The sequence below is a fragment of the Rhopalosiphum padi genome, chromosome 4, assembly GCF_020882245.1.
Source record: "Rhopalosiphum padi isolate XX-2018 chromosome 4, ASM2088224v1, whole genome shotgun sequence".
In the NCBI taxonomy this organism is placed as follows: Eukaryota; Metazoa; Arthropoda; class Insecta; order Hemiptera; family Aphididae; genus Rhopalosiphum; species Rhopalosiphum padi.
The window spans coordinates 48007641-48151819 of NC_083600.1; the positions used below are offsets into that span (position 1 = coordinate 48007641).

General features: G+C 30.5%; 6 protein-coding genes across 14 annotated transcripts; 3 read left to right on the forward strand and 3 right to left on the reverse strand.

Moving 5' to 3' along the window:
* Positions 1-5428: 5428 nt before the first annotated feature.
* Positions 5429-11911, forward strand: LOC132929850 (dynamin-like 120 kDa protein, mitochondrial). Of its 2 annotated transcripts, XM_060995458.1 has the most exons (20): positions 5429-5584; positions 5879-6157; positions 6492-6624; positions 6731-6835; positions 7455-7532; positions 7620-7756; positions 7836-7999; positions 8071-8209; positions 8289-8414; positions 8473-8703; positions 8784-8929; positions 8990-9151; positions 9228-9427; positions 9495-9715; positions 9782-9901; positions 9968-10105; positions 10181-10384; positions 10918-11011; positions 11086-11196; positions 11260-11911. In XM_060995458.1, exons 2-20 carry the CDS (start codon positions 5891-5893, stop codon positions 11322-11324), a joined length of 2841 nt encoding a protein of 946 aa, XP_060851441.1. In that variant the 5' UTR covers positions 5429-5584; positions 5879-5890; the 3' UTR covers positions 11325-11911. The 2 variants fall into 2 exon arrangements, with proteins under 2 accessions (XP_060851441.1, XP_060851442.1); XM_060995459.1 differs by lacking the exon at positions 6731-6835.
* A 1699-nt stretch (positions 11912-13610) lies between these two features.
* Positions 13611-16065, reverse strand: LOC132929829 (zinc finger CCCH domain-containing protein 10-like). 7 transcript variants are annotated; one of them, XM_060995427.1, is made up of 4 exons: positions 15820-16065; positions 14848-15120; positions 14363-14754; positions 13611-13810 (listed from the first exon to the last, which is right to left on the reverse strand). In XM_060995427.1, the coding sequence occupies exons 2-4, from the start codon at positions 15116-15118 to the stop codon at positions 13718-13720; spliced, it is 756 nt and encodes a 251-aa protein (XP_060851410.1). In that variant the 5' UTR covers positions 15119-15120; positions 15820-16065; the 3' UTR covers positions 13611-13717. The 7 variants fall into 7 exon arrangements, with proteins under 7 accessions (XP_060851410.1, XP_060851408.1, XP_060851407.1 ...); XM_060995425.1 differs by having other exon boundaries at positions 14142-14754; positions 15820-16064; XM_060995424.1 differs by having other exon boundaries at positions 14142-14754; positions 14818-15120; positions 15820-16064.
* Positions 16066-16431: 366 nt separating this feature from the next.
* LOC132930277 (protein SCO1 homolog, mitochondrial) lies at positions 16432-18450 on the reverse strand. Its single transcript, XM_060996050.1, has 5 exons — positions 18100-18450; positions 17755-17950; positions 17099-17296; positions 16814-17022; positions 16432-16733 (listed from the first exon to the last, which is right to left on the reverse strand). The coding sequence occupies exons 1-5, from the start codon at positions 18130-18132 to the stop codon at positions 16533-16535; spliced, it is 837 nt and encodes a 278-aa protein (XP_060852033.1). The 5' UTR covers positions 18133-18450; the 3' UTR covers positions 16432-16532.
* A 1594-nt stretch (positions 18451-20044) lies between these two features.
* LOC132930278 (uncharacterized) lies at positions 20045-24165 on the reverse strand. 2 transcript variants are annotated; one of them, XM_060996051.1, is made up of 6 exons: positions 24007-24165; positions 23817-23942; positions 22960-23001; positions 22107-22154; positions 21291-21414; positions 20045-20300 (listed from the first exon to the last, which is right to left on the reverse strand). In XM_060996051.1, the coding sequence occupies exons 1-6, from the start codon at positions 24049-24051 to the stop codon at positions 20260-20262; spliced, it is 426 nt and encodes a 141-aa protein (XP_060852034.1). In that variant the 5' UTR covers positions 24052-24165; the 3' UTR covers positions 20045-20259. The 2 variants fall into 2 exon arrangements, with proteins under 2 accessions (XP_060852034.1, XP_060852036.1); XM_060996053.1 differs by lacking the exon at positions 22107-22154.
* Positions 24166-24290: 125 nt separating this feature from the next.
* On the forward strand, positions 24291-25797 carry LOC132930578 (prefoldin subunit 2). Its single transcript, XM_060996518.1, has 3 exons — positions 24291-24599; positions 24688-24811; positions 25411-25797. Exons 1-3 carry the CDS (start codon positions 24466-24468, stop codon positions 25594-25596), a joined length of 444 nt encoding a protein of 147 aa, XP_060852501.1. The 5' UTR covers positions 24291-24465; the 3' UTR covers positions 25597-25797.
* A 7494-nt stretch (positions 25798-33291) lies between these two features.
* Positions 33292-78522, forward strand: LOC132929720 (homeobox protein SIX6-like). The gene is made up of 2 exons (XM_060995251.1): positions 33292-34688; positions 75838-78522. The coding sequence occupies exons 1-2, from the start codon at positions 33985-33987 to the stop codon at positions 76118-76120; spliced, it is 987 nt and encodes a 328-aa protein (XP_060851234.1). The 5' UTR covers positions 33292-33984; the 3' UTR covers positions 76121-78522.
* Positions 78523-144179: the final 65657 nt, after the last annotated feature.

A 144179-nucleotide genomic window follows, 5' to 3' on the forward strand; every position in this document is an offset into this window, starting at 1 on the left:
TCCTGTGGCGGTACTAACTTTATTTTTTTAAATGAGAACATATATGTTTCATGTTTTAAAGCAAAATGTAAATCGAGTAATTTTTTTGAAAATGTTGACGTATTGTAATCGAAATTTGAACATAAACTTTCGGAGTTATTTATTATACTTTAAATACTAAGGAATGAGGATAATATTCCATGTTTTGAAAACTATTAGGTGGTGGAATATAAATCTATAAGCATTTAGTAATAAGTAGTAATTATTAACGAATAGTTTATATTGCATACCGAATTATAATTATCAAGCTCGTATCTATTTACAAATTATTTTTGTATAATAGATTATTATCCTTAATTCTTAGTATTTAAAGTAAAATAACTCCGGAAGTTTTCATTCAAATTTCGATTATAATACGTCAACATTTTCAGAAAAATTACTTGATTTACATTTTGCTTTAAAACATAATATATGTTCTCATTTGAAAAACCAATGTGGTTGTCGCCACAGAATACTTCTAAAATGTTGTGAAAAATCTAAGTACTCGAAACTAACGTCTTTAATTACATTTCAAAATTCCAAAATTCAGAATTTGAATGTGTACATAATTTAAGCATAAAAATGGGGTGAGCATGCTTAAAAAATTACCTTATAATATATAGTATACTTATATGAAACGTGTTGTGGCGGGTGGCGCGGTGCGATAAACTATTTGACATACATTAATTTTATACAAAATCCTTCTATTTTTAGATAATAAAAAATTAAATCTAAATACACAATATAATTGTTATTATTAGCATTATTGAATAATAATGCTCTTATAGTCTAAAAATTTTTCATTCTGATCAGACGTATAATAAATTGTAACCATAAAAATATTTAGAAAAAAAAGTTCCATATAGTTTAGCCATAGGCCTATTGTTATGAATTAATTTAGGGCCCGGTCGCCCGGGGCCCGGGGGTTTTGTGCACCCCTAGCACCCCCGGTAGCTGCGACACTGGTTAAATTAAATTTTACTATAAATTAGAGTAGTTAATTGGAATTAGATTAACCACTAACCGCCTGTTATTATTATTATATAAATAAATCCTAGCCAAATAATAAAAGCCCATATCCTGACATTCCTAACCATACTGTCTATAATATACTCTCTATATAAAGAATATGATATCTCTATCCCTCGTCTAAACACTCTTTGGTCTATACCCGTTCGCAAAAATATCACAATCCACCCGTAATAACTGATTACTGTGCTATTAACTCCCTTACCTCTAACATTCCTGATGATGGTCATGTAGGTTGTCAGATAGGTACTTAAAACGCAAATAGTGCCATGACCTACTATAAGTACTAGACACTAGTTAGGTAGTAGCTGAATACGCTATAACCAACCCACGCCAAAATGTCTCAAATGGAAGGACCTCACCTAGCTAATCAAGGCTCACCTGCAGGCTAATCAATCCGACTACACCCATGGTACACAATTTATACTTACTGTAAGAAAATTATCTTTTATAGATCGTGTACAATAAAAAATAGTCATAGTAACATAATTAATATATAGTTTTTTAATTCGAAACAATATAATATTACAAGCTGACGAATAAAAAATTTTTTCATATAATCATCGAATAGACATATATACACTTACACACAAAGGTTTGTGCATTATTTTGCACTGGCGGGTTCAAGACCAAAAGCACCCCGGCGAGGTCGACCAAAAGAACCGTGTCCGTTGCTGGGATCGCCGGCAACAAAATAAAGAAAATAAAAGTTGCGGCCTTTAAGCCCGTAGAGACCGACAAAGATGCTCGTAAGACTCGGAAGGTTGCAGTCGTTGCCCCGGAAAATGAGGCGGGTAAGTCGGTAATCAGCAACTACAAGTCATTGGTCGGCAAGGACAATCCGCCACCCAAAGCCTACAAATTCATGTGGAATGTTGATAACTACACGAGGTTGTTGCACGTGAGTTTGAAGATAGAATGCCAAGCACATATTCTGAACGACAGTTTTTGTAATGATGCTGTAGTACGCCGGTTTACGACATTTGCGGCGCCAGTGCTTGGAGAGGATGTGCTTGCGGCGTTGGCAAAACGGGCGACGGACGCGATACAGGTATCTAATATATATATAATAATCGATATAATATAATATGTCTACGTCGTTATATATGAATAATATACTGCTGGCTCAGTCCAGTGATGTAAAAAATACCGTATTTTATTTTTCATTTGTATAATACAGTATTTTTTAAAATTATTATGGTGCTTATATAATTAATAAATATAGTTACCCGAGTGTGGTAAGATCAATACTATTGCAGTTTATCGATGAACAATGATGCGATTTTTAATTTTTCCGTTGAAAATGTTGCATCAGTTTTTTTACATACTAATAAATGCTTTGCCAAACGAAATGCATTATAGGCATAAGACTCTTTACAAAATAAACATTTACGTTTTTCAATATTTCCAACATAATACTTGGTAAAAAAATTGTCAACATAAACTTTTTGCTTTGAAGGTCGATCCATATTAAAAAGAAACCGTAACTAACGTTTCAGAACTAAAATTAACAATAACTTATAGTATTATTATTCGTATTATGCGACGTGTTGAAATGTGATTCCAGCGAAACCTGTCGAATTCTCTAAAAATATATCATCACGACATTATTATACTCGACTTATGTCGTGGCAGTGAAGGAATATTCCGATTGGCAAAAATGGCCCTCAGCCAAGGGCGGATCCCCCCCCTGGTTATAAATTTGTATAATATTGTTTTTTTTTGTGGGGGGCTATATCTATATTATATAATTTTTCTAGTTTTAATTTTCTATTGAAAAATAATTTTTGCATTAATAATGGATTTATTAAAGTTAAGGTTATTAACTTAATAATAAATTTAAAATATGATAGGCCAAAAGAATATTTTCAATACACGGATTATATTATCCAATAATATCAGAGGAGCTCAAGAAAAGAGGGTGGATAGAAAAAAGAAATCCAGACATCAAACCACTGAATTATGAGTATTTACTTACTACATTGGCTTTAGCAAGTAAAATATATTTTAATTAATAAAATTATCTTTATTACTAAAATATCTATAGGTATAGAGACAATAATATATTTGTTTTTTTTTTTTAATGAGTTAAAATATATTTTAAATACAAATATTATTTATCATATTATATAAATTATTCAAATTCAAATATTATACCATTTTAATTTTCAACTAATTAAATTCAATATGTTATTTCAATATGATAAATAGTACGACTATTACGTTGAATTTAATTATAATTTATAATACATAACACTGTATTAATCTAGTAGTATGTCTAATCGATAAATTTCCGTTGTTTTCTAACGGTAAAAATGATTTAATTAATAATTGTGTGTATGCGCTTAGACAATCGTGCAATATTTACATATATCAGGTCACCGCCTTCGTTAGCTTCAACAAGGGAATCCTTAATTATTGAAAATAAAGAAAACTCATATTTGTGGCCGATAGTCAAAGACGTTAGCGCCAATTACATTTTTACTACAAACCGATTTGATGTTGATTGGAATAAAAAAAATGACAAGACAATATTTAGTCTATTGAATAGTTTGAGTTTTTGCACTAAAGTACTTTTGCAAATTATTAATAATACAACGATAAAATATAGCTGTATATAAGTAATAAATTTGTATTGATATACATAACAGATTGGATTGGCTGAGACAGTCAATACGATATCAAAAAAAGCTAATGTAAAATTTCCAAGGACCTACAACATTTCAGACACAAAGACTATGGAATTTTTTATAAAAGATTTTAAATTAACAGCTTTGTTTGGTTCTTTGAAGATCATCCTTAGTTCAAAATATTCACAAAACTCCATATTTAGTCGAAACGGAACTGTAAGTTAGAATAAATTATGTAACATAATTTTTATTAGATTTAGAACTAATATTTATTTCCTGAGTGCCTGTACGAGTTATTTACGTATTTCAATACTCAACTGATTTTTAATGATTACCAATACCGATAATTTGTCCATGTGTCCACCTTAATATCCATATTTTATATACAGAGTGATTAATCAAGCGTGCTAACCTACACATTTTCATTTAATAATAAATTTTGATTTTTTGAATTTTTTTAATATAGTTAAATTGTTATATTGGTAAGTATACCTATCCCATTTTATAAAAATGCATTTAAATGATTTTTATTATTATTTGAATTGAAAAAAAAATATATTTTACATTCCATTTATTTATTTATTAAAAATGTTTCCACAATGACGCGAATTTCTCTAGCACATTGTTATTTTAAATGAGGGTTTTTTTTTAATCCTTTTTTTCTTATTTTTTCATGAATACTGCATTTTGTCTTTGTTACGTGCGAGTTAGAGTAAGAAATTAATATAACGTTGACATTTCTAAAAAAAAAAAATTTCACTTAAATTAAAGTTATCTATTAGTAATAATTTGATGCATTTTTAAAAGTACCATAGGCGTGTCCAGGGGGGATGTAGGGTATGCACCTGTAGTATCACCCCCCGCGATTTCAGATGGCACCAGCATGAATTAAGAAAAATTGTTCAAAAAAGAGGCTAAAGCCCCTTAGCCACCTGGGTACGCACCAGATTGCACCCTCTGCGTCAAAGGTCTGGACTCTGGACACGCCTATGAAAACTTTTCATTGAAAAGTACCTAACTTAATTAACTGTATTTAAATATTTTTAAAATTACTTAATCTAAACTTAAGTTTAAAATTTTAAGCTATAAAGAAAATTTCATAGCGTTGTGATATGTTAAGTGGTGTCTTCTATTGTTAATACATTCACGAAGTTTTTCCTGATAGTTTTCCATAACTTTTCGTGTCATTTTTGGTGCATGTAATGGCTGCTAATACCTGCAGGTGATTGGTTTGTTAAGGATATATGCGGGCCATGATCGTACGCTGTGCATTTAAATATCACCAAAGAACGTGATTATGGTGATCACGTTAAAAAATTTAAATTAAATTTTTTTTTTAAATCACGTTTTATTTTATTTATTTTTTGTTGGTTTTTATTTAATTTTTTTGTTTTATTTTTTCTTGTTCCTTGCCATTACATATACTAAAAATGGCACGTATACAGTATCCATTGATACCTTCTCCACTGTTGTACCACCACCACAACTCACACAGCGCTATCTCTAAATACAGGAGGTTTTTTTGCCAGACCCTATATATTCATATTATTTGAATAATTTATACATAATATATTCATAATACATTATATAATATAGGTAATGATTATTATCGTGTTCATTTTAGTTACTAAATTACCCCTAATAAACGTAGGAAATGCAACTTAATATTACTGGTATTAACCAATCTCTTATCAGTGGTATAGAAGTTAAATTTGCAGGAGTTACTAAATGAGTTATCTTCACTAACATATTTTAATCGAAGTCTAAAATAATTATATTATTGCTAGCCACTAGCCAGTTGAAAATAAGAAATTAAGAAATAAGTTATAACATTTTTTTTATTCATTATTAACTAAGAAAATAGTTTTTCATTGATTCTATTTTATACAATTAATACAACTTAAGAGGTAACTAAATATTGTTAAATATTGTTTGTCGCCCTTTATGATATTTTATAATTTAAAAAAATAGCTGATAACCTTATTTAAACCTATTTTGAATTGTCTATCTAGTAGGTAGTGTATAATCTAAACGTTTAAAAATTAAACATTGTTAACATATATTTTGTTGTATAATTGAAAAAAAAGTCTATATTTTCTTAAACATTTTTAAATAAATTCAAATGTAAAGCTAAAATTTATTCAATTATATAAACTGTTATGTTAAATAACTAAAATCTGAAATTTTCATTATATTTTCAGATTAATTTAATAATGGAGATATTGGCTTGTCGACGACCTGTTTTAGTGAGCATTTTAAAGAACCGAAAGCTCATAAAAAGATGTAATACATATTCTCATATTCAACAAAGAAGTATGAGCAATATTATGCTGCGTAGAATGGACAGAAATCCATTATTTAAAATAAATAATCCACAGTTGTCAAGGCATTTTGCAATAATGCGTGTTTTAAATTCAGTTTTAAAATTACGATATTTAGTGATAGGCAGTGCTGTTGGTGGTGGTGTATCTGTTTCAAAGGTATTGAATACATAACTAAATTTACAATAACTAATTATGATTGTTGTTAGTTAATTAATGGGGATGTAGTGGCTGGCGCATACTTATCGCAGGTTTATACCTTAGTCATGGGTAGGCCTTTCTCCTTGGGTAAGTGACTGTCTAGAGAGTAAGGTACTTCCACCCCCTTGTATAGAAGGCAACTGGAAATCATGCACAATTTAAACCTTTTCTAGTATATAACAGTCCAAGTATCTAATATATGTTTGTCAAACCAACCTTACAGTTGTTACATCAAAAGAAAAAATAATGATGAGTTATTACTATAATTTGTAAATTGTATGTAATATTATAGAAATATCAAGAATGGAAAGATTCATTACCTGATCTTAGTTGGTTGGAAGATATTTTTCCCAACAATGATGTAGCCAATACTATTCAAACGTCATTGAAATCAATTATGGACACTGTGCAAAATATTGATTTTGGTAAGACCTTAAAACTGATAATGTTTTGTGGAAGAACTTAAATTTGTTAAAATCTGAGATAATTTAGTGTTTAGACTGTACAAACAGTTCATATTGTATGTTATAGACTCTTCAAAATCTAATGAAAAATTGGAAAAATTAAAGGTCTGGTTTGATTCTCATATTGACCAAGCATTTAAGGCTGCAGAAATTACTGAATCAAATGACCAATGTGAGTTTTTATCTACCAGAGAAAAACAAATAACCATCTTAATTTTCAATGTGTTTAATAGCTTGTTAGTGTTGTGAAAAAAAATTTGTACTTTATTCCCCTTGCTTTATTTATTTATTTTTAATAATTTTTTATGCAAAATTATGCACTTGATCAAATTTAAAATCAAGTAACTACTTCTAATTAATTAATAAATTTACCAGTATGAAGTTAAGTTACTTGTAATTTAATTTGAGCAAATGCAACATGTTCATTTGAGTTAACTTCAATTTGACATATTATTATTATTTTTTGTAACTTATTTAAGTTCTTCCATTTTCAGTTGTTTTCCTGTTTATTTCATAAATTAGAATTTTTTTTTAGTATTATTTTATTTTTTAAACAATTTTTTTTAAATACTTACCTAATTTACTGCATCTAATATTATATATATATTTTTTTAATCTAAATAATTTGTAATAATTTAATTGTGTCAATAAAAATTTAATCTTAGATTTTAATACATAATATATAACAATCACAATTAACGTTAGATTACATTTGGTATAGATTTTTTTTTTAAAAACAAAAATAGGGAAAGTTTTTAAACTTACCATGTCTTTATTTAATATTTTTGTAGCTAAAATTGTTGAAGATATATCTCCCATTGTTACTAAAGCTGCAACACCAAACTCTAAAGATTATAAACAGAAATTGGGTTAGTATATGTTGTTGAAAATATATATGAATTGTCCAAATTACACATTATATTGTTTGTTCTAATTAATTATATTTAATATATTAGAAATATCTCAACAAGAACTTATAGAAATACAGTTGAGGTACCAAAAAGAATTGGAAAAACTAGAAAAGGAAAATAAAGAATTGCGAAAAATACTTTTACTTGCAAAAAATCATAAAATGAACATGAGAAAAGTTAAAGTAATTATCAAAAACAGTTTTGATTAGTTTTGAATTTTGTCTATAACAGTTATTAATAAATACTATTTTTATTGTTTAGAAATCATTAATAGATATGTACTCTGAACTACTTGATGAATTGAATGATTATGATTCAAATTACCAAACTCAAGACCATTTGCCCAGAGTTATTGTAATCGGTGATCAAAGTTCTGGAAAAACTTCGGTATTAGAAATGATAGCACAAGCAAGAATTTTTCCTAGGTAATATTTAACATATATAAAATTATTTTAATACAAACATAGTACATTGCTATTTTATTATATTTTTTTAGGGGTGCTGGAGAAATGATGACCAGAGCACCTGTTAAAGTAACTTTAAGTGAAGGTCCATATCATGTAGCACAATTTAAAGATAGTGCTAGAGAATTTGATTTAACTAAAGAGTCTGAGTTAGCTGAACTCAGAAAAGAAGTAAGAAGTTTTTGTATAATTTATTATTTAACACCAATTATTAATTTTTGACCAATGTTATCCTAAATTTAAAAAAAAGGTAGAAGTAAGAATGAAAAACACCGTAAGCCGTGGAAATTCTGTGAGTAATGAAGTTATTTCTATGACGGTCCGTGGTCCTGGTCTTCAACGAATGGTGCTTGTCGATCTACCGGGCATCATTAGTGTTAGTTAGAACTGTCTCCATATAACGATCAATTATTAATTTAAAATTTATTTATTAGAGTGTAACCCAAGGCATGGCACCTGACACGCGAGAATGTATTCGTCAGATGTCTACAGCGTATATGTCTAATCCAAATGCAATCATTCTCTGTATTCAAGACGGATCCGTGGATGCAGAGAGAAGTAATGTCACAGATTTGGTATCCCAAATTGATCCACATGGTCGACGTACTATTTTAGTTTTAACTAAAGTTGATTTGGCTGAAAAAAACATGGCCAATGCGGATCGTGTATGTGAATAGACTCTTTTTTTTATCTGAATTATAACTAATTTTCAGTGTTCTTAATTAATTTACATATTATTTTTTAGGTTAATAAAATTCTTAGTGGTAGTCTATTTCCTATGAAAGCATTAGGATACTTTGCCGTTATAACTGGCAAAGGCAGTCAAAATGATAGTATTGAGAGTATAAAGGAATATGAAGAGAAGTTTTTTAGGAGTTCGAAGCTATTCAGGTAAAACTTACAATACTTTTGAAGAATTCATTGTTACTGATTTTTGTTGTTTTTTTACAGAGATTCTATTGGTATTTCATCGCAATTGACAACGCGCAACTTGAGTATGGCTGTTTCTGATTGTTTTTGGAAAATGGTTCGTGAAACAGTGGAACAACAAGCAGATTCTTTTAAAGCGACTAGATACAATTTGGAAACAGAATGGAAAAATAATTTTCCAAGGTTTTTGACAAACTATTATAAATTTCTCATAAGTCAAAACTAAAAGTATGAATTTTTAACATTGACTTTACTTTAGGTATTTAGAACTTGACAGAGACGAGTTATTTGAAAAAGCTCGGGGAGAAGTCTTAAATGAAGTGGTAAATCTTAGTCTTGTGTCTGTTAAGGATTGGGAAGAGAAACTTAATGCTGAACTGTGGAATGGCATAGCTCACTACATAATTGAAAATGTCTATTTGCCTGCAGGCTATTCGGTGAATCAAACCAATAGTACCGGTAATAATAATAATAATAATAATAAAAGCATGAAATCTAAAACTTTATTTTTTATGTTATTATATAGCAAGCTTTAATACAATGGTTGATATTAAATTGAAGCAGTGGGCAGAGGAGCAATTACCCAGAAAATCAATTAATATAGGCTGGGTTGTGTTGAAAGACATGTTCAAAACAATGTTTGAAGAAAACCAAAACCAAAAACTTCAAGCATCCGATGAAATTTTAGAGACTTTAAAAACTGCTGTTATTGATGAAGCATTAACAAGGCACTCTTGGGAAGAGAAGGTAAAGTATTATTATTAATAGAAATTACTTAAAGGATGAATGAGAAAATTTAAATATTTTTTATAGGCATTAGAAATGTTACGAGTTATTCAATTGAACACTTTGGAAGATAGATGTATAAAAGATAAACATAACTGGGATCAAGCTGCCCAATTTCTTACTAGTACCCTTGAACAAAATTTAAAAGTAAACAATTTATTTCTTATTATTTTTGATAACTTATAACAATGTCATTTGATTTATTTTACATAGGTAACTGATAGTTCACTGAAAGAAATGGTTGGCCCTTCTAACTATGAGAAATGGTTTTACTGGCAAAGTTCTACAGCTGAGCAAACTAAAAGAAATAATATTAAATACGAACTGGAAAATTTATTGCATTCGAATCCCGTAATTAAATTATTTTTAATTTTATATTATATTTATAACTAAATTGTCATACTTATGCCACATTATTCTGTTTAGAACCATAGTAATTTGTTAAGTAAAGATGAACAGATAACCATAAGTAACAATTTGAAACAAAAAAATGGAACACCTTATGAACTTGATGATATATGGCAAACGTGGTATCTAGTATATAGACGTCATTATTTCAAAACAGCTCTAGAAAATGCACAGAATATTAAAAAACAATTTTACCACTATCAAGAATCAAATGGCTTACAGGTATTCATTTGAAAACCTAGAATTATTTAAAATAAAAATAAAAACAAATTAATAAATTAAAATTAACCTCAATAATGTTATTGAAACAATACTACATGTAATGTATTTATCCATTTAGTGATTAAACTTTATTTTTTAATTGCGTGAATATTTATCTAAAATTTTTATAAATAAACAGTCATACTATATCTGGAATGAGATTATACCCTTGGCTGCAACCAGTTTTTGTCAGCAGTGGTCAAGTAATGCTTGTCCATAGCCCTTACCAAATTTACCATCTGTAAGTCTGTTGTGTAGTGAAATCAGCAATCTTTCTAGATAGAATATCCAATTAAAAAATCAAAAAAATTAAGACTTAGATTTACCTATAGTCCTAACCCAACCTAACAATATAACCACATTATATAAAAATATTTCTCATTTACCTTGTATATTATATCCAAAGTTACGAAAAGAGTGATTTCACTCAATATTTGTGACATATATATGTTTAAAACATAATATTAATATACTAAAAAATATTATTTGTTTAGAATGAATATTATGATATTGAAATGTTTTGGAGGATAACACGTATGATCAAAGTAACTGCCAACGTCTTAAGACAACAAATTACCAACAGAGAATGTATATTTTTAAGTTTTAATTTACTTATCATAAAAAACTAAAATTATTAATAAATTGGTTTTTTTTCATACTAGTGAGACGTTTACATAAAGAATTAAAAGAAGTTTTAGATGAGTACAGCCAGAATAATGAGATCAAATGCAAACTTTTGACAGGACGCCGAGTAACTTTAGTGGAAGAACTTAGTGAGTTTATTAAGCTATTTTAATGTCTAGAATATGTATTTTTATGAGCATTTTTTATTTTAGATAAAGTCAAACAAATTCAAGAGAAACTAGAAGATTTCATTCAAGCATTGAATAAAGAAAAATAATAATTTAACTTGATCATTAATTTATACATACTATTATGTTTCTTTTAAAGGTTTTTAACATTAATGTTGACTTAATATAATTCTGTTTTCAATTTTGTTGTATATTGTTTACTTCCTAAGTAGTTAGTAACATTTAAAATTATGATGTTATTATACTATAGTGATTTGTATAAAATTGGTTTTTTTTTTGTAAATATATTCCTATATATTTATTTAATAGTTGACTGATGTACTGATAATATCATAAAACATTCATTCCGTACTATTTTTGTACGTGTTTGTAAGTTTGTAATGCCAAAAAATCCTCTATTAAATAATGTTATGTTAAAAGTACGATACAATTAGGCTATAATTCATATTAGGTAGTAGATAATAAATAATTATTTAATGTAAAGATTTTTTTTTTTTAATGCAATTTCTTATAATACATTTATTATAGTAATGTACGATTAATATCAAATAGAATATTATAATAGGTTATAATAATCATATTGTTATTTTAATTGTAACTATCAAACTATTTGTGCTTTCCTTAAAATAGCTTGGTGTGGACAGACTAAGAAAATAAATGGCTTTAAACCGGTTTATTAATATGTTATGTTGGAAAACCTTGGTACCAATATTATACTGATGAGATTTAAAACCATACCTGTATATTATGTTGTCTCCATCTTCAAGATATTTTTACCTGTCAGTTTTGATAATATAACTTTACTATTAAAGTTAACAACATAAAATGAATCCTACTGAAGACAAATTTTTCCTGTTGTATATATGTAAGAGTAAGATGGTGACGACAAACATGTACGAAGACCTCTTAACAATTATTTTTTGCAAAACTAACGACACATAATTGTCTTATAATTGTTTTGATTTCTAAAGAAAGTTAGGTTTTATAAACAAAAAATCCTAAAAATAAATTAATTCATCTTTTTATTATATTTGTTTTGGCCATCAATTGTGACTGGGTTGGACTTAATGGTTTACTGTGCATCCCCTTCTAATCACAGTCATACCTCACTAGATGCCTTAAAACAATTTTGTTTGAAATATTTATTCATGTTGAAAGAGTATAAAATGTTTGATTCTCAGTATTTCCTGTGGATCAATAACAGATGATTTCTTACAATTTGATGTTGTATAGGCAAATCACGGAATTAAGCTTTCATCGTAGTTAGTGCATTATTTAAATTTGTAGAAAATTAAATAATTAATATGCCAAGTGACCTGTATATTTCATACAATAATGTAACTTGTAACATACATGAAAACTAGATCATTATTTCTTGTGAAATACATAGGATAATATTATAGAGCACTTTAAATATCTCTAACTCTTTGTAGAAAAATTTTTTAAAAATTGCACTAAATCAATTGAAGAAATAAATAGTGTAAAGTTTATTATATATAAATAATAAAGCTAAACATTAATTACATATCCATGTTTACATGTTACATATATATATATTTATTTTTTTAATGCACAGAAGACATTCTAATGGTTTATTAAATATAATCTATAAAATTTTACTATAACATAAATTAAAAGACTAGTTACATTTATAACTTACTTAATGAATTTAAATATAAATAGTAAGAAATACAAATAAATTGAATTTAAATTATATATTTTTGAATATGAACATAATGAATTAGCAGCAACATTAATGATTTACATTTGAAAATAGCAAGTGACTGCTTAATAAAAAATTAAAATTGTGCACAACTCGCAAAGTTGTTATGCCAATTATAATATTTATTATTAATATTAAAAACATTGACACAATGACACATACAACTAATTATTAATGTAAAAGTGATAGTTTTAGAATATATCCGTTCAAAATTGTATAAATTAATTTAATATTGTATTACTCAGATGTGGAAACATTTATAATACTACACCTTATCAATTAATATAGTAATGAAATAGGTAATTGCTTACTTACACGATAAGTAAAATTCTTTTGAAAAATAAATATAAATTAAGAGGCAACGAAGGTGAAAAATAAATATACAAGTCAATTAGATAAATTTTTGTTTTCTACTAAATACTTTATTTACATTACAAATGTATTGTATTCAATGATTGATTTTCAAGGACCTTCACCGTAATATAAATAAACAATATATTATGATAAGAATTCAATGGTGTTACTTAACTAAAATTTTTATAAATGTCAAATTTATATAAATTATTAGCAATTAAAATAGTGTTATTAATCAGAACACAAATGTTGACGTTTATAATCAAATGGCTTAAGAATATGAAACATTAAACTAATATGAAATAAATTATATTTTTATTAAATTTATACATTTTACAATTAAAAGAAATTTATCTTTCCAACATCAAAAATATTATGGTATTCAAATTGTAAAAAAAGTATTTCTTACATTCTATTATTGTAACATAGATTGTACATTCTTTGTTTTGTTAATGTCAAATTCTTATTAGCAATGTTTCCATTTTCTCTGTTCATAAACTGAAACAATCCAAACACAAATATTTTAATTGAAATGATAAAAATAATATTGAATACAAGTCAGTCCATTTCATCTAGGCAGTTATTGACTGCCTTGCCCACGCCCCTGCCAAGATGAAACAGATCCTAAATAAATGCCGCACATAAAATCCCTCGAGTTTGCACCAAAAGGGTGAATTATTCAATTGTTCAGACTAGAAGACATAATACAAACTAATATTAAACATAAAATAATGGAAGTTTAAACATGCTAATAATGTCATGTAAACATAATAAAAGCAAATCGAGATTTTTGAGAATAAAAAAAAATTAATGGTAGGAACATACCTACGGTTGGATATAGTGTTGGGCCGATGTCGATCTGCCAATAGGATAAGAAACCAAAGGCTGCGAGTTAGTTGGCTGCGGCAGGGGCGGCGGGCCAGATCCAGATACAACAGGTGGTATCTGAATTGGAGCCATGGAGACGGTAGCTATGGACACGGGTGTGCCGGCCGCAGCCACCGCCGCCAAGCTGACTGGGACTGTGGTCACGGTGCGTATAGCGCTCACCATTTGCTGGGTGCTGCGTAGGGGCGCTTGTTCATTTATGCGCAGCTGTGCGTTTTGCTCCAACAAGAATTCATTAGTCGCTTGCAATTCCTCATTGCGCTTTTTCAACTCAGCCACACGCTTGCGCAACATTTCCACCTCATCTTGCAACAGCCAATACGGCTGTTGATGCACAGGCCCAGGTGGCGCGGAAAAGTCCATGTCGCGATTGGGGAATGGGCGCCCTAGCGGCATTCTGTTGTCAAATTCGTAGCGCCTACGCTTGGGATCGGGCTCTTCATCAAAATCAAAGCGTCTGCGGAACAACTCATTACCGAAGTTAGGTGGCATCGCTGGCTGGGGTGAATTGAAAGGACCATTTGGACCTCTAACAGGTACATCAAGTGGTTGATCTACATGACGAAATTTACAATGAGCTTGGCTACGATGGCAATTGCCTTTTAAATAATCTTTACAAATAGGTATATCATCAGAAGGAGGCGCACCAGTTATTTCAATTGTTCTCAACACTTCTGGTGCCATGCGTCCGGTCCGATTATAATATTCCTCATCCTCACGAGAACAATGAATGAACCGGCAGTCGTGTCGACTACACTTGCCATTTTGAAAGTCATGGCAAAATACATATTTGCGCTTATCCTCTTCGACAGGAGGATGAAAAAATTTGCAAGATTTGCCTCTATTGCACACATTTCGCATGAAATCACGACATACATTGTCATTTGTTTCTGATTCCTGATCCTTTTTCCCCTTCATCCCTGCGATTTCAGACTATTATACAAATTTGTATGCACTTAGCATTTCAAAATCTAAAATTTGGTTTAACACAGTATATAATATAATATACCTATTTAATTTAATTATATTATTTAAAGAATATTGTTTTAATTGTTATTAATTTAGTCTAATTAATATTGTTAGACAATTATGGAAACAAAGTGTTTGAAGTTTAAATATCTCATATTATGGTCTAAGAAATAGGTAAATCTAAAATAAATAATTAAATTTATTAAATTATTTTTGAATGTTGTCAATGAAAGAAAGTGAAAACCTTGCACATGTTTGCAAGCACTATTATACCAATTACCTACCCAACTTCAGTAAATCATTGCCAAATAATAATTATTAACACAGTTAATAGATATAATATATACTCGCTGCGTAAATACTCAATTAATCGGCGCAAATTACGCGCGACGCCAATGGAAATTCGATGGCCGGGTAAAGCGCATGCGACGTTGGCAGTTAACTAAAATTAACTAAAATTAGTTTGTGAATATACAATTGAACGACCGGCGTTGGGCAGTTGTAAGTATCGCCAAAATATCCACTAAAACTAAAGACGAGGTCTCTGGCAATTGAGGCTGCTTAGCGCGAAATGTCGTTAATAACTATTAGGGCAAGTCATTGTACATAATGATAATATTGGTATATTGTAATAATTGTCAATACTTTACCTTAAGAAGATTATTTTTACAAAAATTAAATCAAAACTCCAATTAATTATAGGATTGTACGAACACTACGATAACTGTACTTAGACCAACTTTATTCTTTTTTTTTATATATTATAAAAACAGTGAAATTAATGTATAGGTTTAATTTGTTATGGTTAACTCGAAAATCAAAACTTAAATGTTTTAACAATACAACAACAAGACTAGAAGACTGTAGGTACCACTTTTCGTAATAAAATATTAAAATCAAAATGGAAAAATAATCAATGACCTTTGGGGCGTGGCTTAGTTAGATGTAAACATTTGGAGTTTTTGTTCCAGGCAGTCCTGGAGGAAAAACGAATTTTTTTTAATCCGTTCAAACTATTAGCTTAACTAGTAAGAAATAAGCAATAATTAAAGTTTATGGTATATATTTTCTATGTTTATGGCTTATACTTTGTAGGACTCAACATTGTCGACTCTAGACTCTTAGGGTCTGGACTTCCATGGGTAAAACTACGGTATAGAAGACATACTATATCTTAAATATAGTACGGTAAAACCGTATAGGATACGTCATGAAAATTAAGTGCTTGTAGTACTAAAAAAATAAAATACTAAAGCCAAAACTTTTTTAAAATTGATGTATTTATTTAAAATTATTGTAACAATTAACAACAACTGAAGTTAGTCTAAACGTATAAAAATTTTTATTGAATTTAAATATACGTTTAAGATGTAGCAATTTTTTTTCCACTAAATGAGTTTATCTTTTCTAAAGTGCTGCTCAATAATGAACCTTTTTCTTGTTTGAATTTAAACATGTGTAATAAAATGTGTTCTACTATTTCAGGGGCAGTTTTATTTTGTCCGAAATAATCTATAAATTCACCTTCTGGATTGACCAAGTACATAATGATTGTATGATCCACCTGAAATTATAAATAAAAATATAAATGTACAACTAATTCTAAAAGTATAATAATTGTTTATAATATGGTCACAAACTCACAATATAATCATTATCAACATCTTTCTTTCCAGGGCTATAATAAACTCTATATCTTTTACACACTTGCTGAATTTGATCTGATGTACCACTTAAACCAATGAATTTTGGAGAAAATTCCTTTATGTATTTATCTACTATTTGAGGAGTATCTCTGTCTGGATCTACAGTTATGAAAATACCTTGAATGCCTGTGTTCATGTCTTCTTTTTCTAAAAAAATTATATGATATGATTACCACATGACAAAGTTATCATTATAATATGTTTGATTTTATTATATAGTTACCAAGATTATCAACAACTAACGCCATTTTTTCTAATTCATCAGGACATATATCTGGACAATGACTGAACCCAAAATAGATGAGCATCCATTTCCCCAAAAATTGTTCACTTTTTACAATATTGTTGGATCCATCAAGTAATTCAAATGGACCTCCAATTTGTGCTTTTCCTAGCTGACGTTTTCTTTCTCGTCTTTGTTCTGAAAATAAAACATTTTTTTTTTTTAAGTTTTTTATTTAAGTTATAAATAGCTAATATAATATTAAATAAAGATAAAATGTTAACTTTATCATTAAATAATTTATGAATAAATAATTTCAATGTATATATTTTTAATTTATTTAATAGAAATACAGGTAGATAGCTCAATAGTAAATAATTACAAAAATAATATAATAAATACATGTAACTACCTCTTACATCAAAAAGACTACAAGAAAAAAGAAATATAAAATATTTAGTTAAATAAAAATATAACGTAACTACAACCAAGAATATTTAAATTAATGTAATGTTTACTATACATTTATATTTATGCAAGGTTTTCAAAATTTTGAAATAAAATATTGTTAAATATAATACATAGGTATTAGGTAATTATAATCAAAACAGAAGTTATTTAATTAGGTATCTAACTTAAAAATTATCAACACTTACTTTCTTCTTGTTCTTCTTTAAGATATAACAAGTATGTGACCATACCCGCTCCTAAAATACCAGTAATTCCTACAGTTTTCCACGTAATTGGACTATCCTTTCCAAATATTGTTTTATTACGTTTTGGAAATTCATGTTTATTTGGTCCTCCTGACACATTACTAAAGTAGAATTTTGAAATTTGATTAATTTGGAACTATAAAAAAAAATTACATTTAGGTTTATATTTTAAAAACATAATTATTTAATTAAAATCAGTCAGTGTTTGCAAGTTATAACTATATCTATAATCTATGGAAAATACTAAAATAAAAAAAAAAGTAAATAATAAAATAGATATTTTACTCGTTGAAAAATTCTTCTGGAACAAAATGACATGACTATTAAAAATTTTTAAAAACCACTAAATAAATGTTGTTAACACTTTTTTAAATACTTTGATTGAATTTTATCTTTATTTTATATGTATGATTTTAAACTTCGCAAAAAACTGGTATTTGCACACTTGAAGAATAATTTTGTATGGTACGTTTTTCGATTAGATGTAGTAAAATTATGACGTATGAGGAGTCAAAAATAAACTTTATACTTAATGTTAGAAAACTTTTTACCCACGAATAATAAAATAATGTTATATATTATTAAATAATTATTATACTTCAATTTTTTTTTATCATAAATCTTTATTTCCTTTCCGACAATGATAAAGTGCTTATCACTGAAAGATCCACCCACGGTCTTAGAAGATCTTCTAAGACCGTGGATCCACCAGTGAATTTTATCAGTATCTTATAAGTTTTGATAACAGATCTATGATAATAATTATGATCATGTATCATAAATTAGAGCGCGGATTTCTATGCAATTATTGCAATTGCATATTTTTGTTAATTATCTCCACGAATCATCATAATTTGAAATTGAAAAGGGTGAAATTTTTTTTTGCATATTTCTGCATATTTAAATGTTACTCCATATTTTTGCATATTTTGGCAAAATTCAAAATTTATTGCATATCGAACCGAAAATTAAAAAAAAATGTATATAAATTAATATTTTGTCAAGTAGAAAAATTAAAACTAAATTTTATAGTCACTATAAATAATCGATTACGACATAAACTTAATCTCTCTTACTAAGACCCTCATAATAATATTATCTAGGGCATCTCACAGGCTTTTATATTTTAATTTTTAAGCGAGTTACAAACATTTTAAAGTTTTAATATTTTACATAAAAAATATCTACAATTGCTTGTTTCATGGATAACCACATTAGTTTAGCAAAATTTGACGTTAACATTTCGGCAGTGTAGTGGTGTACGCCATATAAACGTTAAATATCAATATTGTTTGCTGTAGCACTTAGCAGACCAGATACAAAAATCAGTCAATGTGATATTACCACGTTATTATGCCTCACAAAGCAGCAAAATATAATAAGGAAATTTATAGAAAAAAAAGTTGAATTAAATTCTCAAGTTTGGTCATTTTCAATGATCAGGAAAAATATCTCAAAGTTTTTAGTTTGTACGTATCTACTAAGCAGAGCTTAAAACAAAATCCAAGTTTAGTTTCATTTAGAATAGTAAGAATTCATCTTTATAATAAAAGTTATGGATAGTTCTACATCAAAATCTTAATCTTATAAATTAGTCAATAGGTATACTTATTGGATATTTTTTTTTAGCATTTTTTAATTACAGTTAATTGTTATTTTTGATCTTAAATTTAATATTTTGAATTAATTATTATTTTAGTTTATATATTTATGACTAGACTAAAGAAAACTTTTTAAGCAACCATTAAAGACCAATATATTAATTGGATACCTAGATGTACCTAATTTATAAATTGTATAAATTTTAAATTTAATTTAAAGAAAAACTTATAAACCTAACCTATATTTCATACTATGCTTCTTCTTTTTCTCATATCTGCTTACTGCTATTGGTATTAGAAGGATCAGTTGGCTGAGTTAACAATTCCAGTGAGTGTTTAGTCTAATAATTATGACTTATATAGTCAATAGTCATATAGTTACATTCTTTATAGAGGCTTCTTCTACGTCTCATACTCTACTAAACTCTATTACTCCGTCTGTACCTTCTATACTAAGCTCCTTTAATATGGTAATTTAGTTTAGTTTTATAGGTAGATTCAGACAAGCAGCATATAATGTAAAAATTAAAAATTGTTTAGGTAAATAAGGATGCTGGATGGTTTAACTATAATAGTATAATGATTGTAATATCAAAATCATAAAAGTTTTGTTAATAAAATAAATACAGTTTAGGCAATACAAATCCAATAGATTTTATAAAATAAGACAAAATTATTTACTTACATAATTTTAAATTGTACAAAACTATATATTGTATCAATAGGGTACAATGTACAAAATAATATTTAACATGTTATGCAAGCAAAACATTATTTAAATTTTTTACACACTCATTAAGTCATTAGGAATTGATAAATTATTAATCCATGTGACCATGCAACATCAATTTTCAGAATTATTTTGTTTCATTCCCAGATAATATCCTAAAATATATTTCAATAACAAACATAAATAAATTTTAATTAAACATAGGTAATAGATACATGGTAAATATTTGAATATAATATAAATATTAAGTATTTTTAATACTATTTGTCTATTTATCAAGGATGACCATTGGGAAAATTGTTTTAAATAAGAAATTAATATTTATGAATACAATTTTAAAATTCTTTATAATATATCTGAAACTAAATCAAAAACTTAAAAAAAATGATTTCCAGGAATTTATGTTTTTCGTAAGTTCAAGTATACTTAAAAAAATATTAAGAAATTAAATAATAATAAAAATATAGAATAGAATACATTTATTTTTAGATTAGCTTTACATATATTTTAAAGAAAAAATAGATTTTCAAAAAGGTAGCAAAATGCTCAACTACACAATAAAAATGAAATACTAATCTATTAATCTAACTGTTTCAAAAACTTTAAATTTTGATATTAAATATCTTGTAAACACATGTTGATCCATTAAATATATACATTAATTATTTCAAGAAGTTTAAACTTTTTAATGAAAACATGATTTTTATCGTTATAATTGTGAATATATAATATTTATATATATTATTAATAATATAATAATAATAATTATTATTATTATTAAGTGAAATTATGTTTTAGAATAGCTAATATTGTTGATTTTGATGAATGTATTGATTTGAAATTGATTGAAATGGATTGATTTACTACTTTGAAATATGAAAATAAAAGTTTAAGCTATCATTCAGTAAAGTAAAAATTCAAAAATGGTAGCAATAACAAATTTAAAAAAAATATAGAATGAGTGTATAGTATACACCGTTTAAGTATTAAAATGGATTACCTAAAAATTCACCTTATTCTTGTATGATAGTATTATAGTTGATAAATAATACTTAATTATTTCTATCAATAACTCGATTATTATATTAAAACAAAATGAAAATAGAGAAGTAACACTAATAATAACTAATAATTAATTAACAAACCAGTATGAAATCCACTCATATAATATGACATAAGCATTGATGTGAGAGCTTCCCTTTCAGTTTTAGGTAAATTTTTTATACTATCTGGTGGTGGTGGTGGCGGTGGAAAAAGCACTTCTGCACCCTTAAAACAAATAAATACATTTAAGTCACTCATTATTTTTTACTAGAGCCTGGATATTAATACAAAGTTCATCTTTTTTTGGTTCATCTTAAACAATGCTTTCCAAGTACATAATTTGTTTCGTGTAATGGGTGCTTCAAAGCGGACATTTTTCATTTTTTATCATTATTGGGTCATTTTGTCGGTTTTAATGCATATTTGTTCAACATACTATACAAATTTAGCTTATTTAATTATTTAAAATATTATCTAAAGAAAAATTGTTTTCTTGATATTTAAGTTGTTTTTGTTTAATAGATTTATTAGGTAAATGTATATTTAAAATGAACAATACTGCCCCAAAAGATATGCATGTCAACATCATCACTGAACCATGTCAATTTTTCAAGTTTTTTTTTTTATAAAATAATAATTATACCTTATTTATAAATTGTCAGAGTATAAAAAAAATATATGAAATTTTGGCTACTTCTAGAGCACTCTTGTATGGTTTTTAAGGGTATTTTAATCCAGGCCCTACTTATCATATAATAATATTATTTATGATTTGTCACATGTTTACATTATTTTTTTTTCAAAAAAAATTATAAGACATAAATTGAGAGCAATGTTCTGTAGTTTACTAGCTTAATTAAAAAAAATGGGAATAATTTTAACTTTTAAAAGGATTTAAAATCTTAAATATAGCATACCTCATATTTATTTGTTGATTCAGTTTGATAATTTTTGTTAACATTAGTCTGGAAAAGTTAAAATAATAATATTATAAAACCGACAAAGCAAGATTACCTTAAAAATTTAAAACAAGAAATAACTTATTAACAATCCTAGCTATAACCAGTTGAAAAGTTGATGTTCCCTACAGTAAGGAAATTAGTATTCACACTGTTCTATTTAGCTGCAGAGTTTAATGTTTCAGTGCAGAAACATAGTGCATATTAAACAAAAAAAATTTAAAAAAAACATCCAAACCCTTATTTGGGATGTGGCCGATAACTTACTAAAAATGGGTAAAATTTACTACGAAAAGTTGAAATCAATATGGGATAATCCGATGATCAAAACATAGTAAATAAAGGTCTAGATTGTATCTGATCTACATAATTACCCTAAGAATAGGCTACTATAAATATATTTTGAACAAATCAAGGTAGATTTGCAGAATTCTTTAAGAAATGGAAATTAAGATTTGAAATAATGTGGTTGTGAAGCTGATAGATAAATAGCGTCTCACATCATTGTGGAATGTAGTTTAAATTTATTCAAAAGAAGCTTGCAAGATATCTTCATAACTTAAATGCACAATTAGTCACATGGCTCAAAACACTATGAATGCAAAAATTATTATTCACGATGATAGTTCTTATTTTCACAATATAATAGCAGTAAATTCTATCAAATTGTATTTAATTTTAATTTTAATTTAATCGTATAACCTATGAGTATTATTGTATTTAAGATTGTTGTTTGCTATATTATGTGTGTTAAGCAATTTGAATATATATTTACATTGTAAAAAAAATGATTTTATTATATTTAACTTACTTTTTTCTTGGGTTTGTTTTTTACACTAGATTCACAGCTTTCCTAAATTAATTATCAAGACATTAAGTAATTAAATAATAAAATACAATTTAACATATTGTTTATTCATATAATCAAGTTAAATACTTAATCCGTAATTTTTTTTACGAATCAATATAAATTTTAAAATTATAATATATATTATACCATCATAATATGACATATTATAGTTTTAAAATAACTTAATTCAAAATATAGAAACAAATTTAATCATTGCAATATAAATGAGTTAAATTTGTTCTTTAGTTAACTATGAAATAAATAAAGTTTAATTTAGATTTATATATTTTTGAGATAATTATAACACAAGAAAAAAAGTAACTTGGTATAACTATCAATGAAACACATACATTTGAATTTTTGAGTTTGTAAGTAAATTTCTGTCTTTGTTTTAGTAATGCATAATGTAGTAAATTTTATATGCAGAATAAAGCATTTAACTTGTTACTTTTTAATGATTGACTGATGCATCATATATATATATATATTTTTATTTGTTGACATTTTAATTTTTACTTACTTACGTTTGAAACATATTTTAAAATTAAACACAAAGAAAACATCATTGAGGTTATAGATAATATTTTTAACTTTTAATAATTTATTCATAATTTGAATAAATAAATTCATTCAAATATTAAAAATAATAGAGTAAAATGGTTTATACTGAACATAAAATATCTTAAAGATCTGTAAAAAAGAGGCAACAGTAACTCAGAGCATGATATGATATATATAAACAAATTAAAAATATTATATATTAATAGTATTACATATTAGTATACATTTTAATAATATATTCAAATAAGAATAATTACTTTGTCGTTTAAACTCAGCTCAGACATTGAATCAATAGGAGGTAGTTTCGCCTTGGCCTTTTTTTTCACTTTTTCATATTGTTTGTCATAACTATTGATGAGATCTGAATCATCAACATCGTCGACCTATGAAAATTCAGAAATAAAAATTACAATCACTACACAGTATTTATGCTTTCAATCCACTTACAGAATTTCTGTTAAATATTTGAGTATTATATTGGGTATCAGACATGACTTATGGTAGCAAATGCATGTACATAATATAAATATATTTAAAATCTGGATGAAAATACTGTAAACAATATTATACTTTGCTACTATCAACCACGATTAAAGAATAAAGATATATCTTTAATCGTGCTATCAACCGGCAGTGATGTGCTGATAATATCAAGTGAACCTAAGCGGTAACAATATGGTAGCAGCATAACCTACAAATAATTGATAAAGTTTTGGTTAAGTGAAGTATATTGTACCCACGGTCTTAGATTATTGTACCTAATTTAGTAATTTACTTGTTTGAACGACTACTTCTGCTGTTCTGCTCTGTAGTCTACTATAACTGAGTATTGTTGAGTAAACTTTGATCCGTATTTTTGTTTGTTATATTAAGAAAATAAATAGTATTATAAATTAATCTTTGAAAATGGAAAAATTAGTCAAAGTTAAGAAACCTACAGAAGAGGAATTGATTCATAACACTTTTAATGCCTTACGAACAGAACAACGACAACTCGCTACAAAATTATCAGAAATTGAGCTCGATCTAAATGAACATAGGTTTGTCCATTTATTATAGCATAATATTTTACTTATTTTAATAATATGTATTGGTTATAAATGTTAATATCTCTTCATTTCGTTTTAGTATTGTTATTGACACTCTAAACAAGTTGGACGAAGAAAGAAAATGTTTCAGACTGATAGGCGGAGTGTTAGTTGAAAGAAAGATTTGTGATGTTCTACCTACACTAATTAAAAATAGAGGAGAAGTTAGTTTTACACATTCATAAAGTTCTAGTTATATATTTTCAATTGTTGAGATTTTTCATTATTAATTTTAAGAAAATAATTTGTATGAACCCAGATCTACAATAACTTAATAATTTAAATGTTTTTTAAGAGGAGCCATTTAAGTATTTTATTATAATTTCCTAATATCTTAAAGAAAATTAATTTTTATCATTAAATATGAGTATTTGATGAATTATAATTCTAAATTATAAAAAATGTATGATAGAATTTGTTATTATAAACACTTTCAACTTGTTTTTAATAACTCTTGCTTCTTAACTTCATTATATACTGTATTATTTTTAATTTGAACTAGCTTATGTTATAAACATTTATTATTGTAAAATTTAGTAAAAGATGATGGCTATTTTTAAATTATTACTTACATTTTTTATTTTTTGAGAAAATATGCTTGTTTATATTTTTAGTTCAATTTTTATAAATTTCTTATTAAAACTTTAAGTTAAATGTAAACAATATGTAATTAACAAAAATGATCAGTAATTAATCAATTATTTACCAAATCTCATTATAATTTAATTTTGTGATAACTATTAATTGAATTAATTTGTTTTAGATGGGTAAAATTGTGAAAACATTGAATGAACAATTAACTAAAAAAGGAATTGAAATCAATGATTTCAAGAATAAACATAACATACAAGTTAGAGGTGGAATTACCCCGATATCAGAGGAGGTTGAAAGTCAAAGCGTTGAAAAAAAAACTGATCATGGTGGCTCAGTAATTGTTAATAATGTTTAATTTTACTATAATGTTTTAATATGCTTCTTATTTTACATATAACTACTTTCGGGTTATGTATTGTAAATTATATTGCCTTATTTAACACTCAAAATACTCAAATTAATTTTTAAGTGAAAAAAAAATGAAAGATCCCCCTAATTTTGATTTATTCATTTTTGTACTAATTAAGTTTATTAATAAACGTTAACATTTTAACTAGTTCAGTTTTTGAATATTGTATTATAGTTAATTTTCTTTTTAGAATATGGGATGGAATATTGTACAATTTAGATGCACATTTATCATCATTAATCATACAATGTTAATATTTAAACATAATCAAAATATTTTTTATACAAATATATTGCTTTAGATTTAATATTAATTACCTATCATTTCTTTTTAAGAGGAATACATATTTCTGCTTAGAACAGACTAGACTTAATAATGATGGAAATAAATGTATTTAGAGTTAGATTCAAAACGGTTATTTAATAATCGATTATTGAATATTATATTATCATATATTGTGAATACATTATACAGTATACAGTACATTTTACTTGTATGCGAATTACATGATTAGTAGTTACTATGATGCAAATGGAATGAATAGGATATATTTTCACTCACACATAGTTATTATTGATCATAAATACTGTTACATGCACTTGCGTTATTCATTTATAAATTATATACATAGTAATGAAAGTAATATATTTTAGATTCTGAACAGTGATAAATGTATTGAATTCACAACGATGTTTTTTTTTTTATTATTATTTTTGTGTGTCATCATGTTTTATAGTAGTAATAGTAATAGTGCATTGATTTTTAACTTCAGTCCCTCTTTGAAAAGGAAAATGAAGCTAGTTGGTACTAAAAGTAAAAAATATGTTTTTAACAATATCGACAAAATTTTATTTTGCTGTAACTCAAAAACAAATCATTGTAAATACTTTAATTTTCACCAAATGTTTATATTAGCGTTATCTATTTACGATTAAATTTTCAAAATATTTTAACTTTTTTAAAGCTATTTGCAAACAATTGAAATTTTCGATTTTTCTAAATTTTTTTTTTTAAATGCCGATAAAAAAAATTTGCCCATCCAAAAAATTTTTAAAATTTAATACAAGGTTTAATATAAGTTGTTCTTATCGCAGTAAAAAAAAAATAAAAAATCGTTAATCACAATTTTTGTTTATAAGCATATAAAGTTCAAATGATGTTTACAAAATATGTTAAAATTGCAAAAATTAGCAAGAAATTTTGAAGTTGAAAATTCATACAATTTTTGTGATTTATACCTAAGGTTAAAAAACTCAATACACGGTTCTCCATAAGTTTTTCTTTAAATAACTGTAAAAAAGAACTCCATCGTCAATATAGAAAACATTTTGTGAGCGTATGAAATTTAATTGTTTACGTAATCGCGTAAAATAACGATGTATCCTAAAGAACTAAAACGATTTAATATATTTGTTACTAAAAAAATTAGGTCATAAAAACTTGATACTTTCATCAGCAGTTGAAATTGGCATTTTCTTTACAAAATATTTCAATAATTTTTATGTTAGTGATAGGCGTTTGAAATATTTGATTTTTTTTAAGTTATTTTTTTATAAATATTGATAAAAAAAATTTAAAAAAATACTTGAAAATATAATAAAAAAGATTCCACAATAGCTGGACTTAATTCATTTAAAACTTATCAAAATACAATTAATGCTCTATTTTTTTTTTATTATATATGTGTCAATAATTCATGATAAAAATAATGAATATCAATGTTAAGGGCCTCAAAATGTATTTCATTTTATTCTTTAGTACTGCATAATAATATAAGTTGATTATTTCAAAAACTATTAATATTTTCAAAAACATTTCTTTTATACATAAGTGTGCACACAGAAGTGATATGCAAGGCAGCTGGCCCTGTGAGGTTCTCCAATCCTGAGATCTTGTCAAAGTATTCAATATTTTTTAAAAAAATTTTCAATACCTATGTATTATGTGATTAAAGTAGATACTAAATAATATTGTACTGCATTATTTATAGTTCTATATTTTCTAATGGTTAGACAGTTTAGTATAGGTACCATATCTGGTTAACTATAAATCAGTCACACTCAAACCTGATAACAAAATTTAAACGTCAAAAAATTGTTATTATTATACTTAATATATATTTTTAATTTTTAGAAAATAATATGGTGAAAACTTATATTTTTATGTTTAAACCTATAATCGTATATAAATCAACACATTTGTTTTAATTTATTTTGTTTAATATGACTTACTACATACATTATTTTGTGTGAGAATTAATTTCAAAAAATGTTGTCTCACCTCAAGACCGTAGTTAGAAAATAAACTAAAAGAGGTCCTATCAGAGGAACCTCTGAAGCTACCGTAGTATTGTTAATAGGATTTGTTATTGATTTGGGCACGCTTATACTTTTATGAAATTTACAGTTGAAATAAAGCAACATAGTAAATATTTAAAGATAAAACAATAATTTGTTTATTCGTTTTATTTTTTTATATGATAACGTATTTTTCCTAATCTTATTGATGGATTGCAATTAAAATACTACTCGTTTTTTTTAATATTGCTTTATAATAATAAATTATATTATATCAGATTCTCTGGATCTGTTCTAAGTCATTTATTTATTTAAATTATATAAAATACGTATAAATATTTTAATAGCTGCTTATTTCATATTAGGTAGATAGTATAGATACATGGCATTTTCTAAAAAGTAATAAGCTAATATAATAATTTATACAATTGTTACAAGTTAAAAATATTATTATATAACAATATGAATAATTACTAGGTTTATTTCAGCCATATCGTTTTCCGCGTGTCTTATGCTCTTATAAATAATTATAATTTTATATTTATGTTAAATAATATAAAAATGAGAATTGTACGGCATTGTGAATAGGCAATTTAGGTACAAAACTGCAGTAAGTTTATTGGATATTGTAGTTATTTTATTTATTGTTGCCCGTTAAATTACATTTATATGCACAATATGTCGATTTAAACATATTATATAACTAACTACTAAACATAAGATAAGTGAAATTATTATATAATTTATATGTGTATAGGTATAATATAGTGAAACCTTTAACCTTAATAATCCGGACCCTATTAGTCCGGACATCGCGTGAACCGGACAGCCGTAATAGTATACTAATAAGCAATTATATATTTTTTTTTTATATTAATATAAATACAAATAAAATAAATATGTATAAGTAATAGTTATTTGTATGTAATTTATAATGAATTTGTTAGGTTTTATACTGTATTAAATTATATCTTGTATAATATTATATTTAATACAGTTTTCTTAAATTTATAATTTACGATTTTTGGTTATTATTTTTTTAATCCGGACCACCTATAGAGCCCCAATTAGTCTAGATTATTGAGGTTCTACTGTACTTAATTTTGTATAATAAACCTAATCGGTAACTATAAGCTGTACCTAAAGGTTAAAGTAGAGATAAACACAAAATCACACGTGTAAACTTTGCCCGAGTTCTTATCAAGTTAAAATTTTAGAGGTAAAATTTAAAAAATGAATAGCTATGCAAAATCAAACAAAATTACAATTTATAATTTATACTTAATCCTTTATAGCTATATAATATATTAATATGAACAATTAATAATAGATTAAAAATTAAAAATTAAAAAAATGTATAATTTTAAAAAGTACATTATTATTAGGACAAATAATAACATAAGTACTGTTAATACATATATTCATCAATTGGATGATTTCATTTGATTTGTGTTCAAAAAATTATGTATAAATATAATATAGATATAGTATTGCAAGTACAAAATTAACTATAAAGTATAAATATGTGTGTATTCAGTATAAGAATAATTTTGTATAGAATATTACAAGAATGCATATTGAATGTAATATGAATAATAAAAATAATTACAATAAACATAATAATATTTAGTATTTAAATTGGCTCTACATTAAAGGATTAAATCAATTCACAGATTTGTTTAATATGATTAACATTATAATAAAATATAGATCTTGATTGGCAGAATTACCTATAATGACTACATATTAGGATATTTGCTAAATATAATATATTATAATTTATAGGTATACGGCAAGATTCATATAATCTGAAATAATTATTAATTACATCGTACTTAATAATATATAGGTAGGTATATGATATTTTCTTATAAAAATAAATTCTTCTAGGAGCATCGTTGCTGTAATCCAGTGAGGTCGTATAATCCCGCGGGGTTTACCGATTTTGCGACCGCGGTAATAATTAATCTGCTGAGGAATTAATTATGGACCTTATGGAATATTGCGTATGAAACTATGAAGTCGGGTTTACAGCTTTGTGTTGTCTGTCGAGTGAGCTCGGCCCAACTTGCGGTAGATTATGGTTATAGACTTAAAATTGAATGATACCGTGATTACAACGGCCAATCAGAATATGATATACGAGTAATAATAGGAGTCGTGTGTTATACCACTTCAGTCGTTCATTCTTAGTGTGTTTATGGGAAACGGAAAATGATCGTCGTCTGAAACAGTTTAATTTACGTTCGTCACCGTGTAATTATAACAAAGAAAATATGTTCATTTTAACGTCGTCATTCGCGTGATGAGTGCGCGTTATTAAAGGTAGGTGACACCTAGCTATATACTAGGTGTATTAATCTATATTAACAGGGCGTCATGGCATTTTTGAACCACAGGGGCACACATTAAAATTGGTTATATGGACGCACGCATCAATTTCAAAATCTTATATGTAATATAATTTACCTTTTACAATTTATATAAGTTAATTGTAATTTGGAAATTATAGCAATAAAAAAAATAAATAGGTATAATTTGTTCCACGATTTTTAATATAAAATGATGTATATATAATTACTAATTATAGATATTAAGATGTCCGTATTCAAATATCACGAAGTTATATAATTAATATTTAATATAACTATAGGTATTTCTATTATACCTATATGTCATATGATAATATTAGGCAGGTATATTTACCTACCTAAATTATTAAATCTGTTGTACTTTATTATTGTAGGTATTGCTATAATATACCTATATACCTATGTATAGGTATTGTATATAGGTAGTTTATACCTATACATAGGTATTCATATAGGTAATATAGATGATATTATATAATTACTGCAGCATCAATGCGTCAGTTGAGTTGTATAGATCACGCGAAATTCAAATATTTTGTTTGTATATTAAAATAAGTATAACATTTATATATAACCACTTTTTTGCGTAAATATAATATATATGACCAAACATATATTTCTGCACAACCCATAATTTTATTATAGGTACGTAGCTATATATATAGGTAACACACGTATTATAGTTGTTATTATATAAGGTACTTACATAGTTACATAATATTATATTATAATAATTTATATTCTATATAGCACGATATAAATTAACAAATTCCTATATATTTATTATGTATATTGTATATATTATATATATATTATTTACATATATAGTTATTTGTGGTGGTATGTTACAGACATTTAAACATTTTTAAAGTGTTAATCCAACAAAATAATATTATGTAAATATATATGTACCTACCTATAAGCAATTTCGCAGAATAAAATATGCACTGCCGCATTGGAGCGTATAATATGTAAGTATATGTACTTATATACGTATAGATGGCGTGCCACGGTCGATCCCGGTAATGAATTTCTTCCATCTAGCGTTGTTGCAACGTATTCGACGTATAGGTGTTTGATTTATAAATAACTATAGCTAAATTCCCCGGCTTCGTCCATGTGAAGTTTTGAACTAAAATGCAACTATTTATAATATTTACGAGTATTTGTAATTTGTATATATAATATATTATATAGGTATTATAATTTTTATAATTTATAATTCTATATATATATAAAAAAAAATCGTAAAATTATCCAAAAGACTTGCCAAAGAATTGTAACATTCGAATACAACGCATCTCTTACCTTCCTCCTACTAAACGAAAAATGAAAAAATGGGCGTAATAGTGATGAGGACACTATATCGAGGAAATATTTGAAAAACTATGTGAATTCATCTATTATTAAATAGTGTCAGAAACTTAGTATACATATAGAAATACCTGCAGTTCTTATATATATATATTATAAGGATAAACTAAGGATTAGAAGTATATAGTGTTTTCGAAACATTTTAAGTGTAATTATATAAGATATACGCTCATTTATGAATTTAACATAATATTTCAATGAGGTGGTGTTATATATATAAATGCAAAACTATAATCAAATAATTCAACTCTTTAGATATAGGTACACACAGCATTTATTAAAATCAATAATAAATAATTTCAATTAAAATAAATGCATCTAATATAGAAATCGCAAGATTTTATTAGATATATATACTACCTATATTATCGAATATATTTAGGTATGTACTTTTATAAATTATGTATATAGATTCCTATTAATGTGTTACTATATTGTATCGTGTGATTCCGCAAGAAGCTTATATATTTATATATAATATCCAAATAATGGTTCCTTTCACCATGTATCACTGTATCACCAGCTGCACTTATTCTATACAAAAGTAATATTAATTATAGATAAAACACAGCACTAAAACGTATTATACTCATCTACCTATCAAACATTATATAGAAATCGTAAGTTGTTTAATAATATAATAAGTACCTATATAATATAATAATAATAATCGTACAATTAATATATATATACATATATACCTATATTAGGATGAAAACAAACGAGCTGGTGTATAATACATGAGTATTGAGTATATATAAGTATACAGTATACAGTATTATTATTATAGGAGTATCCGTGTATCTATCTATATATACATACGAGTATATTACATCAATATTATATTAAATAGGTACCTTGCGCACTCTATACCGGCGCACTTACGACACTGCAGCTGTTGCTGCTGCTCCAGTCCGTAGGGATGGGATTTTTTTACATTGATGCGAATAATTTTTTTCGGACTGTTCGGACGAGTATCTCTACATACTCTATAGATAGGTACACACATTTCATAGTATATATATATATATACATAATAAAGGGTATAGACGCGTCCGCGAAAATAATGTAATAAAAATGAAACATATTATATTATTTATATATATATAATGTTATTACAATAATATAATAATATATTGTTACACGCGGCGGCGATTGACGTCTGTAGAGCAGTTGGCGTTGCGCGTGTGCGCGTCGTCGCGGCGGCCGCGGACCGAACGCAGACGACGGCCACGGTGTATAGAATATAATATAATATAGGTGTGGTTGAGCGCTACCGAACACGGTTTTTGTTTGTGGAAATCCCCACCCGAGTGTATCAATCACTGCACCGAGCCGTCCGCCGCCGCTGTAACCTATACGGGGCTGTACGGGATACGCCCGTGCCGGATTGGCCGTGGCCATGGCGACGGGCGGCTAATCATGGGCGGGGCGACGACGAAGGGCGGGTGCGGGAGCGGGAACGGAAGTTTGAGTCGGAACGGGATCGCGAGCGCGAACGGGAGGAGGCGTCACCGCCGCCGCCGCAGGACGGTGTAGTGGGGGGCCGGCGGGCGGGCGAAACCTCTCACTCACTCGCTCTCTCGCCCTGCCGCCGCCGCCGCCGCCACTGACGCGCACCAGTAGTATTCGGCCGGTCAACGATATTCCGATGATCTGACGCAAACGATATCCCCCCGGACCGACGACACACGCGCGCGCACGCATCCACGCGCACGCACGCACGCACGCACGCACGCACGTACGTATCGTATCGTATCGTATCATACACACCGCCGCTCGGCCGTATACAGTCTACACGTACGTCGCCGCGACGACCGCACTACGTCCGTCGTTGTAGGTATAATACAGTCCACTGTATCACATTATTATATGCCTACCCGTCCGCGCGCTGTACCATAATACTTGTACGCCTAGTTCGCCGCCGTAATCATTATCGTACGCGTTACGTTATAATAGTATACCTACTGCAGCGGTTATCATAATATTATATTATTTTTGTCGCGTCGAATCTGCGTATACACGTTCCGATCGCGTTTAACCGTATAATAATATTTACAATATTTATAACCGTCGACATATATATTATTATATACTCGTACGTTTGCGATTCGCGTTTTCGACACTGGAAATTCTACGTTCGCCGTGTAATAATATTTCATCTTACGCGTCGTCGTCGTCGTCGTGTGCTGCAGCTACAGTACACCGCCGCTGCGTAATCACCACCACCGCGGCGGCTCATCCGCACAATATTCCGTCGGTTCCGTGGCTGGCGCGTGGCATGTAGAGCGATGGCACTGGGCATATCTTCGACGCCCACCGACTCGTCGTCGGGCCGGGGATCGCCGGTGAGCCCGATCAGCAGCCCCGTGACCCCGCTGGCCACGCGGCTCGCGCCCATGCCACCCATGGTTCCCAACCCCATGTTCGGGTTGCCCATGCTAAACTTCAGCGTGTCGCAGGTGGCCAGCGTGTGCGAGACGCTCGAGGAGAGCGGTGACATCGAGCGGCTGGCCCGGTTCCTGTGGTCGCTGCCCGTCGCCCATCCCAACATCGTCGAGCTGAACAAGAGCGAGGCCGTGCTCCGGGCCCGGGCCATCGTGTCGTTCCACAGCGGCAACTACCGCGACATGTACACCATACTCGAACACCACAAGTTCACCAAGGACTCGCACGGCAAGCTGCAGGCCATGTGGCTGGAGGCCCATTACCAGGAGGCCGAGAAGCTGCGCGGCCGGCCGCTGGGTCCGGTTGACAAGTACCGCGTCCGCAAGAAGTTCCCGCTACCTCGGACCATATGGGACGGCGAGCAGAAGACCCACTGCTTCAAAGAGCGCACCCGAAGCCTGCTCCGCGAATGGTACCTCCAGGACCCGTACCCCAATCCCACCAAGAAGAAGGAACTGGCCCAGGCTACCGGACTGACGCCCACACAGGTGGGCAATTGGTTCAAGAACCGCAGGCAACGCGACAGGGCTGCGGCCGCCAAAAACAGGTAAGTCATTTTTTTTTTGCACTAATAATATTCATAATACTATACCGTATATATATATCGGTATACAACAATAAATATGAACCGTTCCGCGATATACCATATAATCACAGTTACCTATATGTTGTGTTGCGACAACTACGCATATAATATATATTATACAATTTATTCTTTAAAACTACGCTCGTTGCATCGTGGGTTATTAGATAGATAGGTAAAAAATAAGCCATGTTCGTATGGCTATATTATTATTATATTACCTATAGCGATATGTGTTTTAATATTTACACACTGCGCTCGGAAAATTATCTATTGAAAATTATATTATGTAGGTGTAGGTTATTAAAATTCGACAACATAAATATTGTATATAAAATACTGATAAATTATAAAAGTATTATAATAATATAATTACCATATTCCTTTTTATTATAAAACGACTTAATATAAATAACATATTTAATGCGATGTATATAAGTTACCTATAGTTACCAACAATAATATAAATATAGGTATCTAATACTTAACTGTAGGTAGTTAATAGTATTATCGTATAATAGGCCTATACGTAAATTAGGTAAAATAATTTTTATAAAATTGTAAAAATAGGTACTCTATATAGTTTTTGATTCTTTATACATCTATTTTATAATAATATATAATAATTATTATAGTTATTAATTATTATTGAATATTCGACAGCAAATCATATTCACCGATAAAAAAAATATTTTTTTTTCATAATAATAATAATAATGATTCTTTATGTTATAAAACATTTAACATTATACAAAATTTAATAATTATATTAAACATCAATAAACATATATATATTCGTCTTTACAATTTTCCGAAAATCTTATTCGATGAATTATTAAATTGTTGTTGTTTTTGTTCTTTAACATGACATTTAAAATTCGAATTAAACAACAGTTTTTTGATAGAATAACAGTATTATTATATAGTATCTATTTATAATAATATTTTTTTGATTAACATATTTGGACCAATTCATTTTGCATTAAATGTAATTGATTTTAAATATACCTATACATATATATATATATGATATTATGGTATTTTATGTGTTGTTTTATTCGTTTTAACTACGTATATATAATAAAATATAGTTATTTAAAATTTAAAATAATATATATTTTTTAACTGTAATCATTTTTATACTTTAGACAGATTTATGTAAAAACTGCACGTTATTGAATAAAAATTATAACAGTTATAAGTACATATAACATATATAGGTAGATAATAATGCAAAACATATTTGACTATTCTGCAAACTATATCATAAAATTATGATATCCATTTTAAAAGTATAAAATTTCATATTAAAATATTATGCATTAAACTATTCGTCTATACAACATATTTACATAACCATAATTATATTAAACAGTAAAAAAAATATATATATATATATTACGAAATGCACATTATTTTTCGATGCATATATAGGTATATATATAGCTGGTATTAAAGAAATTAGAACAATATATAAGTATTAAAATATTTGGTTATATTTATAACGAATATAACGATATACATATATATTATATGTCTCTATTAATGTTTTTTGGAATTTAAATTTATAGATATATTTACTATATAATTAATAGTGTATTTAATATTTATATCTGCAGTTTTATTATTTAGAATATTTAGATGCTATATAATATATATTTAGCTTTATTTTTATGTATACCCAATACCCATAAGGCATAATACCTATACATATATTTAATAATATTCCATCTCTATTTATATGTATATTATATATTAAATATTCATTGTATATTTACATTATATATACGACAGTCACGTTAAAAGATTAACCAAACATAATAAATAAGAAAAATAAACTGGTTTTTATTTTTATGAACGAATGCGAAGTTTTTTTTTAAGAATGAGTGCAGCGAAGGCAGGTGATGGTGGTACATTCAATATTATGGGATATGATAGATTAATATTACGAGAGTTTATATTATAGTATAGGTATGTACAAAAAGAATATTCGTCGTATTTGCAGGAATCGAATGTGCTGTATATCATTTTATATATTTTAAACACAATATTCTTAGTCATTGTTGCTCGAATTAATAAATATAAATACTTATCGAAATATTATAGCGCGTTTTCACCGTAGATTTACAAGTAAAGAGGGCGAGTAGGTAAGACTCGAAGTCTTGACGTAGCACGTCAAACTATATATTAATAATAACATTGATAATTCTAATATAGCTAGACATTTGACATTTGACTTCATTAAATATTCTTTTTTTTTTTTTGAGAAGGGTGTTGGCTATAGAGCGATATTCCTATTTTATAATAAATAAGTATAACTTAACTTTTATTAAAAATATTTAATTCTCAATTCTACATAATAATATTTATAACGTGATAAATATAATTTTTTTATCAAGGTTAAAATTTAATCTAAAAAGAAATAAAGTGATGTGAGCCCTAGCTGTGGGCTCTTATCATTATCCATACATCATCCTACAAAATATATGCAATAGTGCTTTACTAAAACATATTATGTAATGTAAGAACGTAAGATAAACTAATAATAATATTATATAAATTAATATTATATCACCAGCTCCAGTAATACGAGTATATTATGTACGCGTAATATTATTGTAATCGACTATCGCAAGTACCTACTATACAATGTAAATGATAATATAAAAACCTATAGCGTTAGTGTTGCAGGTATAAATGAATAATTTACTGACGTAGGTACATATTATACCTACTAGCTACATCACCAATCGTCTAAGTAGACGTCCGTTATTTTGACATATTTTATCCGATTTCCCGTAGTTATTGACTCGAGCTGTTCTCGTATATGCGACCTACCTATATACCTATTATACCTATATGCACTATGCAGTGTACAATATTTAATAATATAACTACTATACAACTATAGTAAATACTATAATAGTATAATATATAAATATATATGTAATAATGTAGTTACCACACACACAATGATTGAGTGTAAAAACTACCAAGTCATACACGACTATAATATATATATATGTTGTAGGTGCACATATATATGTATTAATTATCTCTCAATTAATAATGTTACTGACTATATTATGTATAAATCGTGTGTGTTTCATTATCGACTACTCAATTCGTATAGGTATTATATTATTGAACATTGCAATACCACATATAATAATAATATTACATAATAAAATCTTGCATATACCAGGGAGGATTGAACGACTGACATGTACAAATTACATCGAACCTGTTACGCGAGCACCGACCGAAAATAAGCGCTTTCGTTAATTGACACACCACATTTTACCTTACAAGAATATAGTTATTTATACTATCTACCAATATAAATAATAATTATATATCATGTGTAATGTGCTCGTGTATATTATATACATAATATGTACATATAATATATCTATCATATAATTTTACCGAGGCATTCGATGCATGGACTTGTATATTTTAATATTTGTCATTTTTGTATAATATTCATTATTATATATAACCTAATTTTTGAGAGTATTATTTTTATACCTACTTTAATTCGTAAAAATCATTTGATGGGCGCAGCTATTAGTGTCTACAGCCAAAATTGGAATGGTGATAGGTATATGGGGAAAGTTTTTAATATTTTTATTTTTAAAATAACATTTATTGTAACATCTATAAATCCTGATCGTTTGTTTAGATGATATCTGCTCCACGTATCACAGGCCACGGCCGGCATATGAAATATAATACAAGTCGGTTTAACCGAGCGAAGGGAACCTATACATATTATAATATAGATAAACAGAGTGGGTGCAAATAACTGACGCGCGTGCACACGTAGTTTTACCTATAATCTTTGACATATCGCACCCTATAATGCGTAGTTTCTACGGATATCTCGTTCATCACTCAATATATTATAAATTATATTAATAATATACGCACAGTGACATATACGTCTATTCATTCGGCTTGTACGTAGTACAGTATATATGTATTTAACAATAATAATAATAGTATAGTAATAATGCATGAAATATAATTAATTTTCCAACGACGCGACAAAGTATATATGATTTAAACTGTCGTCGTTCGGAGAAACGTGAAGAGATGAGACTATTATGTATAATATATACATATCTATAATTTATTCAAGGAATACACGTAACACGTACAAGCAATCGTAGGGCTACTGTTTCGTTTTTCGTTCTTGACGATTAATATATAGTGGATATACTAGCTAGATAGGACAGGATATAATTATACATAAATACCATCAAATCACGTTTTGTTAAAAAATGTTATATTTATATTGTTAAACTCTTTAGACGTTTAATTTTTACTTTATTGTGAATTTTGCAAGGTAAAAATGGCATTGTAATACATCACGTTTCTCGTGACATATAATACATAATGACTACGAATTGTGATTATTATTATTATTTTTTATTATTATTTCTACTCATTTTTTTTCACTAATATAAATATTTTATTCACAATATACATTTTAGAATTGTCTATCAAAATCACCAATAAAATACGCCTTTTCATCATATTTATATTATATACATGTTTATAATATATACGTGTAATATCATAATAACGTTCTCATAGATCACAACGGATGACCGTAACGATCCAGTAGGTACTTCTTTATATAGCTAGTCGGAGTGTATGTAAAGGTGTATACAAAATTCAAATAATACATAATATATATATAATGATAATATCGATGTATTCTATATTAAAAGACACGTGTTGTAAAATCGATATATATATGGCTGTTGACTACTGTAGTTGTTAACGCTCTTGTATATGCCTATTATCTGTAGGTATACTATACGTACGCTGCACGATTAGACGTGTAGGTACATATATATTATAATTTATAATACATAACGTTCATGTGATTTACGATCGTCACGAGTCTCAAATGACTTTAAATGTGTGCGCGCGTGCTCTTGTTATTACATTGCAGTATATTATATTATTGCTCCATTCATTTCAGATGCTATAAACGCGCGTAAGATTATATTATGTTTATACTTTTATAGGTATAAATGTACCAACCTAATATTAATCTCTAAATGACAAAATATATTTGGGTTAAATACTTGAATATATATGTACATATACACATATATATAAACTGATATAATAATAACAGCGGTATTTGCGCATAATATATAGGTACTTGCTTATATACTTAAATTTACATTATATTATTTATATTTATACGTTTATACTACGCTATCGAATTTTAAAATTTCGCGTGTAAACCGCAAAATAATATACACACACACACACATATATCATATTCTCTATACTATTATATTATATAAAACACGCAAGTATGTTATTTTTAATTTAAATTGATGTTTTTCGTTGTTATAATAAGTTGTACCAAAACATAAACTTTTCGTCGTTTTTTATTTTTATGATCATATTGATAAAATAGCAAATTTATGTCTTCTCTATAATTATTAGTAATTAAGTGTAATATATTATATATATAAATATATTTATAATTATTACATAGTGTGTAGTGTATAATGTAGGCACATTTTATATATTACCTAATACCTATATATATATACTATATAGTGGTTATATATATACTGCAGTAGTATATGTATATGATTGGAAAGCTTTAAAACTGTTTTCATGGGTGCACCAGTAGGTAGGTACACTTTACATATTATGTAGACTGTTCCTATAATATATACACATACATCTATAATATATTGTCGTGTTTGAAATATAAAATTCAAAACACCATAAAAGCTTTCTTCTCGTGTATATTATTACCGTATACACTTATATATAATAACGTGTAAGTATATTTAGGTATATATATAAGTACATTTACGAGTGAGTTGTTTACCCACGTGAATTTGGGAGGAAAACGTGTATATATATATATTATATATATGTAAGTAGGACATAGGTACATGTATACATTCACGCGGGCAATGATGTATGTATAACTATACCTCTTGCTAGCTCCCGCTGCAGTGTAGGTACCTATATTCTAGTATAATATTTTTGTTGATGGTTGTTGTCTGTGTTTAATAATATTATATACTGTACAACACAAAATATATATATATTATGTTTGTGTGTATAATGTGTATACGACGATGGACCTACACCACGACGAAAAACAAACAGAAGGCGGCCAAAAGAGGACACATTTTTGACGAATGACGACCGTGAGAATCGTGTATACCACTTTTATATGCCAACGATGATGACATTCAATACCATAATATATTATTATTATTATGCGAGTGTGTGTGTCATGTGTGCATATACGCCACCTTTTGTTTTATACATATATATAACTTATATGTGTATACCCCACCATATATACGCGTGACGCAGTGCCGCCGCTGCCACCACTGTTACTTCTGAACCTATATTGATTTCACGCGCGTATAGAATGTATTTATTTGGACGATCGTCTTCTCTACACGTGATATAAAAATAATAATAATAATAATTTTGGGCAGTATTTTTGGAAAAAAAAAATAATAATAAAACAAAAACGAATCTGCTATATTATATATATAGATAGACGAATCACGCGAGATGTGATACCTAAAAAAACGAGTATATCGCGAATACGATATGATTATAGATAGGATATGTATATTATGTAGGTATCAGTGTACATATAACATACTTTATTGTACATGGAATATATATATATATATATATATTATATACCTATATTTATATTAATATAATAATATATGATAACTATAGGTAACTTAATTATATAATCAAACCTGGCAGTTAGAGCGAACCGCGTTATTTTATAGTAGGTGTAATAATGTATAAATTCCTTATTAGTTATTATAATTATAGTTACTACAATGATACACGTGAGCATATATCATTAAATATTATTTAAGAATATCAAATGTTCTGTGACAAAAGAATCGCATTTTAGTTTGTACCTATATAATACACATATATATAATATGTAATATAAGTATAATATATAGGTATATCCGTGTAGATTTCTATAAATGTATTATAGTATAACAAGTAGGTACATCTTAAATCTATATATGTATAATATACATATAGCCGTAAACGTGCGTAGTGTATATTTAATCGAAAAATCCCATGTATACACCGTATATGCCTATAATAATGTATATCATTTAGGTGCTGCAGACAAACGCACGCTGTGCGTTACTCGATCTTGTTCTATATAGATACGCGTGTATACCCTGTAATTTTTGCCTAGGCCATTGTCCGTGCGCGCGCGCGTTATCACGACAGATCAAACGGTGGTACAACAGTAGCAGCTGCCTTCGGGTGTCAAATTCTGCGACCATTATCAAAAATAACACGTGAACACGTATATATTCATATTATATATATTTATATTATTTTACTACGCGTGTGTACGCAGTACCTACCTATACATAATAATAATAATAATACGTATAATCCGGACGCATGCATACACACACACATTTATATAATATTATATATATATTAGATAAAGGTATACCCTCTCGTTTACATCGACATGTGGTATACAATATACATATAATATGTTTTAGTGTGTGTATGCGCTGTATATACGAAGTACATAATATAGTATATAATATCCATGTATATAATGCGTACTGCGAAAAAAATTCGATCAGAAAATGCGATTAGATCAAAAAATAACAATTCAATATAATGTATATATAGAAGTACATATACAATATGTATTATATATATATACCCTATACCCTTGTGTAACTATATAATATTATACATATTAACCCTTTTATAATGTCAACGATATTATATTATACAATATTATAGGCATTATTATTCATTGTTATATTAAATCATATTATATTATCATATAGGTATATACAGAAAATTATCCTGCAGTTAAACCTTAAACGCCTTATGACGCCTAGTTTCTATTGTCAAAATCATTACGAAATTTAATATTATATTGAGTATAATATATAAATTTATATTGCTGCCGACACGATAATTATATACTTAAATGTTACTGATCATATCGAACAAGTTTTATTAGGCGCGTATATACTCGTATACTATATAGGTGACGCCAGTGATGGTATATATACTTAAAGATAAACTCGATTCGGCAAATTTATATTTGTTTCATATATTTGATTTGAATAAAATACAAATGTATCTAATCTTATAAAATATTTTATCCTTGTTGTTGGTATATAAGATATACGTAAAATATAAGTTAAAAGTATTTTGAATTTGAAAATAAAACATATAATGTTCAAATGTTAAAAAAAAAGCCACGCAATAACTTCGAGTACTTAAGTGATTTTATTTATTTCAAGCCCGGCGATAGGTAAAGGTTTTATTATATTATAAGCAAAAATGTATACCGTGAAAACTTTGGAATACTTAAATTTTTAATAAAATTCAGTTAAAATATTAAATTTAGAATACATTTAATTTATATAGGATCATACATGATTAAGACGAATTTCGACAGATAAATATATAGATAATACAATATTATTATATATTCAGAAATGTAAATTTTGTGTGATATTCATTTTTAAGTCTTAAGAGTTGTAGATTTCACTCGATCTTATAATTTACTAAATTCCCACATAACTTATATACTTTCAATCTCCACTATAGTCAATAGTTATTGTGTGTTAATTTTTTATTATCGCTAATGAAAAAAGTTCATAAATATAAATATATAAAAATATATTATATTATATTATGTAGGTATAAAACTTAGGTGGCAGAAAATGGGAAAAACACATCATATATTTTATGAATAATAAAAAACTACATACCTAATAGGTACGTTTAACATCCCTTTCTGTCCATCCGGTTTGGACTGCGTATAATATGGTTTGATGTATTATTAAATTTAAAAATATAATTTATATTCTCAACTACTTTAAGCGTATAATAATAATCATAATATACGCGGTCAGTATTTTTATATACTATATACGTATCAATATCTCTGAAAGCAGTGCGGCGTACAATAAACATATACACTCATTTAATCTGTACCGAAGTATAATATTACACAAAAATCTACATAAACTTGTTTATTCATTAATATATGCGCGTATACTATAGCTATTATAATATATGCCGCTCCCGCACAAAAATCAAAAATACAAAAACTACACGTGCCGCGGAGAAGTTTAGAATCTCGCATAGCTCAGGATTAATTATGTAATAAAATATAATATAATAATATTATGCTGATGATGTACAATGTAAAAATATGGAAATATGGCTTAATATGTTCGCGGTCGTCGTAATATATAATATATTATATATATATATAGCTATATACGCCTATTTAAATACCTATAGGTATACTTACACTGCGTAATATTATTCCTTTGCGACGTCCATTTAGTCTTAACGTTAGTAAATTATCGTTATGATGAGGTAGAAATAACGCTATTATGTTGTGAGATACAGGGACGAATGCGATATTGTTGTAGTTTCTTTACTTTATATACCAGTTTTAATAGTATGCAATAAACATAAATATGGACAAATTGGAGTAGTGCATTAATCAAATAAATGTATGGATCATCAATTATATATTATCATATTATATAGATGTCATTGGGCTAGTCAGCGATCTGTAGATTGTATAAATATAAATAATATAATATTATTTGTACATCCGCTTAAAGGAAGACAAACAAAAACTAAATTGCGCAAGCCTGTCATCTCAAATGTAAAATGACAAACCGGACCGACGAACTCGATGCAGAAAAAAAGTTCGCCACGCGCGACGCGTTTATTATTATTTATTATTGCATCGTTCGAACAGTGATCTGCTAAGTGCCAATGTTCGGAGTATAATAATAATCGAGAACGTTGTAAATAATATTGCGCAACCATTTTGTCGAATTAATTCCGGAATTTTGCGCGCGTGCAAAACGGCTGCTGCAGCAGCAGCCTGGTAGGTATACGGTTACGCCGGCGGCGGCGGTGAGTCTATCGATTGCTCTCGCCTCTCAGTCGGTCTTTAACGCGCGATAATAATAATAATATAATAACGATTAATGATAAATAATATAAATTGTGTATGTTTTGCCGTCATAATAATATAATATATGTTTAGTATAATTCACCAAGCATGCTTACCTACCATATTTTTTTTCTTCAAAATTAAGTTATTTTAAATTTTATTTTTAGAATTTTTAAATAGGTATACTTAAAGATCATACTTTCAAATTTTTGAAACTTTTTGTATTACTAATGAAATGTTCTTTTGAAATTGATATAATATGTAAACTTCTGTTTTTAAAATAAAAACCTCCTTTATTTATAGTAAATTATTTAGTACATATGTGAAATTAAAATTCGAACGAGTTATTTAACTTTGTAAACTAAGAATAACATGATAAGTTCATGGTAATAATAGGTTAGAAAGATATGGGTGCTATGGTAAATTTAAATTTTACTAACTATTATTAATTCATCAACATTATTTTATAATTTGTAAAAATAATCCATGATATTTACTATAGAGTATCAAATATTCTATATCAATTTTTTGTAAATCAATTTTTAAAGACTATTATTCTTGTAATATAAGCGTTTTAATAATTAAGAAATTATAGGTATATGTTTTAATTATGAATTAGGTAGGTAGATTAACATTTTCAAAATAAACAAACGTAGGTATACCGTGTATAACTAGTAGAAATGAGAGGGGTTCTAATTTGAAAAACAGTAGTTTGTATCGCCACAGAACACTTCTTGAGTATAGTAGGTATACAAGAAAACCCAAGTAGTTGAAAATATGGATTGAGTGTATTTAAAAATTCTAAAAATCATAATTTGAATAAATTTATTATTTAAGGAAAAAAGGGAATTAAGCATACTATGGCGAATCAACTTGTATATTATAGCGTGTATCGACGACAAGCGAACGTGTATAGCACATATGGGCCAACTATATAATATAATATGTACTATAGGTAATAGGTAGGTATAGGTACCTACGTTGTCGCATCGTATCGCCGACGATGTCGCCGCCGCGGACCGGGTATCCGGTTACGACCAGCACCGCGCGCACGCAACAAGTCTATCTCGTTTACACGGCTCATTGATTCGGGTTTTCCATTATAATATAATATAATATTATATTATATTATGCCGTGTGTTCGACGCACGGCGGCGCGGGCGATACACGGCAACGCAACGGTATTATTGATCCCAGCGCGCGTTCGCTGAAAAAAAAAACCGGTTGGCTTTGTGTCTCGGGCGGTACGCCGCCGCCGTAAAGTCGTCGTAACCCTATACGCGCGAGCGCGCGCTCATCTATACATTATAATATAATATTATATTATATATCATTAACCGGCGTGTCGTGTCGCAATGACGATAATAATAATATTATTATATTATCGAAATGACCTCGATTTCTTGGTAACATCACTTGCGGTAGTCGCAGTAAAATAATAATATACCTACCCATATGTTCGTCGCCCCAAAAGGGTTATGATAGAGGAGTAAACATCATGATACGTACCCTTCTATCCGCCATCTCGTCGTTGCAAGTACCTATACGCCACGGTTTGTTCAGGTATTCAAAGGCACCGACAATAATATTATGTCTCTTTTTCTAAATCATATTACGGCAAGGCGAAAATCAGGTATTTTTGAAATGAATACCTATAACAATTTTGTTTTTAATCAAGTTATCGTTTCTTAGTGCGATTTTTAAGACTATAATAGTATAATATTTTGAACGAAACACTACGGGTGCAGTGTTCAGCAATATGCAAAAACTCAAGTATATATGAAAAAAAAATGTCACTTTTTAGTGCCTTTTAAATTTTTAATTGATGAACGCCCACGATGTATAAAAATATACTCGCAGTCGACTTTGCAGTGACGCGTTGTCGTCGCCCATGACAGATGTGTTACGTCTTACGTCAAAATGTTTATATATATATATACACGCTATGTATAGTATATATTTAATACTTATATGTATAATATTATCACGGAAAAGCTTAAAAAGGGGCCAAGTGAGCAATAATATATATTTAGGTAGGTGAGTTTATGTCGTGTCTCCGTTGCATAGACAGACCTCGTCGTTGGTGGGCGAACGAGTGGTATATTGTATATATGTATACCTGCTAGCTTAACCTATACGCGTACTATATGCGACGGGTGTCATCCCGTGGTACACATATTTATATATAAGTATGTATAATACAAATATATATATGTAGGAAAACGTTGTTTTAATAGTGACAGCAGCACGTCCCCACAACCGGATAGAAATATATATAAAAAAAACGTTCTATAGATAGCTTGCATGCATATTTTTTCAATATATATGTATAGCACTTTAAGTGCTCATGATGCTTTTTATGATGGTTGGTCCAAAACTCCAAAAGTATAATATGATGTGCATTATATTATAGCAGTGTATATATTCGGAACTCGTGGAACTCTATTACACCCATTGCCAGCTGAAGTAATCGTTCATTGAAATGTATTATCATTTTTAAAGACCTGCGTTGCTATGAGCTCCTCCCCAAATTAAATTTTCCAGTACCTTCTGTGGGATACCAATTCGTGTGTGGGTTTTCGCTGTTTCCCCGAACGAAATTATCACCACAGATTGTTTCAGATAACTCTTTCGATACATGTATGCATATAGGCGGTACTTATTGCATACTATTATCACGCGCCATATAACATATTATTTTATAAAGGTTTATAATCTTCCTGTAAAATATAAATTCAGCGTGATACTATCGTCGTGTAATTGTGTAAACGCGAGAGTAGTTGAGTAGCACATAATATTATATTAATATATTATGTATATACGTACTCGAATATAATATATTATATTTCACGTGACCGCGGCGTGTCACGTTATATACTTACTTATAATATTATGTAGGTATTTTTCTCGTGCACCGTTCCATTGATATGGTTGTCGGTGGCGGCGATGGCGGTATACATTTCAACACTCAGCGTCGTCCGTCACCTGGACAGAACTATTATTATGCATATTATATCGGTGAATAATATATATAGATTATGTATATCATATTCTACTCTCCAAGTGTACTCGTGTATAGGTCATATATACGTATAGCAAGAGTGTAATCACTCTCAGCTGGAGGCCGCGGGTGTAATAATACATGGGCAAATATGTATGTAAGTATATTATACAGTCGTAGTCGGCGGCCAGTAATTAGCCAGGACCGACGACCGGAGGAGCGCGCCTTCACGCTGTGCCAAACCCGTTGTGGATTCGTTCGACGACACACACACACATTATAATAGTATAATATAATACTATTTACGTGCGTGTGTGTATAATATATATAAATATATAGCCATATTATAGGGGTTGATGTAGTATGCTATCACATTACACTCTGACAACAATAATCCGTGTTCCTACGAGTAGATATAGACAGCCTGCTGCAGTCCAATATTATCAAGATTTCATAGTTTATATTATACCCTATATATAAAATATATAGGTTATAAAATACTCATTGCATGACGGACCGCGGGAATATGTATATGATAGTTGATAGGTCCCTAAAGTGTGCAGGATATATTTAATAAATAATATTATGTGCAATATTAGAGTCACATATACATGTTTGTGTATATCTTGTAATATATTACGTATAATTGCAATAATACCATGGTATTATACATCGCGGGCTTATTAATTAAAGTAACGTCGCTCCCTAAAAATTTAAAATTTAAAAATTATTAATTTAATGCGTATCGTCCGCATGAACAAATAATAATGATAGTAATAACAACAACTTTATTTACTAATCTCATAGTCCATTGTTTCCTCAAGTCCTTTGATTTCTTTCAAACTCGCAAACCTATTAAAGTTTTTCGTACGTTGCCGCGTTGAACATCTAGAAAATTGAAATAACCCCTACACCCTTCCCAATACACCAATGTTTGTCGTCTAAAAGTCACGCGGACTTATTATGTATAAAACACAATATTACTGATACGTAAAAATTATTTAAAAAAAACATACTACCGCCAATAGTTACGAACGGACAACGAAGAACCACCGCAGTGTAAGGAATAAACGTATGATTTTAGTAGATACTACCTACAAAGTGGCGTAATTTTAGGCAAAGATATAATTTTCCTCCAACTTCCAAGTATATAAATACAGCAGAAATCTTTAAATCTTCCTAAATAAAGAAAGAATTCAATTTATTTAACATGCATTTGTATGATGAAAACATTTTTTCTTCAAAATTTTATTGCATATAGGCGTACCCGCGTACCTATATGTATATTATACTTATTTAACTATACATTTATTTCACGTTTTTCTTGTCTTATGTTGAGGTATATCATCGTAATCACATTATCTTGATTACAAATATAACCCAAAAATATTATTTTATGAATAATGATTACTTACACTCTTACAGGATTATTATACATAATTTTTTTCAAACAAAATTATGTAGGTACCTAACATTTTTTTTTTATGAACTATTTTTATGTACTCAATATTACTTAACGATACTGGGTACGCAAAATTTGTTTCCAAGCCATAAAATGAGTTTTAAAATTTGTGTAAAAATAAATAATTATAGGTTATGATTTCTATTTTGATGTATATAAATTATTCCCCCTTCCTATTTATAGTTCCTTATACCCAATTACGCCACTGTATACCTGTACGCGGTATATATTTTTTCGACCGCGATCTTTGCAACGAGATTGTCATATCGTGGGCGCCGCAGACTTCCGTTTCGGCGGCGGCAGTTTGACTGCTGCTGTGGGCCATCTTGACAATAGCCCGCGGTGGAGGAGTTCGCAGCCGCCACCGCACGGATGAGTTTCTGGTGGCGGCGTTTCGGGTTACACACACGACGCACACACTTCTCGTCGGACCGGGTCCACCTGGTTTGCGGTCATCGCGGCGGTATACCTACATATATAATATAATATAGCTTTTGTACCGGAGCGCATCGCAGATGTGTGTGTAGGTATAATACACTACCGTCGTGTATTTTTTATATATATATATATATCTACAAAGATAACAAAAAAAACTTAGGTATATATATATATATTATAACATATCTATCGTTTGGAAGACAACAAAACCCTCGTGTCGAAATACGGGGGTGGGGACTCTCGATGGTTGACGAACGATATATTGTATTATGTGTACGTCTGTGTGATGTTATGTAAGTATATTATAATTTATAGGTATATACATATATGTAGGTATATATATTTATAGGTAATATTATATAGTATATAGGTAGATGAATAATAATTTACGTATATAATATATAGCCGATAGTTGGTTAGCCGCACGTTCTGTTATACGATATTATAATACAATATTATATTGGCCGACGATCGCGGTACGTCGTCTTTGCCCTGGTCGCCGTCGTTTGCCATTACTAGTGGACCGTGCGCTATAATATTATAACATCTCGCGTGCTTGTGCACCGCATATTATTATCCTACGCCAAGTAGACGACAACTCATTTCCTAAGTTTTTTTTCTTGTATATACTCTTTCACGTATCCAACCCAACTAAGTGTATACGTTTAATATAATACGTTTTTTCATTCATGGTTTGCTCAACGTTGCGTCATGGACCGCGGTATCGTTTATCTACAGATTATAATACACACACACACCTGTTTGGTTTAAGCCGACATACGGCGCACATTCGTGGTGGTCTGTCATGCATATATCTATATACCTTGGCCCCTAGCGCGGTCAATATATGTTTTTACGCTGTACATACATATATAATACCTATACTCAATACGTGTGTGAGTTGGATATAATACTCGCCTAGGCTTATATAATATAAATATGTATGTATATAATGTATATATTATATATATATTTGTTGTACGCCATTGACGTTTTTTTGCCAATTTACATTAATCGGGATTATATCGTTTAAAAATATCATGTTAGACTACTTACATAATATAATATATTATAAGACGTACTTATAGATGAATAAGAAGAGATTAGTTTAAAACCGGCCTACGCTCGAAAATCCGTCAAATTATTGTATGGTAATTAATTGTAGGTAAACGCGTACATATAACGAGATTGTCTTGGTTTTTAATATTTTGTTTCTATACATCATATGTGTGTATTTATTTATCATTATTGAAGATATTGTTTATATATTATGTTATAGAAAGTTTTAACTGCAGTGTATAAAGGTACATACGGGTGTCTGTATTTTATTAACATTATGCGATAAATATCAATACCAATAATGCCATGTTATATTTTTCGTATGTACTGTATGTCACGATGTAGGTTTATTAATTTTATTATTTCATTTGTAAGTTGTATTAGACAATATTATACATAATTATTATGATGAGTCTTAGCTGAAGTATAATATTTTGCTAATTATATGTGTACATAATATATGTGCGTTTTTCTTTGTATCATAAAAACTTGAAAATGATAAAATATTAATAAAAAATATCGGATAATACACGAGCCTGGAAAAAATGTGAAGTATAATAGGTACAACAAATTTATTTTTCGTATAAATATAATTGAGAGAAAGGAGAGTTTGAAACCTCTCCTGGATACATCACTTTTATATATTATTATAATCCATTCAAGGATTATAAGGACGCAGACGCATAGCAAACAAATCACATATCGTTGATAATAATCATTTATCGTTGTCGCCATGCGATATTTATTGTTGATAATAAAATGTATTATTATACTGCACACGACTGCCGAACGATGGCAGGGGAAACGGTGGTGATCGGTGGGCGGGATGGGCAAATGGCCTGCACTCGACGGCGGCCGATGAGGAGGATATTATCACTCTTATACTCCCCGTCGAATCCGTCGCGCCAAGTCATTTACTGGCAGTAAATTACTGCAGGGACGACGTGCGAAGGCGGCGATAGTGACTATATACGACGACGATGAACTGATTATATATTGTATAAATAATTTTGGCCGCCGCACCGTTTCAAGTGTTTGTCAAACAGACGACACTGTCAAATTTTAATTGAGCGTCGTCTGCATTATGTGTGTTTATTATTATTATCACATCGAGTTTGGACTTTTGCCCTCTAGAAGTCGACGGGTTTTTAGCGGCAACGACGACGTCATTATAAATTTAGTCGATTTGTGCACATAGGTCAATAATCGCATGAATCAGTCTCTTCGTATAGGGGTGCTTTTTAGTACTTTTTATGTAATTTACAAGTACCTACCTATATTACTTAATGCTGGGTTGTAGATACTCGTACACCACGCATTCACCGTAAATATTTTTTTAACTATATTGATTTATACATTACTTGATTTTAATTAAATATTCTTTCATTCAAATACTGTACCTATCCCATATAGGTACTAATATATTATGCTGCAGTATTACACGTATATGTTATATTATGCATAATAATATACATGTAATACGTATGTGACATAATTTTAAAGTTTGAGTAACGATTGTATTAAATTGTTATGAATTTATGAATGTATACTGACACTTGTAATTCGTTTATTTAGTTTATTATTAATCTAATACATTCATATCAACTGTGAGTGGGGTGCTAATTTTAAGTTTAGTGTAGCTAAGGTCCACAACTTGTCATTCTGTAATTTAGGTGTAATAATCTAGTATAATAGTGTTATATTAAGTTTAAGTACTATATACATAATACATAGTTTTATGAGGTTTTAAATATTATATTATTCATATAATATATATACTCGTATATATAATAGTTTGATACTAAATAATAATAAATAGTGTCGATGAAAATCCCATTAAAAGTCCACCAGGGCGCATATTATATAATATTGCAGTCAGAATTTTAAAGAAAACATCAAAAGCCCTTAAACTATAAGCCCCTCGCTGTGACCGACACGTGCACTTATTACTTATCCGCGGCAGGCACCTTTGATGCCCGCTGGCTGCTTTAAAGTAGTTTTAATTCTTATTTTGGGCCTTTCTGCAAATTTCGTGTGTCGTGCTTTTCCTCCGTCGTTGGTTTTAAATGTTTTAATCGATCATTTATACGAATTTCATCTATTATAGGTACCTATCTAAGCACTTTTTTGTACGTTTAAAAATTCTATACCCTATAGAAGTATAAGTATATTTATGACTCCGTGAAGTTGGCTGCCCAATGTGACAATTTTTTTTTCCAAATTTAGTCAATAATTTGACGACTTACAAATTTTAAATTCGTGCTTACAAATACTTATAAATTGTGCATGACAATTTGGCATAGTCAAAAACTTTGAAATGATGAAATGGCTAAGTTTCACGGAAATTAGTCGTGATTTAAACTTTTGTGGATAATTGAAAACGGCTGAACTTACAAATTTCCAATTTGTGCTTACAAATACTTACAAATAACTTACAAATTATTGACAAAATTTAGAAAAATTTTCACATTGGGCGGCCAACTTCACAGAGCTTATTTTTATCCATGTCCTACATTTTTTCTCTTTTGGACTTATAAAATCACTCGTTCAGGTCTCAAAGTCAGCAATATTCCAGAATTTTCAAATATTCAAAGTGATAGTTATATTATATTTATTATTTATAGAATGGCGTAATTATATATCTATATAATTATAAGTTAAATATAAGTAAACGAAATTGATATTAACATTATTGTATATATTATAATAACTAGTTCAAAATTTGATGCTTTTTTTCAAGTATATAATTATCAAAATTAAACTAAATGTGTTAAAAAATATATTTAGCTCATATTAATATAGGTATAATATTGAAATTCATATAGATCGATTTCAATGACTTGGATTTGAACGGTTTTATTCTTAAACAATTTCTTTATAAATCATCACACACTTTCATATTTTATTATATACAGTATGGACAGTATGGTGTATATAATATTATACTGGGATATAATAAATATTGAATGAGCAAAAAATTAGAACCAATATGCTTATATTATATGTATATGTAGGTATAAGCGGTAATTATATTGATCGTTAAGCATGACGTTATATATACAGGATATACAGGAAATACTAGGAATATAATTAATTATTTTTGAATATTTAAGAACATACACTTTTTAATTTTTTTATGATTATCATTTATCGGTATACTCTGCTCTTAAAATTGAAAAAATGAATTTTCTAAGATATTGCCTGATTTATAGTACAATTATTATCACCCTGTTTATTTAAATAATATAAATAATACAAATTGAAAAAAAGGATCAAAATAAATACCTTTTAATTTGTTTTCACTGCGTAGTGCGTAAATGTCGAACAAACTTCGTGCAAATGGATATTATTAGACATAGAATACGACACTTATTGCAGTCTTATAAAATATATACATCATGCTGCACAGAGTGCAAAGAAAAGGAAATTGTCACTGTGGTGTATATAGTTATAATATATGCACGGCATTTTTTTTATATCCTTTTCAAATCTTTATAAATCAATTTTTACGACCACGATGATGCGCGCCTATACACTGCAAGATCGTGGCCCGTTGCTATGGCGAAACATCGTGCGTGCTCCCACCCCCTTTGCATGTAAGAAAATTCGAATATACATAGTCGTTTATACATTCTTAGTTCTTTTATTGTCATCGTCTCTCATATATACTTTTAGGTACAGCTAAATTTATATAAAAGCTATGATCTCTGAATTTTCCGGCCGTAAAACAATTATACATTTTCCCATCGTGTTTTACATGCGCAACCGAAACCATCGCTTTACGAGAAGACTATACGGTGGTACTATACACAATGCACATATACAGCATACCTCCACGTTATATATTATATTATTTTCATTATTATTTATTATGATAAACATCTTACATTCTACAGGGTAAAAGTATAGATAATTTAAATTTAAAATCATACAAATCATTAAATTACATCATTTTTTAATATAGATTTAGATTATAAACAATAATAATATGAAGTAAAGATTTGATGTATCAAAATAATACAATTAAAAGTATACAACTTTTAAACAGTTATAATATTTGAAAAATCCCAACAGACACGTTTAAATAAATTCTAAGGTTTCTAATGTTTTACTATAAATATATTTTATATTGAGTGTATTTCATATTACATAAGTGCAGAGTGTCGTTCACATAAACACCACAACAAGAGGACATGATCTAATAATAGTTTGATTTTTCTTCTCATTTATCGCTTTCTACCTCAGTACTTTACTACCCTGTATAATATATAGCTTATGATCAGTTTTCCAAACACCATCGCTCATTGTTAGGGGCAACGCAGGTGCGGTTTCCGGATTATAGTGTATATGCGCATATTATATATATATATATATATATATATGCACCTTTATAAATTATTACTATTATATTGCCACCGGTTCGACGTGAGATCCATAAATAATAATAATATCCTTTAGATATTATATATGCAAATTTGACACAATGGCGGTGCGTACATATGTACACACAACATATACATAATATAAATTTCATATAATATGGCGACGAATGCGGTCGCGAGAGTTACGGGATGTATATTGTATATAATATGATATATATATAAATATTATAATGTATTACTGCACACCAGTACATGACACAAATATTACTAATATTGTTGTTACATCTATGTATGCGTTATAGTGTTATACATACGTGTACGTCCATTATTATACATTTTATATATAGACGGGTTCTAATAATACATAATTGAATAGGGTATATAATATTATTAGACTTGTTTAAAATATATATAATAATATATATGTACCCATATTCAGGACGACAAACATTTTTTTTAAGTATTATTTTTCATTTTTTTACCGGCATATAACGTAACGAGAACGAACCGCGGGGTAAGAGAATGGCGATTACGCGATGGGATGTTTCGGGGGTAGTACGTAACTCATCGCCCGTTATGCGCGTGATATTACAAAATGTATATATATATGTACACACACACACACACATACACACACACATATATGTATATATATATATATATGAGTAGCAAGTCGACCGTTACCCCGCGCAGTGTACGATGGGCGTGACCATTGTGTCATCCCCGTCACACTGATTACGGCAGCAACGACAATAATAATTATTGCACCCCGTCTTGTGGTGGTAGTGATGGTAGTATATAGTGTAAGGTAGTTATAGTATGGACGGGCGGTCGACCGGATAACGATAATAATAATATATTATATACATGTATATGATGTGTATTACAATGTAATCATCGCATATAACAATTTATAATATAACGTGCCTATCTATGTGTATAATCGTTGGGGGAAACTCACGGGGGTACATTCTGTAGATATGCGCATAAATAATATACAACGTATACGGAGTGATCCATTTAACGTAAGACATTCGTTATTTCTTTTGCATAATTGTAAGTCGTTACAAAACAACATTTTTGAAAACAATATATATTATTTATTTTTTTATCATTATAATTTTTAATTATTTACCTTTCTTCTCTTTCTTTTTAATGTCAACACATATTTTTAATTTCATATTCCAAAGCAGAATATTATTCGGAGTATTTTAATATATAAAAAACAATTTTTTTACAAGTATAATATAGTTTATTAGTTATATTATTATTGTTAGAGGTTTATATGATGAGCGTAGTAGTAGAGTACACATTTTAACAATAAAAAATATTATTTATTTTCGCCATAACAGGCATTCATTTAAAAATAGTAATATGTTATCAATAGTTTTTGAAATAATGATACTGTCTTATACGTTAATTGAATTACTCGGTGTAATACATTCATGTGTATTTGATCTAGAACAAAAATATAATACGTTTTTCGGATTGTATCAATTTGGTTGTGGTCTGTCGCATTTGTAAATTATCGTTGAAATATTATGTACCTCTATATGCTTACGTTACAATCGGTGTTTGAAATTATTCGAGGGGAACAACGCAGTCGACATATAATAATATATTATAGGTATACAATAGCAACGCGTATCGCACACACACGAATTACTTATTTATATCGAAACTATTTTGCGATTTTGACATTATTAATAAAATTTCAAACGACCTCATTCATATAGGTAGGTAGTGTAGTAGTTAGTATATTATAATAGTTATCACGCGTGGTATGAATTTACGGTGAAAGCGTATGCATGCGGTTATTATTGAATTTTTGAATGTATATTATTATGTATATGTACCGCAGTTGTATAGATACTATTTCGGCGTTAATATAATTTATTACACACGCATTGCGATTAAATATATATAAACATGTAATAGTTTTGCAATGAGATATATTTGATCTAAATACTCATGTTTATCGTTGTCAATCTATTTTTCTGTCTGACATAAAAAAAAAAATTATTGTGTTGGTGTTTGAAATTTTCGGTAGGTAACATAATTGCATTGTTACTATTGTATTATTATTATGAAGTATCGTATTAGCACTGTTAGCTAAATAAATATACTGATATACAATATGTGCATATATCGTTAGTCGAATGACAATCCGTTTTGGTTAAGAGAATGAAAACTTTGCCACTCACAGGGGTAATAATAAATATGATTTAAAATATCTACTTATAGCATGTATACACCACACACCGTTGTACGCATATAGGTTATGATAAACGGTACAGTTAAATAAAATAGTTCATATACTCGGACAAAATAAGTTTTATGACCTAAATTTGTACATAGTATATGTCATGTAATAACATTAATAATAATAATAATAGTAATGCAATACGTACATATACTACATATATATTATTTACACTATACTGATGTACGTTGGATGTAATGCAACGGAAGAAGAGTCCTATTTGCTATATAATAATAGTTAGGTGCATGAGTATTACTTATTCGTAAAATAATGACGAGTGACTTAAAAGAGAAAAAAACCTTCACCGGCGTACATTTTGTCTAAAAGTAGCAAAGTGCATTATCCTATACAGATTATATAGTATTTGTGAAATTTGAGTAACTATATCATATACATTAAGCATCTTGTACAACAGTAAATAATAATAATAATATCTATGTGTCAACGATTTGACTTTGAAACAAAATAAACTCACTGCTCGCGCGTTTACATAAAAACGATCGTCAATGATAACACACTAATAACGCACGTATCTGTTCTTACCTCATTATACATAATAAAAATGAGTCATTGCAAAAATTCGTGACAAACCATATTAAACTTTTGGTTTTTAAAATAAGAACAATTGATTGTAATAATATCATTGTAACGTGGTGTAAGTACTAAACATTATATATATTGTGTAATATATATATATATAATACCTATATTTATTATATCGTAATATAACTATTATATATTATGTTATTTCTATGGCCATTAGTGTTATTTGCCTACAAATATGGAGATTATCAGGATTTTATAATGAGAAATTTTGATGATAATTTCCAGATAATGGTTATTTATGAATTATGATTATACAATTTATCTATAACTTAACGAGTCAGGTTAAATTTTATTTAAATTAAATTTAAATAATATAGCGCTTTAATTTAATTAACATTTTAAAAATAACACATAATTTTTTTAAAACTTTATTTTTATTGACCACGAGTCTATAGTATATAAAAATGACTGGTAGGAATGTCGTACATAAAATTGTGTACTATTCACGTAAGCTCGTGTATGTTCAGTAGTATATATATATCAATATATTATACAGAACAAGCCTAGGTGTTATATTAATGCCATCAGCGGCCGATATTGGAGAAAACGCTGCGGCTCGTCCTGTGCAGTATATCATAACGTATTATATAGGTATATTATCTACAACGATTGCAATAATTTAATCGTTTTGTTTATGGTATTATAGATATCGGTACGTCATTCGCACGTGTTTATCGTGGTTTTCGTGACCATTCTGTCGCCGGCTATCTGTACATTCGTAGACGTTTCGTGTTTTTGACGATTTTTAATTAAACATTTTTATATTTAACACACGATTACTATTACACGCAAGTACCAATATAGAGATGTGTTTGCTCGCGTTGGTATCGATTGGAATTGTAATGCACTGTGGGTAAATATATTAAATTTATATATACCCGTTGCAGCAGAAAGCGGCGGCCGGACGACCACGGAGATAAATGATGTTGTATCGGAGAGGTGACAAAGTGAAAAATTACTCAGAGACCGTATTAGGGCCCGGCGGCAGCGGCAAATACAGATGTTATAGACGGGGAAAAAAACCGTCCAAAACTGTTAAAAAAAAAAAATAATAATAATAATGAACGACGATCCCAACACCTCGGCGGCAATAATAATATTGCCGTACGGTAATGTCCGCCCGTTGATGAACAACAATCAGTCAACCCGCGAACGCGCAACGTCGTGGCGGCATAGCTCCTCGTACACACAGACATCATTGCGCGTACGCGATGATATTATGTGTCATGACTGCTCGGCCGATGAAGCCCATCGCTCAGTCCGACACCCTTCGGGTAATTGAGTCGTCACATCCCGAACGGCTATACGATTCATTATTTTGGTAGTTTTTTTATTACCGATTTTTGTACGGTGTTAAAAAAACAGTAGATGTATAGGTATAGAAAGGTATCTACAAAAATTAATAATCCCTCGCGGGGTGTGGTGTCCATATGTCTGCTATATATATATACATTATATCTATGACTATATTATTATAAATTATTATTGTTAGTTAGAGGGGAAAAAAATTAAGCGGTGGCGGTGTACAGGCCACCCTGCATGTTTTTCCGTTTTCCAATAAGGTTTAGTTAAACGGGAAATCGGAAAATACCGTGACCTATCTGTATGCCTGCAGTATATAATATACACATAGAACAATTTATACACTGATGTTATAGAGTAGTGAACGTGTGTTAACCTGTACGCGTGGGCGTTCGATTAAACGGCGACGATAGTTACTATAGTATAAGTATATAACGCCTGTTTCTTCGAAATCACTGTTTTTTTTTTTTTTTACTGCACTTAACTACTTTACATATTACATTACATGACTTTATCGAAAAAATAATAATACTCGAAACGACACGACTTTTGTGACTTCCAAGTCGATTAAGTATGAAATAAGTTGTACCTATAATATTATAAAACAAATAACCTTGCAAAGTAATCCTACGCCGTTTAATTACTACGCGTTAAATTAATTTTTCTTTTTGATAACCGATCTTTTTAATAGAACATCACCCGTAATGGCGTATATAATATGTATATGTGTATATGTAATATTATTATCGTCCGCTGTAGAAGAGGTGTATTCCATGTACCAATAATATTATTATATTCCGACCGCTGCTGCCACAACGACAAGTAGCTGGTAAACGACGAAGACTATAATATGTACGTGAGCTTTATCTGCTATCTTTTCTGTAGGTAGGTGAATAAAATCCTTTCTTTTGAGCCGCGTAAAACTCAGCCGACGTTGGGGCGTAAGACTATATATTAAATGCGCGCACCCCCACACTACAGTATACCGACGGTGTTGCTGCAGATTGCCAACGCCTGTTATCACATTTCTCATTTTCTGGTAGCCCTCCTAATGATATCTAATACACAATTCTCTTTGTAACAAAACTCTCTTTTGTGCGTCGCCCGCCCGCGTGTTTGTATCGAGAAACCTAATTATAGCGGTCCACGCGCGCGATCTCCCGTTACCCGATTTCCCGAGCGATCCTTCCGCGCGCTCACCCTATTATATTATACGTACGCACACTAATAATCGTCTATGTATATACCGTTACGTTTTACACGATGTTTTCCGCGGACGTCGTCTAATCTCGTCGACTCTTTAGGTAGAAGCGCTTTGTCTCCACCGGTATAAGTATATGGTGTAGCTGAGTATATAATTATTACCGACGTTCATATATACGTATATTTAATATATTATATAAACAGATACGACACAAATACGCCCCGATTATTATGGGTACGTTTGTATTATTTGTTAATATAGAAATCGATTTTAATTATCCATGGTGAGTCGTATGCGTTGTAGTGCTTTGAAAACTTTGAAATACGTTTATATAGCGCAGTGGCACACGTTGTATAGTCGAAATAAACTTATTATATTATTTCGGTCGGGGTGGGTGTGCGGAGAACCGATCTGAATATGATACTTTTAAAGGAGTATTATATTAATTATAATATTTGTTGCATATAGAGGTATCTAGGGACTTATATAATATATATATATATATGTTATGGAGTTGTACATACAGTTTAGCCGCTTATATTTAGAATTATATTTTTGACTAAATTCCATCCGATAAAATGACTATATACCTATTTGATATTAGATTTTCTTGCTACGATAATTATCTGAAATATGTACACCATAGGCTGATAAGACTATTTTCAAACAAATATAAATCAGTCATATAGGCGATCGTCGCCCGTCGATATTGTTACTGGGTAGCGACATTTGAAAATAATAATAATAATGAATATAAGGAAAATTGGATTGAAATAAAATACACGTGTATTTAATGAGTTATTAATAATTATATTGATCTTTTTAGTATTTGATAGCAGATACTATTAAAATATTAACTATAATAATTTAACATATATTGTTAATAAATTAACATTTAACAGAAACAAATTTGTCTAACGAAATGGAAAATGATTTTTTTTTTTAAATATCCTTTATTTTTACTTAATCTAGATGATTAATGGACCGGGTTAGATGTAAATTTGTGTTCATGTGACTCAACTATAATACGTCTTTATATTCCCAAGTATTATTTGACGGAAATCACTAATAGCCAATAGGTATCGTAGGTATTACGTGCTGAGACAGAACACACACCATTTGTTTGCGATGATAAGTGGAAAGCGTTAAGAAAATTTCCTATGAAAATGCCTTTGAATTTTATGTATATTTACACAGTTAGGTGATATAAAATTTTAAAGTAAAATTATCAATTTTAAAATGTATTTATGATAAACTTGAATAAATTAACATCGCTAACAGCAACAGTCGATGTTTTCTATGGCGTTATGCCCCTAAGAAACTTGTCTTGAATTTACTGACCCATCCCATTTATTCATTCCACATTCAAAAATCATGACTACCTATACCATTGTTACGCTACAGACATTTGTCAGAAACGCGCGCGAAAGAAAAATATTATTAAACGAACTACTTTAAATTGACTTGCCACAGAGACATTTCCGAGTCAATTACAATGTACATATTATTATGTATACATGCATAAATATTTATACATCATGTATATAATATAGTGTCTGTAGAGCGGCGTTATCGCGCAGACGGACACACGTGTGCAATGTGTTATCATTTTCCCGGGACTGATTTAATTAGCAGTGCGTGCCGGAATCGTAAACTTTTTATAGACACACAATATAATAATATGTACCTATACCTATTTTATAAGGTCTATGGCCGGAAAGAAATGCTCTGCCCGAGAATGCTCGCATAACAGACATATAATAGTGTTCCTATACACCAATCTGTAATACAATGTAATAGAAACTGTTTATGACGGCATTTTGAGTTTCAATTTTTGTGTTTATTCGATAAAGCTAAACGCCTGCTAGTCGCACTTTTTCTATAACAATAATGATAATAATGTGTAGGTATAAATTATAATTCGACGACAGACGGCAATATACTAGATGCTTGTATATAGGCTGTGGCTTGTTGCTCTGCCGTCATTCAGGAGCGTAAAAAAAAATAAAATCGTTTACACATTATTACGCCGTTACAGAGCTTTCGTTTCTTTGTCTCGTTTTAAACGCGCGGCTCCCTTTTTTTATGCATATGTATAAACATAATACACAAACGGGGTCGAGGCAAGGGGAAAAAAAGTATGGTAGGAAATTAAACGAACGGCGATTTGTTTGCACGCGAAATTCAAATCCAATTTCCGCGCTCACGAGGGCGGCCGAGCTCTATCTATACATACCAGCTCGACACAGCGGCGTTGTATTATATAATATACACAAACGGCCGTTGATCAGGTTGGTTTTCGGTCCTTTATATACTCTGCGTGTATTACTACTACTGCAGCCGAACAATATTGTACACGTTTTGGATTACTTTTGCTGATCTGCTTTGCCGGAGGGAATAACGAAAAAGGCGAACGCGCGTGTTATACGATTATTATTATTATCGTCGTATGTATATAATAATATAATAATACAATATATAATATACGTCATGGCAGCCGATGGTAATCGAGTTCTTCTCGTCTTTCGTCCGCACACGCGCCTGTTGAGATAATATTATAGTTGTCGATCGATGTTTTAACAAATTAGTATTAGTTGACCCGAATTTCTCGATTTTCGTCTATTATTTCTAAACTTATCTCTCCCTATACATATCACATATGAGTATGTGTGTGTGTGTGTGTATGTACTCTGACAACGGAGACGGATGTACGTTATTGCACGCACCGTCGCGGATTGCGATCATTAGTCGACGGGCTTCGATCATATTATATAATTATGTAGGTACAATAAATAATGATAATCATATAATAGTATAACGAAACGATATAATATATATAGGTACACGTGGCAATTTCTCGCGTCGGATCGACAAATGGATATGAGCACGCCATCGTTGTTGTATGTACATCGAATGTGCATATATACCTATACCTGTTATTAATATTATATTATTATATTATATGGTAGTAATACAATATATGCACGCGCACATGCATGCGTCTCTTGAAAGCACTCACTTCGTAATTATTCTCTCTCGCTCTCGAACACGCGCACATCAAATTCACTTGACACTTGTGGTATAGTTTTTTGCTTTCGATAAATGCAAAAAAATCGCGATCTGCTACCCCGAAGTTATATTTAAGATTGAACCGCCGAGACATATTTGCGCACAAAGACATTTTACATTATATTATTATAAGTGGATTACCATGTTAACTTTATGGTATAAAGATGGAAAAATACGATATAACCACGTGCATAATATATGTACCTATGTTTATATCAGTATCGGTCTTTGTTTGATGTAATACTAATAATACTATATAGCAGTATAGCACACATAATCTCTACCGAGTATATTATACAAAATTTGTTTCGTTGCCGGCGAAACTGTAACCGGTGGCTCAAAATATTATATACTTTTCTTTAAATTAAGTCATTATACAGATATAGGTATATCGTTCCGTAAGCCTTCGTATTAATCATTTTGGTAAAGTCCATTGGAGCGCGTGTAATTTGTCAATTAAATGTTATAGGTGCCGCCGACCATCATGCGAGTATTATAAAACGTATCGGTGAACAATATATATGGTGTATTATATTTTCTTTTTTATACGAACCGTCAAAACAAAACCGGTTGGCAGGACCACCTTATCCGACAAACCTTCTGAACACTAATGTGAAATTATATTTGTTAATCGATGCAGTAAATATACCCTTCTGAACCGTTCAGTCAAAAAAGGTAAAAAACTCATTAAAATCGAACAACGTTTTGGAGGTAAATAATACGACTCATTTAATAATAACGAAATGAAATCTTTTAATTAACGGCCATTTATTATAGGTACAAGCTTAAAGTAAAAGAACGAATACGCAACTATATATAAATAATAAATATAAATATATATCTGTGCGTAGAAAATCAGAACTAATACAATATTAGTAGCAATATTCCAATATAATAATTATGCGATTTCAAAGATCAAAATACATATAATGATATCATATCTATACTGTATATACATATTTACAAACGAAACGGAATACGTATTTTTAACGTGAACGGGTTGTGTATTACGCGACACGCACATCAGCAGTTAATACTTCGTGATTTTCTATAAGGGGTTGTACACAATATACCATATTAGCCGGTTATTATATATTATATTGAATAGAGGGAATAATTTCGATATAATATTATAACGTAACATACTGTATTTGCATAAAATTATGACAAATACGGCATTATTCCACTGCTGTTGACTTACATATTATGTGTATTATACAATACGCATAATATTATTCCACTATACGAGTCCGTATTGATAATATATATAATAAAAACGATTGCTCATAAAATAATTATGTATCATTTGAAAACTCCTCAGGCGCTGTATGTATATAATATGTAAATTATAACCCACGACTCAAAAAACGAATTAATCTTTGGTTATATATCTAATAATATAATATACTCGCACATACCTATTTTCGTGTGAAATAATTTATCACTAATAGCGAATTACTATAAGTTATCGATGACCAATGAATTTTTTCTATAACAAATCTATATTTTATAGTATTATTATTATTTATTAATGTATTAGTTGCTGTTGCGGTTGATATATAGTGCAGGTACGTGTGTATTGTGTACAAATTGCAGCAATCCTTTACTCGACAAATTGTTTTCATAGTATGTGTGATATTATGCTATACCTACAATAGCAGGCTTACAACATAGTTTTGGATAATATTATACGCATATTTATAAATACATATTATAATTAATTTGTTTAGTATAATTTTCTGTAAAGTCAGTCGCCTATTACAGAATTTAATAATAAGATTAAATGCTTAATAAATTATTAAATAAATATTTATTTGTTAGATAAATAAGTCACAGAAACACTGTATTTTAAACATTTTTTTACGATTTTTTGGAATGATTGAGGATGATAGTTGGGTGATATGTACTTCAGTTTTTAGTATGGTGAGTTAGTTTGTTAGTGAAACGTTTATAATGGAGCTTGGCAGTTATTTAGTGACAGTGGGTATTTTTAAATCTATGTAGAGGGTATTATTGAAAATGTAGAATAAAGCATTAATTAAGATGCGTGAAGGTCTTAGAATTGGGATTTTGAAACATAATTGTTATTGGGAATTTTGGCTGAGCCCTTTAGTTGGATACCGTAAGATTAAATTGTTTTTGGCAGTAGATATCATTTATAGAAAAATATTTTACATGTTATTTGGAAATAAGATAATATGATAAGATTTATTTCGGTATAAGAAATACTGTAGAATATGACTCAATCTGAGTATAGCTTTATTATACAATAATGTAAGTATCGATAATATTTGTCGCGCGAGCTTCGCAATAATATTCGTTTATACCCTATACAACAATAGCCTATTTATACACAATGCCTAAAGGCCGATTGTACGCTTAGTTTCGCCGACAGCGAAAAGGGGTGGACACTTAATTGTTTTGTCATTGCTGCAGTAGTGGCGGCAGCGTTGGTGTGACGGCCCGGGGTAATGATCGACCGACTTATCCAGACAATATTATACAGAATCGAGGAAAAGAGACGGAAATAAAGACGACTCGGAGAATAATGTCTAAATTAAAATCAATAACGCAGAAAGACCATTTTCGTAATGATGACTGTACAATAATAATAATAATAATAATATATATTGTATAATAAATATCTCTTCGAAATACGGCCGTGGAATCGTTTTCGAGTTTTCGTTTTTGTGTGTAATCATAATACGCTGTATACTTTTAAATCAGGGAATATTGAATTTGAAATGATTCGACTGGAAAGTCGACTCCGCCGTAGCCGGGGGACAAAAGACGCGGTGATGAATCTCGTGACTTGGAACAAATTTAAGGACAATGTAAAAATAAAAAAACCAGGCATAAAGAAAATGAAATAAAAAACGAGATGAAATAATACGAGGGGAACAATATGCATGTGAATCTTGCGTATTGTTGATTTGAATAACGAGTATTATGTGGAGAAATAAATTGGTTATTTATTTTGCTCTCCTTTGCTGAGCGCGCACAAAGTCAATTTCGTCGCGACTCCCCCAAAAGTAACTCTTTTGATCTCAAAACCATATGGGAATTTCCCAATCAAATGTACTTCGTCGCAAACGTGTATAAAGTGAGTGTATATGTGTGTCTACTCGTTCAATCTGGATTTTCGAAATAAATCTATACGGTACAATTTATTTTATTTATTATTATTAAGATTGTTTTAAAATATTAAGAATATAATACAATTTTGTTAAATAATATATCAATTAATTTTGTTTTATTTTTTTCATTAATAATATATATTATAATTATCAATACCTAATAATAAACTAATATAAAATATTGCGTAAAAAATAACATGTTTATATTCGTAATTCAAATATGAATGAAATGTGTACATTTCCCACAATAGTTCTATATATAATATGTAATATAAATAGGTAGTATAATACTATAATATAATATACTTTTACACACATTCATAATATTACCGATGTGTATAATGGACGTGTGGTCTAAAACCGTTTTCATACACTTAATATTGTATTTAGAAAGATATATTCATATACTATTATACTCGTATTGCAGTATATCATATGACAATAAAATTGCGAAATATCGGACCCCGCAACAGTGTATTATATCAAAACAGTATCAAATACACAGATCTAAGGAAATGGTTTTACCTTTTATGTATATACGATATAATTGTTTGCGTGCGCCGAAATAATAAGTAGACCACCACACTGCATCGGCGGTACAATAAACAACGTTCCTATGTATTATATACAGATTTGAGAACGATTAGATAATATATTATTATTAGAAGTATACGAATACGAACCCGCAAGAACAGTTTCACTTTGTGCAGCAGTGTGTACAAAATGTCATTTGCGGTCCGAAGGAAAGAAGGTAAAAATGCAACGTTTAAAGTCTAAACAATATGTACCTGCCTCGCGGACGTTGTTTTATTGTTTATCTATCTGGCCTCGAAGATCGGTAAAATATTATTGAGAACATAATACGGTCGTGGCGGTGTTTTGCCGGGATACAGAAAACTGGTTTTCTTCTTCAAACGACGATGTCGAGGGCCGGAAGTATTATGTCAGGTCCAGTTTTGATCAAACACACAACAAAGCGAATATATATATGTGTGTATCGTATGTATATATAATATTATTGTACGGCAAACCAGATGAAACAACAGTAGAAAAAAAATATCGAATTACGATGACGGCGTAACATCGCAAAAATATGGTTCCTCTCCCTCACACCCAACTCACCAACTCTCTCTTGCTATACGTATATAATATATATTAGGTATAGGTTATATACATTATATCATCATCCTTGGCACATTGCACATTGAAGATCTACAAAATTGAAGAGTGAAAATCAAACGCGCGTAAATTTCGATTTGTCCTGCGAACAATGTGGCGCCGCGTCTGCACCGATATATTATATTATTGTCTCTTTCAATATAATATATATGTGTGTGCTTATCGGGAGCCTCTTGACCAAAAAGCTAAAAGGCGCCTGTACTACACGGCCAAAAACAACACAGACTGTTTCTTTATACACACACACACATACACATTTATATATATATATATATATATATATATATATATATATATATATATATATAAATGTGTGTGTGTGTGTGTGTGTAGTGTGTATTTATTTTTCCCTTACCGAGACCACCCTAAAAACACACTCACACACGCACACATAGAGCGATGCTACCCTTGATACAAAACAAACTGTACACACGACTATTTTTACGTCTTTTTATCGGCGCACACGATGATGATGGGACCCTACTCTCCGACACCGCTCACAGCGCTCGCGATGCGATGACTTTTCATGTGCGTTTCGGGGGAAGTAGAATTTGTTTACGTGAGAACCGTGGGAGTAACCCCCGGGCTTGGCGCTTTTTACATGTTGAACGGCGGCGTATGTTATATGTACATAAAAATCGAATGGTCCGCGTACGATGTATATCGTGTTACAGCTGGCACTGCACCGTCGACGTTCGCGACGATGCGGAAGAGGGATTTTCGACGCAAATTACATATTTCGTGTACAGGAAGTAGTGTAGTTTGGACTTTGATGATAATTCATGTGTGGTACGGCTTTTAGCTGATCTTGAAACCGACTCTCTGGCGTAGCCGGCTCGTGATCTACAATCAGTATTGTGCAATAGCTAAATTTAATTGGATAAAATCATCGAATCTATGTATGTATACATATATATATTATATTTAAATAAATTATAAAATTTATATCTAAGTGACCACCTACGATAGAAATTATAGCCATCTAGATGAATTTTTGCGTATTCATTTTAACTATTCAATATTTATTAATAATTAGTGATTTAAATTTTAATCTCAGCGAATATTAACGTAATAACGTAGCATTATTATTTTCTGTATGTATATCAAGAAAAATATACGTATTATGTTTTAAATTAATAAAGCATACAAGATATTTCATAATTTCATTACTACTTAGATATATTAAATATTTTCGATACATATTTATATCTAGATAATATTTGCGTTCATATAACTTTTTATACCTAAATGAATAAAAAAGATTAACTGAACGTTATACACTATCTGAAATTATAGCAGATGCATAATGCATTAGTCAATATTTTAATATAGGTACCTCATATTTTCTTCGCAGTGATACACTTCACGAAGGTATACTCCTTTAAAAATATTCGATTTTATCACGCCATCGTCGCCGTCGCTGTCATAAATCGATACGCCCCAGTCTATTTTATGTTATATATAAGGATACTCAATTAGTCAATTACCTTCTATAATTATAATTTATAACTAATAGTGCCTCGAGATCGTTTGTAATAAATAAAAAATCGCGCGACATTGCCTCATGTCTACACCGTGCGGTTATATGTTTTTCGTGTTATATTTGAAAGTACACATAATAGCTGGTATCAAACATGTTGTATCATATTAACGTATAGGTATACGAACTACGAAGTATTATTATTTTATTCTTATTATTGGCAACAGTCCGATTTGAAAGTGGGTTTGTTGTTAACACAATAATATTATGGCGGTATAAAAATCAGCTGCTGCTATACCTACAGCGTATATATAATAATATAATATATACGATATACGTGATGGATAATATACCCTATACGTAAATATTATAGTTGTACATATAATTAATTTCCACTTGACTCGGTATATGAAATTAAAAGGAAAAAACTTCTTAAACTTGCGCCATTAAATGCGCTTGTTATATCTACAGAGGGGAGTCTGTCGGAGAACTCGAAATTGTTTTCTAATGACGCTCGTCTGCTATATGTTAGGTTATATACACATCCCGTTCCTTCGGACGTGGGTTTCGTTTCGGGTTTTTTTTTTCGAAAAGTCTCTTTATTTCTGGACGGACTACAACTGGCGCCTGTTATTCGCGCAAGTCATCGGGTTTATACAAAAATAAATATTGGTTTCACCAGGCGCACACACATGTACACATATTGTTATATATCCTCGATTCTCCGACGAAATCGGCCTCGTCATTAAAGTATATAATATATTATATGAAATAAATAACGAAATCGTTCTGAATTTGAAGTAGGTACATATTATATCATTTAAGTAATGACTAATGATATACATAACACAGGACTCAACGCACGTATATCGCATAGGTAATTGAGTTATTTTTGGCTGCGCGTGTATTAAAGTTAAAAAAATGAAAACTGAACTAAATGAAGTTTACGATGTACATAATATGACGTGTATATACTCATATATACAATATATATAGGGACGAATGGACGAGTGTGGGCGACGAAAAATTGTTTGACGATTCTTCGGATTATTTCTGCCTTCGCCTCGCGTCACAATAATATATGTAGGGGAAAAAACACTGACAAATGACGAGAATGACTACGACAACGACTCGTATGTATACACGTATAGTATAATAGTAATAATAGTAATAATATTATAATATTATATTTACTACTGCAACACACGCTAGAAAATCGTCAATGTCATCGTCGTTAAATAAACATGGCACCGGTAGTAATATAGTAGTCATAGCAGTGATGGTGTAGTAGTACCTATAGTATATATTATATAGCGTTGGCGAGTCGGAGTCATTAAATTGTCAAGTGTTTTTTTGGTGGGCGGGTACTTGGGGGGCTTGTTCGTCGCCGTCGTCGTCGTCGTCGTCGTCGTAGTAGTTGTCGTATAGCTGCCACCGCGCCGTATCGAAGTGAAGGCTGCAGTGTACAGAAACGCGTATTATATATATGTATATAATACACGCCTACCCGGATCGGGGCGGGAAAGAAGAGGAAACCGAAAGTAAAAAAAAAATATAAAATTAATAACAATATAATAATAACGAAAAGGAATGAAAGAAAGGAAGGACGGAAGAAAGGCAGGAAGGAATGAAAAAGAAAATAATATGTACTAAAATTCATATTTTCCAATTACCACAGCGCAAAGGCAGCCAATATTAATCTCGAGTAAAAATCACATTATAATATGGTATATATACATATATACGCGCGTGTCTATAAAAAATGTATACTCGCATATTATACAGTACCTATTAATTTTATATGCGTATTATGTGAACACATTGTATAATCTATCAATTATCATCATCATCATATTATAACGATGCACTCGTGTCATTGGTTTTCATAAATTATATAATCGGGGACAGTAGTGACGGTCGTTATAATAATATACATTATTGTTGTACCTACACAAAAATGGAACGAATCAAAATGTGACTTTGATTGCCGCTATGTATAGTGTTGAAAAGAAATGGAACAATAATTATTAATAATAATAAAAAAAAAAAAATGAAAAAAATACCATATTCGCTCCCTCGCGATACTTGCGAGTTTGCAGCAGGGTCGTCGAGGGACTTGTACTTTATTTTTTATTTTTGTCATTTCAAATACCCTCGAGGTACGCTCACACACACACACAGACGTGTTATACTTATATATATATATAATATGTATACATTCAAGTTGTGCAGTGTCCGGCAACCGGCAGAATATTACGTTTGGCGATCGGTGATAAAACGGTTTTTCTTTGTTCGATCCGGGTAAAAAAAATAGACGGAGACGCGGTAGTGTGTGCGTATATATATATACATATTAGAAAAGCAAGTAGGTACACAGTTTATACGCACACAGATAGAGAGCGATGGTAAAGGAAGCTATTCGTGTCATTAAGGAAATCGATTTCAATCTATTTTGTTATAGGTACTTTGAAGACTGCTACAGCCTTTATTTATTTTTTCTCTAGGCGCTCTTTAGGCCCGAGTACACTGTAATAATATGTATACTCGTATACCGAGTCACTAACTCTATACTGCAGCACCGTCCTATATATATATATATATATATATATATATATATTTATATATTATTAGTATATTATATGCCGGAGCAGTAGTGTGTCCTGTTGTCGACGTCGTCGTCGATAATGTCGACTGTCGTGCATTATGTGTTTTTGTATTCTCCGGGTAAATAGAGCGCGAAACGGGCCAAGGGGTTACGCGCATCGTCGTCGGTGGGGGGATGTGTTTTTGTACGGCCGATTAGGCGTACGGCGATTAAAGGGCGAGGGTGAACGCATTCAAAAGACCGTTAACTGGATAAAAGAGAGTGTACGAAAACATAATAATAATAATAATGTTTATTATATACACTAACACCGTATATACCTAGTATATAATATTGTATTATATACTTGTGTTTTATGCGTATTAAAGCTGATGGTGACAGAGAGTGAGAGAAAACCGTGATTCGACGAATACGCGCGTGTCGTGTGTCTGCGGGAAAATTCGGCGGCGGGGACAGTGCATAATATTATATTATATCGGCGTCACCGGTCGCGGTTATGATTTCGAAAATCCTTTCGACCCCTGCTTGCAGTTGGTTCACCGTTCACCGCACGACTGTGTTTAATGCGCGCTTAAAAGTTAAAGATATAATAAATAAATATTACAATATAGATCCGACCGAGTGTATACGCGTATACATGCAACAACGACACATGATGACGGTGATGCAACGCGAATGGACATCTCCCGATTATAATATATTATTATGCGCGTGAAACGGATAGTGGACAATAATATTATATTAAATGAATAATAAATTGATTGTTATTACAGCTGCTGCGAGTAATGATAAAATAATAACCCGCATGCCACAGTAGTAATAATTTGTATATCCGCGTTCTTGTTACGTACATATTATAACATATAACATATAACATTTGAATTTTATACGCGTTCTGCTGGCGATCGTTTAGTATATATTGACTGTTTGTAATTATTTGGTACACCATAAGATATAGACATATTACTTATATATTATATACTATAGTATTGGGTCAGGAGTCAGCACTGACTTATGGGTGAACGCCCAATCGATTTCCAACGAATCTATTTGTTATTTAATCGGAAGTATATTTACAAACTCGCCTTGTCCTCAGATTTCCCCTTTGAAACTTTATAATATATTAGAAAATAAACCGATTTAAAATAAAAAATGATAAATAATTATTATAGGAAAATACATGACAATGGGCTTTTATAGTATTATATTATGTCAATTATTCTAAATGCGTTTAAACGATTCAGCGCAAAAAGTTCTTCCAAAAATAACATCCTAATTATACGATAATATAAATCATATAAGTACAATAAGTACATATAAGCCATCTGTCAATATTATAGATTATGATTGTTACCAGTTGTCAGATATCATAATATTTTACAACTTATATGATTTTTTTATTTGTACGCATATTACAAATGGTTACAATCGTGGTACTTATTATATTGTATATAATTGTATATAATACACAATCATAAAATAAATTATACCGTACAACGGACGTGTATAAATTAATATAAGTTTTGTATTTGTCCGCCCTTGCTGCAGCATTTAGCGGCCCAGGCCCATTGTTCAGGGTGAGAGGGGAAGCATTACAAAACAATAATTGGCAATTTTTAATTTTATTTGTACATATTATAAGGTACAGTTTTAAATTCTAAGTTTAGCAGACGAATGTATTGATTTTACAATAGTGATGAGTGTTTTTTATTTTTGTGCGGAAGACACTTTTTCTAGTAGAAAAATACTCTGACCATCAACTTCAACGAAGGTTTCTGGTAGAAAATTGAGTCTAGCTGGTACCTTTGGGAGGTAAAAATCGAATATTTCTAGTACCTACTCAATTTTTAAAATAATCGGGAAAAACTAAAATAAATATTAATATATTATAATAATTATGTTTTACAGAATAATTTTGTATTTATTTTTATTGATGTTCTATTATGAATATTTAATTCGAGGGAAAAATGTCAGGGGAGACAGGAGTCTAGGAGAGGCACTGTCTCATTTTGCCTCTGCCTTTCTCGTGGTGACTATAAACTTACTAAAAATAGTATAATATATTATTTTGTCTAGCATTTAATAATGATTTTTTAATAGTGTTATAATCGTGTACTCATTATGTATACACAACTATACAATAAGTTTTAAACCGATGACATAGGCATAATCGTTACGGTATAGGCGCGATCGTTATTGAGGATAGCTCTATCGATTTCAGAATCGATACGCGTTGCACACGCCGTAATTTAATATATTATATTATTATTATAATATAATACATAGGTACCTACAATATAACCGTATAATGTATATACCTACTATAATATTATGGAAATAAAAATTGGAACGCAGCACGTGAACGGGTGGCGGCTGGATTGATTGATATCAACATCGACAATAATAATATAATAATAATGATGATGCGTGGCCTTTTTTCTATTTCTTTTTTTAAACTGTAGCGATTGTGTTCGCATTAAACGTGATTAGTGTGTATTCGGCGGCAGCGGTGGCGACGTCGGGTAGTGATGTGGGGGCGGCGACGGTGCGAGGGGACGACATCCTTTCAAACAAAATCACCGTCGCCTTTTGTGACCCGCTTTATACACACTTCCTGTTTATTATAATACGGACGTTCGTATCCGCGAAAAAATTTAACGGGTTATTGACGTCCGCCGTCGTCGCCGTCGTCGCCGATGCCGTCGCCACCACCACCATGTCTGTCGGTTCATAGCGGTGGCAGCGGTGTGAAAATGACGTTTTCGCCTGCGAAACGGCGCGGCGTACACACAAGTTTATAAGCCGATTTCAGTCATGAACGCGACACAATATAATAATATAATATGTAGGTACGTCGCGTATATAGTATAGTATCGTGCGACCGTCAATTTTTAAACTAAAACATATTGTGTATAGGTAGTAGGTACACGCCACTATATTTAAGTGAACGCATAATTATTTATTTATTCATTTGACGTCGTATACATAATATACAACATTTGATGAGGTATAGAGTTATTATTGCAAAAAGTGTATTGCTATACAAGAGTGATAGTGTCATTGTGGCAGCGTATACGAGAAGATTATAATTATATATTCAATTACAAAAACATATGGCAGAATACATTAAATTATGTTTAAGTTGAGTTGTACCTATAAGGTGACGAAAAAACACTAAAACATAACTTATAAACGATAAAATAGGCGAGCAAAAATTTAAGTTATGTATAAGGTTTTTGAGTTATTTTGAATCGACTGTAACATATTACAATTTATCAGAGCAGAATATTAACTTGTATTTACAAATGTATTTTTATCGCATAATCTACATACACTACATTAATAATCAATAAATCAAATATTTGCATAGTAAAAATGATGGCCAGTTATGACATATTAAACGCGACACGCATTGTGTAGGTAATTGATTTTAGTTGAAAAAGAAATTGCGTGTCCTTATAATTAAATATTCAACTGTACATAATTTAAAATTTCAAAATAAAATCGGTGGAAAATAATATTGGCGATTATGGAAGCTTATATATAATAATATAGGTACGTTTATTTATAAGTCAAAAGTTATTATTAGTACCAGTGAGATTTACATAACGTATATATATATTTTTCACGTCGGGTAAAAAAATGGTACTAATGGAATTTACACACACATATTATTGTTATACAGGTGTATAAACAAAAAGGTATAAAAATCGGTGGTATTTACAATAATCGTTCCAACGGGACGATATAATACGACCAATATAATAATTATTCTGTTAAATCTCCGTATATGCAAAATAATCCATCACGCACCAGCCTCTAATAATAATAATTTATAATAATAACTATACAAAAATAATAATCGGTTTTTGTTTTTTTTTTTTTTGTTGTTTTCGCGCCGCACGCAGGATGCAACAGCAGCAGTTCGCCGCCCAGTTGGCGCATTCGGGCGGCCGACACTTGAACCTCCGGCGGTCCATGTCGCCGGGCGCGGCCAGCACCACCGGGTCCGAGTCGAGCATCAGCCTGGGCGCCCCATCGCCGGGCCCGCCGTCCATGCCGCCGCTGCCGCTCCAGTCGCTGCCGCCCCCGCCGCTCCAGCTGACCGGCGACCCGCCCCGCATCGGCCTCACCAACCCGTCACCGTGCACGTTACCGCAACCGCTGGCGCTGCACAGGCCGTTCACGTGATACAGCCCGCCTCACCCGCCGATCACCGCCGGCTGGTGACGCGCCTTCCGCCGACGACGCGCACGGTTTGATTTGTTCGTTTTTCGTTTTCTCTCTCTCCGTCTCACCATCTCTCTGTCATCGCTGTACGACGACGACGACGACGACACTAAATAATAATAATAATAATATCATAGTCCGACGTCGTCGCCGTGAAAACACGACGATGACGATATAATTATTGTCATTCATTTACAACTACGCGTACTGCACCCGCGAAATCTGCACAGGTATACCATAAAAAATAACTAGACAGTCCTATGATAGGCATATATCGTTATATACTGTTACAGTGGCGTGCCGGACTCGATGAAAAGTTTTCGCGTTTAGTCGTGTATATATATATATATATATATTATATTCCCGTACCCAGCCATCATAATACGACACACTTGACGAATGGACGCTCGCGAGTATATTATCATGATAAATAACACGATAAACCTCTATACGATGAAAACGATAATATTTAGTTGATATAATTTTCCGTCGAGTATACCAACGACCTCCCACCACCCACCTCGATTTGCTAACAAGAGGCAGCTCTTGATTACTATTCATCTCCGCCACGCCACCAATATGGTTGTCACGCTTGAGCGATGTTTGCGAATCGTTATATCAGATTTACGTACGAGTTCGAACGTTGAAAAGTGTACTATAAAAGAAATTATTTCACATCAACTATAGTATTGTATTGGCGTTTTGTCATATATTAAAATGTTTTAATTTTACTATACTAAATTCAATTGGACTATATCATTGATCATTTGTATAATTGCTAATCGATATGTTATACAATACAACACTTTTAACCTCGTGGATCTTTAAACAGAAAAATAATAATTTTAACCGTAAAATATTACCTATAATTTCACTAAATAACTATACAATAAAAAAGTACTAATTACTTTTACGAGCAATATACATACACATACATAAAAATATAATCAAGTTACTTTTTTTTTTTTAAATATAAATGATAACTAAAATTTGGTAGGTATAATTTCGTTTTTTTTTTATTATTATGCGAACGATTATTAGACATTGCACTATTGCAGTCCAAGTCGAATTTGAAGAGTTTTGACTGTCTAGTTATAAATTTGTGATCGATATTATTGACCGACGTGCGTAAGAGATTGCCGAAAACCAAAATTGAAAAAATTTAGCGGTACACCCCTCCCTCCACCATTTTGATACATGCATAATATTATACATTAATTATTATTATTATTATTACTATTATTATTATCATTATTAAATTATTATTATTATTATTATAATTATACATATATGTTGTAACACACGTTGTACCGTATTTGTAAAAGTAAGAACATTTTTGCCTATTATTTATTTAAAAACTACAATATTAATAGATAAATCATTGTAATTTTTTTGTCGGACAATCCGATCGATGATACGTGTCAGATGCGTATAATTTAAATATGTATAAATATATATGTATAAATGCTCTTCGACTATTCGTTTTATATACTTTAGAGTCTTTGTCCGCAGTGTATATACCTATTATATGTTATATGTATGTAAATGTATATATATATATTTACATACTATATAATGACTTTGTTTTGAAACGATATCAATGTATAATTTTAGTGTGTAGAATTGCCGAGAGACTTCGCACTTTAAATTATATTATGCATTATTATTATACTTTGTACCGCGATCATAATGTTATTATAAAATATATTATTAATCACAGTAAAAATGAATGATCCCGTATTTTGCAACCCCTAAGGTGCATATATATTTATATATATAAACCTACCCTGTTAGGACGCTTATATTGTACCTATATATATATATATATATGATTACTATTTAGTTTATAGTATTTTGTAAATAGTAATTAATTTTAGTTCGTTTAAACGGTGCAATTAACATTATATAATTTACATAAATATATTGTACAAAAACTATTCTTTATATTATTATTATTATATTATATACATACACGTAGCAACTGATATATAGGTATATATATATTATATATAGTATAATATCTTCGTGTTATATAATATAATACTATTATGTCTATATATAATTTACATATATATATATATATACGCAAGAAACATATGTAACTTTTTTTTTCAATGTGTTTAACGTAATAATCAAACTTATTATACTATAATATTATATGATATAAAATTATTATAATGTAATAAGGCTCATATGGTTATTATACGAATCATACGTAGTTTCATTTATTTGTGCTGTTTCTCGATGATTTTGTGCGACGCGTAGTAAATAATATTATTGTATCGATTTACTGCGACCACACTGCAACGGAGCTGTTTATTAAAACAAAACCGAAATATATATTATTATTAATTGTTTGTTAATTATGTTTTTATTTTTTTTTCCATTCCGTTCGTGCACTGTGCACACTCACCACAGCCTCGCCGCCAAACATCGCGTAGTCGAACCCTGGCGCTGCAGACGTTCTAATTATTATTCCCAGACACTTATTAATAAAAATAATAATAATATTTTAAGTATGGCGAGGACTTTTATGTAAAGGCATAATTTGATTGAATGTAGATATATCTTAGCTCTGATTAAAAATGAACCTATTACATAAGACATCCTAAATAAAATAAAACCCATTCATTCTAAAACTTTTCGCACATATTGAAATACCTAAATACCTTACAATTCGTAAAAATATTTTGTATTTTAGATTCCGAGCGTAACGTTAATGTATTGATTTAGTACTTGATTTCAGTACTTTTCGTTTTTAGAAGATTCAAATTTAGAAAATTAACGTTGGATAAAAACTTTTTGTCAAGTATTTTATGTTTTTCAATCCGTAATTTGGTGGACAAAAATGATAACACAAAATTTATTTACGTATTTCGAATTTTTTTTATTACACAAAAATCCGCTCTTTAATATTAGAATATACTTTCTTATGACTGAGAAATTGACAACTTGTGATGTTTACTATGATTGTTGAATATTAAAATATTACATGTGTGGTCGTCGTTCGACGTGTAGTGTACGAAACCGAAGTGCATGCACGCGGACACAAAGCGTTTGTGTCTTGTGAGTGACACTCCCGGAGATAATTCATCGAATTCCTGACGATACGTGATTTATTCGAAAACGAACGGATTACACTGGATGAATAATAATAATATTGTATTGGATGCACATATATCACTCGTCCAACGCTTGCACGTCGTGTATGATATTACATTATTATAATAGTGGCTTTATTTATTATTATTATTATTATTGTTATTATTGTTACTATTATTCTAATCGTTATTCTTTTTTTCCGGATTTCTCAGCAAGCTGTCAATTTAAGGAACATTACAATATATTTTATGGGCTACCTATGCGGTCTGCTACAGGTAGGCAAAACATAAAAAAAATAGGTATATAATAATATATAATAGTACACGATTTAATAATATTGTTATTACAATAACGGCCAAACAGGAACAGTATAGTACGATGAGCGTCTATTATGGTCGGAGTGCTGCACAAATACTGGCAATACATTATTGTTATATTATTATATTTATAGTAAGTACTTGGGCACATAAATCACGTTTTAGGTACGATCGAAATAAAGTGAATATATATAAATAGAAAACAAATTTGATAAAGGTCATTGATGGTACAAGTGGTACAACATGATCGTATGTTATTATAATTATTGTAAGCGTGTTTAGTACGAAGCGCCAATATGAATTGATCAGTATCAATGTCAGCAAGTAATAAGTACAGGTTAGGTACCTATGGCATATGCTACATGGTAAGAAGTATTTTGTGAAATTGAACATCACCTATCCAATTATTACGAACAAGAGGTATTTAGTTTGTTAAATTTAGCGTAATATTAATATTAACACTTTATAAAAATGAGATACGAGAACGATACTTTATTATAGTTTATATATATATATTCCCATCTATTTCTTTATTCATTTTGTTTTTATTAAAGCTATCTAAGACCATTTGGTTATGTTATTATTAGTATGATATTAAATATTCTATTTGAATATTTGATTGATGGGATTTATTCTTAATACAAATTCGAATAATTTTTGAGGATTTTGTTCGCTGGTTCTGTTTTTAAGAGCTTATTTATTTATATTACATGTTTAATTCGTAAATAAATATGGTTGTTCTGCAAGTGTAGGTTTTTGTTACGATTATGATGAAATCAATATATTTTTTAATTTTCAACACGCGAGATCAATCATTTTAACTAAGGCACCTATTATGTATAATATGCTTCATAAATTGTTTTCAGAACCTCTATATAAATGCTTAAAATACATAATTGTAATGTTCGTTTGAATATTTTTCGCAATTTTATTGGGTATAGATTTTATACACATGAGTACCAGCTAATGTCTAGGTATAAAAATATTAGTTGTTTGACCGTGATAAAATAGCTGTTACAATAGACGTGATAAAACAACTTAATCTAAATAAGCAGAGTCTCAGAACTAAATACCTATAATTTATTTTACAAATTGTACACTTTTGAACCAGTTATCGTTTCGACGATATTCATATGGAACGGTTTACTTATAACTTCCGTATTTGATAACTATATATAAGTACACAGTTTTTCAACTAGGCATAATCTAAAATACGTGTACGTTATAATATCTGGTAAAACTTTTGTTTTTAAATTTATGGAGCCACTTCGTATATAATAACCACGATTGTACGTGCGGTGCATATATAGGTACTTCTTTGTTCCGGACTTGCAGTTATTAACAATACCTGAGTTAATTATACAATTTGGCGCCGGTATTGCATTCAAATTTTACTCCTAGATAACGTGTGGGGGAAAGGGGTAAAATTTTCCTAGGATATCATAAGTCGAAGCGTTCTAATAATGATCGTATGATAATTTTACCACCCCCGGTAAGATTATACCAGGAGCAAGGTGTATGATTTTCCCGGATGTACATATTCACCATACTACAGATAAGAGTGTTCTATTTTCTATAATGTGTAGTTTTTCCTAATGTTTAATTTGTTTACAAAATAAATAAAGATCCAGCAAGACCATAAAATATATATTATTATACTATAGAAGAAGATTGAAACGGTGCGAGATCGTAGTCAACCGCAGACTTTGCAGTCATTTATAATATTATATAATAATATCAATGGCGAAAAATACCTTTCACAATTTTTATAATACTATATAACACATGTACATAACCGCAAATAATTTGTTAAATTATGAAAATTATCTTAAAAGATTTCCCATTACTTTGATCCTGTATAATAGTACGGCCAGTACGGGGGCGCGCTGTACGACGGAAAAAAAACAAAACGTGAAATTAATAGAGAGAGAGAAAGAGAGAGAGAATATTAAGAAAATAATATATATATATAAATTAAGTAGTTTCTATGAAGAGACCGTGCAATATATATACAAAAAAAACTGTATATGTATAGTTAAGCGACGTCGTTTAATGGGCTTTTAACGGATTTCGTTTCGGGTCGACGTCGTTGTTATTTTTCCGATTTTTTTTTCTCGTTCCCCGTTATTATTATTTCTGTTTAATACGGATTAACCGCGTGTTAACGGCTGCTGCTGCCGCTATACTACCGCCGCCACCACATCCGCAACAGTCATGTGTATATATATATATATTATATATGCGTTCGGCACTTATTTAAAGGGCGAACGTAATATTATAATACCATCGGCGGCCGCTTATACATACATATTATACGATGTGTATTATACGCATGTACGCGTGTATAATATTATATATTTAAAGTATACGCTAGTCGGTGTGTTTATAATGCGCATACATTCCTCATGCGCGCAAAATCAACAATCTATATGTACTGTATATATAGAGCTGTGGTGTTAAAATAAAATTCAGAGGGAGGTGTGAATTCCATTATCCGTACACATACACACTGCGTATACAGAGTGATTCATCAAGCCCAATCACCCCTTTTTATTCCTTTAAATTATAATATGCAGTTATTTTGCAGAACTGGCTGATGGACCTAACCTTGGGATTTTCTAATATACTTAAAGACCTTATTATTAATTAGAGATACAAACTTTTATATTTCAAATGAGAACCCCAGCTCTTTTTTACTGTAAATTAAATATGATAATATGATGATATATTATAATATAATAAATTTTGCCCCCATCCCCTCAAAAAAAAATCCTTGATCCATTGCAAATGATGTTATGCATTTTCCTTCTAATTTCGGAGGGAATCTAGTAGATGTTAAAATAATTAGACTTTCAATCGGACATAAACGTACGACTTCTACTGAACTGCACGTTGACGCATCACGTTATCACTCATCTTATACAAACCAGAAGTAAATCCATATGCGGAGAAGCTATCTCAAGTATGATATTTTAAACTATTATCTTCAACAACATGGAAAGTCGGACAAATTTGAATATTCTAAACAACTCCAAACACGTGAAGTTTTTCAAGGCCCTGACCAGAATTTCAACAATCGAAACAATATAAATATACATATATGGTACCTATTCTATTTTTTTTTTAAATAATTTAAATTTTATTACTTAATTTAATATTACTATACTATATATTTTAGCAATGACGCCGAAGTCCAAAATTTAACGTAATAGTCATTATAGACACCTCTACATACAATTTTGACACCCGCCTAGGTTAGGCTAATGTAAATTTGTACGGACAATGACAAAGGTGATCCCCTGCCTATTAAATTCACCTATGATAATTGTCATGGGTAAATGTATATTATTTGTCGCCACTGTATTTTAATATTGTATAAGAACTAATTAATTCTCACCAGTTTCACTTCATATAAATAATATATCAAGAGCCAACAATTTTTTGATATTGTGGTTTTAAAAAAAAAAAAATTTGTCTTAAAAAATTTACATCGACCATTGTAGTATGTAATCACGGAATATTTGAGAAACTCAAAAACGACAATTTTCTTCAGCAATATTTCAAAAATACAATCACAGCTGGTACACGTGTTTGTTGTGGAAAAAATTGACATTTGAAGGGTAAATATATTATTATATACCAATATACCAATACTGCATACCCACATACTGCAAATACGCGTAGATGAGGTAGTGCACATGACGAGAGTAGACATCCCGTTTGTTATATTACGTCATAATATTATTACACGCTGATATAAGCTTATAGATATAAGCACGTATAAATACATACACATATATATTATATATGTGTATTTACGGTTTACGCGGGTCGACGCGATGGCGTCGTGTACGTGTGAAATAAGAGCTGCCGACAAGCGGCGCCAAAATCCTACAAAAGCCCCTCTCCCACGCTCCGTCCGACGCCTTACCAGCCGTTTCGCGCGTAGTAGCTTTTAGCCGGCCGACCGCAAAAGCCTTTTGCGTCACTCTATCACCCCTCTCACCACATAAATATCACCTCGCCCGGTACCGACAGAGGGCATTTTGCAACTATATATATAGGCACTGTAGTTGTAACATATATACATATATATATATATATATTGGCAGGTATTCATTATATATATATGAATATAGTGCCAACGCGCGTGCGCGCCAGTCGCGATTTTGAAATCACTTAAAGGCCAATGAGTTTCAGTACCTTTTATGTGTGTATACAGTATGCGTATAATAATATGTTCTGCCGCCGCTTTGTCATCGCGCCTTCTCCGCGGTGGTGGCGTTTGCGTTATTCGCGTTCAGCAGCAGCGTCGTCACCCACGCCAGATAACATATAGGTATAATATTATGTTATTGAAAGTACTATACGTCTATACATAATGTATACAATATGTCAATATACATAATATATACTATAATATTATGTCATCATAATTCATAATATTTAACAAAAGACGTAAACATTAAAAATATACAAATATTCTCGTAAATTCGATGTTAAGGAATAAGGATACAATAATATTTGATTCGAATAACTATACTATCATAATATACAACAGCGTCAACTATGGTATGACCACACGTAAACCGCAATTCTGTTAACATGGTATGATGCAGGATGCGTCCACCTGATTCGTCCTCGTATAAACTAAGTCATCCACCAACTACTAAAGACATTTATATAATATATGGGGTGATTTATTCAACGTAAATTAACTCATTTTCGGAAATTATACTAACGTTTTTGAAAATATTTCTATTACATGATTTTAAGTCGTTACAAACCAATAGATACTTTTGGCAAGAGATATTATCTCAAGTATTTTTCTGATATATAAAAATACAATTTTGGATAAGTAACGTTTTAGTTAGAAAAATTCAAAGTTTGGATCAGCGGAGTAGTAAAGCAATATTTTGTGGGTTACTCTTATTATTGTATACCACTTCTCTCGACTCATGTACATTTTGAATACTTATAAATCATAAGCTACTCGTCTAATGTTCAACATTTATGTACCAAGTACTCCATAAAATATTTTGATTTTGAAAAATAAATTATAAATGAATATTGTAATTTAAAAAAATTATAACGATAAAAAATAATGAAAACTATTTTTTTTTAATGACATTTTGTTTTTTTACTGCTTAAAATTATATAAAAATAATATTTTCAAAAACATTAATAGTTTTTTTAAGTAATGAGCGTTTTAAATTAGACAAATCACTCGGTTTCAAAAATATATACTCCTCAGTTTCCTCTTTAAACTATTAAACGGACCGGCTTATACGTTATTTCTTTGCAACGAATAAAGATATCAATAATTAAACTTTTAAAAATATACTTACACAAATCAATTATATTACAAATCGATTTCTACTCGCTCATATAATATTAAGGCAGTCCCAAATAAAACATTCTTTTTATTTTGAACTGTGCAAAAAACATGATACGTTGTAATGGTTTTTAGATCACTATTTTATATATTTTATATATATTATTAAAATAAAAAAATAATGTTTCTAAAACAGTATTTCGTAAAATTCGTTATAAATTAATAGAAAATAAATCAGTTGTCAAACATGGTAAATTAATGTAGTAAAGTTCTTATATGTAAATAAATAATAAGGGGGTTTTGTCATTTTCAATAACCGTTATACATATAAATATATAATAATATATATTTGGTATATTTATACCATTATAACAACTTTACGAATATATTAGATTGATACGGTAACATTAATAATAATATACGTGTGGTTTTCTAGAACAGGATGATTCGTGGAACACTATACACGAATAAATGTAAATAATTGTACATTATTTATATATATAACTTGGTATGCGCTTTTTTCGTTACATATATATTATTATGCTCCTAATTTTGTGCAAATCATGTTTTTTTATTGGCCGTTTTATTTATATCTGAGGCATATCTACAAGCGTAATATTGTTCATTTGTTATTACGTTTATTATATTTTATTAAAAAAACCAATTTTTGGTTTTTTATTTTTATTTTTAATCACTATAACGACACTATAGATTTCAACTTGTAAATGTATCGCATGAATATTACCATTATTGTGATTTAGATACGTGAAATCGCCAGATCGTTTTAGTAAGTGATATTATGGTACCTATATAATTATACACACTGTTCTGCAGAAGAATGTATAATAACATTAGGAACAAATTTTAATGTCTTATAAATAATAAGAATGTGCTTTGTTAATTGATTAGTATATAATATTACAGAACTTTCGAAAATGCTCTTAAAAATTTGTTTTTACCATAATGTTTAATACAAATTATTAAAAAAAAATCTATTTGTATATTATTTAAATTTATGCGATTTTGCATCATCACAATCAATGTATGCCATATATTTGTAAGTTTATATTATATCAGCTGCGTGTGGCGTGTGATGGAAATTTTATTTACCCGACCGTTGTGCAGTCACCGCTTTTGACTGATATATAATATATTGGTAAAAACTAAACGCCCTACGTACCTAATATAAATAATACGATAAAGCTAAATAAGACCTATTAATGATTTTCTTTATTTTATTTTATGGTACATTTTTATTAGATTTTATCCATTCGTATGATTGCATAAAAAAAAATTTTCTTAAAATAAAAATAAATTTAAATAATTCAAAATATAAGTTTCATTTTAAAGTTTTTCGATGTATGAAACACATTTTGTGCTCCAAGAGCAAATTTTTTAGAACGTTCAGAAAAAAAATAATGTATTTTGCATTTAAATCCGCACTCCGATAGTAATATTATAATGTGCGGTTGATCCCTGTATAAAATGACGCTGATTCCGCGGTGATGGTGGCGGCGGCGGCGCGTGACGTCTATATAATATAATCACGAAGTAATCCCTCGACCTTTATAATATAAACGACGACGATTTCGCGATGAATTTAATTCGATTCGTATCTTTTCCGTTACTTTGTCGCGCGGTGAATATGATTTTCCGCGAGATTTAACAACAAAATCGATATATCCCTCCCTCGTGGCTCATACGCATTTTATACATATATATATATATATATACATAATGTTATATACTCGTTATATACATTTATGGTCGAAACTAAATCTACTTACTATGAATGGATAATCGAAATACACACATAGTAAAAATCATTTAAGTGTAAATGGACCAGATAGTTGTATTATTATGGACAGCATTTCAATCATAATATGTAGGTACCTATATATGTAATATATGTAATAGGTAGGTAATACCAACTTGTAGGTGACCTACATGATAAAAATATAAAAACTTTCATTATAGTTATTTTAGTAGTTTTACCTATACAGGCTTGAAAAGAGTATGCATATATTGATATGCGAATGAAAGATCCTCACCTTTATATTGGTGGGTAGTTAGTTTCGGACCATGTAAATAGTAATTAGTTGGGAGTGGGGAGGGAGCAGGTTTAGTTTTGATAATTTTTCTTCTCCCCCCCCTTAAAAAAGTTTTACTAAATATTCGCCCCTATAATGTAGACTTACGATACTATTATAGGTATTAGGTAGTAATAATATAGATAATTCTAATAAGTAATAATAACTGTGATTTATTTGACAGTGTTATAATTATTATTTTAAATCCAAAAATTATTTTAATCCGCTTCCCGATTCATCTTTATACTTGTTTTTAGAATATTGGCAAAGGACGCAACACCTATAAATTGAACATCCTGCGTATAATATGCATGTAAAATTCCGATAGAAAGAATACTTGAAGACGTATGAAAAAATAACTTATGAAATAAATGTTTTAAAAAAAAAATAAACAACAATTCGAGCTTGAGTATCGAAATAACAAGGTTAAATTGAAGCATGTCGCTGGTATGTAGAAGATATTTTGTCAAATTATATAATATAAATGATCATATGCATGTAAAATATAATAACTATATACATTTAATAAAATGCATACGACTTATCGTTTTAATAGTTATATTGCCAAGTCAAACGTATATCATATCAGCACACTTATAGTTTATATATAGGTATATTATAGGTATTATATAAAAACTAAAATATGTTTTTTTTTCTTCTATCACAGTTTTATATTTATATAATAATTTACTGGTTATGTAATATACAGAGCGATATTACCTACTTACTAATCTAAGGTCAATTTCTATACCTATAATATCATCGAGTATATATTTATATACTTTATATTATACTCAATGATAACACTAATATTATACATTTTTTGCATTTCATGCACCTGTAGAATCAAATAATATGTTTACGATATAATTATTAATATATAAATATTATGCCTACTATATACACAATAGATACCTATATATTATTAATTATTTTGTCGGTTAACCTTAAGTGGTATTTTCTCGGGCTATAGGTAAATATTATTTACGACTGCCGTGTTTAATACGTTTATGATTTGTGTATTAGTATCCGCAAGATTACATCTGATTTAAATATTTCTTTTATGTTTTTAATCTTGGAGTATTTCAATTTCCAAACAATTACTTAATTTTTTATTACTTTTTTTTTTTGTGGGAAAAGTGAACAATACAGTGTATAATAGGCAATAGCAATAACAGATAACAATATATTATGTGATACTAATGGAATGTACACAACGATAAAAAAAACCACACAATTGGGCACAAACAAAACTGCAGTTGCAACAATTCGGTTATTCGGTATTTACGGCGGACAATATCCGTTATTATCTTTAGTTTGATCTCTTAAAGTTTTGACGTTAAATACTGACTACGGTTGTGTCGACAGAACTCGACTCGTTTCTGCAAATTTCAGGGTAGTCGATAAGCTATAGTTAGTGAATGATATACCACGATTACAACAGTCTATCAGAATACGGTAAATGTCATATAATACGACTGGGAACATAACTGTGAGCCCGGATTTACTCACGAACAAAAAACCGTGATATTTTTCGTTGGACAGTAATGATGGAATAAACAGTAGGTACACGCTGACCGCTGACCGTTTTCGGTTCGCGTCCACTGTGCGTCCGTTCGAATTTCAGCCAAATTGTTTCGCGTGTCATTCGTGAGCGGTAAAACGACGAGTATTGGAATTTCATCAAATCGAAATAATAAAATTATAAAATACAGTAACCAACTTGCTGATGAATTTTTTCTTATAAGTATCATCACGGTCAATTGCCACCAATTTGCTAGTGTCACGTTAATTTTTTAGTTAAAATATCTTAAATTTGTATTGCTTTGTTAAAATTTATAAATTTATGATGAAAAGTTCGATAAATCCAATATAATTACACAATGTTACATTTAATACAAAATATTATTGTTTGTATTTTGTTTTACATTATCACTAATAAGTAATAAGTTTCTATTTTTATACACTTATTAATATTATTTTAGCATACGAAGCAACCGACCAATTTTTTCACTAGCTCAAAATAATCAGTATGTGCAGTTCTATAAAATATCTTTAGCGCACGCTCCGGTATAATATATCTACTGCACACGTCAACATAATATTATATAGGTACTATAGACATGTTATATGCCGTGGTGTATGTGTCACGCCGTCATCATAATAGAACACAACGAATCGTGTTTTTTTCCTTGCGCATAAATTGCATATACGATGTTTAGATTCGACAAATCCTTTCGATACGGTTGGCATATTATGAAAATATATAATATTGTTTTTCGTGTGTCGGTCTTCTCGACGGCGGCGTAGCGCGGCAGTGGTAATTCGAACGGACGTTATTTGCAACGCGCACACGACTCGTTTGATATTTAATTCGCAGTGTTCAGTGTAAGGTTCACGCGCCAAGACGAGTATTTTTGTGCAGAAAATCGTTTGGCTTCGTTCACGGCGAATCGATTTTCGCGGTGGATGACCGCGAATTATTATCATATTATTATTAGATATATACATAGTAACAAGGAGATAAGGCCTTGGCGGAGATTATTTCCATTCAGCGCAGCATATAAATTGTGTATGTGTATAATGATATATAATATACATTTTATATGCATTATTAAACAATAACATTGATGATTCCTTTCTGACCTTTCTACTTAGTCAGATTCCGTTTGAAATAAAAATTCATAATGCCCGTAGTTATTATATTTTTTTGCATTCCACAATTTTCAAAAAATATATGTTATGCTCACCTATAATTAATATTTTGTTATCTGTGTAAGTAATAGATTAAATAACATAAATCTGTGTTTAAATAAACTAAAATTTAAAAAATGATTCATAAAATACGTGTAAACAATTTTAATTGGTGGTAATTATTGAAATTATCGACAAAAATAATAAAAACGAAAAAGTGACCTAAAAGACTAAAACAAGAGCGTGTCAAAAAATGTCAAATTTTTAAAAATAAAAGTTTTACAATTTGTTCGTAGCCTTTAGTGAACACCACTTTAGTGTCTTATTCAAACTTTGTGTTAAAAATAAAGCGTAAAATAATGTATTTTTACATTGCCCTAGCTATTTATCACTAATTAAAACTTATATAGTTTGATAGTGATAACCATAAATTATTATATGACTAATATAGTATAATATATATATATATATATATATATAGGCACAGCGTGCATAATAATGTATTTATGTGTCTATAGCCAAACAATATTTAATTTCTAGATTCGTTCTTGGCTAATATCGAATAAATATGTATTTGTGTAACTATATTGCAATATAATCCTTCACGAGTCGTAGGTATGTATAATACTACGCTTGCTGTTTTCGCATAACATCATCACATTTCGCGGTACACGACATATGAGATATGCGCATAGCCTCTGCCTCTGCCACCCGTCAGTCGTCAGTCGTCCGTCAAGTCTTCGTAGCGTGCTAATGGCGACGGTTCGACTGGAAATGCCATCATTGAATTCGATATAATAGCACATTATAATATGTAATAATAATATATGTCATTGTGTTTTACGCTTACACGCCTCATAATCGTAGTGTATTGGTGCGCACGCGGTCCTGCTGCGCCGTGACATATCTCAATCGCACCTCTTGCTGCTCGTAAAAATATTTACCCGAATACCTACAGTATAATATAATATATATATATTATTATATTATATTATTATACACACGACGTCCATATTAGATAATATGCACTGCACACATTACGTACGCTTATCCAGACGCATACGATATATACAGGACGATTCACCAAACATACTCACTCCTATTATTCCTCGTTCAATAATAACGACGGTATATATTATATTCAAATTTTGAATTTTATTGTTTTTATCTAAAACTTTGTTTTTAATCATATATACTCGTAGATCTTTCATATCTTTAGAGAAACGAGTTATTTGGCGATATAAACGCAGTGGCGTGTTTACAGGGTAGGCCGACTAGGCTCGGGCCTACCCAATTTTTATTTGACTGTTTGGTTTTTTATTTATCAAAAATAAAAATCTTACCTACTATTAATATTAGTAATATTTATTATTGAATATTATTATCATAATGATATCCAATTTGATAGTACAAAGCTTCCCTAATAGTTATGAACACACTTACACATTACAGAACCAAACTGGCCTATCCAATTATTTTGTGCTGGACACGCCACTGTATAAACGCAATTTTTTAAATGAGCTTTCGATATTTTTTACTGTAGCAAATGTTTTTTTTAAAACGTTAATCAAAATGTGAACCAATAATTTCTTAGTCTTGTAATGTAAACATTAAGAATAAGAGTTTATTCGTTACTATATATATATATATATATATAGTACTGACTAAAATATTGGCCAGTATACTATACTCGTAAGGGCCACTGTACAGGCGCAGTGTTGCGCTCGTTGTTAGTGTCGGCGTAAGCATAGTAAATTTCTGTTTGGGTAAAGGAAAAATCTGGGTGAACAATGAACATACTCGGAGAATCGCCCTGTATATGTGATTATTTAAGGGTAGATGAAGCGATGCAAGAACATAATATCACTTTATCGTCTTACGATATTTACAATATCTAAGACGTACAATATATTATATAATACAATATTGTATGCTCGAGCCATCGACGTATTGGCGTTAATAATAATAATAATAACGACATACTTCGCGCGACACCCTCCGACGATCCATTTCGGTTCGATAAACTATATATTTTTATTATACTCGATGTGTTTACAGCACACGCACTGTGCAGCGTCTTTATACCCATTATAATATATCATATTATGCTTGATGAGATCGTTCCGCGGATTTTATCACTTATGGGGCGAGTGGCACACGTGATGGCGATGATTATGACGATGATAATAATAATAATATATATATTACGTATACGATATTATATATATATATATAATAATATAGTAATCGTGTGTTGTAGATGAAGTGGTTTTTCGGTCGTCGACATCGTACAATAGGACGTGTTTTTCTTGTCACTCGTTGAACACACACACACACTCGACACACACGCACTCTTACACGCGCGCGTCAGACGCACACACAACGACGACTCGTATAATATAAAATATGAACATTGTCGCCGCCTAGAGGAATGATAATCCGACGGATTTTCGCTCTCGCATGAGAAATGCGTCTTTTATGATATTGTGCGTGTGTATACTGTATAATATACGCTCGTTGCACCTCACCGGCACGCTGTCCAACGTCGTCGTGAATTACTTAACGCGTAATAGTAATGTGCCGCTGCTGCAGTTATCGTAATAATAAGGCGATGAGGTGCATTTTTTTACATAAACCTTATACTTGTAGACTGGTACTGTGAATTCGAATCGGATCCGTGATAGAAGTATATAGTACAAAACTATAGCTATATACAATTATATTATAAAATAAATGTACAACAAACAAAAATCATTCGTTAAAATTTTAGTTTTATTATTAAAATAATTGTTTGGTAACCTTTTTCACTCAAAATCATTACTCATCGTTTACAATGATTTATCATATAAATCTAGTTCATTGCAACATTAAATTGCAGTGATCTACTCAATGGCGAGAAGTATACTCTAGTATACTGTACAGTGTAAAGCAAAGCAGTTAATGGTAATTTTTAATTTTTGACTCCCTCAAAAAAGATTAGTATAAACTAGATAAACTGTTCAACCTTTCTCTATAAATTATAATAGAAGTATTATTTTTACGATAATATATCTATTCAGATAAAAATATAAAAAAATCACCTATCATTGTAAAATTAAATCACTTAGAATTTAAAATAACTAAATCTATTTCCTATTATAAATAATGCATATTTTTTTTATTTTTTACTGATATATTTAGCTGGTAACCTATACATGTAATCTGAAAGTTTTGACATATTATTAATAATATGTATGTTTAGGTATGTATAAATATGCTATGACGAACGATTAGGACAGTTGCGATAAGTGAATTTAAAAAAAAAATGTTATCGTTGATTTGTAAGACTTCGGTAAAAATTAAACATATCATAAAAACTAACCGATATTCAATGCACGTTTAGTAGCGATAAAAACGCAAGTAGTGCTTATAATAATATTTCAATAAATTATAATAATATGATGTAATTTATAATAATTAAAGAATATGAAATAATGTGTATTATTTTTATAGTTTAAGAGTATGTCAACGTTCTATGCATATTTTTTTTTCTGAACTATACAAAACTTCGAAAATTTGCATTCGGCAAAACCAAGTACCATACTGCTTATCTTTAGGTTTAGCATTAAAAAGGGAATTATCTCTGATATGACCAAACTAAAGAAAGAAATGAAAGAAAATTAAGAACATTATCTCGCTGTGTATATGTAAGTTGACTTTTTTACCATATTTAAATTTTTATTTAAGTTATTATGATGAGTTCATAAAATATTGCAATTTAAAAATGCTTTTGTACATCTATTACTTTTAAATTTAAATTTAAGTTTGATAATAGTTTAATTCACTTTACGTGGTTAGTTCTGTTGGATGCAAATTTGCCAAGTTGCGCATGAGCCAGCAGAAAGAGGAAATAAATAGGCCGCTGAAATCCTCTTACCTCTTACTAGTTATTATATATTCAATAAAATATTAATAGATCAAACCTGATTTGTAGGTACCTTGCTCAATATTGTATGAAATATATGGGTATTGCATTTACAATCTTTACGACGGTGCTTTTTTTATAGTTAATAGTTGTGCATTCAATTTCGTAAAAGCATTTATAATTATTTAGTAAAAAGTATCGCCATCAATAATAACATTTTAAACTCGGAATTTTATTCCGTAAATAAATTATTATTATTATTAATAATAACGATCGTCGAATGATGGGCACACTTATTATTTACATCACTTCTCTCACTATAATATATATATATATATATATATATATATATATATATATATATATGTATATGTATGATGTTCAATAATATTATATATCCCACATTGTCACAACTTTTCATTGCCAATACAAATATGACAGTGGTATTTTTCTTGTGGCCCGAAACGGATTTCTTTCTGGCTGAGTCGAATGTGCAATCAGCATCAAAACGGTTGACACGAGTCAGCAGCGTATTCATAGTACATATATATATTAGTAAATAGGCGGGCATCAGGCCAAAATATTTTTCTTTATAGATTATATTATTATAGACAGTCTGTTATTATGGTATCGAATAACCCAAATTTATAAAATAATAAATAATAGCGTGCTGGGGAAATTAATTTTAATTTACACATATTTTGCTATTTATTATTAAAATAAATTCATGGTAACAATGTCCATTGGGTGATATTGACGAGATTCAATTAATTAACAATGTAGAATTTAACCTGTGATGATACACTAATGATCATATAAATGCTATTCTTAAATACTTTAAGATACGGTGAGGAGATAGCTATATCTCATAAAGTATGAATTAAAAGTAAGAATTTGATCAAGGTGGAGGTATATATCAAAAGATAAATAACTGAAACTCTTTGATAAATGATCAATAATGCAGACTTTACAAGCTAAAGGGTTTACAAATACTAAAAGTTAACGAATTATAACAATTACAGAAACTAAAAAAATGCCATTCTAAATTACACTCCAATTACTGTATCTAATAGTGAGGCAAGAAGGCTAAAATAAAATAACCACGAGACGCTCTTGAATATTACAATAATAAAAAATTAAAACAAAAAAAGGATTTGTAAATCATAACAGGTGCTGCATTTGATGAACGGTTTCCCCACTCACGCCAATAAAGAATAAACCATTTGTATTCATTTTATTTTGTTATCACATTAACTTATTGTGTTTATTCTTTTTATATATTGCGAATGAAGTTTTATTTAATAATAATAATAATAATAATAATAAAAATATTTTGGTTAAAAGAAAAATATATACGAAATAGAAATGTTTTACGCCTAAATAGTTTCTCGTGGATAATAATTGTATTCTGAACATACATATATAGCTGATTGTGTGAGATACAACATTATTTGTTTGAATGCGTGTGTTTAATTTACTATGCGTTGAACCCCTTGAAACATACGTGAGCCTTCAGGTATATATATATATATATATATGTGTGTTGGAAATGCGCTTGAGACGTGTTTTTTGTATGCACAAATTTCCATAAGCAACCAATGACGTTTTGTTTGTCTGGTTATGTACCCATACAACGCACTCGAACACCAAACAGAACCCAATTACATTTTTTGAACGATCATCGTACAATCCTCCGCAAGTTTATTATAAACAAGTCAAAACATTGTACATAGACATCATAGGAAAATTCCGGAATAAATAATATTATCTCATGCGTATAAAAAAAACCAAAACGAAAAATAAAAAATACCCAGGTATTATATAGTTGACTATACCTGTGTATCTACACTTACCTTTATAATATTATATCATATATTAACTGCATGCAATATAGTCAATATAAATAATGTATGCTTATTAACAGCAAACCGGGCCATTTGATTTAAAACAAATATAATTTCGGTTTGCACGACAAACACAAATAAACTTAAAGTAATGAAACTATTAAACAATGCATAAGCAATAGTTTCTAAATAATACATAATATAGCCACCTAACCAATTATAGAATATAGGTATACAGCCCCTGCTCAAACTATATTAATATTAAATTATATTTTTTTCTAATATTTTGGTATACACATAAAATAAATCTAATAGATATAGACATTTTTCGACCATTGTATACAAGTTTATTTCAAAAATCAGATAAGTCAAATAAACAAATATATTTCCACAATATTCGAAAACTGTTGTATCTATATATAATATATTCGTGTATTGGTACCTGCTAATATACCTATATACAATCATTAATCAAACAAATTCATGGGTATATGCTATTGATTATTATTGATCAGTACACGGTGCCTATGCCTTATATATTATATATTGCACCTACTCATAAAAGCGGTAGTAATTTATACATATATTATAACTATTAACATGGTAATAACATAAGTTATTTTAAATTTTTACTAATATATATATAATATACATGCTATATATAAGTAAGTATATCATTATATAAATATATCAAAAACTAGTAATTCAAAATTTATGAAAATTACGAGTCATAAAGAAAAACGTTCTATATTATTTGAACCAAGCAATGTAATCATTATAAACCAGCCGTTATACCCTTTCATTTTTCGAATCCTTCGAAGGCGTTCAGGGCAGTTATTTATACTCAAAGCTCTAAAAAAGTAGGAAAATTACAACATTTAATTAACAAACATCCGAAACCTCAAATAGATATTAAAAACTAAATATTTGTCTAATAATAATTACGTATAATACTGTAAAATACTACTGTGCATATATTATTTTTAAATACAACGTCTTTTAACAAAATTTTATTACAATGCAATTTTCAGCGTAATTTACATACACGTATAATAAAACTTTTAATATTTTATTCAAAGTTTTGACTTAAAATTTTGATTAGTTCAAATTTAGTTATACGAGTGTATACTATACTCGAGAAAAGATTTCTCTTTAACTTTGAGTTATCGTAACTTTTTTGTATACGGATTGATCCATTAACATAAGACACTTTTTATCATATTAAAATTATTTTCACATTAATTATGTTTTTAACAACTTAAAATTGTGTAAAATAAATAATTTCAAAAACATTTATAATTCTTGGAATAATAATAGTGTAAGCTTAGTATGATGCTATATGTTTATATCGCTTACTATACGGAGGAGAACTAACGTAACTACTTATACTTAGTAAAAAAACTAGAGAGGGTAAAATAATTTATTCATCTAAATCAAAACCGTAACCTAATTGTATTTACACAAGTATTTAAATGATTAAAACCCATTTTATGGCTTAGAAACAAATCATAGGAACCCGATATCGTTAAATAACATCAAATACATAAAAGTTCGTACATTTTTGGAATGTTCGGTAAGTCGAATTTTTTTATCCCAGATAACGTTGAAAAAACGTCAACATATTATACAACAGGAAAATCGTTAAATATCCAAATGTAAATAGGTATATCTATACTTTTTTTTTCAATTTAAAATATGATAATTTACTGCAGTTTGTTTAGAAATGAATACAATACGTGCAATCAGTATACATGTGATATGAGGGGAAGAACCAGGAATAAGGTGTAGTTCTGAGTTCACGCAACAACTTAAGGAAAAAAGTATTTTTATCTTGAACATACGTACCTATGTGCAATTTATTGTGTTCTTTCATAATTATTGTTGAACATTTAGAGAAAACTCCTGCGGCTGGCATATCTGGGGAGAAGGCGAGTGGGAAATTAAAATTTTCCGCACTCCAAAATTATACTACCGCGGAGGATTTTTATTAGCGATTTTCGTTTTTCTACCGTGGAAAATTACACGATATATTATATATATATATATATATATAATTGTATATGTACACATGTGCGCCATCATACTATAAACAGGTTTGAGGGGATTTTCAACGCATATAATCGTATAGTAATATATTAATAATAATGCCGTGTTTAAAGTCTAACATAATTTATGTATAATATGTATGTATGAACACAATATATTATTATTATATTATATTGTGCACGCGTTGTATAATAACGCCGGAGGTCTTATGAACGGTATTCGAAGATACAGAGAGCCCGAAGCGAATCAACCGCGCGCGCGATGTAATAAAATATATAGACTTTCCGCGGTCCCGTGGCGGGTGTATGCGCAGGGTGTATAATAATAATAATATTATATATTTTCCGTCGAGGTTTTCGCTATTGATCCACGCGGTGGCTGGCGACCGCAGCGCGTATTTATATTATATATACAATATATATACACATATAATCGCGCACACGGCTCTTTCGTCCGCCGCCGCCACCGCTTCTTCTTGTATTCGTCTTCGTCTTCTTCTTCGTCTTTTTCTCCTTCTTCTCCGTCAACTAGCGCCATATCTATACATGTATATATAATGTGTATATAAATCCATATATATATATATATATATATATACGTAGTATAATCTCGCCGACTTTGGCGGCGCCGTTTTTTCCCGGACCAATCAAGCGGAAAAACCACGCCCATCGCGCACACGGTGCAGTTTTCTTTGCTGTTTTTATATTTTCTTTTTCCATTTGTATACATACAACACACACACACACACACACACACACACATACAAATATATATGCGCGTGTGAATATTCTTTTTTATGTTATAATTCTATGTACATATCGTCGAGCGGCGAACACACAGCTTCCGCGTGGTCCAAGTATGTATAAATATATATATTTTAATATACAAGTAGGAATAGCGTGTACCTATTACAAGCAATTTGAGATAGAAATTCTCATCTCAAAATAATATTATAACGACCCAACGCAGACGAATTGCGCGTGTACGTCACTATAAATATCAACACTCCGTGTATAGTCCTTATATAGTTCTATACTGCATGTATGCTATATAGTTATAGTAGTATAGTTTACATACCAAGTGATCCATTTAACGTTATATAGGTACTCGCAATTTGCACTGTTTCAATAACTATTGACGTTTTTAAAAATATATAAAAATAATTTTAACTCGTTTAAAAACAATTTTCTGTTACTATTCTTAATAATCTGCAAGCCTAAAAAATGTGTGCAAGATAAAATAGCTTATATCAGATGAACTACTTTCGTTATACATTTCTACGAAGATATGCTCACACAATGTTTCAATGCACTTTATAGCTTTCGATATAGCAATCCCATATAGTTCCATAACAACAAACCTGCAATATCAAGGTGTAATGATTTTATTGTTTTTTATACACACATGCAATCACAACGATATACCTGCTGCTAAAAATAAACACTATTTAATAATATATAATATTAAATTTAAAAACAATAAAAATTATCCACAAAAAAAAAAAAATTAATCTACTTTTAAATAAATATGATAGAATAATGAATTAAAATATAACAATTGACAGAAAATAATAATTAAAAAAAAAAAATGTTGCAGGAGTCATTACCTTCAAAATTCGTGTCACCTGACTGGACCTGAGTATTGTTTATAGATTGAAGTTCGAGAGTAAGTTTTATTATGTGTACTGAGTATTAATTCATATGTTTCCAAGATGATTTTGGAAAACCATTAATGCATAAAATAATAGAATCCGCAACCAGCTTACCCATCATACATCGTCAGACCTAGACAATTTTACATTTTTACACACATTAACCGGTACCCTACAAATTAGAATCCAATTTTTACAAAATGGGCCGATGGACAGAAGAGAGAATAAGAAAAAAATAAATCATATATCGTAATCAGGTAGGTGATAATACTTGTGATGTATACCTACTTCATTCTACGTTCTAAAAACAAGCGTTTAATATATTTTGCGATTATGATATCCTACTCATAAACTCTCAAAGTTATATATATATAGAGGACTAGAGAAGTATCGCGGTGTGGGATTTTCCAAAGTAAGAACTTATAATCACCGTAAAATAATAATATTATACGAGCATATTACCTAACCGGTATTTTTGCAATGAACGCGCAATAATGTGTAAATATTAGTAAAAATACAAAATAAAAATAGAAAATGAAAAAACGAATACCATTTCGAACAATTAAAACCTGTTCGTTTTTTTCTTACGAGTTTATTAAACATTACTTATTATTGAACACGTATACCCGAGAGTCGGGACTGTGATCTCGTCGATGGCTTTTGTCAAAATGTGAATTTCGACGTCTACTCGGGAAAAATTTAATCAGAAAAGTGGTTTTCATTCGCCTTTGTTGCAGAGTAGGTACTACAGAATTAAGAACGCGATGATGTGCGCGTGAAATGTACGTTGTTGTTAAAAAGCTGCGTGCTGTGATAAACGTTCTTCATTGTACGACTGTACGTATTTATTATTTTTGTTAGGTATGAATGGTTTTAGTCGCTTTCGTGAAAGTTTTAATAAAAGAATAAACTAACTTTTACCCTAATAAATTAAAAAAACATTTTTAAAAACTATTATACTTATTCTATTCGGTTTCACAGACCGGAAATGTCTTTACACTATTGTAGTGTACCTACCTGAAACTTTAATTGAAGAACTTGTGAGATTTAATTGGGTTAAACGTTCTTATACGCGAGTGCAATCGTTAAATGTATATACAACAATAAAAACATTTTTAATAGAATTTTCAGTAATTTTGTTATTATATTTTGGTACTGACCTCAAGTTATTTAAACTCTCATCCATTTCTTGATATTTTTATATAAATCGCAATACGGTTTCCTCTTGACGCACACTATTTAAAACAATAAAAAGTATTCTACCCTCATAAATATGTTTCAATATAATTAAGTCGTCCGAATAATCAATAGTGCCGGCGCAATTATGACGGACGTAATTAAAAGCACAATTATGCATTTTATCGTTGCGGTTTAAAAATTTAAATGATGCCACTATTATATCATATCATATTGCAAAATAAACTTAATATTAAATATAGAAATATATTTCGCGTGTATATATTTGTATGTAGCTATATAATTTGCAAACGATTTGCATCCTGTTTATTTTTTGAAAATGAAAAAATATGTTGCTCACTAATACCTGTAATAGCACTTTATAATGTCTACTATATTTAAATACAGTTATATTATATAGTTTCATGCTTATTGCAATACTGCTGTCAATCAGATTTAAACTCAAGTTTTTAATCTTTAAAATTAAATAAAAACTGCATACTTTTCACAGAATAATTATTAGTTTGTCTAAATCAACAATACAAAATTGTTTTTACTTTGATATTTTTACTTTTTACTATAAATCACAAGTTATTATATTGAAACAATAAAATGGTTTTCGTCAATGCATTAATGATAAAAGTCGAATACAATTAATACGTTTTCAAAATTCAAATACTTTTTGGTTGTAGTAAATCGATAGCTTTTTTACCTCAAAAAATATACAGGATAGTGATAACTGAGAATACACCCCCGATACCCCTTAGAGAATATATCACAAGTACGTATCACACGCGCTTATATATTATTATATTGTTGTGTTAATACACCGCGTGTACATGCTGTATATGTATATAATCTCGAAAACAACTATATAGAACACACGAGTAGGAAAACCGCGTACAAGTTCGTGTCGATTCGATGGGAAATACTTACAAACGTCGCGCGGCGGTTTCGGGGGCGTGAGGTGCTCGTTAATTTGTTTGGAGAGGATCCCACCGCCGCCGAATCGTGAAGCTCACCATAAATATTTAGATTTGTACGTGATGTACGACGCGCGGCAAACACGCAGCAGCACTCGGGGAAGTCGGTCGGACGAGAAGTGAAAACGAGGAAAAAAATAAAAAAGAACAACGGCCGCGGAGTGTGAGTGACAGAGAGACAGTGAGCGAGACTGCAGAGCGACAGAGGGAGAGAAGAGAACGACGACTACCTAGCGAGTTCTCATTCGTCATCGTCGCGTCTCCTGCAGCACGCCGTACTACCGTCATCCCCGTCATTCGTCGCACACGGTATACCTATATATTATTATTATAAGTACACAACCACACAACCGCGGTATGCCGTGGTATATGCCGTGCGTGCGTGTCGTTTTATATTATGTTTTTATGTACACGATAATAATATTATAATACACTCCATGACGACTTCCGACGATGATTTTTTTTTTGTGTGTGTTTACAGATAAGTACTGTTGTACTACTGTATACTGCGTATATCGTGTAGCCGACTCGCACTCGAAAGTGTATATTGTATATTATAATGATGATTGTTTTTCGTTCACAACAACATTTCATAACAACAATAAATATATTATACAACGTTTATTAGACTCTCGGACATCGAGTATATATTGTGTGTGCGCGCGGTGCAGTATTTATATACATTATTATCATCATCGTCACTTCGAGTACCAAGCGTGATAAACATATACATTCGATTCTCCGGGCGGCCCGTCGACGGCAAACAAAACGGGGACGTGTGTGATGCGATAGATTTTGTGTTTATAGTTTCGTCGGACTTTCGTACACGATTTATAACTACATCAAATTTATATATATATAGGTACACCATTCACGCTTTTTTTTCTCCGCTTCTCTCTTCTTCACTCTCCCGACTCTTAAGCACGCGAATAACAAAGCTTAAACGAAGGCAATGTATTCGTTTTACACACCATGATGACAATACCTACACACATAACATAACAGAATCCGACTGTCCGATCGTGTCGATCGGCAATTGATATGCGGTAAAATCGTCAATAAACAATTGGCGGAATGTCGATTTATTGTTCATCGGTTCACATATCGTGAATTATGATATATTATTTTTATATGTATAATAATAATTAATAATTATATACAAGTATTAAGGTATGTGAAGAGAAATCAGTACGACACCACAGCGACCGACCCCCGGACGGCGGCGAGGTAAATATAAGTTTAATATGTAAACGCTTCCGGATCATCGACAAATATCACCAGCACACGTCTGTATATACCGATCGAAGTAAACCACCAGTCATACTTCTCGGTTTTAAAACGATCGTCAGCAATCCGATTGCTTCGCGTTGATTATTCAAGGCAAGTGACCTATATTGTTCACGAAAAAAATTATTTAACTGCAGATATAAATATAGACACTGAGATAACGCACGTTCCGCCGGTCGTCGACACTCGTCCCGATCACACCACACTATTCAAATTTTAAGAATATTTTTCTAGAAAAATGTAATACCTAATAATATGCGTTAACCACACTATTATTACTCGAGGGCAACCGATTTAGTATTATCTACGGGAGTCGCTGGAGAAACGTCGTCCCCATTTAGAATGAAATGATGACATATTTCAAAATATCTCCACCCACGTATTGTATATAGTGTGGCATTACCGTGGATTTGTAAGACCATATTCCAAGAATTCCTAACGACACTATTTACCAAAGAAAATCAATTTCCTTACAACAGACGGCGGAAAGAGGAGGGGGGCGAGAAACGTTTTCCTAACGCCTAACCCCCCTAGGAGATAAATTATAACCCCATCGGGATGTCTCACGAACGGTTTTCAGTATATGATGGTGTGTGACATTATTATAGGAATTCGTGAGACAATTTCCAGACGTACTATAATAAGTACACGTACCTACGTGTCGATATTATTATAATAACGTCAGTTTATTATTCCGCGATTTCCCGGGAAACGAATAATGATCGAGGAAAAAAAACACAACTCGAGTAGAAAAGCTATTTATACCTTTAGTGTAAAAGTGCAGTGCCTATACGTCAAACACGCATAATTTTATAAATGATATTTTGTCACGGCTTCGTGTAAACAATGATGATAATCATAAAAATTAAAGACCATTTCGTCACGCTCATCATTAAAATCGGCGTTCATAAATATTATACGTTATACACTCGCTCGCACACTAAATAATGACGACGAATATTATAATACAAGAGACAGACACAGAGACAGCGCAGCGACGATAATATATATATGTATATTATAACCGCAATAATGATATATATTATAATAAATGATAATAATAATAATAATAATCATTATTACGACTCACGCGAGCGAAAGACTCGGACTGCGCTGTGACGGCGTGCGACAAGAATTTCAAGACCTGTCGACGATTTTCTAGTGAATATTTCCCGTCGCCACGTTTCGAAATAGTAATAATAATGATGATAATGAAGAAAACAAAATCTCAATTCCATTATATTACACGTACATATACAATAACAACAGACACATTTTTGCGGCATTTCGTACACATATACTTATAAATAGTATACAGGGTGATTAATCAAGCACGTCAGTGCTCACCGAATTTTTTCTTTATTATAATAGTTATTCAAAATCTGATTTTTGAAATTTTTAAGTATACTCGTAATTTAAAACCATATTTTTAAATTCTTGAGATTTTTTATTTGAGGAGTGTCCAACGGGGATACAAACTTCTGTTTTTCCAAATAACAATGTTAAAACAACACTTCTTTTTTACTGATAATAATGATAACTATTCTGAGTAATTTGACGTATCAAAATTAAAATTAGAACAAGTAGTTTCGAATTATTATGTTATATTCAACATTGTATACGAAGGATAATAGCTAGTAAACTCGTGATATTGAGTTTAAAAGATATAAATTAAAAGGGCTATGGTGTTTTGCACATTTTAGTAATAATTATAATATATCAAAATGTATAATTTATAAAAGTGGTCCAAGTATAATAAACACTAGATCCAATATAACATCTATTTTATATTTTTATAAAACTATTTTTAAGGATTTTAATCTGTAGTATAAACATTTTAATAACTGAAAAACTACTGTTTCAGTTTTGTTCAAAAAAAATATCCATTAGTTAATGTACAGTAAAAAAAGCATTATCGAGTGGTTAAATTGTCGCACCATAGCAAAAACGTACTCAAAATTTAAAAACAGTTACTACAAAATACTGACTGAATGCTATGTCGGTACTAAATTTATAACACATATCGGAGTTTTATTTTTATTTTTGGCGGACCAAAAAATACATTTTACAAAAGATAGGTGCGAATGCACTCCCTTCACAATAAAAACGACGTACAATACACACTGCAGCACAATATATGACATTTTATATATTTTTAATATATTTTCGCACCCGACGACGACATTCTTCTGTCTCCCATCAACAAAACCCCTCCACGAACTCAGTCACTCGCCACGCACCCAAATACCATAATAATATAATACTATATGTATATTATGTGTATACCGCTTCACCGTTTGCCGGCGAAATGTTCACAGTGGGACGTCTTCTAACGTTTACTATACACACACACACACACACACTTTATATATAATATATGTATATTATTGTGTGTCCACAAGTGTTCAATATTATTATTGTACATGTATAATATTATCAATGAACTCGGCGGCGGGCGTGTCCACGCGGCGTGTTGTTTGTGAAAGTCTATATTATGGCGAGCGGCGGTGGCGTACACGTATTATTATTATTATTATTATTATTATTATTATTATTATGTAGACCTTTGTGCGACCGGATACGAGGTCGCGAGGCCCTCGCGTATTGTTGATACTTATTGTTCCTGTTTTAGTTTAAACGCCTAAACGCTACTGTATATAATATATATATATATAACTCTATCTCTCTCGTACACACGCGCACTACATACACTGCAGTTTATGTATAATATGTGAATACGAACGCGCGTATACATACCTACACGGTATGTAATAATATAATATTGTATTGTGTACATCATGCGCTCGTGTGAGTGCTCGCGTGTATACCATTTATATTATATGTGTATATATTTGTGTGACGATTTTAATATTTATAAGTAGGTTCACTAACAGGTACGTTATAAACCACGGTGACCACTCGCGAAAAATGTCCACCTTACATCGCATGTATTGAACATATTATTATATATGGTTTTTGTATATTATTTATTAATATATAATCGTATACGTCACATATAACTATTTGAAATTTTTAAATATACTTAGAGGCCGTATTTTAACATTCTTGAGAGTTTATATATATATTGCCTATTTATAAGGAATGCGATGTAAACTTATGTTTTCAAATGAAAACGCACATTTTTACTGTAAATTGAATAATTTTTTGACAATTTTTACATAGGTAGGTATACCAAAATACAAAATTTTAACTAATCGTTCCTCAGATATTAAAATTTACTAAGGATAATAGTTCATAAAAATGGTTTAAAAAAATTATAAATTGATGTAATATTGGATCTAGATCACTTTTACAAATTATAATTGTCGATAGATTAATAATAATGACTGTATAAAATTTTAAATTTGCCTAAGCCTCCATATTTTTCAACACCATTAATACAGTATTACCATGATTCATAAACCTATATTATTCTTTGTAGGTACCTAGTTGGTACACAAATTTAGATAACTCATCAAAAAATACTCGTTTGAATTTCGATTTCGAAATGTCACAAAATGTCCAGAAAAAAATATAGCTGTTAAACGATTTATAGTAGAACGGGAGGAGGGGATTGTCATCAAAGAAAAAAATTGGGGTGAGTATGCTTGATGAAGCACACATTATGTTTGACATTGTAGTGGTGTACAAGTACAACACAATATCATGTGCGATTGACATTAACTAGAGTCCCCGCCCAATTATTATCATTATTTATTGTCGTATAGACTAAAAACTATATGAAACACGAAAACTGTTTATTCTGGTACATTTATATGTATGTATAATACATAATGTATATTGTATACGTATGTGTGCGTGTGTGTGTGTGTGTGTATTATTGTGTGCTTGAGTTTCAACGTGGTTGTCAATGGACAAAACCGTTTCATTGATATACGCGTAGTTATGTGCATATAGAGGAGGGAAAAACCGCGCGTAACATAATATTACATTATATTATATTATATACAATATAATATAATATACGTTATAGTATTTTAGACGTTGCGTTGTACTACTGCAGTGTATGTACAGTAATTCGAATCGTTCGTTCTTATTTGTATATTCATTTTATGCTACTATTATATATTGTTATATTGCGAAAGACTGAAAACACGGACTCGATGCCGTCGCATTTGCGACAATAATAATATTAGAATAATATAGAGAGAGCAACATTTTTATTATTTTTCTCTTTTAACCGGCTGCAGCGTTATGTGTCTCGTGTGCACCCTGTGGTTACTATATATATATATACACATTATACCTATTAGAAGGTATATATAATAATATATACAGTAGGTATACACATAAACTAAGGGAGTTCTTATTTTTTAAACAAATATTTTCAGCTAACTATTGTTATAAAACGTTTAATAAGAACCTCTTATTCAAAAATTCACAATTGTATTACTTACAAGTTACAACATACAAATAAAAGAATTTTAGTGTTAAAAACTATATATTATAATTAGTCTCATAAATTCATTCTCATTCCTCAAAAAAATTGAAATTGAATCAAAATGGAGAAAGGTTTCTAATAAAATCAACAATTAAAAAATATTTCTAACAAAAATACAAAATATATAACATAACTGCTAAAATTAATAACTTCTATCTTTGCGTTAAATCACATACAATTTTAATGAGAGCGATTGAAGTCCAAAATTCGACAACAATGGATATTCAAACGTATAATAACGTCTTATATACGATTTTTTCTCAAAAAATATTTACAATCTGTTATGTTTATAAACAGTAAGAAAATTCAGTAGCCAAAGATAACAACATAAATAATGTGAATAAGGGGGACCACTAGTGTAGATACTAGATACCCTCTGACTTGGGAGATAACTAAAAAAATATTTGTGATAAATATTTCAAATATTATATTATTGCTTGAATTATCATTATCTATACTTTATGAGATTTTTAAATTGATTTTAAGCTATTTTTACCACAAACCTATTAATTTACATTTTTTTGCGGATTTTACGTACCTGCGTATTGACTTAAATATTATAAATAAAATATAACTATTAACGTTATATAAAATAATAATAACAAAATGATTATTGTTATAAATAAATTGTTTTTGCTCAAAACCATTTTTCGTATGAAAATATATACATACGATACAAGAATTCAACAAATATGTTTATCATTGATAGGCCATATTTATATAATAACAATTATATTATAAGACTTCTTGAATTTGTTTATATGGGACATAGCCACATAGGTATATTTTATATTAAGTAGATATATAGTAGATGTGGAATCAAATAATTTCTATTGGTACTTATTTTTTTTATATACATTTTATAGATATTATAGACATTTTTATATTATGTCCCGTATAGGAATATATATATACACACACACACACACACATACACACACACACACACACATATTATTAATTATATAACTTGAACTTTAAAATACATCAGTTGTCTAATGTATCACTTTTACATGATATGTATGATGAATTATACATTATTAAATGATAATGAACAAGTTAAATTACTTACAATAATTATTGTGTACAATTAAATATACGTATAAAAATAATTAATTTTTATAAATAAAATATATGTAAAATGTATTCTGTTCTTTTACATACAAAAAAATATTAATATTACATAGGCAATTACAATTAAAAATATTTAACACTAAGAAACATTAACCAATAATAGCTAGAATGTTATATTATTGATAATTTTGCATATGTCTAAAACTTTGACGCTTCCACTAAAGTATGCTATGTACGGTGGTTAGGGGAACCTGCGGGTCATTAAGATAGTATAGTATATATAGTTATCTACAGGGATGAATTTCTCTATTCTTTCCCGTAGCTACCCGAGAGTATAAACATTTGTGCAAGATTTTTTTTTAGAATACTAAGATATATGCTTGGTTTACAAATCTAGAATAATTATTAATATATTTTAAATATTATACTTTACTGTATATATTATATCGAAATAATAAATTGTATATTCGACCTCACCCGCGTTGATAATGGTTGTCGAACTGACTGTCGTATGTCATTTTATTCATTTCAATAATAAATAATGATTTGGACGAAGTCAAAAAGTTTCGAGTGTATATATTTTGTGCTGGTCAACTTTAAAGTGTGTATATTTAGTGTATATTTTATACACGAGACGTAACAAATATTATAATATATATTATGTATATATATAGCGACCAGTGTGGTACCTAATGTGGTTTCAGAAGGGGACAAACAGAGAAACATACGTTTACAAGTCGTATATATTTTATACCTATACCTATAACACAGAAACCATTATACCTAATAATGGAGTATATTATTAGTACTGATACATATTATTATAATAGAGAGGGTGATTTAAACATGTGTTTTTTATACATATAATAAATATATATAATATTTTATGTATCTAGAACATATATGTTATAAAAGAGAGGGACGCTAAAAAAATGTATTCCTAGCCCCCATAATGTATATTTATAGGGTATTAATATTAGGGTGACTGCATTTTCGTGTATTGTATTTATATGATACATTATATACTGTACGTATTAATACTTAATATTTTAGTTATACATTATTAAGTCACACAGTATATTGGATTGTTAGTTAAACATATGATCGTATTCCATGTAATTATGTTGCACAATCTACTTAAAGTCGTTTAACATAAACTGCATAATATAACAGTGTGTGTCGAATTTTATAACACTGCAGCAAATTATAATATGCAAAATATATATATTAGGTATATCTATCGCAAAACAAATCTAACAACGACCACGTGTCTATATTATGTATATTTTTCACACATCGTTCACCTTATTAATATTATAATATCATCGATATTATTATGCAACTGATTTTGTTTAAAAATAGTAATAGTACAGTAAGTTGATAGCCCAGTTAAATGTTATCTACCCAGAACCTGCGGTAGTATTATATTAACTGCATATAATGTTCAACAGCGATAGGTATAACTTCCACGATAATATAAATACCCATATGGAATATAATAAAACGAATTAAAAATCATAACGCCATTGCTCACTATAATATTAACATATTAACCCGCTACGGTTTTTCATTATTCGGTATGAAATACTATATGCCTATATATTATTATATTGTATAGAATAAGTATTAAATATAAACAACTCTATAACATAACATAATAATAATATATTCCATACAAATTATAATATTATACTCGTGTAACATTTTAATAACACTGTTTTCAGTTTCTATCTAATATAATTTTGGTCTATGAATAAGATTCAAGCCGAGTCTTTGATAATGCAACTCGAATTACGCGTTTCCTATTTCAAAAGAAAATAATATACTAATATAGTGTATCATATAAGCATACAATACATATTACATATTCGTGATATCGTATGTTTTTATGGTAAATCATTAATTATATGTAGGTATACATATAGATTCCGCGTCGATTTTGGACATACATTTTCGAAACATAAAATCTAACTGTAATTTATAATTATGTATACATATAAATGATGCTGCATTCGTACGGAACTCATAATTTATACGAACAATATATTGATGTTGATATTTTCACGATAAACGGGGTGATTCGCAAGCACCCTAATGATTTTTGCGTTCTATTTGAGAAATGTTCCGTTACAATATAAACTTTCCAAATGAAATGCCCCTTTTTACTGTATAAACTATTATGTGGATAATTTTTTTGGAAATATTTATGTAACCAATTCCTATATATTATCCTTAGTAGATACATAAAGTCAAATTACACAAAAACTACCTGTTTAAATTTGGTCTTTTTGTAGGTACCTGCGTCAACATTTTCAGAAAAATCATCCGTTAAATTATTTACAGTAAAAAAAGGGGATGGGATTGCCATTTTAAAAACAGATGTTTGTATTTCCACAAAAAACTCCTTAAGCAGTATAAGAAAAACATCGAGTATCTTAAAAAATATTGTCTTTAATAAAAATTTATAAATTCCAAAAATCAGGTTTGAAAAAGATGTATCATTAAATGAAACAATTTGATTACGGAGTGAGCACGCCGCCATATATATTATATGTATTGTCTGTATAGTTTGCAGGCACTGTGATGTGGAAAGGATACATATGCATGTTTTTGGCGTTAATAATATTTATAATATATATAAAAATAATATAATATAATTATGCAGTCAAAACTTCCATAACGCCTTATTATTATAATATAATATGTGTATATGGGCGAATACCGCTTACCTTAAGTATGCGCACAGACGCAGTCCGAATGTGTACAAACGCGTATTTACCGTTTATATATACTTATAAACAGATAGACGTCCATACAGATGCAGTGTTTTGAAAGTCGTTTTGAGTGCGCACTCGGAAACGTTTCTCGATCGATTCTCGAGTGTTGTAATGGCGGCGAAATGAAGTAAACCTACCAAGTGAACATCATGTTCCTATTTATTTGATTTGACCACTTCACACGCAACTTTAATAATAATTGAAGTAGTGTGCGTCCTAGGGAATCTTGAAGTTTGTTTATGATTCCGCGTGAACATCTGCACGAACGAGCCGAGCCATATAGGTATACCAGCATTATATATGGCTGAAACGTGCTACACCCACCTATATACATATATATATATATATCAAGTGATCGATTTAACGTAAGACATTCGTTGTTTAAATAACTATAACCGTTTTTGAAAATATTTATTTTTACATAATATTACTTATTAGGTATATCAAGCCGTTAAAACAATATATTTTATTATTCATTATATTAAAAATAGATTTTGCCAATCATAAGAGTAAAAAACATTTTTTAAATAATGATGAAAAAATGAATACAATTTCTTTTCCAAAAATGATATTTTGTAATGTCTTGATATGACATAAAAGAAATATCGATCACCGTATACTACATAATATAATATTATGGACAATATAAACATGTGTTATTGTTATTTATGTAAGTAAGAATACTAACTAAATCATAGAACTAATTATAATACAAATATAGTATAATATAATATTATACAAATTGCTATAATTATTATTAATTATTTTAAAATGTTTTAATACTTTAATATCTAGAGCTTTCAAACCATTAAATTTGATATTTTTAAGCTCCCCTGCAGCTAACCTAATATGTGTTGGCATAACCACCTAATGGTTTCTGATAACATACATTTTTTTGATTATGTTAAATAGTTCTGTATATTGTTTTTATTGTTTTTTGTAATATATTATGTTATTTTTAGATTTTATCATTATATTCAATTTAATATTGTACCTAATTAATATTGACTGTCTTACTGTATAATGTTTATCACAATAAATTCTGCTCCATAATATTCACGATTAGGAATATATAACTCACGGCCGTATAGGGATAAAATAATTAAATAAGACATTTAAAGAAGTATTTTTATTAACAGTATCCTATTAACAGTGATACGCATATCTAATACGAATTAATTTGTTTTCATATTTTCATTATAGGACTATCTATTTAATACTATTTAATATATTCGTTATCGTATATATCTATTAATACTCAAAATAACAAGTGAATACTGAATAAATGCCCAGAATATTGAATTAACCAGATATATATATATAATAGATATATCGAGCCATACCATATCTTTACATTTTATTGTATGTTTTACTCTCATTATAATTATCTACACATTTCAAAAGTGTATACGCTTTGTACTGTTTCGCATGAACAAAATACACGACAATATATTATTAATGTACCAGTTGTACGACACATAGTGATAATAATATAATAATATTGGTAGGTACTCGTACTCTAGTGCCCGGTGTTTTTTTTTTTTTGTACAATATTCTGCTTTCAGTTTTCACGAGAAATCGCGTTTTCCGCCGGCGATCGTGCAACGCGTTTAAAAATCAAAACAACATGGTGGTGGTGGGACATTGTTCGCGGTCGGCGCGTTTTAAATTGTTGGGTGGGGCTTTAAATTATTATTTATTACCGCGATCAGTCGCCAACAAGTGATGTATTATACGATATATATAATATTAAAGAAAACACGCTTTGGAGCGTCAAATGATGTATGATTTGTTCAGGCGGAGAATTTTACCAACCAATTCAATCTGTTATTACTAAGTGTAACTGTATATTCTTATGACTTATAAGAATCAGTGGCGCTGCAGTCTGCAGAGTACCTATGCACTTAAGGTGTTGCGTTTGAAACACAACTAAAACCGTGATTGGATGAGTAGTTATAGTATTATAACTAATAATATTTATCGATCAAAATTAATACTGTTACTGTGTTACTATAATAACTAATAAGTAGTTATGTATCACCTTGATATTACTCTATTACAGTATTGCCTATTGGTTATTATATTATATACTATTTAGTAGGTTATTAATCATTACCTACCTATTTGCCTATTATAGGTACAGATAATAGATAACATTTAAATACGTACAGGTATAACCTTTTTATAATAGCATAGTCAATATACTTGTACAGATATAATATAACGTTGAATGTTGACCATTGTTAAAATATACTGTATACGTGTATGATATTCATAATATTAAATATATTGTTGATAAAATAGTTTATGTTTATAAATTTATAATTGACATTTATGTAAATTATCTTTTTATTTCGTGTTTCTTCATTCAAAGTTATTACATTTTAGCATTTTACTTTAAACTCAATTACCCCAAAAATAAATGTATAGTCTTTATTATATTATAAAACTATACGTTAAAGCGTATCAGGTATTATACTATCCTATGTGTTATACAACGATTAAATCTTTGATTGCAACAGGAATACAGAATTTGTTCTATTTTTTATCGATTGAAGCACACGATCAAGTATCCGGTGTCCGTGTCTCTGCAGTGCACTCGATCCGGACTTACCTTATTTTAGTCTGACGGACGACGACGATAACCGCGCAGAAGTATAAGTATAAGTCTTTTTATGTGGCGTGTTATTATATACACATATGCATATAATAATATTAATATATATATATATATAGTGTTGTTTGTAGTGAAAAGTGAATAACGTTGTGGCTGCATACATTGAACATCATGTACTGTACCAGTCTTCGTGGTCTGCACTTCAATATATTATGTTTATATACACATCTATATATATTATACTCATTTATATATATTGCTGTATAACTATACATATACGTCGTTCTCGTTTACTTACACGTCGTCTTACATACATACGTATTTATATGTACGTTACTTTTATATGGGAATCTTGTGAGTGACAATATTATATTATTATTATTATTATTATTATCATTATATATACTTACTGAACACTGTCGCTCGTGCTTGTGTGTGTGTGTGTGTGTACGCGTTTACTAGTAGACGGACGTGCTCGTGACGGGACATTATATATGTAACTATTATCAGATCAGATTTCCTCGAACGGGCGCGTTATGATGGGTCACGCATGAACACCTATGGGTATATAATAATATAATATATACTCTGCGCAGACGGCCGTGGATAAACACATTTGCCTGACCACACGACAACAATGCGTGTGTATAATATTATATTATATATATTATGTGGTACGAGTGTGGTGTGTGTGTGTGTGGATGGTTGACAAAAAAAAAAAAAGCAGCGATAGAAGAGGTGCGAGGGAATATATTATAAGAAAGGTGTCGCGCATATATATAGGATAATATATATATATATATATATTATATGCGCGCGTGTAACAATATATATAAAGGACATTGGCATTTATGTTAAAAAGCCCCGTCTGAGGACCGCGGGGCGAGAGATTTAATCCCGCGAGGCGACCAAAATACCCGGTAGCTTAATCGTTAAAAGGTGTTGTCTCGGAACATATATATACATTATACACGTATATTTATATATATATATATGTATTTTACACGCTACATATATATATATATACATCTCCGTGACAAGGGTCGTACGTATATATATATATATTATATTTAGCTATGGATTCTACTGGTCCTTCGCGCGCATATACAATAATAATAATAATATATAGTTCTCTTTTATACACACACACACACACGCACGCTGGCATTATATACACACGCCGTAGTCTATTATGTCAGCCACATGCTGAGCCGCCATTGTCACGGGGTTTCGTTCCCCCGTCAACACTAATCTCTAAATACTATTTAAAAATGTCCATTTCCAGGATGCAGTTTGTGTGCGGTTTATATACCGTATATATAACGCGTAGGTATATTATAGTATTATATACCATACGATTCGGTGTAGGTACCTATAATATATACCTATTATACGTACGCGAAAGAATATTTTCTCTCTCTCTCTCTCTCTCACACACACACACATCATATACTCATTTTTTTTACACTCCGACTCAACCCCCACCCCGCCTTTTCCACCCTTCCTCACGCCGGGTTTTTTCCCCTTTCTATATATGCGAGTGTGTTGTGACAAAATAAATACACGCGGTTGCGGTTAATAATGAGAACGGGAGATCGGTGGTGGCGGCGGCGGCGGTCCTTAATAGCCTTATTTTCGTAACGGGGCGTAGTAAAGTATATAAAAAAATAATAATAATAGTAATAATAATAAATAAATAAATAATATAATGTACACCGCGGCGACGACGTGCGGTTGTTTCGATTTGTTGTTGTGCGCTCGTGAGACCGACACCTAATGTATTTAATGGCTACAGGCTTAAAACATTTGTAAAAAATAAAATAAAATAAAGGGTGTATGGAAAAACGACAACACATTTCTTTTAGCTCTCTCCGCCTCCCGATATACGCAAACGGGAGTGTGTGTGTGTGTGTGTGTACAAACACGAGAACAAGAAAATCGGATTGTGTGTGATGTGTTTTTATACGAAATGCGCACAAAAGGATAGGACGAGAGAAATTCATCGGCGAAATTACTTTTTCCCATGTGCTTCGGTTCCCATATACACACACACATACACACACACACACGCAGACACGCCATATGTATTATATGTATACCGAGGGATCTGATCAATGCGCGTGGAAAGTTGAGGAGACGACGGATACAATATAAAGTATATATATAAAATACGTGCCCGCCGCGTGTTTAGGTCGTATATTATGCGATAGTATAATAATAATATTATTACACAGCGAGTTCTGCTTAACGCAATCATCACTTACAGTGATGGCTTACTGAATCAAAAACGAAATCCTACGCGATATAAGCCAAACAATACATTCGTAGTGGTGTCGTATAATTATGTTATAAACTGGCGCGGTTTATTATATATGTTAATTATATATGTCATATCGGATAACTAAATCAATATTTTATTGTTTTTTAAATATTCAAAATTATAAAGCAGATTATAACTGCATCATGAAATAACACAAGTAACCTGCAAATAACCTGCAAGTAAGAGTAGATATGTATAATATTAGATGTGTGGTATTGGGCTAATATGGAAATTAAATTACGTGACATATTTTAAGAGCAATATCAATTATATTGCTAATATTTTATTTTCAACATTTTTGAAAAAAATTTAAATAGTGTAATGTATAAACTGCATGTGTGTTTTATTTTCATTAATTTGTACTTGATAAATAGTGACAAGCTCAAATCATTTAGACCAAAGATTTATTATCCAAAAATAATTTACGACACTATATGCGACATCGGTTGATAAAGACCGAGTATCCGCAATGGCTGATTAACTAATGAATACACCCTTTGGGCGAAATGGGCAGCGGCCCTGTCTAGAAGATCGCGGATAACACTGTAGAGCCGATCAAATAATCTGATATTCCTCAAATCCGGTATAGTAGTATTACTAAATACTAATATTATATCATAAAATATATCAGTTATCAAACATGGCAACAGGTTTAATGAGTTTTGGATCCAAAAAATCTATTTTATTATATGGTCAAAGTAACAACAGAATATTTTTATTAGCTAATTATAGCTATATATACTAAGTATGGGGATATTTCAAAGTTATTGGCGATTCACGATTCACTCACGTACACACACATAATATTTAATACTTAGTATGAATGTATATTATTTAGGTACCTATATAGTACTATATAATATTAATAAACTCTAAAAAAAAATAGATACAAAATTGTATTAAACTTTGTTTGATTGGAAAATAAAAATAGGTATATATACTAATACTATTTTACGTTTACAATTTCAAGTATATACTTGAAATATTATAAAATATAATAATCATTATATGTACATATATTTTACAGGGTGAATCCATACGAAAAGTCAAGGCATTTCGAGGATAGGTCCACCATTAATATCCTCGATGTAAGAGTTAACGTAAGTGAAAAAAAATAAAATTACATTCTAAAGTAAAAGCTTATCACGGTCCATCGGATAAGTAAACCGAGGGCGACGTCAAAAAATAAGTTGCTTAGTGGTGAAAAGCTGATTCTGATCGGCAATACTGCGCTAAGATGGAACCCTCATCGTGACAACAAACTTTTACAGAAATCGGACATTATCGTTTGTGCTGCAATAATATAAGTGTGCATCTATAGTTTAGGTAACCGTAACTCAATAACAGCTATATAGCCTCATTACTGTTTAAATATTATAAAATTTAATAAAATAGCACAGATTATATTAAACAGCGTTAGGGTATTTATATCGTATAATATATATTATATTTCACGCGTGTGTGTACATGTGCGCACAGGGCTGTATTTGGGGGCGGTGAAAATAGTGATGGAATCTCGTACGAAAAACATTTCGTGTTTGGTGCAGCAAATTTATAAGGTGGTCGCAAATTTATTTACCAAAATATTTTTGTATTTTCTGTGAATTATTGAAAATAACTTGAAATTGTTCTGCACGATAATAATATAATGATATAATATGTTATATTATATACCCAAAAAACAATGTAAAATTGAAAAAAGTAAAATTAAGGACTTCAATCTTTATTTTATTTATATAACGACCATGATATTTGAGTAAAGGCGGGGGGCAAATTAGTTTTTGGCCTGGAGCGCCAAAGGTCTAAATGCGGTAGTATTGCGTGCGTGTGTGTGTAATAGCAAATTTTTATAACCCTGCCGATTTTCTGCCTGGAGCGCGGTGGATGATTTATTACTATATTAGTCTTAAAATAGGGTGTATAACGACAGCAATAATATACGTGGCGATTGGGTGATTTTTTTAAGAGGACATTACACGCGCGTGTTGTCTCCTTCTTAAATTTTTATTAGGATAATACATTTTTTATATATGTATATATACTTATTAACATAATTATTTTTATTTATAATATTATAAAAATTTAATTTAACCGGTATAATATTATTTTCATTAATTTAACGAATTAGCTTCACGCTAGAATGTTATACATTTTTGTTGTTTTTTTGCACATTTCTGAATTTTTGATGATTATATTGTATATTTATTATGGACGTTTTGACATTTAATATTTAATGCTCATCGAAGTGTAGTTATTAAATTATATACTTAAAATATTTTAGTTCTTATAAAAGTATAAAATAATATCCGTTATCGAGTAGAAAATTTTAATGACACATTTTTTCGACTATACGAATCTATCGGTAAACTTACATCAGTTCATCGTTTTTATGTGAAATTTCTCTTAAATAATATTGCTAGGCAAGTTCACAAAAATATTAAATGTTTACGAATATCTTTTTCATTTTTTATTGTAATCGAAATCGTTCCAAAAGAAATCTAATGGCTTGTGTTATTATTATTTTTAAATATTACGACTTTGGCACACATTCACATTATTTGTAATAGTTAATTTTTGTTTTTTTTATCGATGTACATTTTTCAATCCGTAGTTGTACGACTAAAAATTACGATTAACATCAGATGTACATAATCGTTTTGAACACGCAGTGTAGGTCACCTGGACGACATCGTGGTACCTATAGTACCTACCTATTATAGTGCTATTGGACAGATGTTGTTTTCAAACAATCGTCGACAATATAACATATTAAAATATAAATAATGATATTTTTACGGTCCAAATCGTATTCTTTTTATCGCCTTATCGGTATATACTATATATGAATATATACATATATTATATACAACTAAACACATATTTATTTTATCAATAAATCGACACGGTCTTAACACCAAATAATACATACATACGTATAATATACATTAATATTGTTACACGTGTATAATATTAGACGGTCGTCAGAGTATACCGCATGCAGTACCTATACAATATTATATGTACTTGCCTATACCTATATAAGATAGTATAAGTATTAACCATGTATATATAAAAGGTTTTCGAAAATCTCAATCTCTCTCACTCTTTCTCTCTCTATACAGTCTATGTATATACGACGTGTGCACCGTACACGTCATATACATGTACATATTATATATAATATATATACAAGTATATACTTCGTCAAATTAATGTGTATATAATATTTTAATACCATTTGTTATTTTATTTGTGTTGCGTTACACTTCACGCGAGATATTCATGAATAATCTCCCGCGTCGTCTGTATCTCTGATGCACTCTATAGTCATTTACTCTTTTTTTTCTTTTTTTTATCACCATTGATCCATCTATTTTACCGGTTTCCGTCATCTGTGCTGCACGACGGACGGCAACGACCATTCATATTATTTTATACATTTATAATATACATATATATATATGTACATTTATGATTATTATATCTTATGTTGTATACCTACATACCTAGCTGCTCGTATCATTATTTTATATTATTATTATTATTATTATTATTATTATTATTATTATCATCTCGTTTCATCTGCTTCTGCTGTCCTAACCTATGCCATTCGCTTCTGGCGCACTGCACCGATCACTGTAAACAAAATGACCCACTCCATTATTATATACCATCGAACTACTATTATCTTATCCGATCTGATATACTGACGTATTTCGTACATAATATATAAGCGCGCCATGCGCCCGTTCTGTTCCTGTATACGTATTATATCCTTTTCGATTCATTCTTATTCGAGTAACGTGTAATGCATAGACCAAAAAACGGTATTTTGTGTACCTATATATTCTATAAAAAAAAAAAAATGGGAAATGCGTGAGAAAAAACCCACATTTCGTCGTGAAATAATCGGTTTAATGAAACTGGCAACCGTCAAAACTCGAGTACATACATATTGTACACATTTAACAGACAAATTCACACATTTCAAAGTTTCACTGTGTTTACATATCAAAAATATTATCTGTATTTTCACGTGGTTTATTACGATATTTTTGAATTTTATTAATAAATAAATTATCTATATTATTATATTACAAAATTTAAAAATTTAAGACTATTAAAATTTAAAATATATTAATATTAAAAACTCAAGACTATATCTTAATAATCTTAAGTGAAAACACAGATAATATTCTTACTTAGGTACCCCTTTTTTATATAATAGTTTAATTTACAGTAATATTAAAAGTTAGTTCACGAATTTGGAACTAATAAAAACTAGTGATGTCAAAAATCCGGATTTTCGGATATCCGGATCCAAAATTTAAAATTCAAATAAACCGAATAATTTTAATTTTCACATATCTGCAGATGATTATAAAGGAAGGTTTTAACAATATGTAAAATGTATAATTTCAAGTCTTGCCAGATTTAATAAAACACAGTCTAAAACCTATAAATTAAACAACAAATATTTAAATTTTAAATACTCGTAATAAAGCAACAACTTAAATATTCGGATTATTCGAATTTTATCCGTCATATAATTTGGATTCAGATATCCGAATAATCCGAATAGTATTAGAATCCGGATATTAGTGATACCACTTCTAAAAAAAAAATGTACTATGCAGTATGCTGTACCTATACGCTTACAAAACAAGGACAACATTATACAGTGTGGTGTGCTTGGTAAAAATATTAAATTATTTATATTTGATTATTAGTCAGATATTATTTTTTGAAAGCTATGAATTACGATTTCCTTCATTAATCGTAAAAGTCAGAATAACTCTGATAATAACAATATACTCTATTGTAATATTGGTACTGACCAATGTGTACCATTATAGATTATCGTTAATAATATTTATCTATAATATACAACACGAATATGATACACCTTAACGCGCATGTATATTAAATAACTATAAAAGTCTTCTATTATTTTAATGTATAATAATCTTACGTATATATATAAAGCAACGGTAAAACTCGTACGTCCCAATTGAATAATGTTTATTTATAACAATATTTATTTATACACGATTTATACTAGGTATATACAATCCATATATGTGTATAATGTATGATATATATATTTATATATTATATGTGCATGTGTGTAATATTATATAGACAACAGCCGAAAAGCTTTTGACGTCGTTGACGGTCGTATCCCCACACGCCATCGTTGTCGAAGTGATGGTGCTGGAGGGAACAGGAGACAGGAGTTACAACGAATGATCGGTAGATAATATTATATTATGGGCTGGGACGCTCGTCGCAAAACTCCAAGGCATGTACATTATGTATAGTTGTACACGTTATATACAACACGGTTAATATTGATTTCTAGCCAAAGCACTCGAAAATGCTTAGGGTTATCTCGATGTATAGAATGAAACGCCTGGCCACCGGCCAATTTATCCAAATATATATAATATTATTTATATATATATATATACATTCCGAAACATGCCGATGATCCAACGAGCAATGAGTCGTACGTTCGAAACGAAAAATCGCGGTTTTTATACTATAAAATAATAATTCTAAATAAAATATCAGAGTTATTACCAAAAAGCGAATTATACACCGAATTGTTGTATAACGTATAACGAATCGTATAACATATGCAAAACGTGACAAATCTCAACAAAACCGACAATTCCAGAAAAGTTTATCAGGTGAATTTTTGTGAGCCGAAGAAAACAGTAGGAGAATACGGAATAAAAACAAATAATGAAATAAAATAACTTTTGGGAATAAGAGACATTTTATAAACTAATATTTAAAGAAAGGAAAATGAGCTGGTTGTGACTCGTATGAAGAACGAGCGACATAATAAAGAATGCACTCAACTGGATAACTGGAAAGCACTAAAATTCTACTGGGCAGCCTAAAGAAAAAACGGATAGATTAGGTTACGAGAAATCAGGATTTCTGGATAAAACTCGGAGTTAATAATCCGAAAGTAGTTGTAAATGAATGACAAGAATTATGTGTAGATCATAGAGCAATAGTAAGCTTTAATAATGGGCTTTATAGGTGAAAAAAGAAGAAGCAGAAGGAGAATAGTATTGGCACCTGTCTTGTTATATATTCTATAAGTCAACAGTTTAATATGATAATAATAATAATATACTAATAATAATAATAATAACTGTGGTCCTATCATATTATATCGACTACAGCTATTGATATTAAATATATATATACATATATGTCATATCTATATCTTCATTATGCATTAAGCCAGTATCATGACGGAGAGAGAAACTAATATGGTTCTCACTTACACAAAAGCTTAAAAATTCGATCTAGAAATTTAAAATGGAAAGATTTTTTTCAGAAAAATTTCAGTTATAATTTTATCGCATAATATAGAATATAGAATTAAATAAGATTTTAAATAATTTAAATATATACATAATATATAACATTTTCAAAGTAGAACTAAAGCCCATAGGCGTATTTTTAGAAAAATACAGCATACATACTTTAAGTTCCATCATACATACCAGTGGTTCCCAATTAGCATTGAGCCACGGACCCCTGCTAAGACTTAAATTAGACGGGGGACCCCTTATATTTGTGATTACTTACTTTTCAATTTTGTTTAATTATATCATTAATTGTCGACCTTTTTTTCGCGATAATCGAGTTTATCTATTTATTTATAATACCTGGAATTTCAAACCATCGCGTGTTTAATAATTCCACTAAAATAAAATAAAAATATCACTTCAGTACTACAATATAACCACGGACCCCCTAATATTAACATGCGGACCCCTAATTGGGAACCACTGATATATACCATATCCTACTCAGATATATTATGTGTTGTGTACACTAACTATTTCTAACAACGTTGGCATTTGGCAAACCATAGCAGACTATTGGGGACGTGCTTTACTGATGTTCGTGTATTAATAACAAATAGGTTTGGACATTAGCTACCGTATATATACATAAAAATATGGGGACAAGGAAGAGGATGCTCTGGATGAATATAGCAAGACACAATAGTATATAACATAATATTATGATACGATAATCACTATACACACCTAGTGGCGGTTTTACCAGCCAAACAATAAGGCAGGCGCTTTAATAAGTAAATATACGTGATTTTTGACGTTTTGATTGAATAATATTTTTGGCTTATATTTTTTTAGTTTAAAAATAAAAATTATAGACTCGATTAACTATGATATTGTAGGTATAGGTATTATAGTGTTCGCTTTGTTTTTTTGGCCTTACTATATTATTATGCTGATTATACGATAAATATAATATAATGGCAGTCCTCCGTGCGAGATTTTGATCGAAAACATATATAAGTACTTCTAAACCCAATAATAAGGAGCATTGGAAATGACGATACGTCAAGTTGTCACCGCCTAGAGAATTTAATACCAGAACCGCTACTGACACGCACGTTATGAAGATGATGACCACCCCGTTAGCTGCGGAAACGTGCCCCCGAGTCGACGTCCGGCATATTCGCATGTGCGGCGTTTTTGTTAACACGACGACAATCATCGCGTTCCATTTTCCCGGATCGCCCGAGCACAATGCGCACTGCATATACGATTCCTGTATACAGAGACCGGGACGTGCAAATATACGCACTTCATTATATTGTTATAACACGGGCGAGCTATACCCGGGCCGGGGCCGGACGGTCGCGCGGGAGTGAATGGGTTGACCAGCAGCCACATCGCAGAAGCGCGTCGCATTGTATTTGGGATAATACAATAATAATAAATAATAATAATAATAATAGTAATAATATAATATAATAATCACATTATTGTCACGACGTCCGCCGGATATCGATCGTGACCAAATCTGTCAGCATTTTCGTCGACCGCAGATAGAGGGATTAAAAATGTGTATATTATACGTGTGTGTGAGTGTGGTGCGAAGGACGACAAATGTGCGGTTTTGATGGGATTTCGGGAGCTACAAAACGATGTTTTGACAATAAACGAGTTTTGCAAATGGAACGTGACCGTCCCTAAAGGAACGCGTCGTACATCCTGCTAGTTGATACGAGTATTTTTCCTGGAACGGCGATGGGTCGATTATGCTCGTGTATATTATTGTAAAAAGTAGGTAGGAACAACTATTATTATTTTTCAAACGGATGAATAAATAATATAATAAACACGACCCGCCGTAGGTCATCAGAGTAGGTTAGTGTGTGGATTGTTTGTGTTTAGTCGTGTTGTAGTGATTTCGGCCGCTAGACCCGTGTCGACCACGACGGTGTTGTTGTTATATATTGTACATTATATTTATTTACACCATACGATTTTTGTGGTGTACACAATTTTAATAATAATAATATTGATAATACGACCTCTCTAGACAAGTCGTCTCTGTGGAAATGCTGGAAATTTACACTACACAATTCACCGCGATTCACAACAAATATACGCACCACACACGTTTTTGCAAACGTGTATAATATATATTATGATATGATTCACACACGCGTGTGAAATATATTATCTAAATGGGGCAGCTGCGGGTCGCGAATAATAATATAATAAGATTTAGAGAGGAAAAAAAAGGACGGACGTATAATATTTGACAACGAATCCGATACCCGTCGAACGTTTTCTCGTTATTATTATATTGTCCCACAAATACAAATTTACGTATATTTACGTATAATATACTCTCAGGCATGCACTGTTGTAATAAAAGTAATAAGAGACATGAAACGGAGTCTGTTAAGTGCACATTTTAATTGGAATGGTAAATTTTCTTAAAGGCAAAGCACTAAGCGTAAATGGTGTACAAATGTATAAAATATTAAAATTTTGATGTACTTAAACAAGTTAAACATAAACAGGGTAATTCACCAAGCATGTAACCCTTTTTTATCTTCAATTACGCAATTCTTCATAATCTGATTTTTAAACATACTTTCTGCATATTTTATTTTCGAGATTTTTTTTACTACTAAGTAATGCCAAGTAGAGATATAAACTTATGTTTATCAAATGAGAACCCCCCCCCCTTTATAAATTACATTTAGCAAATAATTTTTTGAATATGTTAATGTGTAAAAACTGAAAATCAAAATTCGAACAAATAGTTTTCGGGATATTTAAAAGAATAATAAGTCTATGTAGAAATTAGTTTAGAAAATAAAGGGATCATTGAGCATTAAAAATGTCAGTAATTTAATTTGTAAAAATGGTCCAAGTATAATAAATGCAGAATCCAATATTACATATAACATATATATATATATTATATTTTTGTAAAACCATTTTTAAAGACTATATTATTCTTAGTATAAATAGTTCCATAACTGAGGAACTACCTACTGGTTTCAGTTTTGAATTAGGTACCTACATCAATATTTCCAATAAAATAATTCGCACTAAATAACTTATACTAAAAAACTACGATCCTCATTTGAAAAACAAAAGTTCATATCACCATTAGAGTATAAAATAGTACAAAAAAAATCTCAATAATGTTTTAAAGTATGGTCTTTATAAGTACACATAATATATTATTAGTATATTATAGTATATTTATAAATAAAAAAAAAGACTTGGGTCAATCATCCATCATCCTTACATTCGCCAAGTATAATCCAATTTCAAAGGTTTTCGAAAACTCACTAAGCAATATACGTTCGTTGACATTTCTATTTCGTATTGAACGAAATAACAAAAAAAAAAAAAACAAACGGCGATATTTCTATATAATATAATAAAACCGTAATCTGTTTACAACAATATTTCGGGGAGGACTGTGCGTGCAGTTTGCTCCGCTCAAAAGGTTTTGGGCTGTCTCAAAGTAGATTATAACACATGAACGTGCCATGTGATTTTAACGCGAAATCTTCCAATAAAAATATTATCTATATAGGACCTACCGTTCGAAAATAATACAAACCTCACGTAAGTACCCGTCTGTATGCTGTAATATGAACTTAACATTTTATTTTTTCACGAAATATTATATTTACGAAATCCGATTGCCGTTCGTTTATATCTTATATTATGGTATTTTTATTGTATACGTGTCGACAATAATAATCATAATAATAAGGACAATATAGATTTTTTTTATTTTTTTATTTTGTTTTAGCGTTGAGTCGTTGTGCGTCGACTTCATCGGATAAAATTGCTGAATCGTATTTGTTTACAATAAATTACCACCCGGGCGCGTATTTTGATTCGAGATAATAATAATATATAGATCACTGAATATGAATTCAAGTCATAAATTTATTTCCATTCTGTAAGTACGTCACGTGAGAAATAAAGATATAAATTAAGAAATAATATTCTATTTAGTTTATTTTCAATTGCAGCATGCGTGGTACAGTTTTTTTTCGTTTTATCATATTTTGAGAATCGTATACTGCATTAGTGCAACAGTCGTTGTATATTAGTAACTGTAGAACGCAATGCTTATATAGATGTATCTATGGTGGACGAGGCAGCTTACCTAAGTCATACGAATATTAGCCACCATGATTTTTAGGCCATCTCAATTTAAATATTAATTAAATGATTTCAGTTTTTTATACGTGACGCGATGTTTGAAAATAACATTTATTGTTATTAATCGTTGTTAAAATCGAACATAATATAATAATTCGTTAAATTATATATTAGGTACGTTATAGGTACCTATACCTAATGGGTACCTACTTACGATTAAGTATAACACAACTATGTGTTATTTAACCAGTATTAGCGGTTCCTAACAATATTGGTAAGTAATGTATATGTTTTATAGTTTTCAGACCATGTTGCAATAATATAACGATGTAATATTCAGACGTGCGGAATGGAAATGGAATTATATTGGTCGTCAGAAAGCGGATAAGTTACACACGCGCACCCGTCCGCCGCGATAACGGGTGTTTCCACATGAGAAAAATAATTGTATAAACATAATAGGCATAGTTATAACTCATAATATTATATTATATGATATGACAGTGGAAGAAAAAAAAATTTGATATTTTCAATAATATATTATATTAGATATAGGAGTACGTCAATAACAAAGCTCTAATTACACGGACCTATCTGTATATAATAATATAACGTACACCGGGTAAATTAGTCTGCAGTCGGCGGCGGTCGACTTGTTGAAGGTTTCGAATCATCGTTGTATGGGCCCAAAAGTGCGTGCATAAGGGTGTTTTTTTATTGTTGGTTATTTTTTTCGACGAAACGTCCACAACAACAATGGAATCGGATGAGCATAAACGTTTTTATGAAGATAATTCGATCGGGCGTACATTTGCGGCGTAACCCGATACCCAACAAAAAGTATTAACTTCCGATGCGGGAGATGGAAATTTATTGGACAACAAAACGAAAAAAAAAATAAAAATAACAACAAAAAAAGTTTGTGATTGAGATTTGGGTTCGGTATTAAAGAGGGGACCGCAATTATTGACCTATTAAAATATCATAAATAAATAATGTGGGTGCTCCAGGGGCGATGCCTATACTACGGTGTGCACCGCAGTGTAAACGAAAAGCGTGAAAAACACGATGTCCGCGCCGAGCCATACTCATATTATACAGGTAGATAATAATATAATATACTCGTATATATAATATCATATCATCATATTATTATCATGTTAATTGTTTTAATAATTTTTTATTAACTTTGTTAATGTTATAATTCGGATGCGCTGTACACAACATGTCGATAATAACATATAATGATGAGGCATTGTAATGTATAACGCAGCGTTGAGGCTACTATTCACATTTCGCCGCGATTTTCGGAAAAAAATCATTTTGGCATTCATACTATAGTTTTTTTTTTAACTTGATGAAGTGATTCACGTGTTTGTACTGCTAATACTCTGTAACTGGTTTAACACAATATGCTTTGACTGCTTTGAGTATGATAGTATTTTATTTTCTGGTGTACGGGACACGCTATGGTCGTCTAACTCGTCTATGATAACATAATATATGATACAGTGGCTTACCGCTTACTAACCGGCAACCGCCTAGATTCGGCTAACCACAGCGCTAAATTGTTTTTCGAAAATCACTGTTTCGATTATCAAGGCGGAGTGTGAAGTTGCTTTTAAGCGCACATATATCGAACACATCAGTTATAGAACGAAAGATGTTTTAGTGTAAAAATATTACGATTGTATACATATAGCTAATACAATAAAACACACAGTACGTTATAGGTTGGATTAAAAAATGCGAACTGGTCGGCCCTGTATATAGCGTTGCTATTTTTTTTTTTTTACAACACTTATTTACTTGGAAATAGCGATTTTTGGAGAAATGTAGGTGATACTTATTATATTTTTATATTAAAATATCGACGATTTCGTGTACGCTTAATTTCCGTCTGGTTACTGTACATGTTTGTTTTACCAACCGATGCCACGGGATGTTTCATCCGATGACATGAGTTATTTTTATTCATTAGATTAGTATGTACCTGCTTATACAATATAGAAGCGTATCGCGTATTTATAATATTGTGTTCCCGTTACTTCTATAATGTTCGATTCGATGTCATTCATATAGAAAGCGCTCCAAACGACATTGCTGCAGTTATGACTACAATTATATTCATATATTACCTAATTACTATTAATAATAATATAATGATTTTTTTTTTAATAATTTAATTTTTCTTCGAACGTTTATAAAACCACGCTATCACGCGTTGCAGTATGTAATATTATGCGCTGTGAGGCACTTTTTTTTATCCTACTCGTGAATTCGTTACGAGCCGAACAAGTTACTTGGCGTCTCGGCGGGATTATACGAGTCGAAGCGTATTGACATTTGCAGACATTTGTCATTTTTTCGTCGTTGAAGAAACCGACGTACCAACATCATCAACCTTTCAGTAGCGAAAATCAAAATCGAAAAACTCAATGGTATTACGACGTATGTTAACATTTGTATTTAACGCCATATAATTTTATAACACAGTGGCGTGCGTAACAGCGTAAAAGCTGTGAAGTAGGGAATCACTTGTTTACCAAAATCGAACCATAACCAGCAAATTGTTTGATTTTACACAAGAGCCTTAAAATTTGTTTCAAATATAAATGGGTACGGGGGTACCCATATCATTGAATACCTACGTCAATATATTGTATGATACATTTATACAACAGGATGATGAGAACCATGAAATAAACGTATAATACTTACCAGAAAAATCTAAATCTATGTACAGTGTGTGGCACTCTTTCTTTATATTAGAAGATTTAAAGATTTATAATGTTGGCATATCTGAAGAGGGAGGAAAAACACTACCTTTGCGCCCCTTGGCACCATTGCCACCTACTAAGCTGCTGCGTGTTATAATTTATTAATAGTATGTGTGCAGCTGATTTATATACGCACTACAAACGCCGGGGCTGCAGCAAGTCCGGATTTTGTACGCGTATAATATGGTTTATTCGTATATTTATATATATATATATATATTATTAACCGCGAATATAATAACGACGATAGCACAATAATATTATATTAATATTATAAAGCGCATTATCTATTATTATATCGTATCGTATACACTTGTGACCTATATATGCACACCTACCGTATTATACGAATGGAATGAAATTAGCAATAAAATATCACACGAAACACACACACACACACACACACACACAATAATAAACATAATAATAATAAACAATAATAATAATAATAGTATACAGTAATAGTAACAATATGGCTAAACGATATATATTAAATATACGCGCGCGTTCGTATATTTTGACAGCTTGTGCGCGCGTCTTGACATAGCTATTCCCTCCGCAACCCTTTCAAGTGCGCTGTGTGCCAGATGCACGTATATATATATGTATATATATATATATATACACCGCAGCAGCAGTAACAGAAGCGAGCGACCACGTACAATATAATAATAATAATAATATATATATATACAATACGTATACGGTTTCAACCCCATCGCAATCGTATAAACGATTATTATTATTATACGCCAACTATATTTTATTATATTATATCTATACAAATGTGCGATGACCGGTGTCCTGTGTGTATAGCTCGCGTTTATACAAAACAAACATCGGCCGTTTATCACACATAAATATAAAATATACAACAATGATAAACAATACCGCGTTATATATCGATATTAAGTGAAGTGTAATACGTCGGACAATGATAATTAGCCCAGTTCGCCGTGTTTTCGTTTCGTCCCGCGTCATTATTATACACATATTATCTTTATAAATATTATTATTATCGTTGTTGTTATTGCTGTCAAACCAAACAAGCTATGAGAATATATTAAATCGATTTGTATATATAATAATATATATAATATATATGTATAGCACTTAGGTATATACTGCTCTTACAGATATACATAAAGCTTTGTTGGTCAAAACCACATGCACGATGCACATAAGTACCGTTTACATAATTATGCAAAATATTGTTTTTATTGCAACGTATATAATAATATAATAATAATGAATACTACTTGTCGATATTTTGCGAGTTCGCGACACTAATCATTTTTTTTTTTATACAAATATATTAATATATACCATGACGTGCAGAGTAGTGCTAGAGTTTAACGGTTTTACCGGTTATCAAACTTTTAACTGCGCTATGTGTACACCAACTGTCATACCCATTGTTTTTCGCTTTGGGTTTGACTGTCGATACCTACTATTCACAGATATGTATAAATGTATAACAACATGGGCAGTAATGCAATATCATATCTATATGTGATACTATTAAACGTATTTTCTTTGATGTTCATTCGGCTTGACCACAAGTATATGTATATTGTACCAAAGATTATAATGTATCGCAATTCGCAGTGTTACAAAATAAAAGCTAAAATGAAAAAAAAATCATAGTTAAGAACGGGTACCACACAAGGCCTGACTTTCGATTTTAGTAGCCAGCCGCTAGATATAGGAATACAAGGGGGGTTTTATTTTTATTAGCTTTAAAATATAGAAAGTTATTGTAGCCCAACAGTTCCACGGTAATACTACATATAACTGAATAATTTGGATATAGTAAAAATATTAAATACTAATAATTAGTCGTTAACTAATATAATAGTATAACAAAATTTAAAGAAATAATAATAATACGATTGTTATAGAGTCTATAATATATATAGACAGTTAGTTACTGTCCATTTAAACAGTAGTTAGGTATATCTAATATCAAATAATAGTTATAAACTTATAAACGTTACGATATAATCATTATAGGGAGTAGATATAAAAACCTAATCATTTATCTAAAACGAACGTTGGTAATTTAATTAACGGATTAATTTAGGTGCGTTTAAATTCGTCGATAAGGAGCTAGGTAGGAGCGCTGTTATTATAAATAAAAACTACACACCTATATACTAACCAAAAAAGATTGACATACCTCGATCCACTATCGACGATATTGTATTCGATACTTGAAATACTTCATAAGCGTGCGTGATTTATTTTGATTTCAAACTGTGACAGTGGCCGCGAGGAACGTATAGCAAAATGTCGACAGTGTTTTTTCTCGACAGAAACTCGTCGGATATCAAATATTTACCCATAAAGTATATTTAAATCAATGAAGTAATAATTATTTTCTGAAGTGTGTATTACATGTTATTATTATGTATAGGTATACTTTAATATGTATACTATTATAATAGTGTTGTGAATCTGTGACTACAAATTTTTCACAAAATGAAACCATTTTATATAATTTTATAAATTAAGGGTTATTACTATTTACCATCCATAATATATATATATCATACAACTGTTGTGTGTACTAATAATATCTTAAAATTTCAGTAAGTACAAAATACATTAGTGGAAATGTAGCAACCATTAATAAAACAGCAAATGGACGCTGCGCACCAGCAAATTGTTATACAGGATTATAAAACGTACAAATAATTCACTGTTTATCTCTTATAATTCGTATTCATATATATATATATATATATCATTTTGTAGTAATACTTATTGTTTATTTGTTTAAAATTTTAAATGTCTTTTGCTATGTATAATACCACACCGTAGAAGGGAACTGCAGCAATATATAATTTACTCCATGCTTATGAGTTATGTTTAGCACTAGTTAGCTCTGTTAGCAGGATAGATTTAAACGTCAGGTTTTCATCTAGGTAAAATAACTATTTTTTTTAACTGATTACATTCACAATAATAATCCAAGGATAGGTACTTAAGAAATGTATTCAGTAAATCACATATAATTTATTTATTTTCTGTTTTAATGTTTATAATGTCGTTCGTCGTTAGCTAGATTCATTATATACTCGCTATACTAATGTTTGGTTTCTTTAACTTATTTATTTTTGTTTACATTTTCCATTAATATAGTTATGTTCTTGTATATAGCTAGTTAATATAGGTACAAGGACGGCAATAAGTATCCCGTAATTAATTTAAAATAAGGTATAAACATATTATTAAACATGTTTAAAATAATTCAAATAGCAACTGAATATAATCATCAATATTTATATTCAATAAATAAATAATTGAAACAGGTAGCTAAAATAACGTGTTAAATAATATCAAAAGGAATAATTCCCCCCAAATGAGTCACTATTCATGAGTTAGTCTAAGTTTAAATACTAAATAACTATACGTATAAATGACAATGAATAAAAAAATAAAACGGTGTAATGAAAGAATTAATTATGGTACATAATAATAATAATAGGTAGGTCGGTATGTAGGTACTGCAAAAATGAAACTAAACTTCGGTATAGGTAGGTATATTATATTATATACCTATATACTGTGTGCCAGTAGAAGAACAATGGTCGTCGAAATTCTCGCGTATGTGGAGCTATATTATATATATGTTTGTATTATATATTATATTATATACTTATATATATACTAGAGTGATATACACCGCGGGGGAGTGGAGTATAGAGAGTATATACATATATATTATTTATACGAACAATTAGAATGGCATTTACTATAAGTCATTTCCTGTTGGTATTTTTTTTTATAGTTTCTCATGGTGTCATTGGTGAAGGGCTATTTTAATAATAGAATAACGACCGTGACGGTAATAATAATAATACGCCGAACAAATATACATCATATATACGTATAAAATTTTATAATTCGATACAAAAGGCCAAATTTGATTGTAATACCTACAAAAGGGGTTAGACGGGCGCAGACGGCGCGCGCCTGTGTTAGTGTTGATAACAATATGTAATGAGGTTCACGAGAGCGTAAATATAATGAATCGTTAGATGATGAGTTGTCGAATCGCGGCTACAGGAAGGTACATATAATATACATACCTGTATAATATATATATATTACACGCACACTCATATAACATATATATACATTATATGTATTATATATACAGGGTGATTAACCAAGCATGTTCGCTAGCTTATTTTTCCAGTTGTTCATTTTTCTGAATATTTTAATGCATCGAAATCAAAAATTTGAACGAATAGTTTTTCAGTTATTTAACTTTATGTATTAAGGATAAACGATTTCGGCTACGGAAATTTGAAAATCTAAAAAAATTTATATTCATTTAACAACGTTTATAATTTGAAAAAATGGTCCAAGTATAAAAATTACTAGTTTCAATATTACATATATATGTATATATTTTATATTTTTATAAAACCGTTTTTAAGGACTATTATCCTTGGTAAAAATATAATTGATAAACTATTTTCAACTTTAAATTAGGTACATACAAATTTTCATGAAAATAATCGACTTTTTAATTTACTATAAAAAAAAAAAACAAATAAAGGTTCTCATTGAAAAACAAAAGATTTTATTACTGCAAGATACTAACCCCAAGTAATATAAAAAAAAATCTCAAAAATTTCAATAAATTCATTATTAAACGTGGAGTTGAACATTTTCGGTGAATCATCCTGTATAACACACACATACAAAGATAAGCATATTATATTGTTCATTATGTATATATAGCATTGTGCGCACATCAACCACACCGTAGATACACACGACTGTGTATATACATCTACATATATATATATTATATATCATTCATTAGATATTATATATGTCGACGTCGGTATATAAGATTTCCCCCTCGCCCGTCCGGAGCTCCGCGCCCGGTCACGATCTGGCCTCCTCGATAACCCCTAATTATCCGGTAGCTCTTTCGGTTACCACCAACAACATCATAATCGTCGGAGGCCCCGTCACCGCCGCCGCCGCCGCCACGAACGTCGTAATTTGTCCATTTACCATTTTACAACCGTAGGCAGCCCATCGACCGACCAACTTCTCGACGGAATATTATTATTATTATTATTACCGCCACCGCCGTCGCGATGTTAACGTTTTATAATAATGCATTATATTATTATTTAATATGTATAACTACGTGAGTTATTAAAATCGACTTGCCGTCATGTGTGGTAAAAAAGTTAAAACAAATCGTTTGATACACACGAATTTAAATATTATAAATGTATATAATATTAAAGTGTGAAAACTACTGTATACTGCAGATGACGTAATTTATCATGGATGTTTTATTTTTTCATCATAATGTACGTTTATTATTGTAAAACATATACAGATATACAATATGATTTAAAAATATTTTGATGTATACATATATGTAAGCGTATACATATTGCAATTGTTTTGTGTAATTGGTATTAATTAAAACAGATAACAGTAGGTGCGTTATATATTATAACTGTTATGGACAATTTTAATATATTTGTATGATTTCATAATATAATAAAATTATATTCAATAAAAATAAACGAAAAATCTCTCTAGAGTCAGTACTAATGCGGCGAATGCTGACTTAAATTCTATTTGCCGGACTGATTATAGGCAATAAGTGTATTCCCGCATAAACGAGGGAATCTCCACATTATATATACCCCGTGGCATTTATTGTTATTTTTAAAGATTAAGTTTGTGTTCGTATATTGTAAAATATTTCTAAACATTTTACATTCAAACTCGAATTTCTAAAAAATGACCGAATACCTGATTGATATTATTGCCTTGCTCAAATTTTTTGTACAGAAGCCGTGGATCCTATCACGCACATTCTTTATGAACGTAACACATTATTTTTAATTTTATAACATTTTAGAAAAATTGTTTATTTCAAAAAATTCTCAATAATTTTTGATATAAGATGACAAAGAAAAAATGTCGTACTAAAATAAGTATAACCTATATGTGTATAGGTGACCTTATAAAGTTACCTACTGTTTTTAGCGCTTTTGGTAAACTCTCTTTCTAAGTATATTATGCACATTAACGAATACACGCTGTTCTAAAGATTTTGTTACTTTATTGTTTTGAACGTCACGACAAAATCGTATTGAAAACCTTATCAACACCTATACCTTACCAGTATAACCATCTAGGTATACATCTATAGACATTATACTATACATATGCACATATAGTATATAATATTATTATATCGCACCTCCATAACTATTATGCTCGAAGACACGTTTGATTAATGATTATAATGTGTCACAAGAAGAATATCTCGTCTATATTATATTACGTTTATGTACATTAAATAGATAATACGTGGTTACCTATAACTCTATGTACATATCATACGCTTGATACAATATTATACTAATAATTTCGTTTCGATACTTTTTTAATGAATTTTTATTCGTCTCTATATGTATACCTATAATAAGTATATTACAACGCGTGGTGTGTATAGTTATATATACCTATATATAAAAATTATAAAGCATTAACTATTATACGATAAAATATTATATAAAGCAGTATAATAATACTCGTATACATATATAGTTCGTTTTGACGACTAAATATGATTTTAACCATTTCCGAGCGTGAGCTCTTGGCACAAAGACCGTGTGTGTGTGTGTGTGTGTAGATCCAACCTAATTCGATTGTGGAACGAGGCCCAAAAACCATTATTCTTTTGATACCGGTAATTCTCATTTTCGTTACAAAATCATGTAAATTCTGAGTCTCTTTTACTGCGTATAATACACACTAATATGTATATAATATACGGTCGGCCGCGCTGGTGCGTATCTGTAGCAGCACTGCATCAGTGTTTACACATATATATATTATAAACGCGTATACAGCTGCGTATTTCGGTATTTGTATTATTATTATTTTTCACACTTTCCCGCCGTCACGTCGTGGTGCATAGTATTCCTCGTGTCTGAACTGCAGCACAGCAGTAGCAGTTGTCTCGCTCTGCGCGGAGCGTTATTATTTTTTTTTACTGTTATTGTTGTATATACCCGGTGGTTGTGAAATATATATATAAACGCACGCACTTATTCCGATAAGACAGTGTACATATATATACATATATATATATATATATATATATGATGTATTATGTATACACGCGCGCGAACGTATATAATAATAATATATATATAGTGCCACGGAGAATTACTCCGATGACGAGGATTGTCGTCGGGCGGGGGCGTCGGAAGAAAAATACAAAAAAGTTAAAAACAATAATGCGACGAACCGCGCGGATGGCGCACACACCCCGCGCCGAACGCGATCGGTCGTCGATCGGTCGGTCGGTCGGTCGCGGTTAAAGCCGACGCGGCAGATGACGGCGGTGTGGCGGCGGTGCTGCAGGCGGTCGGGGTGTGTACACATTAGGGCGCGCGCCGTATTGTAATCGGTCGACGGTGTTTGCGCAGAGATTAAGGACGACGCGCGAGAGTGGGGATGGAGGAGTGTTTGTGTAGGGGTCGTGTTCACGCGGGGGTGGTACCGAAAGCTCTTAGGAGCACCGCCATCTGGTGTCAGAAACGCGCCGATGTCCCTGAGAGGATTATTTCTGCGAACCGTGTTTTCATTTCTGCTGCTGGAGGGATGTGAGTAGGATAAAATATCTGCGAGTATATACATGTATATACTACACATGCATATATAAGTATTATTATATTATACATATAGTGTTGAATCCCAAAAGGATTGCGGCGGTCCATTATGTATTTGTAGAGAGTGATGTGTATGCGTGTGTGTGTATAACGTTCTAAAGTGCGTAGGTAGGTACTATATACCTTGAGTATATACGAGTATACTATCTGACCACTGTTGTTTACTATAATATGCATAGTAAGTATACGCGAATATACTTATACAATACATATAATACAAACAGTTATTATGTCTATAACCAATAAGTAGCTAGTACTTCGACAGTGGCCCATTTTAGGATTGAGGATCATTGCCTCTCGCCCTCTTTTAATGGTTAGATTATGTTTTTTTATATATTTATTGTGGTACATCTAAAATAATAAAATTGACAAATTAACAATAGAAATAATAAGAGATGGCTAAGTGGATACCACTCTTCTGAACAGCTGGTGTCCAGTGTGGGTCACTGTATAATAGTGTAGTAATGGATGATGTATTAAATTAAATTGTGTGGTTAATTTAATGTAAGATAATTATTTATTTCAAAAACAATTAACGTTTTGAACGTACTTGATTTACGTAATTTTAAATCATCAAAAAACAACATTCTTCTAAAGAAATATATTTTTTAAGAATTTATTTTTGACAGAATATTTTTTGGAGTTTTAATTACAACTAATTAATAATATTTTGAATTAATAATCGAATTTTGGACCAGTGTATTTTATGAGTACAAACTTTAAATAGGTACTTATAATATCTTTTGCTGCTTTTTACTAAAAATACCCTGTCCTCCACATGATTACGAATTTACGAGCCTGTCCAGTGTCCATATTGCTTCAAATTGATCTAGTCTTACTGATCATAGACGTAGTACTAATATATCATTTTTAAAAAAGCTATTATCTAATTTATTTGACTGATCTCTCAAGTAAATTTTAAAATGGTCCTCGTCCCACTAGATATAATCCCTTATTTTTAATTCAATTTTCTTCTACCAATTATTTAGCTAGGTCTCCTATTAACCGTCATATTATGCGTGAATTTCAAATGAAAACCCCCACCTTCAATTATACTTAAAATCTGTTCGACTGGGTTATTGTTAATATTTTTTTAATCATTATTATCTTTTGATAGATTTATAAATTTTATAACTGTTACTATTTATAATTATTTGTTTGTTATCTATATTATATATCTCATTTATTTTGGGCCTAGGCCTGTACTAATTAAAAATAAAATAAAATAATATTTTATAACTGACAAATAATCGGTTATTATACCTACTATAGTTCGAAATTAAATTTGTATAGTTCAAAATACTCTGAATAATAGTCTGCTTCGGAATATGAAATTAAAACTGTACCTATATGGCTATATTATATCATTCAAAAGAGTATAAAAATCTTAAAAAACAATAAAAATAAAACTTGTTCAGAAATGTAACGACCCAAAAATTATGCAAAAGAAATATTTTCAAAAACACTAATGATGATGTTTTCTGAAATAATGATAAATGGCGAGTGATGTCTTACGTTTAATATGGATCACCCGCGGGCCACATTCACGGCAGTCGCGCGTACGGCATATATATATATATATATATATACAATAATTGTATATTTGTATGCCAGCGACGAGAAACGCTCGACTATAGTCCGCGTTCGTGGCGTCATCGTCAATAAGGCGTTTGACCTCTCGTCCGCTACAACATAATATTATAATAATATCATTATATATTATTGTTACGACGTGTACATCATCGGCCAGAGTTCCCGCGGCGTAATTGTGTCGGCAAAGCCCCGGAGACAATAATTTTTTTTTTGGGCGGAGCGTGTGCACGCTGCACGCATGCACCATCGCGTAATAATAATACATATTATAATATCCGTGTAAAAATAGGCATACGACTGCGCCACTGATTCGACTGGTTGCTCGAAGCATCGTGACACTGTATCATATATTTATATATGTATAATATACATCGTACACGTAGATAGAGGTTATGTCCTACGTACTGCATACCTATCTATATTTTGTATATACCTGCGTAGGTACCTCCTAATGATAATAATATGTAATAAGCCGTGTGTTTCCATTCTCCATTTTGTTTGACCATATTTTTTTTTTTTTTTTAGGAAAAAAAATAAAATCGTCGTAACGACTGGTTTTGTTTGCGTGTACCTACATCGCGGGTATACCCGCCATAATCATAATACATTCATAACGTATTATTATTGTCGGCACAATATTTTTAAAATACCTAATATGTACGGAGACGCGTATAGGAATTTACAATATACGTAACGCTTATAAATAATGATCCGACATTACAATATTTCCAAAGTTTAGTTATAAACTTTTAACACTAATAAGTCGAAGATTAAATGTATATTTATAAAAAATTATTTACAAAATAAATTTATAATATCGTACTTTCTGCAAAATTAAAAATGACTTTTTCTCATGGGTATATAAAAAAATAACCTATTATAGTGACTCGCTTAGCTTATCATAAATATTATCTAATAATTCTCGAATAGCGCCAGCTATTTATTGTCTTACACGACATTTCTGGAATGCCAAACGACTTTTAATATTTCTTATTCTTCAATTCTATACGTTAGCACAAAGGTATTCCACCCGAATCTTTATTAATCTTGTCTCACTGCAACAATAAGTACTTTACAAACGAAACACGGAAACAGTACATTTATTTTTTTTTTTTTAATGATATATTTACTTAGGTAAGTCAAAAATGATAAATAATGTCATTTTGTCTTGCTTATAAGTTATAACATATATTATCTAATTTAAAAGTAATCAAATAACCATTTATTACACAAATTCTTAACAGATAATAATATTTATAATAAAACAGAAAGATATTAAAATACATCTAAGAATACAAATTCTTTCGAAAATTTAGACTTAACTTTTACAACAACAAAAAATATAGAATAACTATGAGAATTTGACAGAGATTTTATAATATAGTGACTATTAAAATGTCCTTACCTAAAGATAAAAATAAAGTCTTCTGATTTAGACGCAACAATAACAAAAAGTTACGTATATATGGCTTATTAGATTAGGTATATACTATATATGATATATTTAATCGTATAAACAACTAACACATAACATAATATCATGTTTTTATATAGAACATTTCAAAATTATATTCATTAAAGATACTATATATAGGTAATTTCAGTAGTTAACTTTGATTTAGGTGTTAGTAGTCTGTCTACTCTATAATAATATACATATACGTCGATAATTAACGAGACGTTTAAAAAAAAGTGTTATGGCTTTGTCATTCGTATAAATAGAACTGCAGTAAGTTTTTTCTGCATGTACTTAAATACATGATATATATATATATATGGATGTATATACCTATATGGTGATATACCTTTATAAGTACAATATGCATTATATGCGATTGAAAGCATGCGATTTTTTCAAACGAGTATACCTATTATATGTCTCATATATTATGGTATGTATATTATTATGCTAGAAATCGTTGACCTAAAACTGTGAGTGTAAAAAAGTAAATATTTTAAAACCATATGAAAATGTCTCATTTAATCTCTATCCGCGTTTAATATTTATAAAATTCAACGTAAATCAACATTGAGTATTTAATCCAGCGTACATGTATAGCATGTATGTATAATGTATACAATATACATTTTTTTTTACAAACGCGATGAATTATCACGTAAATTCTTTAGTCGAATACGCTGAGCCTGTAATAGCTACCTATTATTCCTAGAAATATTTTCGTAATCGTTAACGAGCTACACGTATGATACGTATAATATTATATATTTTATGATAATTTAATGTGTATGCAAAGCCGTTGAAACCACGATCGCGTTGTGCTGTGCGAACAGACAGACTTTTGCAGATGGTGAAAAAAACGCCGACGCACAATGCGCAAAGAAATTATAATTGCTTAAAATAACATAATAATTCTATAATCTCGATCCCACGCGTTAATAATCATTCATCATATTGCGTTGGTACCCATTTATATATGTATATATATATATGTATACAGTGTAGTCGCAACGCATAAATATAATAACAATAACATTGTGTTATATTACCTCATGATGGATATCGTCATGGTTAATAATAATCTCGAGATCGACAAAGGTAGGAGGTACGAAACGCGTTATGAAATTACGATATTATAATCTGTAAGCCATGTATAATTCAAATAGTGTAGTAAAAAGACTCGCGGGAACAGTCACGATAGGCAGCTACCCCGTACCTACTCGAACGGGATTCCCGGCTTTGATACCTATTTATATATAGGTATATTTATCTATACTTATACGATCGGAACTCGTCTAACCGTCTTGTCATTACTTTTACTTTCAAATTAGTTTTGATGTATGCACGATACACTTTCGGAGTAAAGTTCAAACTTTGGTTTACGCATTTACTTACAATATGTAATAATATAATAATTGCGTCTGACGCGGTTCGTCGACTTGCGATCGAAAGGGTTTCTCTGAAATCCTAACGAATAGGTACATAATGTTATTCCTATGTATACATATCATGCACATAAACGTTATACGCATAACACACATCAACAATGATATTTTGAGGCGATGACAGTACCTACTCATGGTGGCGCAATTTGAATTTTTTAAATAAATACAAAGATTTTACTTATGCATAATCGCAAGCGTATGATGTTGAAGGCCTATTTATACATAGTTATCTACTTATTTAATGTTTTAATGAATTAAAAAAATTTAAAAGTTGTAAGTTAGAAATAGCTTTTGTCGTCTATATCAATATAATATACATCTATAAATATATAATAAATAAAAATGAGGTAGGTAAGTGAGTAGCACTCTAGTGTACATTAGGTGTCGAAGTGGGTCAGTTCAGCGGTGGCTGTCTTAGTGGTAGCATGCGTAATAGCACTGTTCTAATATTATTGCGCCTCCAGCTGACAATTGTTAACAGTTTTTTGTGATTTTTGTACCTAGAGGTGCCTGAAAAGTGCGCGCGAGGATCGGTGTCGATTTTGAGTCGGTCCTATAAGAACTTTCCCCATAAGGGCAGTTTTAAGTTAGGTTTGTACGACTACTGATTAAGGTAAGAGTAACATTTACTACTTTTCTTATCGGCCCGCGGTCGGCCAAAGGTCAACCGGCGAACGGTCGTCGCCGCTATCGCCGAGCTCGTTATCGCGATTTCGGGCGGCGCGCAGCTGAAACAGCTATATAAACAAATAGCACACGGAACCGCTCAGACTACCTGCACACTGTATATTATACAGGGTGACGCGTAGTTAGAAAGCTCTGAGCCGCAGGAGCATGAATCACGGCAACCTCGAGGTCGATGATGACGTCATGGAAATTGAATCTGGTGTCTCGGGTGCCGGGATGGCTGGGCCACCAAGTCCCGGACTGGTGGGCGCTAGATCGTGTACCGACGGGGAAACGACACCAGTGATGGGTATTAAAAGAAAGTGCACAATCCCCACACTCACCTCCACTGTGGGGGGCAGTGAGAACCAGATTGAGGCTGGACTGGCGTACATAAAATCTTCGCTAAAAACAGCAATGAACGAAGTGAGATCAGGGGGCGATAAATCGGCGTCCAACCGACTCATGAAGTTGCTTGAAGATATCTATGACACCGTGGCTCCGATGCTAACAAAAAAGGGTAAATTGAGATCACCACTTCTCCCCCCAGCTAAGAAATTGAGAGATGTACTAGTGACCGGCTCAGTGGACAAGGGCCTCAGCAGGCCGGAGATGGTGGACGTCGGAACTGACACCGTTCTGACTCCTAATTGGTGGGAGAGTGAGCAGGAGCGCCGGAAGAAGGAGTCGTCAAGACGTCGCGCAGCCAAGGCAGGTGCACGGGGGCCATCAGCAGTGGAAAATCATGCCGATACTGGAGCTGATTCGGCGATGGAGACGGATGGCGAAGGGTGGAGGGAAGTTGTTGGCAGGAAAGCAACTGCAGCTCCGCACAGTGGAAGAGCAATGGGCCTTCCTATACCTATGAGGACTGGGGCGAAGTTCAGGGCTAAGCCTCCGGCGGTTTTAGTCAAGGTGGCTGCCGGCTCGTCGTACGCTGACACCGTTCGTGCAGTAAGGAATAACAGCGAGGTGAACTTGGTTGAGCTGGGAGCTCAGGTTACTGGCATGCGCAAAACCAGGGATGGGCACTTGCTGGTTGAGTTAGCCAAAGGTGCGGGATCTGTAGTAGCAGCCCAGAAATTGTCGTCGGCCATAGCCACCAGGCTGGGTGATGCGGTTGGAGGAGTGTCACAGCTTAGCCAGTTTACTGTTGTTGAGATTGTTGACCTCGACGCAGTGACGACCGAGGGTGAGGTTCTTTCGGCATTACGGGCGGCAATACCCGGATCCGAAGATGACCAAGCTGCAATTTGCGAACGACAGGCAGTTCAAATCACTGGCCTTTGGTCCACCATGTCCGGCCAGCAAATTGCTACCGCCAGAATGACTAGAGCTTCTGCCGCTATTGTAACTCGCGTCCCTATTGGATGGACAATGTGCCGCGTTCGTCCTAGGCGTCCTGAACCCGAAAAGTGCTTTAGATGTCACGGATTCGGTCATCGGAGTGATAATTGTTCCGGGCCCGACTTATCGTTGAATTGCAGACGCTGTGGAGAACCAGGACACGAACTTAAAGACTGTTTGGCGGAAAAGGACCGATGTGTTGCATGTGAGAGAGCAGGCATTGAACGTTTTGAACATAAGCCAGGTTCAGGTATGTGCAAAGCCAGGAAGGAGGCGCTCAAGATACTTGCTGGGCACAATTCGCAAGCGCAGTCTCGGCGGGAAGCCAGCGGAGATGGATCACGCTCGAAGCAATGATTCACTGCTTGCAAATCAACCTCCACACCGACTGGGCTGCCCAACAGCTACTTTCCCGAACCGTGCTGAACATGGACATTGGCCTCCTCATCCTCAGTGAGCACAACAGATCCCCATGTAACCACCCCAGCTGGGCTTCTAGTTCAGACGGGAGGTGCTCAATAGCACTGACCACCATTGCGGGCATTGTGGCGGAGGAGACTGGTTCTGGCCCGGGCTTTGCATGGCTCCGATTTGGGAATGTTAGAGCATTCAGCTGCTACTGGACCCCCAACGGCGACTCTGCAGAGGACCGCCTGAATGCCTTTAAGGGATTCCTGGATGGTCTTGAACAAGCTATAAGACAGGGGGAAAGAGAGAATGAAACTCTCCTGGTTGCTGGTGACTTTAATGCTAAGTCCACGTACTGGGGCTCTAGTGTAGATGATAGTAAAGGAGAAGCTCTTGAATCCTTTGCCGCAAGTCTTGGAC

What these genes read in the sequence shown, in the direction of transcription:
- LOC132929829 (XM_060995421.1), bottom strand. Translation starts at nt 15,118, where the DNA reads ATGAAGGGGAAAAAGGATCAGGAATCAGAAACAAATGACAATGTATGT.
- LOC132930278 (XM_060996051.1), bottom strand. Translation starts at nt 24,051, where the DNA reads ATGTCTGATACCCAATATAATACTCAAATATTTAACAGAAATTCT. An exon ending in AAATATTTAACAGAAATTCT is followed by an intron (nt 23,943 to 24,006) that starts GTAAGTGGATTG and finishes GAATTTTCATAG; the next exon opens with GTCGACGATGTTGATGATTC. An exon ending in AAAACAAACCCAAGAAAAAA is followed by an intron (nt 22,155 to 22,959) that starts GTAAGTTAAATA and finishes TAACTTTTCCAG; the next exon opens with ACTAATGTTAACAAAAATTA.
- LOC132929720 (XM_060995251.1), top strand. Translation starts at nt 33,985, where the DNA reads ATGGCACTGGGCATATCTTCGACGCCCACCGACTCGTCGTCGGGCCGG. An exon ending in GCTGCGGCCGCCAAAAACAG is followed by an intron (nt 34,689 to 75,837) that starts GTAAGTCATTTT and finishes CGCCGCACGCAG; the next exon opens with GATGCAACAGCAGCAGTTCG.
- LOC132929850 (XM_060995458.1), top strand. Translation starts at nt 5,891, where the DNA reads ATGGAGATATTGGCTTGTCGACGACCTGTTTTAGTGAGCATTTTAAAG. An exon ending in ACATGGCCAATGCGGATCGT is followed by an intron (nt 8,704 to 8,783) that starts GTATGTGAATAG and finishes ATTATTTTTTAG; the next exon opens with GTTAATAAAATTCTTAGTGG. An exon ending in ACAAATTACCAACAGAGAAT is followed by an intron (nt 11,012 to 11,085) that starts GTATATTTTTAA and finishes TTTTCATACTAG; the next exon opens with TGAGACGTTTACATAAAGAA.
- LOC132930277 (XM_060996050.1), bottom strand. Translation starts at nt 18,132, where the DNA reads ATGTCATTTTGTTCCAGAAGAATTTTTCAACGA. An exon ending in CCAGAAGAATTTTTCAACGA is followed by an intron (nt 17,951 to 18,099) that starts GTAAAATATCTA and finishes TTTTTTTTATAG; the next exon opens with TTCCAAATTAATCAAATTTC. An exon ending in ATGTTGATAATGATTATATT is followed by an intron (nt 16,734 to 16,813) that starts GTGAGTTTGTGA and finishes TTATAATTTCAG; the next exon opens with GTGGATCATACAATCATTAT.
- LOC132930578 (XM_060996518.1), top strand. Translation starts at nt 24,466, where the DNA reads ATGGAAAAATTAGTCAAAGTTAAGAAACCTACAGAAGAGGAATTGATT. An exon ending in CTCGATCTAAATGAACATAG is followed by an intron (nt 24,600 to 24,687) that starts GTTTGTCCATTT and finishes ATTTCGTTTTAG; the next exon opens with TATTGTTATTGACACTCTAA. An exon ending in TAATTAAAAATAGAGGAGAA is followed by an intron (nt 24,812 to 25,410) that starts GTTAGTTTTACA and finishes AATTTGTTTTAG; the next exon opens with ATGGGTAAAATTGTGAAAAC.